The sequence below is a fragment of the Danio rerio genome, chromosome 5, assembly GCF_049306965.1.
Source record: "Danio rerio strain Tuebingen ecotype United States chromosome 5, GRCz12tu, whole genome shotgun sequence".
In the NCBI taxonomy this organism is placed as follows: domain Eukaryota; kingdom Metazoa; phylum Chordata; class Actinopteri; order Cypriniformes; family Danionidae; genus Danio; species Danio rerio.
The window spans coordinates 63,334,496-63,478,674 of NC_133180.1; the positions used below are offsets into that span (position 1 = coordinate 63,334,496).

Below are 144,179 nucleotides of genomic sequence, written 5' to 3' on the forward strand. Positions count from 1 at the left end.
GTGAGTTCAGATATGCTCTTCTGCATACCTCGGTTGTAACGAGTAGTTATTTGAGTTACTGTTGCTGTTTTAACAGCTTAGTCTATTCTCCTCTTACCTCTTGCATCAACAGGGCTCTTGCGCCCACAGAACTGCCGCTCACTGGATTTTTTCTCTTTTTCGAAACATTCTCTGTAAACCCTGAAGATGGTTGTGTGTGAAAATCCCAGTAGATCAGCAGTTTCTGAAATACTCAGACCGGCCCATCTGGTACCAACAACCATGCCACGTTCAAAGTCACTTAAGTCACTTTTTTTTCCCCCATTCTAATGCTCGATTTAAACTGCAGCAGATCCTTTTGAACATGTCTACATGCATAAATGCATTAAGTTGCTGTCATGTGATTGGCTAATTAGAAATTTGCGTTAATGAACAGCTGAATCTAATGAAGTGGCCGGTGAGTGCATATACAGTACTATTGTAGAGCATATACTCATTTAAAAAAGGGATATGTAGGAGGTGTTCTCATTTATGTTGAGCACTGTAATATACAGTGCTTCTGATGAGTTTTGGTAATTTTTATATTGGAATTTTTTTTTATTATTATTATTAATATTTTTTTTTATAAAGTGGCACTTTATGACAAAAGTGTTGCCAATCCTTGAAGTAAATAAATAATTGAAGAGCTTTTGCACTCAGAGCATTCGCCCACAAACAAAGGCAAATTACATCTATTTCAGCTTGCTAGTCTGATATTTGTTACATAAAACAACTGAATTTAAGCCCTCATTGAAAAGACTGAGTCATCAGGATCGGCATTGTGTGATGATCTCATAGCAATTCAGGAGCTGAAAAGTGTAGAGTAGTAACAACCATCTGTAATTGGTCATAAAGTTACACTCTATTGGTTGAGCCAGTTTAATGCGATGCTTTGGTAGCAAAAACAGAGCTTACCTATAGTTGTATCTGCAAAATAGGCTGTAATATACTGTAGGATTAAACCATTTGACATAAATCAATACACACTTTAGCTGATATCATTTTATTTCTGCTGACTATTACTAAAATGATCACTGGGGAAAAAAAACATTATGCTGGGTATAATCTATAAAATGACACTGGTAACAGAATATCTTTATCAACAGAAAAAAATGAAGCTTAATTACAATTGAAATAATTATTTATTGTACCTGCAGAATAGTCAAAGGTCATTATCCTGTATAATATAAAATTCTGTATTGAAACTTGTGTACTGCATGTACAGACTGTACAATGTACAATGTATAACGTGCCAATCCAGCGATCGATGTCTATGGCCAGGTTTAAAACAGCTTGCATCATTAAATATTTTCTTCACAAATGATTTGTGCTTTATTTTTATCCAATCACAAAAAAATGAACTGTCACATGACAAATCAAACATCTATTTCAGTGAACATAGCAGTATTAGACAGATAGAAAAGAAAACATAGACACAACGTTATATACTGTCAGATAAATTTGTGTAGTGATGTACACACAATCTACAACAGACATACATTGGCTGCAGTTTAATTCAGAATACCAATGTAACATGCATGATCATTTTTGTCATGGGCTTCAATAAAACTATTTAATTCTTATTTACATTGTCTTTCATAGTCGGTAAGTCAAAGGCATTAATTTCTGTTTGCTTAAAGGTGCACCCAGTAATTTCTTTATAAAAAATAACTAAATATAGAATACATATTATATTTATTTAAAATAAATTATTAATAATAATAATGATGATGATGATGATGATGATGATAATGATGATGATGATGATGATGATAATAATAATAATAAGAAGAAGAATATAGGAGACTACTTGAAAATTAAAAGTTTCTCTGGAGTTGCAAAGAAATCTTTAAATAAAACACAACAAAACTACTGACAATAAAAAAGGTGCTATGTTTTCAGGCACAGTCTATATTATAGTCTATATTATTTTTTATACAACTATTATGTCTGGTTTTCAAATCTGGTTGGCTGATAGCAGTGTTTTATTCTGCAATATCAGAACCCGTACAGCCTCCACACCCTTCTGTATTACTCCACCCACACTTACTGCAGTTTGACAAATAATGCAGCTGTTGGACAACCTAATGTACTTTTAAGGCTTTTTAGATGCAATTATGCAGTTTATTTATAAAGAAAATATTTTTCATTTTGGAGATACAGCACCATCCACAAGATAGCAACAGAGACTGCATAATAAGCCATTAGAGGAGAAAAACCAGCGTCATTTTAAGCTACAGCTGGTCAAATCACAATAAAACTAAAACTAAGTGACTTTCTAAGTTGATATCTCTCTTTTGTATAATTATTGTAGTGTATTAAGTGTGAGATGGGACTCACATATCAGGAATGTATTTTGTGTTGGCCACTCTTTGTATAACCCTAAGTTACTTTTAGGTTAAGCATCTGATTGTTTCTAATGAATATCCTGTTTTCATTACTGCATACTAGTTCAGTAAAAAGAAAAAAAAGAAGAAAATGCCCCCATGTGTTTAATGTTTTTCCCTATTACGAATCTGGTAGTGTTTGCGTTGCTTCAGCTTTTTCGGGGTTAGTTATTGTGATATCCCAATTGCAGCAGAGCAATACTGACAAATCTTTGTAGACTGATGGCATTTCATGCCATTCAGCCTTATAATCTTAAAATGTCAGCAAAAAGAACCTGTTTTATCACACTTTAGATATCACGCTAGAGAATCACTCAAACACTAGCTCTAAAGTGACTTTGGTGATTTAGTACAGGCTTCTGCTGCTCTGACGTCAGCTGCCTGTTTTTAGATTCTCCATGTTTGATTTTCTTTTTATTTACATTATTTTGTCATCAAACTGTTGTATAAATGCAATATCACACGAGTAGCAGTGTGATATGGCTGTATATTGTCACTGGTGGGGAACTAAGGCACGCCTTATATACAGCCATATCGCACTTCTACTCATGTGATATTGCTCATTTTCAATGCTAATGCTTTAGCTTCAGAATATTACGAAAGCATTAATTGGATGAATAATTCGCATTTTGACCAACTGTCATTGTTGTTTTTTATATTTTAATCTGAAATTTGGAAGAATCCACATCTTCCAGTTAATTCATTTATTTATTCACATATAAAGTAATTATTGGAAATTGGTGTACACTCTGACTAATCATGTCTGGTTGCAAACAGTTAATTTATAATTGAACACACATTGCGAACTGATTTATTTTTTTGTTTAAATTGCAGTCCTGGCCCCTACGTGTCAGTAACTGTCCAAGACGAACAATCAAACGTAAATAAAAGATTACTGAGTGCACCTTTACAATATCTGTGTTATGTTTTTTTCACCATATTTATTTATTTTTTTACCTCATTTATTATTTTTTTTACAATATCTATCCCTTTATTAACAAGCTTTCAATTAAATAAATAGTTTGATGGCTAAATAAATACTTGAATAAACAAAGCATTGCGTAATCAGTTTCTCACCACTAAATTGATACAATGATGTAATTACAACATTCAGATCCCTGCTTGCATAAAAGTCTCATTCGCTAGCTCATGTCAAGAAGATACACTTCTTTACACATTCGAACTAAAAAAAAAAAAAAAACAGATGCATCCGCACACATGCATTCCACTGTCAGAAATAATGGAGACACATAAATAAAACTCCACTTTTACATTCATTTGAACCTCCATTTTCTGTAATGTATTCATCCGCTCTCTCCTAAAAGCACCGCTTTATAAATCCCCCATTTCACATGGTGGTGAAAGATGGCACTAACCTCTGGTGAAATCTCCCATCTCTTCTCTTCTATGTGTGTGGTGAATAATATCCTCAGCAGTGCAATATCTTTATGAAAGCCTTTCTGAACTCCACATTGAAAGTGGTATATATGATGGGGTTGACGGCGCTGTTCACATATCCCAGCCAAGTGAAGGCATTGTACATTTCCAGCGGCACCACGCAGCTCGTGCAGTGAGTTTTTAAAATGTGAGTAATAAAAAAGGGCAGCCAGCAAATAATGAAAACACCTGCAACAGAGAGAATGAAGCTGAGGTATTCTAAGGACAAGACCTCAATATATGCTGAGCAATTGTTGTGTAAAATGACCTCACCTAAAACGATAGCCAGCATCTGAGTGGCCTTCTTTTCTTTATGCTGGGACATTTTCCTCTTGCTCATGGTTTTGGTCACTGTAGTTCGGGTTTTGCCATTAGGCAGTGCCTGAGTTTCAACAGGTTTGGTTTCTTTTGGGGACTGGACGTCCTTGGCATGGCCATTTTTCTCATCTCCGTTGGACTGATATTCGGCGTGGGATGGTGAGCCATGATTGGGACTTGGAGGGGTGGCCAACAAGTCGACGACTAGCGAGGATGCCAGTTTTTTCTTTTCGGGCGGACTGGTGCCTGCCACCATTTCCATCCCCACATCACCACCCTGGTGCAGGACCTCTTTTATTAGTTGCTGTTGAAGACATGTTTATCATTAGCTGTATGATGACACTTTGAATCTGTATACACTTCACTCTTGTTGTTCAGAAATAATGGCTACATTAGAGGAACACTGCTAGGAGCACTTTCAGCTTATTATAGAATATATAATTAAATCAGATTAGACCATTAGCATCTTGTTTAAAAAAAAGTTTTTTAATTAAAATATTTTGCTTAACAATTCTGTGGTTATGTTGACTGCGAAGTTGTTATTTTGGTATTCAGGGCCAAGGGGCTCCGCCATGAACTGCCACCTTATCGTGCTTGAGAGCTTTTAGTGCCTGAGTGATCCTAAGAGCAATGTTGTCAGGGGCTAATGCCCCTGGTAGGGTTGGTTGGGCTAAAAGCTCTCAGGTGACAAATCAGTCTAAGTGCGGTTCAAAACCCCTTTACAATCACAAAAGTATCGCGGACCATGACGTTGCCCAGCATGGCACAGCTGGGGCCCTACCCTTGAGTCAGGTCTGGGGCTTGTATGCGAGAACCTTGTGGCCAGGTTTTATCCTACAGAACCCAGCCGTACTCAGTCAGGGGTAGCTGTAAGGGGCCGGTGCACTGTGGAATGGGTGGTGGTCGAAGGTTAGGCCAACAACTGGATCATCAGGCACAAAAACTGGCTTTTGGGACATGGAATGTCACCTTACTGAACTCGTGGTTGTGAAGGAGGTTGAACGGTACCGGTGAGATAGTTAGGCTACCCTCCAGGCCCATTTTGGGCTCTGGAACACAACTTCTTGAGAATGGCTGGATTTTGGAGTTGCCCATGGTGAGAGGTGGTAGGCTGGTGTGGGATTGCTTATAGTTCCCCAACATAGCTGCCATGTGTTGGAGTTTTCCCCAGTAAACAAGCAGCAAAAATTAGTTCGTTCACAGCATGGCAGGGCACACCATTATTGATTGGACATTAGGATCCCCCTAAAGGAGCTAGAAGAAGTGTTTTTGGAGATGGACGTCTGTGGTTCTCTCCTGTGACTGCTGCCCTAACGACCGGGCCCCAAATAAATGGAACAAATTAAATTATTTAAATAATGAAGGGCCAAGGGACGCTGGATGGTTGCACCTTTGCTGCTGGTTGTACTCACGCTACTCAACTAGCATACGTACCCCAAACGCACAACAAATTCAGCTACTGTGACAGTCTTCATACATAACTCAGTTATCAATTGAAAGGGAATGTTTTGGTTACCTCCATAACCCTCATTCTTTAAAAGAGAAAACAGAGACGTTATGTCCCCTTTGCCATTAAAGCTGAATTGCCTTGCTTGATCTGCTAGCCTGCAGGCATGCTTTATATACAGTACTCCTAATTGTGAAGTGGGTGCACCTGGAGGAGCTGCACTCACCAATCCCATACAAATTTCATTGTTTTTTTTTATACAAATCAGAGTAATTGGTCTTCTATGCGAACCCCCTAGTCAATCATTCGACATAACATTTCTGTCAGCATGGAACGAGGATTATGCAAGTGACCAAGACTATAGATGACTCAGCAATCCAAATGTAACAAACAAACAAAACAAATTACCCTAACCTGCCTAGTTACCTAATTAAACTAGTTAAGCCAATAAATGTCACTTTAAGCTTCATAGAAAAATCTTGAAAAATATTTAGTCAAATATATTTTACTGTTATCATGGCAAAGATTAAATTAATCAGTTATTAGAAATGAGTTATTAAAACTATTTTGTTTAGAAATGTGTTAGGAAAATATTCTCTCTGATAAACAGGAATTGGGGAAAAAATTAACAGGGGAGCTAATAATTCAGGAATAATATATATTCATTAACTCATTCATTCATTTTCTTTTTGGCTTAGTCCCTTTATTACTCTGGGGTCGCCACAGCGGAATGAACCGCCAACTTATCTAGCACATGTTTCACACAGCGGATGCCCTTCCGGCCGCACCCCATCTCTGGGAAACATCCATACACACCCATTCACTACGGACAATTTTGCCTACCCAATTCACCAGTATCACATTGGACTGTGGGGGAAACCAAAGCACCAGGAGGAAACCCACACGAACACAGGGAGAACATGCAAACTCCACAAAGAATTGTCAAGACGAGCTTCATTCTCAGATGACTCCCTGCGTTAATGCTTGTGTCTCTCTGTCTCTCCCACAGCGGACTCCAGCTCGTGACGATCCAGCACTCGAACTCTCACTATCCTTCACCTTCTCCCCGGAGCACCTTTACCAAGAAGAGCACCGTATTTCACCCCTTTCACTTTGTAAATAAAGCACCCTCCGGGGACTTATTTGTAACTAAACGCAACTGTGTATGTGTTTTCCCTCTGCCTCGCTACAATATATATATATATATATATATATATATATATATATATATATATATATATATATATATATATATATATATATATATATATATAGACAGTTGAGGTCAGAATTATTAGCGCCCCTGAATTATTAGCCCCCCTGTTGACATTGTCCCTCAATTTCTGTTTGACGGAGAGATTTTTTCCAACATATTTCTAAACATAATAGTTTTATTAATTCATGTCTAATTACTGATATTTTGGCTAATATTTTGATCTTAAAATGGTTTTTAAATAATTTAAAACTGCTTTTATTCTACTCAAAATAAAACAAAATAAAATAAAATAAAATAAGACTTTCTCCAGAAGAAAAAAAATATCAGACATACTGTACAGTGAAAATTTCCTTGCTCTGTTAAAAATTATTTAGGAATTTAAAAAATAAAATAAGGGGAGCTAATAATACACATAGAATATCAAAATGTATGCAGCTGCATGCATATGTCAATCAGAGAAATACATGCTATTTACATAATTTTTTTTTGCTGGTTTTAAAAGTACTTACTGCTTTCTTATTTTTGGCAGGTACACCCCCGTTGGTCTTAATGATAACGGTGCACAGTTTCACATCTTCAGGATGAGTGCACTTTTCCTGTGGCAGAGGTAATAAGAATTTAATTCAGTGTGTGGTCGACATTACATTTCAAAAACAGCATGAAAATCATTCAGATGTATATTTGGCACTTTTTGATGACAGACAATGCAAACAAATCCAGGGAACTCGAAAGAGCCCTTCTTGCACTAAAATGGAATGAAAAAAGTGATTGCTTCAGTAATTTTTAAGCACCAAAAAAAGTCCTTGGGACCTTTTAAAACTAGACGGCTGAACCTATTGATCCAAAGGGGCCATTAAAAACAGCTGGTGTGAGAAATCAATGATGAAAGAGCGCAAAGGTCAGAAGAAAGAAATCATTTGTAGCTCTCCAGTACTGCGATGAAAATAGAATATGAATACTTAGAAACTGCACTATATCACAAGCACAGTCTGCCGTGACACATAGATTGCATGGGGAATTATGTTTATAAACCTTACAGCGGCAGAAAAAAAATGGCTTACAATTGTTGGCATTGTGTTGGTTTTGTTCAATTTGTTGTAATGGCTTTACTTTCACAGTGTCCGGAGGGTAATGCATATTCAAAAAAGGTTAAATCAATGCCCCATAACAAAATACAAAATCCACAGTGGAGACGCAGTCTAAAGACAAACTACTCATTTTTTGTTTGGATGCCTATTAAGATGCTGTATCTATCTGCCAACAGTGAGAATTCAATTAAATAACTGAACTAAACAAAAACATTGATTTCAGGGCTGAAAAATAGCTTTGGGTTTACTGCATACAACTAGGAAAAAGTTCAAAATAATTAAAGAGTTTCAAATGTTTTTGAAAGATGTTTGTTCGCCCAAGGCTGAGCATAATTAAATAACAATGCATTAAACAGTAATATTGTAATATGTTTATGAAACTGTCATGACAGACCAGGTAAGGAAAAGGAACGGTGGATCTAGATGCAGCTTTTGGACTGATTTGCTGTAAAGTTATTCCCTTGTTTACAAACAAACTAAATAATTCAACAACAAAGGAGGAGCTCAAGATACAAAACAGGGCAAAATAAAACTAAAAAGAAAGTAAACTAGACACCGGTGACCACAATCTACCTGCATAATAACAATAAACAAGCAAACAAGATTGAATGGACCAAAGAAAAAGACAACTAAACAATAATTACAAAAGCAAACTGATTGTGACGAAAATACATATTTTCTACTTGTACATTAGTTTTAAAATTAAATTGTATATGAAGAGCCAAAGCAGTCCTTAATCCAATCTTAAGAGTTACACGATCTTTCCGATAACATTGATAGAGTTTTTCATAATAATTCTCACAACTATAAACACAATCTGCAAACAGCAAATTGTTATATACACCCACGGGCCACTTTATTAGGTACACCTGTACAACTGCTCATTAACGCAAACTTCTAATCAGCCAATCACATGGCAGCAACTTAATGCATTTAGACATGTAGACATGGTCAGGACAATCTGCTGCAGTTCAAACTGAGCATCAGAATGGGAAAGAAAGGTGATTTACTGTAAGTGACTTTAAACGTGGCATGGTTGGTGCCAGATGGGCATTAGTATTTCAGAAACTACTGATCTTCTAAGATTTTCACGCACAACCATCTCTCGGGTTTACAGAGCATGGTCTGAAAAAGAGAAAACATCCAGTGAGTGGCAGTTTTGTTGGTGCAAATGCCTTGTTGATGCCAGAGGTCAGAGGAGAATGGCCAGACTGTTTCGAGCTGATTAAAAAGGCAATTTTTAACCTTTTGAGGCTTATACGCGTTATGATCTGTATTGTTGTCAAACTGCTGAAATGAACTTAAATTGTGCTTTCAGTTCATACAAATAAGATCAATACATCAATCACATCTGTTATGTGTCTACTTTTTGTTGTGTACTCTCACAACAACAAACGTATTGTAATGATGTAAATTATGTGTTTTTCCAACCTACTGTACCAAGCATGATGTAATACCACCCCCCCCCCCCCCAAACAAAATCAAAACCTTGTAAAAGAGCATAATTGAACCACTTTACACAGAAAGCTAAATTCTAAATTTCTAAGCATTTTCTAAAAACAATGTTGCTGTATTACTATACATTTTTGACCAGTAGTGCATCTCTGTTATGGAGCTCCAAGTATTACCACAGAAACTCTATAATAAACTCTGACAGCTACTTCCTATATTTTCTAGTAAGAGGTCAACTCCTTTTATTAAACGCCACTGACACCATGTCTTGTCCAGTGGGGAATGCTCTGTATTTTCCCTCAGGCTATTGTCTCACATGGTGCATATCACCTTGAGAGGGGGTTGAGCATCAGCGTCTGTCTTCTGGCAGCTCCGTTTAGTGTTGACCCGTTTCCGCCGCTTGCGAAGAACCACGTAAATCTGCACGTAGACGAGGAGGGTGATAATGAAGGGCACGTAGAACGACATGATGGAGGAGTAGACAACAAAAGCGGGGTTGGCAATTTCACACACAGAGCCATCCCGTGTAGCTAAGAGAGATAGAGATAGGGAAAATATGGTTACTCAATTAATTATGATTGCAAAATGTAATTAGCTCAGTGACACACTAGCAGATGCCTGTATTTGGCGAATTTCCCATAGCAATCAAAAATTACCATGGGATTATAATTAGGTTTGAAACATTCTGGTAAATGTTTACAAATATTACAACAGTATTGGCTCAAATCAAAACTTAATGCAAAAGAACATAAATTTAATATGTTAGAGCAGTTCAAATTTAAAAATATCTAAGTGCCGTAATAATTTTTTTTAGGTTATTTCACTTTAAAGGTGATAAAATAAATATCTGGTGATGATGTGTCGACTTTGTATTTTTTATATAATCAACCTCAAATGGATCCTATTTGTTTTTACTCACCTCAATTTGTTTTAATTTTGATTGTTATTGTATTGTTTAACTTAAAAAATACATCTTTGACAAGATCTTATAGTGATGATGTCATGCAAACCATTATATAATTATTTATTAGTTTGCTTCTGACATTTTCAGAGGTCAAAAGTGAGACAGAAATTTTGTTCAAATTGTTATTTCAGTGGCACTATATGCACGTTTTGCCACTTGAGGTCACATACTCTAAACCAGGGATTCTGAGGGCCACATTCTGCAGTGATCCTGCAGGTGGCCCACGGGTTTAAAATTAACTTTAAATATAATACTATGATTTTTGAATTTCATTATTAATATACTATGTCAAAATGATCAAAGTAATGCACTTTCTTTTGTTCTCTGATTGAGAACTTCAAACTCGGCACAAAAACTCATGATCTCATGATCGCATCAGGTACACGTAAATTTTTTCATACACAACCTATGCTTGAGGTGAAAGTAAAAGTCTGTCTTAATGTATTTTTGTGTGAACTATTTAATATATTTGCATAGTTGTCCAAAATAATGTCCTGTACTATAAATGTTTTATATTGGATGTGCGCCCATACAGGAGGATAGCGAGGCTCAATGGTCTTTCTGCCATAGAATGTAAAACAAACTTGCAAATGAGCTTCAGACGTGCGCTGGCGTAGCTGTTCACTGTTCCTGTCAGCGATCTCCCAATAACATCCTGCTGCAAACTCAACTGCCATCAGATCGATGCATTTAAACAGGGTATTTTACATTTGTTTGTATCATTTGAAATGGTAGATATTTAATAGTGGATATTCAGTCAGTCCAGTTTAAAGCAGAAGCTAGTCTTTTGCAATCTCCCTGTTGACCTGTGGTATATATATGTTTAGTAATAAATAAAGGTTTAAATAAGAATTTCATTCAAACATTTTAGAGAAAATGTCAGACAGGTGGGCCTTCAAAAATTGGTCTGAGAAAGAAGTGGGCCCCGAAATGGAAAAAGTTTGAGAACCCCAGCTCTAAACAACTTAGCATTTTTGCAAGTTTTTTGTTTTTTAAAGATGTCTAATAAACATTTAAACATAGTCATCTTAGCTAAAATAAGGCAAAATTTGGGCTGTTAGTAAAAAAATTTAATAGATATCTAAGAATAGGCCAAAACTAGACTAGTCATCAAATAAACAGAAATGAATGACTACACATATAAAGTCTGTTTAATCTGTCTTTTTAAAGACTAGTCTAGTTTTGAGCAATTTTTAGATGTCTCTTAGATTTTCACTAACAACTCAAGTTTTGCCTTGTTTTAGCTAAGCTGTCTAAGTTTAGATGTCTATTAGAGGTCTATTTAGCACAAAATTGTTTGCTGGCCTTGTCTAAAATAACCTATACCAGGGGTCACCAAACTTGTTCCTGGAGGGCCGGTGTCCTGCAGATTTTAGCTCCAACCCTAATCAAACACACCCGAACAAGCTAATCAAGGACTTTTTAGGTATACTTGAAACATCCAGGCAGGTGCATTGAGGCAAGTTTGAGCTAAACCCTGTAGGGACACCGGCCCTCCAGGACCGAGATTGGTGACCCCTGACCTATACCATCCACTGTACAGTGCACTCTATTGGGTGTCTTTTATATTTTTGTACAACATTCATTCACTAAATTTGTAAAATCCATTGCTATGCAGCTAAAGAGCAAAATATTGTTGAATGGCTAGTGTGAACACAGGAAGCTGCCAATTCAATTGAAGTATTTATGGGGTTTATTGCTTTTATATAATACAGCAAAGCAATAAACCCCATAAAGACATGGTTTACATTGAATTTACACCTAACAGCTAAGGGCGTTTTAGGCATGGCACCGTTTCACAGGGCTTATTGCTTTTTAAAAGGGTAATTCCATATGCATTTTACAACATAAAGGAAATTTAATGGATTCTTAAGTTCAGTATTGATAGGAGTGTGATGATTGCAAAGCAGCAATCACAAATGCATGTTGTAGAATATATCAAAACAGCATAGAATGTGGCTCAACCAATCACAGTCATGGACTAGAACTATATATTTTATAATTAATAATAATAATAAATCCTTACGAACTAACAAATGTGAATTTGGTATTTTTATTTTAATCAAATAAATATAATTAAAAAGTAAATAGGTGGCTCAGTGGTTGTCAGAAGGTCACCACTTCGAGACCTGGCTGGGTCAGTTGGAATTTCGATGTGGAGTTTGCATGTTCTCCCCGTGTTGGCATGGTGGCTCCGTTTTCCCCCATAGTCCAAAGACACACGGTATAGGTGAATTATATAAACTAAATTGGCTGTAGTGTATGAGTGTGTGTGACTGAGTGTATATGGTGTTTCCCAGTGTTGGGTTGCAGATGGTAGGGCATCCGCTGTGTAAGTCATATGCTGGATTAGTTGGTGGTTCATTCCTCAGTGGCGACCCCTGATGAATAAAGGGACTAAGCTGAAGGAAAATTAATGAATTAAAAAGTAAATAACAAGCAAGATAAGCTGTTGTTTTGTTCTCTTTGTTGTCAAATAATGTAATAATGGTAAAAAATATAAACTGACATTTAATACACAAAGCCTAATGGGATTTATTTCAGGATGGTTGTTGTAATGAGACTTATTGTTTAAGTCACTGTCTGAACTCACTAACTCATTTTAGTGCCCTCATTCATCATATAGTCAATGCAACTGACATTCTTTATATAGTGATTAGTGAGTAGTGAATGAGTGAGCAGTTTTCAACATAGCTATATCCTGATGAACCTGTAAGTTTGCAGGGAATCATAAGATTTTGGGAATTCACACACCCATGGAAAAAAGCAGACAGGACACGAGACTAAAGGAGGATTAGAAATAGGACTAAAGTAGGGTTGAAATTTGACAATATAACTTTTTTATTTAACCATTAAACTTTGTATCAGAGTAACACCAGCAAAGATAATGAATAAGTGCCTTGCAAGATGCTACAGCTAGTATATTAGTATATTTGGATAATGTGAGAACACAAATACATACCATTGTTCTACACTACCTGTCAAAAGTCTTGTTACCCATCCAAGTTTTAGGTACAACAAATAGTAACTTAACTCCTAGTTGATCAGTTGGTGTCAGAATTGGCGGTCCCACTTTAAATTAAGTGTCTACTATGTACTTGCATCAAAAAGAAATACAATGTACTTACTGTGTTCATAATGTATTTGAGAACACCTGTGGTGCTCTTGAGTTGGGATAGGGGTTGGGTTATGGACAGGTTTGGTGGTGGGGGTAGGTTAAAGGGTAGGTTAAGTTGTAGGGAATGGTCAGCAGTGTATTTACAAATGTAATTACAGAAGTTAATACAGATATAACTACATACATGTATTTAATCAAACATAAGTACACAATAAATACATGTATTTACACAGCAAGTACATTGTAACAAACTATTAACTCCTGTTTAAGTACATATTAGTTAAGGCCACTTAATGTAAAGTGGAACCGAATTGGCTTATACGAAAGGAAAAGGTCTCTAGATTGTGCTTGTTTTACCAAAATAAAAGATGATCATGCCTTGATTTTTAATGATTTAATTAGGACAGTAAGGTCTGACTTTGCTTAGAAGAAAGTCTTGTCACTTAACATAAATAATGTACAGTATAGAATATAAAGTCATGGAGCAGTGGAAAAAGAATTAATAATTGAAAAATTTATATTGAAAAATTAGACATCATTCAACTTGACATGCTTCGTGGGAAGTAAAAAGACCAATTGTATGAATTATGGAAAAAGGGTTGAGAAATTATAAGCAAAAAAGTTATTTTGAATCTCCGGACCACTAGGGGGCAGTGTGTTGAAACGGTGTAGCTATCTTCAGACCATGTTTGTGATAACACGCACCAAGTTTGGTGCAAATACGTCAATGCATTTGGGAGATTTTCACAAGCTCTACGTTAAATTGTTTGCAAGTTATTCGAAAACCCTTCGTCTAATCAACTTGAATTTAACAACTTTTGGTCAGCATGGTCTGTAGATTGTTTGATTTTTTTTTTAATTGGACAAACAGCCAAGTACGAGTTTGTTCAAATTGGTTATGTGAAAAATTCAAAATAACGATAATTTTTTTTAATCGGCTTGAGCAAAGGAATCAAAGGGGAAAAATAATTTTGATTGTAGCTCATTTGGTTGAAAAGTTATAAAGATTAACATAAGTGAAATTTTGGACAAGTGGTGGCGCTAGAGAGTTCAAGTTCTAGTCCAAATTTTTTGTAGATCAGACTGTCCTCTATCAGTGTGCCAAAGTTTGCGCAAATGCCACAAACGGTTCATAGAGCTGCCATACACTTCCCGAGCTAAAAAAAAAAGAAGATGTAAGAATAATAATAAGAACTGGAACGGATACAATAGGTGCCTACTGCCTACACACTTAATTTGTGTTACAAACGATAATAAAGGCAATTAGAACAACATTAGGGTGAGTAATTAATAACATAGTTTTCATTTTTTGGGTGAATTAACCCTTTAATGCACAACTCACAACTTACATATTCGATTAAAGAATTTTAAGGAAGGAACAAAGCATTTACCTGTGTTATTTAATCCAAACAGCAGGGGGCAGGAAATGGCGAATGAAAGCACCCAAACAACCGAGATCATTACAGTGACCCGTCTCTTGGAGCTGTAGCGTGTGTTGTACAGCATCGGCATGGCAACAGCCGTGTACCTGCACGAGAAGCCCAGAGGGAAAGAGATGAAGAGGTGCTGGATGGGTTGGGCAGCTTTTTGCATTCAAGCCGACAAACAGAAGAAAACAATGACGGTCACATCTGACCAGCTGCTCCTGCTAACAGCTGCCATTATTGTGTCATCTTCTCTCTGGCTTTTGTAACTGTTTTAAATCTAAACATCATCACCACCATCGTTTTCATTTTTAAAGCCTCAGGAGGTCTTTCTACTCTAACAAAAAGCTTGTAAACTTGGTTTATCTCACTGAAATGAATAATGCTGCAAAAATTGTCCTGCTGAAGGAGTGTGAATTTGCATTGCAGAATTTCTTCATGTTTTTCAAAAGACTACTGTTACCTGCCATCCATTCTTATCATTATAGTTTTGATGCTGGTTTAATGGTTTAAGGGTGCTTTCACATCTGTGGTTTGGCTCATTTGGTCTGGACCAAGGGCAACAAATGATACATCGTAGCATTTTTTTCTGCCGTTTTGGGTCCTTTTTTTACACCACACTGATTGCTTTGGTCCAAACCAATGATTGTAAAAAATATAGACAACGCAACAGCACTTTTTCCCATTGAACGCTTTGAAGGAAAAAAGCCTCGTGATAGAAAAAAACTGTTGCAAAAAATTGCTGAAACTGAAGCCTTGGCATGCGCAGAAGGGACTACCAGATGGAGCCAGAGGCGAAGCCACGAAATGAAGCTTCCAATCTAACGCTAGTACAGTTGAAGTCAGAATTATTAGCCCCCTTTTGATTTTTTTTTCTTTCTTTAATATTTCCCAAATGATGTTTGACAGAGCAAGGAAATTTTCACAGTATGTCTGATAATATTTTTTCTTCTGGAGAAAGACTTATTTGTTTTATTTCGGCTAGAATAAAAGCAGTTTTAATTTTTTTAAAAAACATTATTGGGACAAAATTATTAGCCCCTCTAAGCTATTTTTTTGATAGTCTACAGAACAAACCATCATTATATAATAACTTGCCTAATTACCCTAAACTGCTTAGTTCACTTTATTAACCCATTAAGCCTTTAAATGTCACTTTAAGCTGTATAGAAGTGTCTTGAAAAATATCAAGTAAAATATTATTTACTGTCATCATGACAAAGATAAAATAAATCAGTTATTAGAAATGAGTTATTAAAACTATTATGCTCAGAAATGTGCTGAAACAATCTTCCCTCCATTAAACAGAAATTAGGGAAAAAAAATAAACAGGGGTGCTAATAATTCAGGGGGGCTAATAGTTCTGACTTTAACTGTATGTCAAATCCACCCCCCCCCCCCCCCCCCCGGACTCCCCATTTGACCACCTGTATCTGCACTATAACAAAGGCTTGCTAAATAAATATAAGCTTTGACATTCAACACATAATACAAAAGAACATGCAATAATATGTAAGGTGTTTTTATTATTTAATAAAAACAATATATGTTAGAGTGCAAAATAAACAAACTTTCATTTACTCTAGCCTGAGTTAGACTCAGCTATGAGCACAAAAAAGGGGATAGAAATATCCATTGTAAAATATGAACAATAACATTATAAACAACACAAACATTTTTAGAGGGGTTTTTATTTTTAATTAGCAATCAACTGGACCCAAAATATACAAATCATGGACAGCTAGTTGCCGTGCGGGAAAAATTATGTGTTTACAATATAAACACAGTAAGATTTCTAAATATCAACATGATATTTACACAACCCATCCATGCACGATATAAAATAATCCATGTCAATTTGTGCAATGAATTTAGCAGTATTAATATATCAACTGATGTCTATATGATATAGGCCAGCTGCTGCAACCTCGCTTGTATATGGTTTATAATTTTTTTCCCCTGTTTTCATTTGGTTTATTCCATACCTTTAATTTCTGGCAGTTTACCATCAAGAATTTACCATCATTTTAATGTTTAGTAGGTGTTTTCAAATGAAAAGCCACCGGTAAATGGTGTATATAAATAATATAACATTTACAGCTCTATTTGTTTTATAAGATTATGCTTCTAGAAAATGTATATTTTTAACAACAAATTTAGAAGATCGACTCGACAACAAGCCGTAACTCAAAATGTCACAGATGTCTTTTAAATCAAGTACAAATAACGTTACCGGGGGTCAATGTGGAGATAGGCTAACCTCAGTTTTGTCTTCCTAATTATTATTTCAGATCTATATCTGCTTGATAACGATCCCCTGTATTTTCCCCATCATGTGTCTATCAGCAAACTAATAATAAAGCCCTCACTTTACCAAATAACCAGTGATCCATCAAATTCTGTAGGTCAGAAAATATGGTTTACAGCTGAACCCCTTTTATAATGGTAAAATAGGACAGAAAGTTCCGCCAATCTGCTTTGTGAAACTGTCAATCACGATGACACGCCCCGTTTTTATAGCAATAAATGGTTAAAAACATACTGTATACAAAAATGAACATCTGAACTAATATTAGCTTGATAGCCAATGCATCAATTGCAAGTGCAAAACAATTGCTCTAAAACAATGTTTTAATGCATTGTAAATGATGTGCACATCGCACCTCACTTCAAGAGGAGACATGAATTAATTTAGCTAAACTGCGACATGGTCATCTTTTGGAAATATAAGCAACAATCCATCATGTAATTTTTCTTCCCTCTCTCTCTGTTTTAAATCAACAAATGTTTTTTACTCCACATCTCATAACGCACAGTGCATCGGACTACGGCAGCTAGATTAGTCCAAAAAGGCACAGTACTTTTTGTGATTGGGTCTGTTCTAGTTCAAATCATGTTCTCACCACAAACGAATCACTTCAGGGTTCATTAGAAAGAGACCACCTCTTCAAGGAGATCTCAGTACTATTTTTTTGGTCCCTTTTTAGTGCACACTCGACTGCGATTTCTACATTCAAACCTACACAAACAAACCACACCAAGAGGGAAAATGAACTTCAAGAGATTTCACCAACTAAATAAGGCAGGTGAGAAAATACTCTTAGATTCTTTTTTGTGTTTGATGGGATTTTCTATATATACTGTTTTTTCAGCTTTGAATTGATGTTAATCTGGCAATTCCCCAAATTATCTCTAACCTTATTTAAATAACAGTCTAACATTTCAGTTTTCACTGAATATGCAAGATGCTGAAACCACATATTATCAAGAGGAAGGTCAAAGGGAGACTCTTTAATCCATAGTATTGGCCACTGACCACTCCAAATCTGTAATGTTTGATTCTAGAATATTTCATCTTTACCATGTCAAACTAATTAATGTTGCTCTCAAAATAAAGATAATGCTAGAACTGATACAGCTGTGGGCGGAAGTTAATAACTGTTATATTGTTAATTAAATGATCTATTAATTGTATTTTATTAACGTCTACCCCTGCCCCAATTCTAAACCCAACCATCACAGTAATGTATAAACAGTAATTATACCAAGTATTATTCATATTATTTATTAAATAACCCACTGAATTGTTTTTTATTGTTTTCTTACCCATAAGAAATCCATATCAAAAATGCTGTTCTAATCTATGCTGACATGGTAATTAAAACGATTGATTTACAGATTTTAAGTGCAACTAAAATTATTTCAAATTTTGAAAGTTATAGTCCAAAAGTGTAAACAAATTGTCCTCTAATTTTGATCTCCACAGTGCACTACACAGTGTTCAGCTACTGTATAATTGGTTATTGCAAAAATCTCACCAGTTGTGTGTGCTTGTTTCACATTTACAATTCAGCCTGGCATGAAAACTATATCTATAGAAGTTATGGTGATTAATTAGCTTGGGGAAATATAAAGTAAATCTTAGTGTCTGTGACCAATATTTACAGGCTGTTATTTTTTTTATTATAATATTGTCTTCCTAGATGAAAACAAAAAACATTTAGAAGGACAGCATTTTTCTGAAATAGAAATATTTGTTTCAATACAAATCAATTTAAAGCGTCTTTTTCTAAATAAAATAAATAAAGCATAAAGTATATTCATATGTGTGTGTATTCATGTGTGTGTGTGTGTGTGTGTGTGTGTGTGTGTGTGTGTGTGTGTGTGTGTGTGTGTGTGTGTGTGTGTGTGTATTAATGGCATAAATTTATTTATAGTGATATTTAGATATTTCAATTAATCAATCAATCCCGATTTTAAAGAGTACAGACTTGAAAGATCCAGAATTTAAAACATAATTCTTGATCAGCAAATCAGGTACATGTGGCAATAAAAACTGGAGTACTGATCTTTGAACATAGGAATAAATTACAACATACTGTATTTAGGCTAGAACAACTGTTTGAGTCACAACATAGAAGATGTCTTTTTGATATGGCACACAAATCAACCCCCATTCCACTCCACCCTGAAGATCAATATTGATATATGGTAAGATATTATTGATATATGGTATTCGTATCATTTAAGAGAATCATTAAACATTTCCTGGCCTGATAGTGGAACCTACCTGTCAATACTAATGGCACACAGATTAAGAATGCTGGCCGTGCACATCATGACGTCCAGGGTAACAAATATATCACAATGGATTTTACTAAAGCGCCACTCCCCGACCACCTGAAACAAACAAACATGAAAAAAAAAACACTTAAGACAAGTTCAGTTATTCCTTTGATGAACAGAAAGCTTGCAGAGGAGTTTTTACTTAAATAAGATATACTTTGTAATATTATTGTCTTAGTGTTTTGTGTCCACACCAAATTAAAGTGATTGCATTTACATAGAATGAATACACTGTATGCAAGTAAAAGGTTTACATTAATATTTTCAAATATTTTAATTTTAATGTCAAAATAAGGATAATATTGTTTGTCACCATCATTCATTGTAACAATTATTATATCTGCACTCAATCACTTCACCTTCAGCTTAGTCTCTTCTTTATTAGGGCTTACCACAGCAGAATTAACCGCTAATTATTCTGACACGTTTTACTAGCGGATGTCCTTCTTTCTGTAACCCAACCATGAAAATAAACCCTCAGTGCTGGGAAGCACCCATACACTCTCTCATTCACAAACACACACAAGCACACACACAAGGCTCTGTTTTAGCGGTCTAGGCGCAAAGTATAAAGAACATGGCGCAAAAGCATCAAGAGCATGTCTGAATCCACTTTTAAGTACAGAAAAATATGCTCTGCGTCTGGCGCATGGTCTAACAGAGTTGTACTTATTCTCTTAACGAGTTATGGGTGTGTTTTGAGTATAATGTGTATTAAACCAATCAGAGTCTCATCTCCAATTCCTTTTCAGAGTCAGTTGCGTAGCGCCATGGTGCATTTATGCTTCACTAGCGAGAAAACAGTTAAACAGACCATCTGCAGCGAGGATAAAGAATGAGCCGCCTCCATTCAGCCTCTTTACTTTGTCCTTACTTTAATTTTTACTTTACTACTTTACTTTCATGAATAAGGAAACTAAAGACATCCATTAGCCTACATATTGAATTTTGTTTGTTAAGCACAACGATTTGTTCAAAACTATTTCTAAATTCAGTTCTAATTTCCAGCAGATGAATAAATGAATTCTATTTATAAATGAAACTATTTATAAATCTGGAGCTCTTATGGGCTTTTGAATTGACGCTCATCGTAGCTGTTGTCACACTGCAGGAAAGTGTCTGAAACCTTCTGACACTGCCAGAACTTCATCAGAGGGAAAAATCTGATCACAACTTTCAACAAGCAGCTGTCTGTGAATATGTCAAACCAACAATCAAAGATCACTGATTTTAGCCTAGGATTTCAGGAATCTTTTTTTTTTTTTTTGGATTTTCCAAATTGGTCTCAGATGACAAAATCCGTGCTGAAATCTCACACTGTGAGCAGGTCTTCAGGCACAGGTGTCAAAATCTGGAGGGTCGCAGCTCTGCACAGTTTAGTTCCAACCCTAATTAAAGACATATGGCTTAAACTAATTGTGTCCATCAGGCTTGTTTGAAACCTACAGGTTATTGTGCTGGAGAAGTGGTTAGGACTGTTGCTGGTTCTCCCCATGTTCGCATGGGTTTTCTCCGGGTGCTCTAGTTTCCCCCAAAGTCCAAAGACATGCACTGTTGGGGAATTGGGTAAACAAAATTGGCCCTAGTGTATGAGTGTGTGTGTGAATGCAAGAGTGTATGGGTGTAATAAGTGTTTATAATAGGTTTGTTTTCTCTGTTATCTGTTGTCAGACACGGTCTGCATTGTGGGAATGTCTTCTCTTGAATCAAAGTAAGTATGCAGTGTGCTGCTTTTTTAAATGCTTAAAGTGAAAGTGAAAAAAAAGTTGAACAAAGCTGATTTTGTTTGTTTGTTTGTTTGATTCATTCGTTTTTTCATTCTGCAAAAAACTCTCATATTTCATTATGCATTCATTATAAATTCAATGTGTTCCAAGAATTATGATGTGAGTAATTAATGATATAAATTGTGGGTGAGCTATCACTTTAATTATTATTTGGGGACTGCTCTATAATCCTTAAAAAGTGTCTTTTAAGTTGTCCTCATTTTGATTCATAAAAAGTGCCTGTGGCTTAATTGAGCACAAATACACAGTTTTGGATTAATTAGGGTGCATAGAGTGGAACCATTTTGACTGTATTATATTTGAAGATTTTTCAAATAAAATTACTTACAACTGAATCCATCATTCTCTTTCTATATTACTTTTTGTAAGGAATATCACATAATTTTGCCTCCCTGTCCTTTCATTTGAAGCCTTAATGCATTTTTGTACACAGAGGGTTTTAACATGCCATAGAGCTTTAGAAATACTGCTGAGAACCCATTAATACACACAAATCAGTGTGACGGAAAACAGAAGCATTTCTATGAAATATTCAAGCAGGCAGTTTTACAACGCAAGGGATGGTATGATAACTCACAGAAATGTGGCAAACGGCAATTGAGAGGTTGGAGACATGTTCATGCCTTGTTAATATTTTATGTTTGGCTATTTTCAGTTGTAGGTCTGCTGATTTGAATGAATGAGATTATATTAGATGTGATTTGAAGGCATTAGCATATGCTTCATTTACTTTCTATAATTATACAACATTTTTATATAATGTATTAGGGAGTGAATTGCATTAAATTCCTTATGCAGTGTAATCAGATTTGTTTTTGAATTATTCATGAAACAACAAATTAATTCTATGGTTGTTTAGCTTTGGTTTTACTATTCATTTCTTGATATTAGGTTTAAAGTCCATGCACAACCCTTCCATTCAAATATATTAAGCTCTTAGCTATTAAGCTCTTAGCATGAATAAGTAAAGAGGCACTTGAAGTATGCACACTTACAAAGCTAATTATCTGACAGTAACATTGCTTTTTTTTATAAGACCGTATAAAGCATTTGTGTTCACACTAGAATATGTTATACAAACCTGTGTTGGGTTTTCTGAAAATCCAATTTTTCTAATATTAAATTAAGACTTTGCTTAGAAAGTGTTTTCTTAATAATGGTATATGCCCTTAACAACTGGGAACATATTAGCACTCATAAGGCAACATATTAGCCAGCAGTAGCTAGAACCAGGGGAACAGAGGAGGGCAGAAGACTGAGAGAGCTAATAAAAGAGCAGGAATTTTCAAAAAACAACCTGATACAGTATCACCTCGAACTCTTTCAGCCAGCCTGCTTTCTTCTCATTCTCAGGAGACATGATGAATAAATCTCCATTTCCTGTGACTGCTAACCTGTCATATCTGATCTGTCCATCATTTTCACCAAGAGTAAATTGCAGAAATTAATGAAGTTTTTGTAAGTGACAAAAGAGCAAAAAGTTAAACTGTAAACTTTTTAATATTACTACATCTAGAGACAAGCAAATCAAAAGAGTGTCATCAGATCGATAAGCATACACATACTGTAAAAAGATGGATGGATGGATGGATGGATACGTATATAAAAATGTATGTATGGATGAATTGATGGATGTATGGATGTATAAGCATACACATATAAGGATGGGTTAATTAATGGATGGATGGATAGATGGAAAAGAATTCATATATGAAAATGGATGAATGAATGGAAGGATGGTGGATGCATGAATGGAAGAATGGATGGATAAGCGTACATATTCAGTGCATCCAGAAAGCATTCATAGTGCTTCAATTTTTGATTTTTCAGGTTTTTTATTTTTAATAGCTCAGATGGATAGATAATGTAATGTAATGTAATGTAATGTGTATTTATATAGTGCATTTATTGTGTACGGCCATGAGGGTGGGGTCTCTCCACACCACCACCAGTGTGCAGCATCCACTTGGATGATGTGACTGCAACCACAGGACAATGGCGCCAGTGCGTTCACCACACACCAACTATACTGTAGGTGTAGTAGAGAGACAGTAGCCCCTTTCACACAGTAAAACTGGTAAATATCTGGAAAATATCCGGAGAGACTTTACTGGTAAATTCAAAAAAGCGCTGTTCACACAGGCAAGGAAGTTACGGAATTATTACGGAAGAGACCGCTTACACATCCATTACAAAATACCAGTAAATTCTCATATCATTAACCAGAAAGGAGCTCCAAACTGCTGCGCTTGTATTTGTAAACATTTGACTAACATTACAAACTCTATGGATGGATCAGTAACATGAACAACTTTGATGAAAACATATAGAAACACTTTCGCATGTCGAGATGTACATGATATGTGTGTGTGCTGGCGCTCTCTCCTTCATGAGCACAAGCGACACGTCAAGCAACTGCAAGCAGAGCTTGAAGGTAAACAAACAACGGCTTATTATAAACATCTTACCAATAATTAATTACACAGTTGCCAATACTAAGGAGCAAAAAAACGTTATTAGACTAACATCTAGCAGCTAAATGTGTCTGGAAAAATATTATGGCTTAGGCTATTATGGTAAAAGGCTATTATGTACATAAACCGCACAGACGTGAATGCGTCTGACTGTTCTGATTGGCTAAAGTAGACATCTTACGTCAGCATGTTCTAGACGTGCACACGCTCTTTCCGGCGATCTTCCTTCTGCATTCTCACAGCACAGCATTCCGGCAAATTACAGGTAATGTTACAACTTCTCTTTGCGGAAAATAGCCGGAACGAATTTACCGGTATTTTCAAAAATGGCCTGTTCACACATACACACCTTGAAAAATTGCCGGTAATTTTCCGGAAAGGTCTGTATGTGTGAAAGGGGCTAGTGATTTCAGTTGATGAAATCAACTTTCAGTTGACCTAGCCAATTCAGTTGATGTGGATAATTGGGAGTTCATGATGGTTAAGGGCCGAGAGGGAATTTGGCTAGGACTTTACGAGAAGTGCCATGGGATTTTTAACAACCACAGAGAGTCAGAACCCTGGTTTAACGTCTCATCAGAAATACGGTGCCCACTGACAGTATGGTGTCCCTTCCACCTTTACTGGGGTATCAGAACTCACACAGACTGCAGGTTGACCCCCTGCTGGCCTCACTAACACCACTTCCAGCAGCAATCCAGTTTTTCCATGTGGCCTCCCATCCAGGTACTGACCAGGCTGAGCCCTACTGAGCTTCAGTGAGCTGTGGCATGGATGAATGGGTGGGTGGACAAAAAGGCATTCAGAATGATTGTGAATGGATGGACAGTAAAGTATTTGACAAAGTAATAGCACTTTTGAAGGGGACATATTGTGCCACTTTTTGCAAGATGTAAAATGAGTCTTTGATGAAAGACAAGAGAAATTTCATCTCAACACATGACATACATATTTTTAATGCTCCTTTTAGACTAGACCAAATTGTGCTGTTCTGTCGCTTTAAATTAGAAATAAGTCAAAATAAGTGGCTCAGAAGTAGTCTGTGGAGACCACATTGTTCATTTGTGCATTCTACAACTTGATATTCATAATGCCTCTTAGTTGCTGGCCTTCTCATTGTCACGGAAACTATAATGACAGACAGCTGCGTCTCACTCAGGGCTTTTATAATGCTAATGAGGGAGGGATCTCCACTAATGGACTGGACTCAATCAAATGTCAATCAAAGTGTTTCTGCAGACTGTATTTATGTGTGTGAACATAAAAAAAAGGCATGAATTAAATTTAACCATTAGAAGCTGGCTATATTCACACACTGTGGCCACACAACTGTTTGCATAATATATATGCCCCCTATAGATGAGAATTTTATGGCTAATTTAGTTCGTTCCACTGATAAAAAGTGTTCAGAAAAATATTCATGACACAAATGAACAACCCGTTCAATTGTTACTGCACGTTATTTTATTGTCATGCATTATGTACATGATATTTACATATTTAGCTGTTTTGACACTGGGTTACAATGTAACCTGTTCACCTAATGTTTACATTTGTAATATTTATATTATTTGCTCATTAGTAACCTCATGCGCAAAGAGCAAATCGCAGTGTGCAAACGCATTAAGGGCGTGTCAAAATCAACTTTTGCTAATAAAAGGACAGAAAAATCCACTTTGCGCCGTGGCGCATGGTCTAAAAGGGTTGAGCTTATTTTCTTAATGAGCTATATGTGTGATTTGAGAATAAACCAATCAGAGTCTCATCTCCCATTACCTTTAAGATTCAGCTGCATCATGCCATAGCCCATTTGCTATCTACATTACAACTTTGAAAGTGGAAAAACTGAGCGTTTCATTAGATAAAAAACTGTTAAACAGAGCATCTGCAGTGTGAGAACGAGAGATAAGGCCTCTCATTATCTACTTTCACTTTCGCTCTTGTGAATAGGAAAACCTTGTACGCAAAGACATCAATTAGCCTCAATCAATAAATAATTAATTTAGTTTGTCAAGCACAAAGATTTGTTTCAAAACTATTTCTAAATTCAGTTCTAATTTCCTGCAAGTGAATAAATGAACAACAATAACGTGTGGTCAAAAAACAGAGTTATATCTAAATACACATGCTGTGCCCCATATAATCTAAAACCTGACAGGTGAGTAAATCTAAGCTTGATTTTAATAAAACAAATATAAATATGGATATAATAAATAATACTGCTAATAATAATAACATTATACAAAATCAAATTGTTATGAATAAACCCTAACCCTAAGTTGAACACTAAACTGAAAAAGCCCCCATCCCACCCCTCGTCAAAACGACTCTTGTTGACTAGCAAACTACAATTGCATAGTGCCTTGCGCCACATTGCACCGGGTGTATGATAGGACCCTAAATCTGTGTCTCATTTCGGTGTCTGCTACTGTCCACCAGGAATTGCATTTCGGTCATGGACGCATGCTTTGAGAGCCATTCTAAATCAATAAATGAAACATGCGGTTTTCCACAAAGGCAATTTCCACAAGTGCTGACATATAAGTGGCTAAACTGCCATTGGGCGGGTTAAAAGAACCAGACGTTCTGGCATAAAACAGACATTTTCAAAGCAGAATAACTGACTTTAGCATTGTTTTTCAGATAAACAAGAATGTTTACTTGGCATGTTTCTTAAATTAACATATTATAGTATATTTATGGTTTAGAAGAGTCAAAAACTTACATACAGCACCTTTAACTCTCTAGATCAGGGATGTCTAAACTCAGGCCTGGAGGGCTGGTGTCCTGTTGAGTTTAGCTCCAACCCTAATCAAACACACCTGAACCAGCTAATCAAAAAAATAAATTATATATATATATATATATATATATATATATATATATATATATATATATATATATATATATATATATATGCTTCAGCAAAGAATTGCTCTTTGGAGTAGTCATTAATTTGTCTTTATCTTACTGTTTCAGCCAAGCCACTTTCAAATGCCTTGTATGAAAACACACATCCAACGATGAACACTCTGTGCAATATCATCAGTCTATTTTCAAATCCCAGTAAATCATGCCCTGTCAGCTAGAATTGTCAACATAACTCAGCATTAATTCTCTCTTGTCTCTGAATCTTCAGTCCTTCACCACAGCGATTCCATTAACTTGGCTTAGTTTTATAAATCATTGCAGACATAATTCATCAGCCTTCTGTGTCTCTGTCCTCTTCATCATTAGATGCAGAAATCACAGTGAGAGCATGTCTGCCCGAGCACATCTTTATAAAGCCATTCATTATTTACAGGTAAACGGTGTCAAGACAACATTTCTTTTACATGGCCAGACTCTCTATCTCTGTCGACAGCTCAATACAGTGTGTCTACAGTACTGCCATGAAGCTCTAGAGTGATTGAGGATCTGTATCTGATCTATCTACCTCTAAATCTTAAAGTAGATGTTGCAGTAAACGCAAACGCTGTGCGCTGGGCCTAATCCAGGCTCTTCAACAGGGGATCTGTGATACTACTGCGGGGGGTCCACTAATTATTGTTTGATCTCAAACTATTTTTTGGAAGAAAGAAAATATGTCATGCAAAAAAATAAATAAATAAATAAATAAAATAATTAAGAGATTAAGTTAACTTCAACTAAAATAATATTCAAATACACACTTAAATAGTGAGAGTTTTTCTGTGTAATACAGAAAAAAAAAGATTTTAGTATTAAGTGAGCAAGATTTTAGACACACTATGCACACACTACTGATCGTTTGATATCTACGATAATTCAATAATCTATTCATGAAGTCAATCGCTTGCTTCTTGTTGAATCCAACATCATGAATGAATTATTTGAATGAACAAATCAGCAAATCGCTAATTAAGATGATTAAAAAGATTCATTTTGACAATACAGATGTAATAGAGGCAAGCTAGCAAAGTGCTATGCAGGTAAATCTTACTCCCCTGAACTCTAAAGGAGTTCTAATGACAGACACTACATGCCATGGTCTTTACCCTCTTAATTAGAGCAACTGACTCCTATGCAAAGAATCGCCGGTTTGATCCCAGCTAAGATTGACTTGGGTGAAGAAAGTCTGGTGGGTTACATGTGGACGGTCGTCCGGGATGGGAGTGAAGCTAAAGGGTGTGAGTGTAACGGAGGCTAGCTAGTAAAGCACTATGCAGGTAAACCTCACTCTGCTGACCTCTGAAGGTGCACTAATGACAGACGCAAGAGGCCATGGTCTTTGGCCTCTTTGTTACAGCAACCGACTCTCATGCAAAGAATCGCTGGTTTGATCCCAGCTCAGACCGACTTGGGTGAAGAAAGGCTGGTGGGTTACATGTGGGGGCTCGTCCGAGATGGGAGTGAAGCTAAAGGGGGTGAGTGTAACGGAGGCCAGCTAGCAAAGCGCTATGCCTTTAAACCTCACTCCGCTGACCTCTAAAGGTGCTCTAGCAACAGATGCTAGAGACCATGGTCTTTAGCTTCCTTGTAAGAGCAGCCAGCTCCCATGCAAAGAATCGCCGGTTTGATCCCAGCTCAGACGACTTGGGTGAAGAAGGCATGGTGGGTTACATGTGGGGACTCGTCCGGGATGGGAGTGAGGTTTTGTGGGGTTAGTGTAACGGAGGCCAGCAAGTGAAGTGCTATGCAGTAAACTTAACTCTGCTGACCTCTAAAGGTGCTCTAGCAACAGACACTAGGTCTTTAGCTTCCTTGTTAGATCAACTGACTCCTATGCAAAGAATTGCCAGTTTGATATGGGTTGGGTGCAATAGGAACGGTGGGTTACACAGATTTCACCCAGACAGGACTAGCACAAAAACACACATTACCTTTAATTTAATGATTAAACAAAGCTATATATTTTTGGCACACTAATAAGGAGGGAAAATAATTTGGGGTAAAATTTAAGCAGCAAAACGTGGTTGCCTTAAATAACAGTTTTTGCTATGCTGGTTGAAATTCTCTTCACATCCTGACAGCAATCAATAAATGATGCGAAAAGTGTAGGACCAAGAAAAGGTTATTCAAACAAAACATTCAGTCCGACCATTGTGATAGGCTGTCTTCTCTGCGCACTCCTTTCATATAGAAAGGATTATGTCATCAGCGCATTTACAGACACATTTCAGACAGTGAATGATCGATGTCAGTCAACTATCTTCATAAAGGGTTTTTATTCTGATCATTTTACAAGATGTATTTTTGTCTCCAGAATTTTTGTCTTCAGTCAAAATACCCATCAGATCATTAATTATACCCTGTTGAATGTCAATTTTGGTTTATTTAGCTGTTTTGAGCCTGTGCTTTACATGAAAATGAGCTGGTTCTCCAAGATCTCTTATTGGACCTGTAATGGAATTGCCAGCAATTTAATGAAAGGTTTGACAATCGTTGTGGAAATTTTCTTTAAACATTTGAAGTACATCAGCATTATTTACAGTATTGTTATTTTTATATTGTATGATATTTCATTTAATAACCACAATTATACTATTTAAATTTATTATTTTTATGAATAATAAAAATACAATGAAAATATCTAAAGTTACATAAAATGTAGTTTTCCCTAAAGATAGCAAAATATTTATTGATTTATTTTACTAGAGTTGCTATAGAATCAGAATCAGATAGAGCTTTATTGCCAGGTATGTTCACACATACGAGGAGTTTGTTTTCATGTCAGAGCTTCTACTACGCAACAAAATACAGAGACAGGAAAAAAAAGATAATAAATATATTAGAATAAAAATAAAAGTAGTGACTGCAAATATGCAAAGTGTGTGTATGTACAGGTAGTTTACTATATGCAACATTATATGTGCAGCTGAAACAAAGTATCTTTGTTTGAATAAAATCTAGTCAAGTATAAAGTATAGCACATTTTTGGTATTCCAATAATAACAATAACAAATTTAGATTTAGACACAGAATGGAGTTGACAGGCTTGATTAAGTTTAATTGAATTATTTCTGCCATTTCGTCTTCTTTTATTGTATCAGAAATACACCAACCCAACAAAGTATTGGAAATTATATCTATTTTAAATACACAATAAATTGATATACGAAACAGCATTCATTTGTTAAAGACTTGTAATTATTTATTAGAGTTAATGCAGTTTCATATCATATTTATAATAAATAAATCAAATGTAAATGCCCTCTATTAATATTGAAGTTACATTTGATTTGTGCTAGTGTTGCCATACAATAATGTCTTGAAATTTAGATACCATGATAACAAAGGATTACACACACTGATGTTACGAGATAGCCCTCTTTGTGTTTTACTAAACCTTTTTTTATTTCTTTTTTTATGCTAGCAAGATTTACTTTCTCTTCGCAAACTAAGCATTACAATTGATATTTCGGATTTAAGTTGTGACTTTAGGCCTACCTTGTAATAACCATTAGTACATTACATAAACCCTTATAATCACTTATCATATAAGCAATACTGTAAGGTTTTTTTTTCAGGGAGGGTGAAAGAGCATCTTTGTGACCCTGAGAAGCGCAGACAAAGGGCAGTTTCACAGACTGATGCGGAGTAAGACGGACATTGGTAAGCGACACGGCAATGATGCCAAGTGGGTCTCTCCTTTCTCTCTTGACCTGCCGTACGGTACATGAAAAGCCAGTTGTGCAGATCCAAAGAATTTCAAAGTTACCAGCAAATGAAAATGTCAGCAAGCTCTCATTTTAACCATGACAAGGCTTCTCGCATATCTTTCATAATGCTGTGCTTCCAATGAAGTTCCTGCACATACGAGATTAAGCTGATACTTGATATCATTGGCATTTCAGGGACAAATTAACATTTATGCACTGAGTTCCAATTTTTATGGCACATGGTTTATTATTTTTCGCTGTGGGAATTTTAGTGAACTTAACATTTAGCTCTAATGCTAACTGTTTTTTTTATAGTCTTTTTGCAGAGCAAAATGTCTGACGAACCTGTTTTATTGATATTATACTGAATGGACTGAAAGACCCGCCATTAAATTCTCCATTTGTGCTACAAAAGGCAGACATTTTCTACATTCCTAGCACTATTATCATTATTTCTGCTTAATAGTGCAACCAGAGAGCAGCTCAACAGAAAGTGCTCGTTGAGCTTTTGCAGTGGGATTGCTTTCAGGATAATATTGCCATGAGCACAGGCTGAATTTTATAAATCAAACGGTTGGATTCAGCTTCAAAACACCAAGAGGTTCCTCAGTCATTCAGTCTAATAACCAGAGTAAAGTTTTTTTTTCATCATTTTTTTGCTTTCACCATCAGTAGTAACAGGTTAGCACAAAAATACCATTGAAAATACTGGGGTAAAATAAACCATTTTAAAAATACTTTAAATACATGGCAAGGGGAAATGGAATTTAATGCAGTGCTTCTTGTCCAATCTGAGAACCACTTCTTATCGGATATCTAACAGGCACTGAAGATCACAGATTTTTAGAAAAATCAGATCTTAAACATGACAATTTTGTAATAGAAAGACAATTTATTGGAAGCCCTTGAGCTGATTGGGCTTAAAATGAAACGTCTGTGTATAGCCCATTCATATAATGTGTTAAATTGTTTTTTAACAGCTTAATTCAAGGTATTTGATTGGTGCAAAAACTTCTCAGAAATGTGAGAATTTTGGTTAAATGATACATGTTTGGTTTTGACTGTTGCTAAAAGCAACAGTCGATTCAGTTTAAAACCCTGCTGTTAATGTTGACTGACTGACTGACCAACTGACCGATATACTAACCCACTCTCTTCCCTAAACCCAGCCGATAGTGTATTCAAAATCAATCCAAAAAAAGAAAAGCTCTCACAGCAGCCTGATTTTCACCATGTTTAGACTTTATTATTTATTTGATTTATTTACTTGTTTGTTTTATTTTTGTCTTTTGATAATGTCTGACCTGCTTTCTAGAAACCGTTCTTCGCCAGACTCGAACCCCATCATCACGGTCAACTCTGCTCCGCTTCTCAGATCCTCTGACGTACGACAAAGTAGTAAGAGCAGAAAAGTCTTCCACACAGATGTAAGAGGTCAGCTGGTAAGCACGAATAGGAACGTGTCATACTGCCCTGCAGCATTCATTTTAAAGATTAAATGCAGCCATATGTTTCTCTGGGTATATAATTTGCGATCTCCAGAAATGTAAACATCTTACATATGTTACTAAGCTAAAAAAGAGACAGAGCTAAACATTGAGCCACCGTGTCGCCCTTTTGTCAGTGTACACTCTCAAATATAATCCTATTTTTATTGTTTACTAAATAATATTCGTATAAACACTTTTTCATATGTACGTTCTAAAAGATTGCATTTCATTTTGTCATAAATGTATCTGTTATGCTGAATAATAAGGAATTTTTATTTCAGCCATGATTTGAAATTGGCTTTTTACAAACTTCAAACGAAACATTAATGAAGACGCTGTGCATTAAATATGCTTTTCATGAATATAGAATCACTTTTGTAATTTAATCCAGACACTAAAATGTCTTTGACCTTTTTTTCTCACAAGGAGAATCATTTCAGCTGTGTCAAAAATATTTTGCATCACATTTCGAAACTAAGGACGCAAGGAGAAAAAGTGAAATTACTCTATGGATGCATTGCTACAGCTCATTTAGTCCTCTGGTTCCTTTGGAACCTTTGTGGGGCTACAAATTACAGTTTGATGTACAATTTGTTTCAAGGACAAGGGGCAGATCAATCGGCTATCTGGGAGCTGGAAATCACACAGCCGACACAAAAGCTGCGTGCTGTCAAAAATCTGAAAGGCAACAGCTTACTGAAACCCTTGAGACATGTCCTGAAGGTGTTTTTAAAACATTATCATTATTAAAACATAATTCATTCAATAGCACATATTTAAACAATTTCCAGACTCCTCAAATCATGCCTCATTTCCTGTGTGTTTAAAAGTCAATGTTGGGGCTCATTTTTCCAACATGCTGCATCACAATTCCTAAATTTATCCTAAACCCTATTTGAATATAATTAATGTGTCGCAAATCATAGTATGTTAAATTGAGTATTCCAAAGTTACCTGGCTGTTCTTCTATTTTACTATTATGTAATAATTTGAAGTGCACAACTGTACTCACTCTAATCACCACTATTGTCCATAATACATTTGTCTATTTGATTAAAACTACAAAAGCGGGAAAAAAGTGTTAACAAATGACAAACATGATGGATGAATGAGACTGACTATATAATGGAGAGGTTTTGGTAAAGATATTTGAATGACTGTTAAATAACATCTAACCTACTGGAAAATATTTCAAGTTTTCCATGTTCAATTTTATCTGCGACAACAATATGAACTTTTATTAAGACATGTTTGGTTATTAACTTCTGAATGTGCTATTATGCAAACACCTTTTTTTCAGCATGAAAGACCAATGGTGGATTACCTGCTTCAAGGTTTCTGCAGGTTACATCAAGTCAAATGTGAGACTTTTAAAGACCCTTTTAAGAGCATTATGAATTAAATTTTAGACTTATACAGGGCTAAACACTAATGAATATTTCTTAAGGCCTGGTTTGCCACGGCTGTAATTGTAATTGGGACTTGTGGAGCTGCGCATCAATTGATTTCTTCTTCAGTGTTTGGACTTTCAACAGTGAAATTTAAACTACACTGAAATGAACCAAACTGAAATTCAACTCTGAAAACTTGACTAACACAGTTTTAATTTACTTCTATACTTCTTTAAAAAAATGCATAGGGAATTTTTAATAAAGTAGTGTGCCCCAAAGCCTGCATACTATTCTGTTACACGCTTAAAGGTATGTTCTTTTTATTTACAAAAAAAGTAAATACTAGCAGTGCACAACAGAAATTCCTAACATATTGTTTCCTAACAGTCAAAAGGCTGTTATTATTGTTCTAGAAAAAGGTTAATCCTCCAACTGCTAAACTATGGCTTTAGGAATTGATGTTTACCCTGAATTTGAACAAAACCAGATATTCTTTAAAAGGCACTTGCACAATTTTACAAGTTTTTAGACCCCTTCTTCTTGTCACTTAATGGGGAGAATTCTATTTCCTAAAGCAATGTATTTTAATTAAAACATTGTTTTGATTATTAGTGTATTTGCATACTCACAGGCTGGGGTTGGGGTGTTGCTCAATGCTGTGTTCTTTTCTTTTGTTTGCATGTTTTTGTAAGCTTATGTGCATATCACAATATTTATTCTGGTATTTGGGATCATTTTAAGTCTGCTTGATGACCAAATAAAACTTATTTGACAAAAAAGTAACATACTATAAATAGGCATATTGGGATGCAGCAACAGTCTGTGGTTACTTCTAGCAACCCCGAAATCTGGATCCATGTGACACAATTAATGTTTCTTACCTCAAGATACACCACCCAGGGCATAACTAATGTGGCCACGAGAAGATCTGCCACCGCCAAGCTGACAATGAGGTAATTAGTGGTGGTCTGCAGCGCTTTCTCTCGGGAGACTGCCATACACACCAACACATTGCCGAAGACAATGACAAAGATGAGGAGAGTCAGGAGCATGGCATAGTAGTTATACTGATGCTTGGCCTCACAGCCTGTGCAGTTGAGGGCCCCGGTCCCATTGTCATAATAAGTGTCATTGTAGGGATACTCCGTGAGGAAATCCATGAGCTGTGGCCAGGGAAGAAGCCTGAAACTGAGAGACATAATTCACTGTCAGTCAATGCAACAAACAAAGGATGAAGGAAGCAGTAACACTCCAAGGCAAAAGGGAATGTTATTGATCAGAAGCTTCCCCATCATATCTTGAGTTGTCATTTAAAGCTAAATCTGGTCATTTCTACGCTTAAAAAATACTTTTAATTTAGGGTAAAAAACAGCTGTGTTTAGCAGAATTTTACCATGAAAAATATAGAAACATAAACTCCAAAATTTCTAAAACAAGCATATTGAACCTCAAACTACTGTGGGACATGTTTTACTACAGTATTTCATTAATTGCCAATGCTATGCATCAATGTTTTAAAGTACTGACATCGACACAAGGTAAATTTGTTGAACGTCACATGATGAACCAGTGCTAATCACAAAGAACATTTTCCACAAGCAAAAAAACAAACATAATATACAGAAGGAGCTCAGTTTCATTCAAACAACTAATAACTATCATTGTTACACACATGAAAATAAAATAATGTGATAAATATATATATATAAAACCCTTCAGAAATCACCAATTTATGCTGAACTTTCTTCTGTCAGCAGGTGGCGCTAACATGACTGTGACTCAATATTGGCATGCAGATGTCTTTAGGACTAGAATTTTTTTGAACGTGAATTTTCAGGCAGGTCAGACATTGTGTGGCTGACTTATAAGCCAGACTTCCTTCTGTCAGCAGGTGGCGCTATGACTGTGTCTCAATATTAACATGTAGATTTGTTCAAGTCAGGACTGTTATGAAACGTGTGAATTTTGAGGCATATGGGACAATGCAAGCTTGAGTTATAACAACTTCCTGTTTCGTGGCGAATCGTCAAAGTTTGTGAGCAAAGTTTGCGAACAAAAACTTTAGATCTTTTTAATTTAACATCTCCAAGGCTGTTTAGTGTTGATCAGATAAAATCCCTAGGAGGAGTTCGTTAAAATAAAACACCTGGAAATGGCACTTTTTCGGCACAGGAAGTTAAAAATATCTGACTTCCTGTTGGGTTTGAGATTTTTTGTAGGTATTGACAGGTTTTACATGTGTGCCAATTTTTGTACGTGTGTGTGAATTGTAGCTCAGGGGCCAGTCCATCAAAAGTGCATAGGTGGCGCTGTTGAGTAATTTTGCCATGCCCACTTCTAATACTATAAAAAATAATAATTTTCGCCACTTTGCACTTTCCAGGGCTCGGTGCCTAATTACTTCAAAAGACCAGTGTGATCAAATGATCATTATCCAGAAAATGATCATGTGTAGAATGGCTATAAATAAGGTTGATGTCGTGATCTCGTTCTTTTTGAGTATGCATGCGCATTAGCTCGGGCAACCTGAAAATATGCAGATTTTGTTTAATTCAGACATTTAGAAGTGAAACTTATGGGACAGTTGTTGTTTAATTTTAATTGGTGGTTTCAAATATGTAATGTAACCGTAAGCTTGGCAAACAGTTTTGGAGAATTTGATGTTTCCACATTCAGACAGAATGCCTGAGCATACAATTTTTCAAAGATGGTGGCTGAGTAAAATGACTTGCCTTAAAGTATAGGTCTCAAACTGAATTCCTGGTGGGTATTGACTACCAGACTACTAGACACTACTAGATCAGTTATGTTTGATTAGGGTTGGAGCAAAACTGTGGAGAGCTGCGGCCCTCCAGGAATTTAGACTTTGACCATATATATTAAGGAAACCTACTGTTAACCAGGTTACATATTTCTACTGTAGCATTTTTATCACCATTAAAATCACAGCAATTTTTTTTTACAGTGAAGGCTATGTTTGCTAATAAAAATCATTAATTAAAATGATGATGGTTTTCTACCAGACATCATTAACAATCTTTTTTTTTTTTTAAATAGTAAAATATATATATATTTTTTTGTAGCATTTTTGTTGTTGTTGGGAAAATCATCAGTTTTCCAATATATGTTATGCACACTGCAAAGCATAAGCATTAGTCAGTATTTTACTTCACAACTGTACTTAAAAGCAACGATTTACCCAAACATAAAAAATGTACTATTTATTCACCCTCAAGGCCTCTTTCTTACTCTTGAACACAAAAGATTCTCCACTGAAATCAACAATTGACATTCACAGTGTCCATGGTGGTCAGCCATTTACATCCACTGTATCCATTAAAGAACCATGAAAGATCATGAAAGATTCCACAATTCTTCAAACTATCTTCTGCTGTGTTTAACAAAAGAAAGAAATTTGAACATGTTTGTGGCAAGTGAATGGTGAGTAAATGATGACAGACGTTTGATTTTTGAGTGAACTATCCCTTTAAGTGCCTTATCTTAGAATTTTTATTTCAAGAGTTCACTCTAAGCTGAAGATTGATAATAAAGCATACATTGAATGTTGTCTTGGGAGAGAGCCCTGAGCTCAGAATATCCTTGAGCCCGGGGCTCCCTCCCGTTTGAAGGGCGAGAGGAGAGTTTGAGCTCAGGTAGGTCTTGAGAAGTTCACCTTCTTGTAAACGTGCTAAGATATATCTGCCTTAGAGTTGATTAAGATGCTATTTTAAAGTAGTCAATTTACTTATGGTGTATGTCTTTATATGGTGGGAAGAAACTGGGAAATCTGTGAAAACCCACTCGAACACAGGGAGAACATGCAAAACTAAAACATATTAGTGTAAAGGGGTCTTAGTCTTTAACCTCCCTTTTGGGAAATAGAAGGTCAAAGTCTGGGAAGAACTTAGTGGTCAACAGGATCAATACATTTGTAAGAAGTTGGAGTTGTACTGTAACCTGCATTGGTATCAAAGCATGAAGCCCTTTTAAAATCATCAGCAGCACCTTAAATTGTACAAGTTGCTAAATGGGACTACAGGTGACGTCGGAGACATTATACGCCATTGAGCTGAACTGGTCTGGAGCACAGCTCGCTTGCGCTGGGCATTTTGATTTGTCTGTTATAAAATATTTTCATGAATAGTATTTTATAGTTTGTAGTAATTTTATAATTGGTAGCTCATATTGTGTGTAGATAATGCCTTCACATGTAAAGACTATCAAGACAGATTAATTTGTTGATCATTTATTTTAATTAAACAATATTATGAATAAACTGCTTATCAGTGGAGTCTGTCTCTTTCCTGCTTTCAGTAATGCAAACATGTGAATAAAAGTGTAAAAGTACATGTTAACTGTCATTTTAATGCGATCAATAGATTTTTCGTCTTTTTTTCTTCATCTGAACACATTTAACTCTGTCATAACTGCAATATTTACACTCCTCCATAAAATGAAGAGCAGATGTGACTGTATGGGCTGCTTTTTGCTGTATTTTGTGACATAAAAAGAATATTAAATGTTGTTCTCGATCTATAATGGGATTTGTAGGCTTTTGATAGACTTGTCTCTCACGACTCATTTCTGTCGTCTGTTAAGGTAAGCAGGCTGTATGCATGCGAGCAATACACTTATTTAAATATGTCTAATGCTATGTAGGCACATTTATACACACAGTTTTAAAACTTTTACAACAACCGTAAAGCAAAACAGATGTATTTCCCACGTAAAAATGATCCAAAAGGCACATTGGTCTATGTGTTTTTGAGTATTTAATTGTTTATAATATATAGTGTAGATAATATATTAATAAACAATGAGATTAACTCTGTCATGCAGCATATTTCTAAAAATAAGCTAGAAAAGTAGTCTGTAGCAGGGCGGTGCTGATGTCACAGGCGAGTGCCCTCTGTAGTCTGTTTATAGCCTAATGTTAGCTTTTCAGCTCTTGCATTTGCATTTAAGATCCAACAGTGCTAAAAACTTGTATTTTTGCATGAGGATTATCCGGCTGGACAAAACGTGTAATGAACAGTGTTTGAACACAGAGCTTATTAATTGCAATCTTCAAAAAGCCTATGGGAAAATTCTATAGGGATTTTATTGAGGAAACCAGTTTTATACTAGCAGCCGATTAGCCTACAAAGTGACGTCATAGTTCCTCCACTCTTTGGGTACAGGTTTCTAACAATCTTCAAAACATATTTTTTTATTGGTTAACACAAGACTCATAAACTCATAACTTTTTTAAACAAGTAAAAAGGAGTACTGAAAATAATGAAAGAATACAATTTTTGGTGAACTATAGCTTTAATTTCTTAACACATGTTCCCAGAAGTTACATCCTTTAACGGTCCATGTTACTTTTTGTGTTTATTTTTGGTTTGTACTAGTCTACATGGTATATTTTAGTATTTTCATATATTTGCACAATAAGTGTACACTCAAAATTAATTTTTTTACTTGTTCAAACTACTGTACTTAATTAAAATGAGCTGAAACAACACAATTCTTGAGATTTCATTGGGACAACTTTTTTTTTTTGTTTAATCCACATTAATTGTTAAAAGTGTTAAGTTAACTTAATGATTTATGTTAGGACAATATGAATGAATTGTTGCATGAATGAATTAGGCAATTTTAATAATATTTTTATCTTTAATAATGTTGTTCATTAAAGGTCTAGTATACTTGTAATAAAATTGAAGAGAAGAAAAAAAAAGATTTCTGGAAAAAAAATATATACTAAAGGGCTCTGCTTTCAATTTCCTCTGCTATCCAAGAATAATAGATTCAATTCATTTTCTCTTTTATGCTTAACTCATGGAACAGAACTAAGCTTGACAGAATTGAAGAGTCCCTAGTGAGGGGTCATTTATTTAACATGACATGTTTTGTGACTGTTTAATAAAAGATTCAATATCATACAGTTACAAAAGCAGCAAGACACCAAGGAAAAGAAAATTAATGAGAACAGGGAATCACATGCACATGAGCACAATGTGTTTGACATTGAGCATTGTGAAAGAACAATCAACGCGCAACATTCATCGAACACGCTCAAAATCACACCCGTCTTCATTTGCCCTGCATAATATTTGAGGCATTACTGAATATATCTGCCATCCTTCCACCATTCTCTCCTCTAAGCTCCATAACATTGGACAGCTGCTGAAACAGAATTGATTTTTCTGTGTGAATAGTGGCATAATAGCTGTCTTGTATTGATTTGGAATTTACACAGCAAGATCTATTCTTCCTCCAAAATCAACATCTCAAACTGACAGGAAAGAGCTACGAGACTGAAGATACGAGCATAGGGAGGCAATTCTCATGTGTAATTAAAACTGTGCAGGATTTAATGAAAGACTATTTGAATGCCACATTAAATATATTGTATATGAAGTTTTCTGTGTATTTTGTCCTGTAATTTAAGGGATTTTGAACAAGAGAGTGCTAGGAGTTGTGTGGAAATAAAATAATTAACAAAATTGTACGGTGTATATATATATATATATATATATATATATATATATATATATATATATATATATATATATATATATATATATATATATATGTGTGTATATATATATATATATATATATATATATATATATATATATATATATATATATATATATATATATGGAGGGTGTGCAGGAGCCAATCAGCAATCAATATATACTGATGGATCTCTGAGGAAGGGGCTTGAACCAGGCATACATTTCTACAGATGTTGTGTGATTCAAACATTTAGAAATGAACTAAAGACACAATAGCTGTTTAATTTTATTGTTGACTCTTGCTATAAAATTTAATTGTAAGCTTGGCAGGCAATTTTAGAGAATTTGATGTTTTCCCATTCAGACAGAATGCCCAAGCATATTGCCTTAAAGCAAAGAGCATAGAATCACCAAGAGGCAACACTCTGTGACTATTTGGCAAACAGCCACTAGTTACCACTAGTGTCACAGGCCACCATTTTGAAATGAAAATTCCAATAGGACAACAGCACGGATAACGCTAGACAGAATGATTTAAAATATTGGGTTAGATTTGAGTAAAAATATGACATGTCAGTATTCATTTGTATTATACCAATGAGTAAACTATTAAATTAAAGTGGTTTAAAGTAATTTTATCACTAACGTAATATTAAAAGTACTGATGATCACCACGTTGTGATTGTAAGTGTTTTGTTGTCATCTTTCAGGTTGTATTTCAGCTATAACATGCTTTTAAAAAACAAACAAACAAACAAAACAGCTGCTTGTCATCGTGACTGCAATAAGATCCAATTAATGTCACGCCAAAATGTCATTGCTTTCACGCCAAAATGGCGGAATGACAAGGCTGTTGCTCGGTGCAGCTGTTGCAATGGATCATTCTATTGAGTAGCGCCTCTTGGTAATTCTAAGCTCTTAGCTTAAAGGTTTTGATCGTTTTTAACAGTTTTGATCACAGTTCGAAATGAATGCGCTTCTCTTAAATTTTGTAGTTAGTAACTCACATGTGCTGCACAGGATGAGGACTGTTAATGGCGGACAAGAATCTGTAAAATTAGAAAAAATATTCATCAATCGTGCCACAAAATCAAGTTTTAAAAAATATAGTAAATTTAAAGTAAAATCGACAGTTTATGTTTAAAAATTTTCAGAGCTCCATGTGGTCAGCAGCTTTCCCCCGGCCAGACCATCTCAGGACCTGCCGCTGGATCGCATCTCTTGCATCTCTTGTCGTTAAAAACATGATATATAATTAATCTTTAATGTATCTAATGGTCAGTCTTTTGTAGTTTTGGACCTATCATTTGTTCCTAGGTGTATTTTTTGACAGATCGCAAGATAAGTATCATAATAATTTATGACCATAAATAACGTAAATTTTAATTGTTCCTGTATGTTTGGCTGATTTTTTTTGTTTAAAAGAAGGAAAATAAACCAGAATGTTCCCTTATGTGACTTGATGTTTTATATATATATATATATATATATATATATATATATATATATATATATATATATATATATATATATATATATATATATATTGTTTGTATTGTTTGGGTTTTTACCAAAATCTGGTTTAATTACATGTCAACAGCTCCTTTAGATATTTTTTCCCCTAAAATAAATAAATAAATAAAAATTGTGTGTTGAATAATTTCTTCCCTCACTGTATAAAACAATCAAACATTCATACCTGTCAACATAAATAATAGATACCCTCATTCATTCAGAACAAAGATGAAACTTTTTTTTTTTTTTTTAAAGATACAAGATTATGCAGATGAAATGATATTACACTGCGCTGTATTGTTTCAGCATTGATATTGCAATGTGCAATAGTCACATCGCAGCATCTACAATGTTGAATCAGCATTATTAATGACCAGAATTAGGAAAACACTCATGATTTGTGGTGTTTTTGAAACGTTTCACCATAAAGTTACCAAAACATTTATTATTTATATTTGTTTTTTATCATTTAATTCAGCTTAAAAATATTCAGGCATAGAAAATTGCATTTCTAACTAAAGATTAATTGCATTTATAAAGGTGTTATTTTACATTTGATTATTAAATATTGCTGGACTTTAAAAAAAATCATAAAGCAATGTACACTGTAAAAAGCAATAGCTGTTCTCACTAATAAAATTAAGTGCAGTTTACTAATTAAAAATAAGTTTGTTCACCTTACAATATTGAAACATGTAATCCTAACTTTTTAGCACATTTAATTACAAATACAATGACTTACAATAATATCTATTTACAACTTTTGAGTGGTCATTTGTCAAAAGAATGTTAATGATAGAGAATGTTGATGAGGCAACAGAGGAAACATGACGTTCAGTGGGTAGCGCTGTCACTTCAAAGAAAGAAGGACGCTGGTTTGAGCCCCGGCTGGGTCATTTGGCATTTCTGTGTGGAGTTAGGTAAATTAGATAAGCTAAATTGTCTGTAGTGTATGTGTGTGTATGTCCTGGTCTTCCAGGTTGGAGGTTGACAGCTAAAAACCCACCTTGTAAAAACTAGTTGTTACGATACACTAACATGGTGCAGCTAAATATCAACTTTGATATAAATTAAGAGTAATAAAGAGTAAGTAAAGTGTAATTTGTTTTGGTCTTTACTTAAATGTTTTAGTTCAGCTTACTTGATCATTGTAAAACAATCGGTTTCTTAATATTTTCCTAGTAATGTGAACAATAAGAAGTTAACACAATTAATTATTTTAAGTTAATGATACTGAAGTTTAATTTATTGAGAAGTTATGAATATGCTGTTAAGTGAGTTAAGCTCACAATTGAGCTCGACATTAATACTACTTTACTTGTAGATGCACACACCGAATCACTTTCAAAATCAAACCAGTGAATTCTTTCCAATAAACATGCTAAAATTACATGTTCAAAATCGCAATCTAGAAAACTAAAATATCACAATGTCAGTTTCTTTTCAATATCATTTAGGCCTACTACGCAGTTACCTAGTTGTTTAGCTGGGACTACTTTCAGGTGCTACATAATATCATTGTGCCTGCATTCATGATGGTTCCTTGATTAGAAAAAAATATAAAAATGATTGGAACTCTTTTTTATTTAATTATTTTATTTATTTATTTTTTTTAAGAGAGAGAGGAAGAAAGAGAGAGAGAAGAGAGAGAGAGAGAGATGCTAATGATCTAATCCGATTAAATGATTTATGTTAGTTAAAAGTGCTCCCATCCGACCTGGAGATCTTCTGAATGAATTGAAAAAAAAAAAGGTAAAACTCAACTGTTGTAAAATAAGCTATTCAAAAAAATGTGAGTTTTTCTTTACCAACAAGACAAATTACCAACAAGAATGGAAAAAAACAAACAGCCTTTTACTGAAACAATCTCAGTGTCAAAGTGTCATTTTTTTTTTTAGCAAGAATCTATATTGGCTGGCCTCCACCTGTGCAGCATTACATTTGTAAATGTGTGTGTCGATGGTGTCACCGACTCAATGGAGCAAGTCAAAGCCAATGATTGATGTATAATGGCAAAATGATGTCTGTGTCAAACACAAAAGAGCAGACCCTCCATTTGGCTTTGACCAACAACAATCAATGAACCACACAGCGTCTAGCTTTATCTCAGAGCCACTCATCTAAATTGCTTGTTTTGCACATATCCATTCTTAGATGATAAGGAAGAAATCATTACAAGAGAGAGGGAATGGTAACATTTTCTGTTATTAGAAGATTTTGTAAGCATTATTTGTATATTGTTCATGTTGAGCCAATTTATAGTATACTTTCAAATATAATATAATATAATATAATATAATATAATATAATATAATATAATATAATATAATATAATATAATATAATATAATAATCAGGACAAATTTTTGCAGGAACATGCTGTTGTAAAAAAATAAATGAATGAAAAGAAGAGAGAACCCAGTCCAGAAGACTCGGAACAAGCAGAATTCCTTTATTGAGACGTGTTGGTTAATCTGCAGTCATACAGCGTCTTCAAGGTGTTCAATGTGTCTGCAAGAGCCTACTAGAGGTCCGCAGTCTGCAAGTTCTTTCACAAGTCTCTCACAAGTCTCACACAAGTCTGAATTAGTCAAAGATTTCATGTCTATATTGTGTTCTTAGGAGGAGGGGATTTGGCTAAACAAAGCATGCAAATTAAGGGTTGGAGTCAGCATGGTAAACTGCTCTTTCAGCCTTGATCTTATCATGTTCTGGAGACAGAAACCTCCTGACCATTTGATTGAAAAGAGAAAACAATAGACACCCCATGCTGTGAAACTGATAATTGCATCACTTTGGCTTAGCCTGTAGTCAGCAAGGCAAAAGTTAAATGACCCTCCTAGCTGGCATGTCAATGAAATAAAATAATTAAAAACCAGAGAATATAACTTTTTAGTTATACGTAGATTATTGTTAATTTGAAATTAGATTATAAAAATTTATATTTCCACATGCCAAACCCGGCACATCTGAAATCTGATTTAGCACCTCATTTTACCGATCCCCCTCCTCAACCGATCTCTCCGCTGTCCACTGTTCACTTTCGCTTTCTTTCGTGAAACCCCTACCCGGCTCACTTTCATCTGTGGAATCACTCTACCATCCACTGCATCAACAACAACAATGTATATAATAATGTAATTTTTGTTAGATTTTGAAATTTTCAAATAATAAAAAATTTAGGGCTAAGATATTCATTTATTAATTAATTTTCTTTTTGGCTTAGTCCCCCCATCAATCCGGGGTCGCCACAGCAGATTGAACCGCCAACTTATCCAGCACATTTCTATTCCAGTCGCAACCTATCTCTGGGAAACATCCACACACACTCATACACTACGGACAATTAAGCCTACCAAATTCATCTGTACCACATGTCTTTGGACTGTGCGGAAACCGGAGCACCCGGAGGAAACCCACGCGAACACAGAGAGAACATGCAAACTCCACACAGAAACGCTAACTGACCCAGCCAAGGCTCGAACCAGCAACCTTCTTGCTGTGAGGGAACAGAACTACCTACTACAATTTTTTTTTTTTTTTCTGGTGTGGCCATAGGAAAATTTGATACAGTATATACTTTATGTTGAGCCCTAAAAAGACATGTGAAATAATAACTGATTGCAATGCAATACAATGTAACCACTACCGATTTAATTATGCTTACTGAGCAAAATATAAATCAAGTAATTTTAGCATGCAAAATCAATTTATATGAAAAATATATTTTCCCAAAAAACAAAGTTGTGGCTATTGAAAATGGTGAGAGGCTAGTAATGTTGAAAATCTACTAGCCACAGTGGGTGGGGATTAAAAAAAAGTTAATGTCAAACCCTGATTATGATTTGCAGCAAAAAAAAAAAAAAAGGTGTAAGCGTCAAAATTTAGATTGTTTTTTGCTTTCATGCCAAAAATCTTAAGCATGTTCCATGGAGATATTCAGTAAATGTTCTACACCAAAACTTGACAATGAGCTAAAAAAAAATTTGGCTTTCATTTATTTATTTTTATCTTTGACTCTGGGGTGACATGGTGGCTCAGTGGTTAGCATTGTTGTCTCACAGCAAGAAGGTTGCTGGTTCGAGTCAATTCAATTCATCTTAATTTGTATAACTCTTTTACAATGTAGATTGTGTCAAAGCAGCTTCACATAAAAGATCATTGTAAATTGAAACACTTTAGTTCAGTTTTTTTAGTGTTTAAGTTCAGTTCAGTTCAGTTCAGTGTGGTTTAATAATCACAACTGAAGGTCTAAATACTGGATAGCAAATCCATCGATGCGTAGCTCTACCGATCCCAAACCATGCAAGCTAGTGGCAACAGCGGAAAGGAAAAAAAAAAAAAACTTCATCAATTGGCGAAAGGGAAGAAAAAAACATTGAGAGAAACCCGACTTAGATTTCCCCACTGGAGTCCCACTGGATCAGTTGTCATTTTTGTGTGGAGTTTGCATATGTTTCTTGTGTTGGCACGGGTTTCCTACAGGTGCTCTGGTTTATCGCACAGTTCAAAGACATGCACTATAGGTGAATTGGATGAACTAAATTGGGCGTAGTGTAGGAGTGTTTGTTTGAATGTAAGAGTGTATGTGTGTTTTTGTCACACAACCAGCGATCGCTTTCCAGAGATCGCTGGTTCTCACACAAACTTCAGGACTACACTTCTGCATTTCCTGGACTACATTTTCATACATGCACTGCTCCCAGACACCCATGCTCACACATCTATCCTGATTACAATCACCAGCTGAACCTTGTCACAGACTGATAGCCTACCATACATAAACCACTCATGAACTCATCCTGTTTGCAGAGTCTTGTTAGCTGTACCAGTAGCATTACGAAGCGTTTTCCCTGTCTCGTTTCTCCGTGTTAGAGCCTAGCCTTGTTTACCTTTGTTCTCCTGTTTAGCCACCTGCCCTTTGACCTGTTGCCTATTTATACCGACTACAATTCTGGACTACCTTAATATACCCGTTTGCACCTGTATGACCACTGCTTGCCTGACGCTAAATAAACCTGCATATTGGATCTTACCTCCTGTTGTCCTCTGTCACTCCACCCAGTCGTTACAGTTTTCCAGCACTGGGTTGCAGATAGAATGGCATTCTCGGTGTAAAACATATGCTGGATAAGTTGGTGGTTCATTCCCTTAATGCAGGGATGTCATAATCAAGTCAAATATTAAAGAGGGCCAAAAAAACTAATTTGCTACAAGCCGAGGGCCAGACTGGTTCAATGTTTATTAAAAAAAATATTGAAATGATTGCATATAACCTATTGAACCGAGACCAATGACAGTGCATATTATTTAATGATCAAATTAATAAAGCAATATTTTCTTATGGCTTCGTCAGTAATTTCAAGATTTATTTATTTTTTTTCAAAAGGCACAAAGAAAAATCATTCCAGATCTGACCCGCGGGCCTTGACTTTGACATATGTATCCTAATGAATACTGGGACTAAGCCAAAGGAAAATGTATGAATATTTTTGGTATGAATATTTTACTCTCAAATTCCAAATTTAAATAGTAGTATCTCAGCCAAATATTGTCCTATATCTTAATAAATTATGCATGAATTGAAAGCTTATTTATTTATTTACTTATTTTATTTATACATTTTTAGATGATGCATGAATTAAAATTTTCCAAAAATGGGCGCTTTTGACTGGTTTTATGGTACAGGGATTGTTTATATATATATATATATATATATATATATATATATATATATATATATATATATATATATATATATATATATATATATATATATATATATAGCTGATTGTTTATATATATATATATATATATATATATAATTTTTTTTTTTTTTTTACAGAAAACATTTGTATTAATTATATCAGTTTAAAACATCGCTGTTGTTGTGCTACTTCATATTTTTGCAAAATTGTAGATTTTTAATGAATAGAATGTTCAAAAGAACCAACATAATATATTCTATTTAAATGAACAATAGCTATGGGCAGGTTTGACAACTGTTTACATCAATACTACACACGTATTATGCTAATCCATGTGTGTCCTTGATCTTTATGTTGTGATTGGCAGGTCAGTGTGTTTCAGTGCTCCAGGCATAAAGTATGTTCTGTTATCAGGGTGCGACTGTTGCCTCTCTGCCCTTTGCCTCATGGGAAATCTAGGTGAGGACAGAGATACAATAAGCTTTCGAATTAAAATAATGTTGGAAAGGGACAAGGTGATTTCAGCCTTTGCTAGGAAACAATTAGTCTCAAAGATCTTTCCCCAATCAATAGCATGTGACACTTTAAACTGAATGAAACTGAATGGTTTCCAGCGGCACAGAGGAGCTGATTAGCTGTCCAATACATCTCAGTTTAGCAGGATACAGTATGTGACATGTTTTTTATAGGGCCATGTTTGCGGGCAGCGCATGATCGCGAACACATAAATGAGAACAGACTTCCAGACAAACCAGCCGCTGGTAAAGTATCACAAGACACAGCAGGACTAAATCCAGAAATAGGAAACTACTGAAAAAGAAAAGGCAATTTCAGTGTCATTTTCTTCATATCCGCCCCCGCCCACTATGAAAGTGGTCTTTTCGTGATACGCACTTGAACAGATGATGGGGAAGAAAAATTGTATTGCAATTTCTGCAGGCACAGCATCATTCAACTCCATCTCACAGCAGCTAATACGTGCAGGCCGTGGCATTGGCCTGAGATGGAGGATATCTTATTGCAGAAGTCATGTATCCAATGGAGATATATTGGGTTGTGAAATTAATCGAGAAGGTCTCTTTTCAACGCTCCATGGTAACGGTCATTTTTAACGTTGATTCAGTTTTAGTAGTAACCCTTAAAACCCCCCAAATTCCGTAAAAATGCTAAACATTTCAGAGTCAATTAAAGCAGTGACACTGTGTTCTCCCCCGTCTTCTTTAAATTAGTAAAAGAAAGAGGAATAGGCTACATATTGTATTCATCCAATACTGCATAGAGAGGAAGGATGCTGGATTATCTAATTTTTTTATTATATTATTATATTTTACTATTACATTCATTTACTATTATAATAAATGCAAAGTTTATTTAAGGAAATCAGTGGATTTTTGAAACTGCTTGTAATACTTCACACATTTCCGTAAACAAATCCTGAACAGAGTCTGGCAGAATGTCCAATATGGACACACACACCAAACAGCAGCAGGGGAGAGGTGCATCATTTACAGAATCCAGCATAGGGGTTCTCAAGTGTCCGCCACGCTCTGTTTTTATATTATGCACTGGGTTTGTCATTAAGTGATCTGTGCTCAAGGCTCAATGGCATTCTGTATTTTGCCTTTCACTTGTATAGTGGTCTCAATTGTCAAGACATATCTCAAAACCATATTCAGATGGAAAAAACTGAAAAAAAAATTATCCCGATTGAAATTTTATATTACAGATGAACGTTTCAGATGCATTGTGTTATCATGATTGACAGGTTGAATTTATTTTTTAGCAAAACACTCAATGGCCACTTTATTAGGTACACCTTACAAGTACTGTGTTAAACACCCCTTTTCCTTCAGAACGTTCGAGGTTACTAAAGTAACCCTTCGTTCCCCGAGGAGGGGAACGGAAGCACTATAAGTGGATTTGATTGTAAAATCCACGCATTGGGAGGTTCGGTTCAGAAGCTACTCGTCTGAAAGAGTATTGAACGGGCCAATTAAGAATGAATTGGCAGCGCAAGCCTGCGCAGGTGAGCGGCATAAGCAATCAACTGAGTATATAAGCTCACCTGGCGCCAGCAGACGCTATCCTTTTTAAGCTGAAGAGACTTTCAACAGCTAAGGGACAGTCATTATGGCGACGGAGTATAGTGCTTCCGTTCCCCTCCTCGGGGAACGAAGGGTTACTTTAGTAACCTCGAACGTTCCCCTTCGGGGGGAACTTCAGCACTATAAGTGGATTTGATTGTAAAATCCACGCATTGGGAGCCCATTGAAAGCGCCATAATGACTGCACCTTACCAACACCCCCGATGAGGAGATAGTCAAGCAAGCGTGACGCACCCACATCATGGGGGGCGCGGTCCTCCAACGTGTCCCTGGCCCTAATTTATCCTACTTCAACAGAAGTTTTACGGATTTATATATATTTTTTGGGAAGTCGTGAGCATCTAGATAATTCTAGGAAAATACGACAGTACGTTGGGAAGCGTGCAATCCCGATAGGGAGGACGCTGCGGAGGCCATCCGTTACCCAAGGGGGGATAGATGGCAGAATTTACATATGGACTAGCCCTAAAAGGGGGAGTACGCATAGCAAAAGAGTGGTTAGCGGGGAGGGAAGACACGGGTCCGCCCAGGGGGGGGACTTAACCGTGGCGGAATAAGCATATGGGATCGCCTAGTGGGGATCACTCATAGCAGGCACCTTTACCCAAAACGCGGGCTGACCAGCGGGCAGACCTACAACGTAGTGGGCCAGCAAGTGACTCCTCCGCTGAGTCAGTGCTGGGGGCCACGGAGGAATCTGCAGGGCTCACCTGACGGGGAACTTTACTGACAGATAAAAAGGCGCACGTATCTCCGTGTTAGGGAAAATGGCGCAGCAAGCGTGTTTCAACACCCTACCGAATTGTTTCCTCAATCACCAAGGGTTACCTAATACCCTTGAGGAAAACCGGCTCCACTCGCAGATTGTAAAACCTTGCAAATGTGTTGGGTGTCACCCAGCCCGCAGCTCTACAGATGTCTGTTAGAGGGGCGCCGCGTGCGCGCGCTCGAGAGGATGCGAAGCTCCGAGTGGAGTGCGCACGCGCTCTCGGGGGACGCGGCTCATCTCGGCTCTGATAGTGAAAGAAAGGCATCCACAATCTAGTGGGAACTTATTTCGGTACGGCACTTCCCTGCTGCCGACCGCTATAACAGACGAAGAGCTGCTCAGATGATCTAAACTCTGAGTGCGGTCCGGATAATACGCAAAACGCGAACTGGACAATAAGAAGGGCTGGGTCTGCCTCCTCCGAGGGCAGCGCTTGCAGGCTCACTACCTCGTATTAAAACGGAGTGGTAGGAACCTTGGGCACATATCGCGGGCGGGGTCTCAGGACGTGAGAGAAGCCAGCCCAATTACAGGCACGAGTCACTGACCGAAAAATGCCTCCGGGTCCCCGACCCTCTAATCGATATCAACGCGACCAGCAGAGCTGTCTTCAGGGACAGAAAGATACTGAGTCGAGGATCGAAGGGATCTGACGCGGCTTGTGTAGCGAGGGCGAGATCCTAAGAGGGCATGAGAGGGGGCGGGGTGGATTAATTCGCTTAACGCCCCTGAGGAACCGGATGATGAGGTTATGCGTTCCCACGGTGCTGCCAGCCACCGCGTTATGAGAGCGGAGATGGCAGCCACGTAACCTTGAGTGTGGAGGGCGACAGCCTGCTCTCCAACTTCTCTCGGCGTAAAGAAAGCACAACGCTGATCTGGCAAATTACGGGGGTCTTCTCAGCGAGAGACACACCATTCAGTGAATAGACTCCACGTCAGGGCATAGGCGCGCTCGGGGAGGGGGCTCTAGCCCGAGTGACGGTATTAGCCACCGCAATCGGAGGTTACCTAAGTCTTCCTCGCGTCTAAAATCTCTTCAAAGATCGGCGAGGGTGCCAGGTGGTGCCCTGTCCCTGAGAGAGTAGGTGCTCTCTCGAAGGGACTGCCAGGGGAGGGCTATCGCAAGGGAGAGCTCTGACATCCAGGTCCGGTTGAGCCAGAGGGGCGCAACCAGCAACCTGTTCCTCGTCCTCCCTGACCTTGCACAGTAACTGCGCGAGCAGGCTCACTGGGGGAAACGCGTATTTGCGCGTGCCCCGAGGCCAGCTGTAAGCCAGTGCATCCGTGCCGAGAGCACTCGGTCAGGGAAAGAACAACTGGCAATGAGCGATCTCGGGGGAAGCAACAGATCGATCTGGGCTTCCCCGAATCGCGCCCATATCAGCTGAACAGACTCGGGGTGGAGTCTCCATTCTCCAGGACGCAAGGCTGCCGTGAGAGCGCATCGGCTGCACGGTTGAGCTTGCCTGAATATGAATGGCGTGCAGCGATTTCAGCCGCGGATGACTCCAGAGGAGCAGACGGCGGGCGAGCTGAGACATGCGGCGAGAGCGCATACCCCCATACGGCTGATATACGCCACCGCCGCCGTCCTGTCCGTCCTGACCAGCACGTGTTGCCGCTCCAGCACCGGAAAAAACGGTGGAGAGCGAGGAACACTGCCAACAGCTCCAGGCGATATGCCAATGCAACTGGGTACCTTTCCACAGGTCCGCAGCCACATGCCCGCAACGCACAGCCCCCCAGCCCGTGTTGGAAGTGTCTGCTGAAACGACAACAAGACTGGACGCCTGTTCTAGAGACACCCAGGCCTGTAGGAACGAGGGGTCGCTCCAAGGGCTGAGGGCGCGGCGACACAGCGCAGTAACAGAGACTCGGTGTGCGCGCGCGTGCCATGCGCGTCTGGGGACTCGATCGTGAAGCCAGTGCTGAAGTGGTCTCATATAGAATAATCCGAGCGGCATGAAGCGGCTGCGGATGCCATATGCCCCAGGAGCCTCTGAAATAGTTTCAGTGGGACCACTATTTTACTGTCGAGCTCTCTCAGACAGTACAGCATCAGCTGAGCGCGCTCTCCGGAGAGGCGCGCTGCCATGGTGACCGAGTCCAGCTCCAGCCCGAGAGAAGAGATCCTCTGCACGGGGGCGAGTTTGCTCTTTTCTCGGTTGACCTGAAACCCCCACAGGTGGAAGTGCCAGAGCACTTTGTCTCTGTGCATAATCAACTCTGTGCATAATCAAAAGAGAGGGCAAAATTCAGCCAGTCGTAAAGAAATTGAGTATGCAGATGCCCGCGAGCCGAAGGGGCGCTGAGGCACCCTCCGCGGGCTTGGTGAGGACCCGCGGAGACAGAGAGAGCCCGAAGGGGAGGGCTTTGTATTGCCAAGCTCGACCTTCAAACGCAACCCGCAGAAACTGTCGGTGGCGAGGAAGAGTGGAGACATGGAAATACGCGTCCATCAGGTCTAATGCTGCAGACCAACCCAGAGGACGAACGCACCGGAGGATGCGCTTCTGCGTGAGCATTCTGAACGGCAGCTTGTGCAGGCAGCGGTTCAAAACGCGCAGATCTAGGATTGGCCGTGACCCACCGCTCTTTTTGGGCACGATGAAGCGTGGGCTGTAAAACCCGCTCTCCATCTCGGCTGGAGGGAGCGGCTCGATTGCATCCTTCGCCAGGAGGACAGCAATCTCCTCTCGCAAGACAGGGGCGGACAGGGGACTGACCCTGGTGAATACACACCCGTGACTTGGGGGGCCGTTTCGCGAACTGAATCGCATAGCCGAGTCTGATTGTGCGTATGAGCCACCGCGAAGAGCTGGCCCGCGCTAACCAGGCAGGCAGAGCTCTCGCTAATGGACTCATCGCTACAATCGCTGACGTACCAGCAGTGGGGCAGCGCGGAGTGGGTGTGCTGATCCGGGAAGCTCGCGGGTCCCACGGAAAAGCTGGAGGTGAGATATTTGCTCTCACTCCAAACCCGAGCTCCGGAGGGGAGGCTCGAGGGGTGGGAGAAAGGAGACGTCCTCCCAGCGCTCGTGAGCCACTGGCGAAACGCACCGAATCTGCAAGCTAGAAAGCATAGCGTCCCAGACTGGCAGATTTCGGGCTGTCACATCTGGGGAAGTTAAAAGTGCCCTTTCATAATGTTTTCATGGCAGTAAAAAGTGCCGTTGGAAATGGGGCCCCGCCCTCCAGCGGGGAAAGAGCAAGTTCCCTCTTCTCAAGATGGCCTGTCCCAGGGGCGCTTCGCGGTCCGTTGCCAGACTTAGCGGCGTTCTGGGCAGGGGGGCTGCCTGCTTCCGAGGTGCCCGACGCGCTCGCTTCGCCGGAGGCGTGTGCGGGGGCGGAGCAGCTCTCGTATGCGGGCGCCTTCGGCGAGGAGCAGGTATGAATGGCACGGCGGGCGGAGCGGGCTACGGACCGCCGATAAGACATCACCCACCAACTGCTCTCTCACCGCCTTGAATTCCTGGGTGAATTCACAGACAGTGTCGCCGAACCTGGCTGGGGATATGGGGAAGTCAAGAAAGCGGACTTTGTCGACTTTGCGCATATCAGCCAGGGGTGGCGCTCCTGGACCACTAATGTGGACATCGTCCTCCCCAACGCACACGCAGCGGACTCAGTAGTCCGAAGAGCTAAGTCGGCGGCGGTGCGAAGCTCGTAAGCCTGGGTTGGACCCACCCTCGTGCAGCTCGGCCAGCGCCTGCGCTTGGTAGCGCTGGTAGGTGGCTATCGCATGCAAGGCGGAAGCAGCCTGGCCCGCAGCTATGTAAGCTCTAGCTCCGAGGGAGGTAGATAACTTACAGGCTTTGGATGGGAGACGAGGCGGACCCCGCCAAGAAGAGGCGCCGCGCGGATTTACCGCCATCGCGCACTCAACCTGAGGAATCGCCACATACCCCCTGGCTGTTTCACCGTCAAGAGTGGTCAGGGTGGAGGAACACGCAGCACGAGCAGAAAAAAGTGCTTTACAAGACCGCGTGAGCCTACTGTGCACCTCCGGGAAGAAGGGAACGCCCCTCTAGTCGGTCCGGCCGCGGAGCTGGGGGATAAACCATCTCCAACCCACGGCCGAAGCAGCCCGGGAAAGCACGGCTAACATGTCCGTTTCAGGGGGCGAGCGGGTCTGGATCATCATCGGACAATGAAAGCCCACCCTTCGATGCCGCGGTGGACATCTGGTCTCCGGTGTCATCGGGCGTAAGGGCTACCATCTGTTAGACGGATCGCTTCCCCCGCCCGAAGCTTGGATGGAGCGCTTAGAGGAGCGGGAGGTCCGCGGGCCCGTGGGCGACGGATTATCTCTCGCTGAAACCCTCAGATCTGCCCGAGTGCCCGCTGCAGAGCAGGGGACAACTGGGGTGGTTCGCCCTTTTGCAAAGGCTAACCGCGATCTTGCGCAACAGTCATGGCATCGCAATGACGAAATGAACTGCCCGCGAGCAGCGCATTAACATGCTGGACCCCCAGACATGTAACGCAGTGCCCGCGCCCATCATCCGAGGACAGGAAACCACCGCATCCAGAAACGTACAGTCGGAGCGCCGTCCTGATAAGGACGTGCTGCACGACTGTGTTGCTCTTTCTGTGAAGTTTGCAACTTTATACGCACCGCTCTGAAGGACCGGACCCAAAGAACGCCAGGCAAGGGAGAAACCCAGCTCGACCGTCTGCCACTGCGTGTACACACTCTGGACCGGGAGAATGCTCTCGTTCGCTCAGAATCGCTGGTCACAGCAGGAGGAACCCTCATCGACTCGATCAGAAAGTCTCTGAAGCGAAAAGGATAGCGTCTGCTGGCGCCAGGTGAGCTTATATACTCAGTTGATTGCTTATGCCGCTCACCTGCGCAGGCTTGCGCTGCCAATTCATTCTTAATTGGCCCGTTCAATACTCTTTCAGACGAGTAGCTTCTGAACCGAACCTCCCAATGCGTGGATTTTACAATCAAATCCACTTATAGTGCTGAAGTTCCCCCCGAAGGGGAACTAATCTTTCATGGCATAGATTTAACAAGGTACTAGAAAATTCCTCTGAGATTTTGGTCGGTCCATATCATCGTTATTGCATCACACAGTTGCCTCAGATTGGTCAGCTGCACATCCATGATACGAACCTCCACATCCCAAAGATGCTCAATTGGATTGGGTTCTGGTGACTGTGGAGGCCATTTGAGTACAGTAAACTTATTGTCAAGAAATCTGTCTGAAATGATTCGCACTTTATGACATGGCACTTTATTCAGCTGGAAGTAACCATCAGAAGATGGGTACACCTTGCTAGGCTGTGGTGTTGACATGATGCTCAATTGGTACTAATGGGCCCAAAATGTGACAAGAAAATATCCCCCACACCATCACAGCACCATCACCAGCAGCCTGAACCATTGATAAAAGTCATGATGGATCCTTGCTTTCATGTTTTTGGGGCCAAATTCTGACCCTACCATCCGAAGGTCGCAGCAGAAATCAAGACTCATCAGACCAGGCAGACGTAGATTATACTTATTAAAAACCAGAGATGGCATGAAGAATAAAAGTGTGGGTATAATTAGTTCCAAAGTAACTAGTTAAAATGGTTAGATTACTTATCCACTGGTAAATAAAGGGATTTATTTACTTACAGAGATGTAATAAAGGGCATAGGTGAATAAATAGGAGAATATGTTTAACATAATGCACAATACATGTTACAATAATGTACTTAAACCATAAATTACATATATTACTATGAATAATATAATTAAATTCCTCACATAATTGCATTACTTAATTTTTTTATTAGAATTAGTAATGAATCACATTTTTGAAATAACTTACACAGCACTCCCTTTTGCAATCATGTTTTGATCCTGTTTGCATTTAATATATAATTTACTTGTTTATTTCAGAGATTTCCCATGATTCACATTTGTTTAACTTTTTAGCTGTGACATTTTTAAATAATATTCTTGTACATCTTAATTCAATTACGCAAAAGACAATCTAACATATTTGAGTGACCTGTTTAGACATGAGAATATAAAGAGAGACCTTAGTTGCACCCTAGAAATTACATCTTAAAGAAAACTTAGACATTCTACAACCATAATTAATTATTTATTATTATTTTTTTAAATGAAAAACCAAGCTCAAAGCACAATTTGTTAAGTGCTGTACTTGCAGTTTAAAGGGCACATTTGCATAATGGTGCAGTGAACTTTGCTTATCTTGGGTCCTTAAGCATGCCAGAAGTATGTGAATATGTGAATTTTGCAGTGGAAAGCGGTTTTCTTATTTCTCTCAGAAATGTTAAGGTCAACACATGGAAGGATGTTCTTAAATAAATCAAAAAAGGGACCTGCACCTGGAGAATGTTGCCCTGCATTTGTATCTTATCTCATCAGGAAAATCACAGCTTAAATCAAGGGAAACAGCTGGAAGTTTCCCAGGATCTATTTGCAGTATGTCACTCTGCGTATCACAGAAACGTGCTTTTGATGTTTGGCCTTGGCCATTAAGGCCAAGTTTTTAGAGGTGCTAATCGGGAAGCTGTGCATTTTGCATCATGTTCAGTGTAAGCCATTTTGATATTTTTAAATTTATTATAAACTGTAAAAAGATTCTTGCTACCTGTGATTTTTTTTGTTGAATCAAAGAACTTTTATAGTCGTCTCAAAGTGATTAAATAAAAATAGTTAAACTTTACTAATTTATTCATTCTATTTGACTTAGTCCCTTTATTGATCTACTGTAGGGTCACTACAGCAGAATGAACTGCCAACGTATCCAGCATAAGTTTTACACAGTGGATGCCCTTCCAGATGCAACCCATCACTGAGAAACATCCATACACTCTCATTCACACTAGCACTAGGCACTATTTTGCCTATCCAATTTACCTGTACTTGTCTTTGGACTGTGGGAGAAACCGGAGCACCAGGAGGAATCCCACACAAACATGGGAAGAACATGCAAACTCCACACAGAAATGCCAAAGAGCCTAATCGAGGCTTGAACCAGCGACCTTCTTGCTGTGAGACGATTATGCTATCCACTGTGCCACCGTGATGCCTAGTTAAACTTTATATAACTTAAAATAGGTATTTGAAACCTGATTAACTTATTAAAATAAGTAACAGTAACAGAAACATTTGTTGCCATAACATTTTTGTTATATTGTTTTTTTGCCGTGCAGGGATGCAGACGTTTACTTTTTATGATCTGGCAAAGCTTGTTTCACTATCTGTGTGACTGTGTAGTTCCCTGTTGGTCAATCATTGCTCCACTTACATCAGCTTTGTCAGTCATCCCCTAGTGGATTTTCTAAATATTCATCATAGCTCCTCCATTCCCAACCCAGGCTCATTCTAAAAACGTACCGGTATATACATTTTTGGAGAGCACCAAATATGTCACAAGAGGTATTTTTTTTATTATTATTATATATTTTTAATATTATTATATATTTTTTTTATATATTTTTTTTTGCAGTTTTTGTTTTTGCAAATGCACTAGAGGCCATTGTGTGTGCTTTTTGAGGTCTCAAATTTTTCTGTGTAACTTTATTTATTAATGATTTGGTTATGGGTAAAACAAAGACCATGTGGGTCAGGTAGCTGAAACAGTAGGCTACAAATAATGAATCCGTTGTGAGTTAATTAATTATTTATAAATAATTAATTCACCGATACCATTGTCCATTGCAGTGTTTCACATCGTATGATGCCAAATTGGTTGACATCGCCTAACTATAGTTTCAACATTTCTTTCACAGAACAACTTGCTGGATGCTAACCCCTCAGGCTTCAAAAGGGGTAATTCCACTGAGACTGCTTTGCTATAAGTCACTGAAGCCCTGTGGATTGCTAAAGGGGGTTCTAAATCATCAATTCTGCTTATACTAGACCTGTCTGGTGTCATTGACATGGTGAATCTTCAGATTTAATGGGGTTTACTGGAATCCCTCTCCACTGGTTTCAGTCTTATCTCAATGATAGATCTTTCAGGTTTGCCTTGAGGGGAGAGGTATCCAAAGCGCATCAGCTGATCATGGGAGTTTCTATGGGATCAGTCCTTGGACCCCTGCACTTTTGATTTACACATTTTTTTGAGTAGTGTTGATCTGCGATGGCTCATTCATTCATTTTCTTGTCGGCTTAGTCCCTTTATTAAAACAGGGTGAGATTGAACAGAATGAGCAGAATGAACCGCCAACTTATTAAGCAAGATTTTACGCAGCGGATGCCCTTCCTGACGCAACATCCACACACACACACACACTTATACACTATGGAGAATTTAGCCTACCCAATTCACCTGTACCGCATCTCTTTGGACTGTGTGGGAAACCGGAGCACCTGGAGTGAAGGCAGGGAGATCATGCAAACTCCACACAGAAACGCCAACTGAGCTGAGGTTCGAACCAGCAACCCATCAACCTTCTTGCTGTGAGGCGACAGCACTACCTACTGCGCCACTGCCTCGCCCGGCTCATAACATCAAACCAAAATTTTGGCATGTTCAATTTTTTACCTTATTGTTTACAATGGGTTCTGTCATGGGTGACATTTACCAAAATGAGCACATCAATTCTTTTTACGTAACAAAATGAAAGAGAGAGGACAGTGCTGCTTCCATGACATGGAAACAAGCTTTGTGGAGTTATGGCAACGGTATAGTTGCCTGTATTATATGTCATCACTGGACTACCAAGAAAGATTAAAAAGATAAATGTTGGCAATCAATAGCTGAGGGACTTCTGCAACCTGGTAAATGAGTACTGTAATTACTATGTAAGGTAACCAATATCTTACTACAGTATGTATGCAATCAAAACGAGATGGTAGGTCAATTTTATTTGAGTGTATCATTGAATAAGGTGACACGGTCGTGTAGTGGGTAGCACTGTCGCCTCACAGCAAGAAGGTTACTGGTTTGAGCCCTGGTTGCATCAGATGGCATTTCTATGTGGAGTTTGCATGCTCTCCCGTGTTCACATAGGTTTCCTCAGGGTGCTCCGGTTTTCCCCACAGTCCAAAAACATGTGCTGTACAGTAGGTAAATTGGGTAAGCTAAATTGTCCATAGTGTATGTGTGTATGTCCTGGTCCTCCAAATTGGGGGTTTATGAGGTTTACAGCTCATCTCATAAAAATTAGATGTTACAAAACACCAACATGGTGAGGCTGAATATCAACTTCGATATAAATGGCCCAGAGATTAAGTAAGTATCTTTGAATAGACTGTTTACCACTTTGTTTACAGACGCTGCTGGGGAAAAAAAAAATTGAAGAAAAAAAACTTGAGCTCCAAAAGCACCTCTTGCTGGCACAGAATGAATCTAGACTTTTCATTCAAAAAAAAAAAAAAAAAAAACACGCACACACAAGACTAGAGGAAACTGGCATCTTTGGGAAACACTTAATGGACAATAACAGAAACATTTGTAACAAAAAGCATATGGATTTTTGATGACAGAATGAATGTTACTGCTTCAGTGATTGACACATCTGGACTGATTGTATTTGTTGTTGGAATGCATAAACTGAACCGTGACCCCAGTACCATGTCGGTTTGGAACAAATGTTGCTTTACACTCCTACTATACATATATTAATTTATCAACAAAAAAACAAATTAAAATGCTTTAAAAAATTGGCACTTTCTCTTAAGAAAACAAAATGATAAGTGCTTAAGCACCTATTTACCTTATGTCTAAGGCCTCTGTTTTGACGATCTAGGCACAAATTCCTAAGTGCAGGGCGCAAAAGCATTAAGAGCGTACCAGAAACTACTTTTGCTATTTTAGAGACAGAAAAAATCCGCTTTGCGCCCGCCACATGATCTAATAGGTTTGTACTTATTCTTTTAATGAGTTATGGGTGTATTTTGAGATTAAACACATCATAGTCTCATCTCCCATTGCCTTTAAGAGTGAGTTGCATCGCGCCACAGCGCATTTGTTATTTACATGGCATATTTGTAATTGGAAAAACTGTGCACTTCCCTAGCGGGAGAACAGTTAAACAGACCATCGCAGCGTGAGAATGAGAGAATGAGCCTCCTCATTCTTTACTTTCACTTTCACTCTTTCTTGGACAAGGAAACATGTTGTACGCACAGACATCCAATAGCCTTCATAATTAATTTTGTTTGTTAAGCACAAAGATTTGTTTCAAAACTGAAAGCGGTGTTTTTTTATATTTACGTAAAAAATAATTATTTTTGTAATATTTCATTACTTTAATTCTTTTTTATTTGTAAAGATATTTGCGTATTGCTGTACATCCCTTGTGTATTAAGCAATGTTTAAGTGAGGCGCACAACTAACGTGCTCTGCGCTGGACTTTAGACCTGCACTTAGCTGGTTTACTGTGCTGTCTATTTTAGATCCTCAAAATAGCAACGTGCCAACAATACTCATTAACACACCTCATTTCTAGATCAAAACACCCATGAGTGCACAAGGTGGCGCAAATGGATTTGCTATTTAAACAACTTGGCAGAGAATGGGAAAATTATGGTCTGAAAATAGCAACACGTCATACAAACACATCTTGCGCCTTATTGCGGCGGGTGTATGATAGGGCCCCAAGTGTGCATATGCCTGCTGAACTGGTTGAATCTCACATTAAATTATTCAATTACTTTGGCTTTTGGTCGGTAAGGAAGAAACAGTGAGTCTCTAAATCCTTTTCCAGAACCATGATGAGCTATAGCAGCAGAATACCAGACCAATGCCACTCCTGTCTATAACTAGTTAAATGGCCTCCACAGCCAACAAATAAAGAGTTCAGATGCAAAGTGCCATTTGAAATTTTCTTTTAAAATCACTATTTTTCTCAGGCTTCTGTCTATAGGTTCAGTAATTTCACATTTATGACAAATAATAATTTATTTTATTGTCTTTAAAGTGAAAAAACTGAACATAAACATTGGAACCTGAAAAAACAAAAAAAAAAAAACTATTTTTAGACAAAAATTTCAGATGGCACATAGAGGTAGTTGGATCTCTTCAAATCTGAATTCAACAGAGGACAGGAGATTGCAGACAACAAATTTTCAGCAACTATGTTATGCTATCGTGTAAAACTGAACCAAAAATCTTTAAGGAATGTTTCCAGCACCTGTACCACTAAGAATGTTTTTTTTCTGTAAGCAAGAGAATCCAACCTGATTCTAGCAGTTTGTGTCTAATAGAGTGGCTGGTGTAGAATATATCTGAGTGCTCATGTCTTGCTGCGCCATCTGAGAAACAACCCATCTGAGACCTCATGACAGACATTCTCCATCCAAGCAAGATAATGCACCTTCTCTAAGTTCTGTGCGCGTGTTCTGTGTCTGGGGTCACATCAGAGAGTCTGCCTGTGGAATCGCTCACTGTCTCTATGAGAGTTGTGTTGGAATATGCTAGTGCCCCAGGCCACTGTAGCTCTGACTTTGCCCCACTGACGCCCATGCTCTGTCTGAACTCATTAGTTGGTAGGGGTGCAGGTAAAGACAACAAAAGAGGGAGGGAAGGACAGTAGAAAATGAGATGGGAGGAGTGATGGAGAATACAGAGAAAATGAAATGAAAGATGGAGGAGTAGTGAAGAATAAAGAAAAGAAGGCATTCATTTAGACAATATCTTAACCCAGGCTCACTCTGAAAACACACCGCTATATACATTTCTGGAGAGCACCAAATATGTCAAAGGAGGTGCTTTTTTTGCAGTTTTTGTTTTTGCAAATTCACCAAAGGCCGCTGTGTAAGTTTTTTGAGATCTCAAATTTCTCTTGCGAGTGCCCTTCGCACCTGATATTTTCATATTAATTCACCAGAGGGAGCTGTTGACTGAATGACTGACTGACTCACCCATCTCGTTCCTTAAACCCAACCAATAGTTTTTTCAAAAGCACAGATTGACCCAAACCACCCACTTCCCTAAACCCAAACAAGTTTTATAAAACAATCCAGTAAGAAAAGCCCTCGTCTGATTTTTACCTCATTTTCAGATTTCATCACATTCTCTCCCTGTTATTCATTTGTTTATTTTATTTTTTGGCTTCTGTTTTTGTCTTACCTGCTTTCGCCACTTTTGACGCTCATTAACAATCATAAAGTCCTTGTGCTGCAGGAATTAGGAGGTTTGCTAAAGGTGCAGCTGTCGTGAGGTGAGGGGAGTCTTTAATAAGCTCTGGCAAACCTCTTTCAACCGGGCCAAGGCCGGCCAAGTGAAAAGCGTCTGAGGCAATTCAAAGCACTCACACTTCTAAAACGTTCCGGGAAACGGGCTTGGGCACGGTTTGGATATGTAGAAAATAATATTTTTTGTAATATTTTATTCCTTTAATTATCTAATTAATTTAACTTTTTTTCATATGTGAAGATATTTGCGTATTTCTGTACACCCTGTGTGTATTAAGCAATGTGTAACCAATTAAGGAGCACAACTAACGTACTCTGCGCTGATCTTTAGACCTGGGGCTTATGTATCAACGCTGCATACGCACAAAAACTTTGCGTACGCCAGGCTTCATGCTCAGAATCGCTTGGATTTACTAACGATGAACTGAACGTGGGAATGTGCGCAGCTCCACGCCAGCTTTGTGGCTGGCGTACGCACATTTTTTGTGCGTGTCTGTTTTATTTCCATTGGCGACTCCTAGAGGCAGTTGTGTTAAATTGCTCTCTACAAAGTGTTTGAGCCTTGCAATGGCAGCTGTATGAGACGGGCTCATCTAGCAGGTATATAAGGATTCCATACCATACAGTTGACCAGCTAAACATTAAAGCACAATTTGTAGCGATCGCCTGTTTTCCCAATGTAATCTGAGCTATCTTCTGCACGCACATTTCTATAAAGACACTATCTAAGGATGAATTTGCATGCGTGAATCAGAAACATTTCCATTCAATAAATGTGCAAAAAAAATATGATGCAAAAACTTATTAATAATTCCTACTAGTCTTTCTCGTGATAAATAGTTGGCAAAATCTGATATGTAGCGGGGGAAAAAAGATGAAAGAGTTCATCAGACACTGGATTCGAACCGAGTTCATGCTCGAACGTGTCAAAACATGTTGACATGCGTCTTACGAACTGCGCCACTGAGACTATTAAGGGTACTGCAGCATTTTAACCACACTATTTCTTTTTTAAGTCACTCAGTCTAAACTCTCCCACTCTATTTTTTTTTCTTTTGTTGTTAATTCCGGAGAACAAACTTGCAAATAACACCGCTTTTCTCTGGTCTCCTCCGAAAGCAACACCTCCAATTCACATTCTGTTCAAAGTTTCTCTTTTTTTTCTTGCTTTTGCCATTGCTTTTTCTTTGGGTTTTGTCAAAGTAGAGTCATTAGCATATTCATACGGGGGAGGAGACAGGCAGGGGTTTTGTGCACGTGCATGTTGCACTCAGTTTCACGTTCATTCGGATGTACAAAAGAATATGCGTGAGATTCGGCGTACACAGTGTTTCATACATCTAAATTTTTTTCTGCGTACGCACAAAGCTGTTTTAGTATGATTTCCACGCAAGTCTTCGCACATGAGGCCCCTGGTCTCAGTTGGTCTTTTGCACAGTCTATTTAAGTTCCTCAAAATAGCAACACTAAAACAATGTGCCTTAACACACCCCTTTTGTAGACTGACACACCCATGAGTCCACAATGTGGCGCAAATGGATTTGCTATTTAAACAAGTGGTGGAAAACTGAAAAATTACTGTTGCGCTAGTCTGAAAATAGCAACACGTCCCATCAAACACGTCTTGCCCTTTATTGCACCGGGTGTATGATAGGGCCCTATGTTTTACGCAGCAGCTTACCCAATTCCCCTATAGCACATGTCTTTGGACTGTGGGGGAAACCTAGCACCCGCCCATGCAAACACAGGAAGAACATGCAAAGTTCTCACAGAAATGCCAACTGATGCAGCTGAGGGTCAAACCAGCAACCCACTGCCCCACAGCACAGCCCTATTATTATTATTGTTATTAATTGTAATATATTATTATTTTTTATTATTTGTAATGTAATTTGCTATGTCAAATTAAACACTTTGACTAAAACAAAACAGACATACTGTATATCACACATTTATTTACTCATTTAAGTCATATTTGACTGCTTTATACTATAAAAATGACATGGTTACACAATTTTGTAAGCAAGCTCTCTGGGATTTTGAAGAGAAGAGAAGAGAACTATTATAAAGCCATGAGAGAAACGAAAGCTGGCCTTTCATCAAACGCAACACCACGAAGAAGGACACTTCATATATTTAACAACAAGGCAATTTTATCTTTAAAGCTAGTCAGCTAATTTGGCACAAATACATTAAGGCAGGCAATTCAAAGACAGTGTGTGCTTCACAGGAGGTGCATTGCAGTTTTCCCAGCCTTAAATTGCCAGGCCAAGATGAGAAAAAAAAAAAAAAAAAAACACTCAAGGAAGGCATAAACAACTAATCTTCAATTGTAAATTGGGTGCAGATTGACATGTTAGAAATCATAACCATCCAATAACATAACCACTCTTTTCAGCTGTTCTCTGCAGACTGTTTAATTTTCTCTCTGTTTCTCAGAACAAAGAAGATCTGTCAGCAAAAGCTATATCTGTAAAGCAACTGCAGGTGATGTTCTTGGTATGAAATCTGTCAAATAAATGTATATTACTGCACTTTTTCCTAACCACAAAAAAACAAAAAACAAAAAAAAAAAAAACAAATTATGCATCTTTTTGAGAAAACTGAAATGTATTGCTCTATGTAAATATTTCTGTTGTTTCTAGGTATTTCAACTCTGTCAATGATTGTTTTAAATCACACTCTATTTAACTGTCATATAAACAGTATTTTACTTCTGAATGTCGCAGCAGAAATCGAGACTCATCAGATCGGGCATTGTTTTTCCAATCTTCTATTGTCTAATTTTGGTAAGTCTGTGTGAATTTTAGTTTTGATAAAAATGTATCTCTGAAGGCAAATGGTCCGTTTTAGGATGTATTTTAACCAAAGGGAAGGGTCTCTTAACCAAAGGAAGGTCCCAGGTGGCTTGGGATGTCATGAAGGTGAGATTATTAATAACATACATTATTTTTGTGAACTAACCCTTTAAATAGGCGGACAGGGGTGCATTTTCATCTAAACCTACACTGTAAACGATTTCTGTTGTTTTCACGGTATTATACTGCATTCCTCAACAGTTGTTTACCGTATAAGCTGTGCACAGTGTGTTACTGTATATATTGCTGTTTTCACAGCATGATAATGTATTCTCAACATTTCCATACTGTGAACATGATTAACAGTATGCTACTGCAGATTTTACAATGAATTTTGGGAAAAAATCAGTTACTGTGCATCTAAATACAGTACTGCAAATGACCATGAAAAACTCTACACACACTTTATATTATTATTATTATGTTTATTTTTTTGACAAAGTATTTTGTGAAGAAAAATAAACTAACCAGTTTCTTCAGACTGTTCAGTGCATAAAACTGTCCCCTGGTTTTCCATTTTTGGGTGTACTGCACCTTAATTTTATAAGGTTAACATGAAAATATTAAATCATTTTTAATCAACATAACTTTGTGCTTAACCAAAACGTAAACTGGAACAAAAGTAATTCATTCATGAAACCAAAGTCAGCTTAAATGTCAAAATGACCAGCCTGCTTTAGACGGATTCATGAGGTTAGGGCACCCGTCATCACCATGGAGGTCACAGATCTCCGCATTTTCAAAACAATATTTTAAAATACGCACCATCTCTATAAATAAACCACAGACTTGAGTTTAAAACAACTACATTCCCGCATGAAAAACGGTTAAAACTAAATTTCATAACACATTCATTATAGAGCCATCTAAGACCGGGGCAAGTCTCACATGTCTAGCCGATTATAACCTCGTTTCGCCGGACACATGAGTGATGATGGACACCCTGGAGGTCAGAATCTCCGCTATCGGCAAAGCACGCTTAAAATTTACAAATGATATCTATAAATAAACCACAGATTTGAGTTTGTAAGAACTACATTCTCGCATGAAACACTGTTAAAATTTCATTTCGTGACATATTAAACGCAATATTTATAATATTAGCTGGGCTTTCTCATCCGCCATTACCATTTGCTTGTTGATGTGAAATGAATTCTGGGAGAAAAAAATATTAATTCTCAAAACACTTCAAACGAACTTTATTTCTTATTGTCAAGGTCAGATATATGTAATAATCTCGCTGGTAAAGTGAATAAAAAACAATGTTACTATATTGTAATCAATATCACGTTTGCACTGGTTCGGTTCAGCACTCGAGCGACTCGTATTGAACCGAATTGAACCGTTTGCTCGGGAATTATTTGATCACACGTGTTCACAAGCACATTCAGCAATATGCAATTAGTGTATAATTAGTGTATAAATGCGTGTGGCCAAGCAGTATAACGAAATAGTAATGAATCATATACAAAAAGGAATCAATTTTTATGCAGATTCGATTCTTTACTGTTCACTAAGGAGCCGATTCATAGAACCGAACGGACACGACTCGACATGCAGGCAACTCTCCTAATTTGAAATTCACCTGTCGTCTTTCATCCAGCGAATTCATCCTCGGTAAGTGTTTTAAAGTCAAATTCTGTCCGTTAAAGGATTGTTTTGTATGTATTTCTGTGTATTGTGTGTGTAATTTAAAAGAATTAACCAAGTGACATTAGTTGTAGGTTCTTATGTTATGTCACGCTGTCCGTTAACAAATGGTATTTTAAACAAGAAATAACAGACGCCAGGCGGTCATTGTAGTGTTTGCGAGGTATTAGATACAGTGAGTTTATCTTGAGTAAGTTTTTGACCATACGTTAAGTTACCTGAAAAAAACATAACTTTAACTTATTGTAACTTAACTGCATTAATGAATTCTCTATTTCAGCACAACACTGAAATGAAGGCGAAGTCACCATGAAAAGTTAAACGTTTACCGTTAAGGTAAGCTCTGGTCTTCACATAGTCATTTTGACTAAGCTATCATTATGGTAAAATTTTTCAACTGTAAGTTAGTTATTTAAGTTAAACTAAACTCATAATGAAATGAGTCTTAACTGTTTTATAAATGGAGCTGAAAATTAAATGCAGTTGAATTATTTTAAGCTAAGGTTAATATTAACAAAATACATATTAATTGTCTATTTCTCAATAATGTTAATGAGCTTGATGTATAGTGTGTCATTAATTGTACATTTAATTTTTGCTGTTCAGGTGTACCTGAGGTGAGTGTACGTTTTGAGTACACAGATATAAGCCAAAGTCATTATCATTATATATATATATATATATATATATATATATATATATATATATATATATATATATATATATATATATATATATATATAACGTTATATATATATATATCCTATTCTAAGAGAAATTGATAGGGTCAGTGAATGATTTGTGTACAAATGTATTTTAACCCCATACAGATTGGTATCGTTGTACCATAGATTTAGATTAATTAATGTTAAGTCTTATTTTACTCTAATTATATTTATCTGTTTTTCAGCTACAGTAATTGATGTTGAAAAACTGATGCTACCAATCACTCCTCACTTGATTATTCAAGGTAATGTTGATGTCTTCCTCATTTTGATTAGATTTTGAAATGTCAAGTTGTTCACAGATTTGTTGTGAGGAGTTTCATGTAAAACCTCTTTTTCTTCTTCCAGCAGTTCCTAAGATAAAAAAAAAAATCTGGTCTTAAAACACCAGTCTTTGTTTATTAGCAATTTTACTGGGCGTATGTGTTTGTTTTTTTTTCAAACAGCCTGGAAATTGTAAGTTTAGTTCAATATGTTATTTTATGCTATTCATTTTTGTCTTAACATGGATTGCATGTTGAAGCTATCGTTTTATAGTGGGAAAATGTAAAAGAGAATCACTGAATACAATGGCATAATGATTCTGCTTGTTCACAGAAGGTACTTGATTTAGTTTTCCTCAAGCGACACATCAGTTTTTATGACAATTGCTTGACACTTGAATTGAAGGGACAGTTCACCCAAAAATGAAAATAATAGCATCTTTGGCATCCTCCACTTGTTTCAAAATAGTTATATATTTATTTTGTTCCGTTGAACACAAACTCATATTTTTTAAAGAAATTTGGTTCAAATATGGATGTCAATAGCTACTGGTTACTAACATTCTTCAAAATATCTGCTTTAGTGTTTAACAGAAATTCAAACTAGTTTAAAACACGTGGAGTAAATAGTGGCAAAATAGTAAACTATTCCTTTAAATTTTTTATTCTGAGACTTTTATTTATATCTGTCTTGTCTTTTGTCATATTGTCCTTCTAGCCCAGATTGTGATGGACCTGGAATGCGACACCAGTTACTCTTAAGACAAGAACCGAATAAAGCACAGATGTGGAGGGATTTGCAGCCAAACTAACTGGAGGGAAGGAACCTTTAGGTAAAATCACCTACTTTATTTAGATCTGAAGTATTTTATTTGACATAGAGATTTATTGTTTTAATTCTAATTTAAAGAGTCTAATTTAAACAAGGTTGAGCACCCCTGGTCTGAAAGCTCAAAAATGCTGTTTCCGTGATAAGGTTAAATGTAGTTCAGAAATAGATTCATTAGGATCAATGCTTAAAGTAAACATTTTCTTCTCTCTGTAGACCAAACATGTTTACTATCCCTCACATTTTAATAAATTGTTTCTGTTTTTGTTTCTTACAGTGTGGGTGAACATCCTACCTGGATGTCCAACAAAGGCTGCACAAGAGCTCATTTGATAGCACATATTCTGTCCTGTCTACATCTCTGATGACCTGGAAGTGCTTCGACATCAGTGAGTAATACATCTTTATATTGTCATGCATACAGGATTTCTGTAAGCTTAGATTTAATGTTAGTTTGTAATCAGCAGTGACTGTTTTAAAAAATTAAGTATTTAAATTATTCTCAACATTTTACTGATTCTGTGCACAGTAACGTTATGATGATTTAGTTTGAGGAAATTTCACTGGAGATGTGTTCGTATAAAAAATAAATCAATAAATAGATTGTATGAAATGACTCGATAAAATGTTTATTTGTCTCGCTGACATGCCATCACTGCTGCATATTGAAATACAGTAATACGAATTGACAGCAGAATATTACCACAAATATTTCATGAAGTAGGCTAGACTGCTCTTTAGTTCTCTACTCAACTTTAACACATTTCCTCGTGTCGCTGAGCCTCTCTGCAGATTTTGCCAAAAATGAATGCTTAGTGATTACTTTGTTTTATGCAAACCAAATATCAGTAACTTATCATTAGCATTATTTTAAAAAAAAATCACGCACAGCTTTCATGTTCTCTAACGCAATCTTGTCTGTAAGTTAGAAGTGGATTTATACGTGTTAAAAGCCTAAAAGTATTAACATTAGTCACGTTAAATTACATTATTTTATTTATTTTATTTTAAATATGTAGCCTCTTAAAGTGAGAATGAACTGTGTTCACCCCTCTTAAATCCGTGGAAGCGCTAGTTGCGTGATCATAGAATCAGATATTCGAGCTATACAGAGTCGGACATTAAGTTAAGATGAGACTTTATTTTTTACACACCTGTGTGGACACCTGAATAGCGATCTTCAAGAACAATGCCCGCTGATCTTTTCCCCATTAACGTTAGTGTAATTGTGAATTGACAACAAACTGTATTTCACCAACAAAAACAATAAAAAAACTGTTTTATATATATATATATATATATATATATATATATATATATATATATATATATATATATATATATATATATAAAGTGCAGTGTTTCGTTTCTGAATGAATTAAATGGTTTGAGGGATGATTAGTTTTTACTTCAGTGATTGATTTTGCTTGTCATTTTTGCAGGATCATCATCATGCTGCTGCCCTTTTTCACTGTCCCTTTCCACATCATTTGGCCTTCATTATTTCCTGTCTTGTAGCAGTATTTTCACCTGTTTTTAAAATTGTAATAATTTTTGATGCATTAATTGTTGACTGGTTTTAATGATCAATTGTTCATTAGTGTTCTGTTGCTCTGTTATATTGAATTACTGCTACTGTTTTAGCATGCTTTACACAATAAACCTTTATTGTGAAGTTAAAGTTTCAGTTTCTTTATTTTTCTTGTACGTCTTGAACAGTTAAAATAACACTTGTGCAATTTTTGAAAATTTTTTACCCATTATAAAGTAGCACTATTAAATATAATAAAATAACATTTAATAACTGTAAAATACTATACAGTAATAATGAAAGTAACGTTAAAATACCGTAGTTCTTTATGGTAAAAATGTACAATAAAATACTGTTTTCAGTTTTGCAGTATGTGCACCACTACTGTAATAAGTGTTACAGTAAAAATCAACAACAGTAAAATGATGTATTACATTTTACAGTAAATGTAATACTAATGTAATTAGTATTACAGTAATGTTACTGTTTTATGAAATACAGCAGCTACTGGATAATTGTTGCCAGTAACTTACTGCTAATTTAACAAGAAATCGTTTACAGTGTAGCCATATTAACCCTAAACCCATTTCAACCTGGATTCAAATCTAATTTTAGATCAAAAATCCAACCTCAAAGGAGAGGACAACATTCTCTGATGCATTTAAGCCACTTACAGAGCATTCAAGGTTCATTCTATGTGATCTGGGAGTCGAAGTCATGACCTTGTTGTTGGTAGTGTTACGCTCCATTAGTACAGCTACAGGAAACCCTTAAAAAAGGTTCACAACAGCATATGTATCCAGCTCACCCTCAGGCTGCTCTTTTACATGTGACATGTGAATTATTTTCAGGTCTTCTGGATCCATATGACAGTTCTGTCTGAAGAACAAATCATGTTTACCCATATAGAAGTCTGGTACATGGAAATATATGCAAATTACTTATATGACATGCAAGTTTATATTTATTTTTTACACATACAAAATATAAGTCATTTATTTAATACAACCCCAAATCAGCAAAAGTTAGGACAGCATGGAAACCGCTAATAAAAAAAGCAAGTAGTAATCCTAAATTTATTTTGACTGTAATTTCTTTGCTGACACAATGAACACAAAATATTTCATGTTTTGTCTGGTCAACTTCATTTCATTTGTAAATGAACATCCTTTCCTGTCATTCAGACCTGCAACACATTTAAAAAAAAAAATTGTGACAGGAGCAATTCTGGGCTAGTGCTCAGGTAAATTGATTAAATAATGATGTGATTTGAAACAGGTGATTTGATTATGATTTGGTATAAAAGCAGCATCCAAGAAAGGTCTAGTGTTTTAGGAGCAAAGATGGGATGATCACAAGTTTGCCAATAAATATTGAGAAAATTATTGACTGACTACTAATTTGTGTGACTTAGCCACTAAACTGACAAAACGTAAAATACTTTAGTTTTCTCATGAGATCAGGCTGATATTTCACCTTTAAAAGTCCATAACATAATTAAAAGATTCACAGTATCTGTAGGTATTTCAGTTTGTAGTGCACAAGCCTAAGCCAAACAAATGCGATATCTGCCACTGCATCAAGAATCATTCATCTATAAGCGATATCACCACATGGGCTCAGAATTATTTTGGCAAACCTTTGTCAAGTACCTCATTATGTAGTTAATCCACAAATGCCAGCTAAAACTGAACGGTGCCAAAAAGGAAGCCCTATGTTAATAGTGTCCAGAGTCGCTTTTGTCTTCTCTGGACTGAAAAGTATTTGGGATGGACCAGGACACATTGGAAATGTGTACTGTGATCAGATGAATCTGTATTTCAGGTTTTTTTTTATTTTTATTTTATTTATTTTTTTGTCAGAAATAGACGGCGTTGTGCTCCAGACCAAAGAAGATAATCATCACTTGTTACCAGTAACAAGTCCAAAAGACAGAGTTTGTCATAGTATGGGGTTGTGTCAGTACCGTTGCCAAAGGTAACTTGCACTTTTGTGATAGCACTATTAACATTGAAAATTACATATACAGATGTGACCACTACAAAATGTGCCCTCTGGTGCTATTGTTAACGCCGCCGCAGAGGTACATAGATGCGCCAGCAGCTTTTGACTGCTGATTGACACTTTAACCATAGACTTTCAGCTTTGCCTTATCACAATACTAGAAAGGATAGTAGGCTACTGTTTGTGTATCTTATGGGATGTGGTGTGTTAAATTGAAATATAATTTTATTTGTTTTGGGTTTTTTTTTTTAATAAACATGTCTTTACACTTCACTGGAAGTTTTAGAAAAGATAATACATGGTGAGAAGTATAGCCCTTGGCTGCAAATATAAGAATTAAGTTTTAATTAAGAATTAAGTCTTTTAGCCTTTATGGTGTGCTATGAAATTGGGTTGGGGTGAAAAAAATGTGTTTATTTCTTAGACCATAATGGCGATGTTATTTCCTTAAATCTGCGCACACTGCAAGATAGGAAAACCATGCACAGCACACACTACAAACTACAACATATTAGGTTATTGAGCGGATGGAGCACATCACCTGATTGCAGTATAACTTGCTTTATCAATAATAATAATTATTATTAGCACACTATGCTGCCTTCTTTTCCAGGGACGCCCATGCATATTTTAACAAGACAATGCAAAACCACATTCTGCACACATTACAAAGTCCTGGCTGTAGAGAAAGACAATACAGCTAATAGACTGGCCTGTCTTCACTCCCGACCTGCCTCTAATAGAGTTTGTGTGGCGCACTTTGAAACACAAAATGCAACAACAAAAACCCTGTACTGTTGCCCACCTTACAAGCAAGGAAATTTTCACATCACAGTATGTCCGATTATATTTTTTCTTCTGGAAAAAAGTTTTAATAAACATTTTATGTCAAAATTATTAGCCCCTTTAATATATATATATATATATATATATATATATATATATATATATATATATATATATATATATATATATATATATATATATGGATTATTTGCAGAACAAACCATCATAATACAATGATTTGCCTAATTACCCTAACATACCTAGTTTACCTAGATAAGCCTTTAAATGTCACTTTAAGTTGTATAGAAGTGTCTTGAACATGATTTTGTCAAATATTATTTACTGTCTTCATGGCAAAGATAAAATAAATCAGTTATTAAAAATGAGTAACTAAAACTGTTATGTTTAGAAATGTGCTAAAAAAGCTTCTCGCTGTTAATCAGAAAATAGGGGAAAATAAACAAGGGGGCTAATAAATCAGATTTTAACAGTATATATATATATATATATATATATATATATATATATATATATATATATATATATATATATATATATATATATATATATATATATATATACACACATATATATATATATATGACATTTTATGACATGTCAAATACAAGTATAAACTTGTATGTCATGTAAGTAATTTTTATACATTGCCAAATATCAGGTTTTATATAGATATTTTACATTATGAGACAAAGATGTTATTAATAAAAATAAATGAACTAAATTTTAGTTTTAGCACAACATGTGGTTTTGTAGTTAAGAAAATGTGCAAATTTGAGCAAAAATGTATTGGACGTTTTTAATTAAACTAATTAATAATTTACGTAATTTAATTAATTTAAGTAAATTAATGTGCATCGATGGATTGCTCTTCGGTGTTTGGACTCCACACTTAAGTGAGCTAAACTTAAATGAAAAACTCTGAAAACTGAACTGTTTCAATTTACTATAATCTTCTATGTAAAGCTGCTTTGACTAAATCTACATTGTAAAAGTGCCATACAAATTAAGGTGAATTGAATTGAATTGAATTGGATAATAGCAAATATGCAGTATTTGGCTGTATAAGAGCAGCTTGTAATATAAAACTGTTCACCTACTGTGACACAACCTTTTATCTCAACAAAAAGGCATCCTCATATGGAAGGTCACATGTTAAACAGATTAACCTTGACTTTGGACTTTTCATAGTGCCTCAAGTTATATCACTGTTGATATCTCCAGGTTCATTATTACTAAATCTAGTAATTTGCACTGGATTTACCTCCAAATTTATTATAGTCCCAAAGTATAGAATATATTCACAAAGCTCTGGTTAGAGTGTTTAAATTATCAGCATCTGTCGTTTGGCAGCCTAAGCACAATAACCCAATGTCTGCAATAACCCAAATATCTACATCTTTTAAAATCTGGAAATTATGATTTTGAATAGCTATTGCCAAAAATAGATCCATGCATCATAGGATTTAGTGACCCAGGGTAACAAATAATTAAAGACATTTAAAATATTTTAAAATATATTAATAATAAACCCCTTCAGACCCTACATCCATTACAATGGACATCACATGACATTCATTTTTCTGAAATTTGGAACATAATTCAGGTCTGAAGTGGTTAAATCAATTAGGGGCTCGAACCAGCGACCTTCTTGCTGTGAGGCGACAGAACCTACTGCACCACTGCATTGTCAGTTAAGTTTATTTATAACATACACACAATAAATAACCAATGTATAATGAGATCTTGCAAGATTAAATTGCGACGAGAAGTTGCGTTGAGGTGAAAAGTCTCATGAGTTGTGATGTCCAGCCTGATCTCACCAGGAAACAATAAGTATTTTACATTTTGTTCATTTAGTGGCTAATTTGTACGAGTTCGTACGAGTTCAGTCGTACAAAAATGTACGAGTTTAAAAAGGAGACATGACACCCAACACCCCCCCTAACCCCAACCGTCATTGGGTGATGAGCATTAAAATTATAATGTAATAAAATTGTCGAATTAGATTGTACGAATTCATACGAATTAGCCACTAAATCAAAAAGTTACGAATTGTAGTAAGATTGCGTTGGCAAATCAGGTGCTTTGCAAATCAGGAGTTGTGCGTGTGAGGTAATCACTTTTTTTCACATACACATTAACCACGCTTTATAATCATGCGATGGAATAGCACTTTAGATATGCTGGAAGTCATAATCGTCGTAAACACAAATTAAATGAAGACATGTCGAGCATTTGTATTTCACTTGCATTATGGAAGTACAGTACAGACATATAAAGACCTGAATCATTCATTCATTCATTTTTTTTTCGGCTTAGTCCTTTTATTAATTCGGTTCCCCTTCGGTTGGGGAACTTCAGTGCCATGAATGGGAGGATTCGGATCAGAAGCCGCTTATCTGGAGAGTATTGAACGGGCCAATGAATGAAATTAATTGGCAGCGTAAGCTTGCGCAGGTGTGCGACATCTGCAATTATCTCAGCATATAAGCACACCTGAAGCCAGCAGACGCCATCCTTTTCGCTTCAGATCCTTTCTGAGTGAGTCGATGAGGGTTCCTCTTGCTGATCAGCACTTCAGAGCGAACGAGTGTGTCTCCCGGTCCAGAGTGGGTCTTCGCGGTGGCAGACGGTCGAGCTGGGTTACTCCCTTGCCTGCGGTTCTTTGGGTCCGGTCCTCCAGAGCGGTGCGTATAGTTGCAACTTTCCTAAAAGAGCAACACAGTCGTGCAGCACGTCCTTTTCAGGATGGCGCTCCGACTGTGCGTTTCTGGATGCGGGGGTTTCCTGTCTCCGGATGATGGACACGATCACTGCATTGCATGTTTGGGGGTCCAGCATGTTAATGCGGTGCTCGCGGGCGGTTCATGTCGTCATTGCGATGCCATGACCGTTGCACAGCTAAGATCGCGGCTAACTTTCGCAAGAGAGCGAGCCACCCCAGTTGCCTCCTGTTCTAAAATAGCAGCGGGCGCTCGGGCAGATCTGAGGGTTTCAGCGGGAGCTAATCCGCCGCCCACGGGCTCGCGGACCTCTCGCTCCTCACGGCGCTCCATCCAAGCTTCGGGTGGTGAGAGTGATCCGTCTAACCAGATGGTAGCTCTCACACTCGCTGACACCGGAGATCAGATGTCCTCCGCGGCATCGGAGGGTGGGCTTTCACTATCCGACGAAGATCCGGACCCGCTCGCCCCCTCCGGGCAGGTGAGCGCTGTCAAATCGGATCCTGAAGCGGACATGTTAGCCGTGCTTTCCCGGGCTGCTTCGGCCGTGGGGTTGGAGATGGTTTATCCCCCAGCTCCGCGGCCGGACCGACTAGATGGGTGCTACGTAGAGGACCAGAAGGCGAAGCCTTCGAAGCCTCTCGTCCCCTTCTTCCCGGAAGTGCACAGTAGGCTCACGCAGTCCTGGAGGGCACCTTTCTCTGCCCGTGCTGCGAGTGCCTCCGCCCTCACCGCCCTTGACGGCGGAGCTGCCAGGGGGTATGAGGCGATCCCGTCAGTGGAGCGCGCTATCGCGGTCAATCTTTGTCCGCGCGGCGCCTCTACGTGGCGGGGTTTGCCCCGCCTCCCGTCCAAAGCCTGTAGGTTGTCTGCCTCCCTCGGAGCCAGAGCTTATAAGGCTGCGGGCCAGGCTGCTTCTGCTTTGCACGCGATGGCCACCTACCAGCGCTACCAAGCGCAGGCGCTGGCCGAGCTGCACGAGGGCGGGTCCAACCCAAGCTTATTACATGAGCTGCGCACCGCGACCGACTATGCTCTTCGGACTACTAAGTCCGCCGCGTGTGCGCTGGGGAGGACGATGTCCACACTTGTGGTTCAGGAACGCCACCTCTGGCTAAACCTGGCCGATATGCGCGACGTTGACAAAGTTCGCTTTCTTGACTCGCCCATATCCCAGGCTGGCCTGTTCGGCGACACCGTCGGTGAATTCACCCAGGAATTCAAGGCGGTGAAAGAGCAGTCGGATGCGATGGGCAATGTCATCTATCGGCGTGGCCGTAAGCCCGCTCCGCCCGCCGAGCCATCCACCTCCGCTGTTCCTCGCCGAGGGCGCCCGCCAACGAGTGCTGCCCCGCCCCCGCCTGCGCCTCCGGCCAAGCGGGCGCGGCGTTCACCTCGAAAGCAGGCAGCCCCTCCTGCCCAGGGCGCCGTTAAGTCCGGTAAACGGACCGCGAAGCGTCCCTGAGACAGGCCATCCGGAGAAGAGGAAACTTGCTCTTTCCCCGCTGGAGGGCGGGGCCCCGATAACAACGGTACTTTTCAGTGCCACCAAAACATCAGTAAAAGAGCACTTTTTCCCTTCCCCGGATGTGACTGCACGAGTTCTGCCAGTCCGGGACGCGCTGCCTTCCGGCTCGCAGACTCTACGTGCTTCGCCAGTGGCTCACGAGCGCTGGGGGGACGGTCTCCCTTCCCTCAGCCCTCCAGCCCCCTCTCCGGAGTCAGGGTGCGGAGCCAGAGCGAATCGCTCTCCTCCAGCTTTTCCGCGGGACCCTCGTGCTTCCCGGATCAGCACACCCACTCCGCGCTGCCCCACCGCTGGTACGTCAGCGATTGTAGCGATGACTCCATTAGCGAGGGCTCTGCCTGCCTGGTTAGCGCGGGCCAGCCCCTCGCGGTGGCTCATACGCACAATCAGACTCGGTTACGCGATTCAGTTCGCGAAACAACCCCCCAAGTTTACGGGCGTGTATTTCTCCAGGGTCAACCCCCTGTCCGCCCCTGTCTTGCGAGAGGAGATTGCTGCCCTCCTGGCGAAGGGTGCAATCGAGCCGGTTCCTCCAGCCGAGATGGAGAGTGGGTTTTACAGCCCATACTTCATCGTACCCAAAAAGAGCGGTGGGTCACGGCCAATCCTAGATCTGCGCGTTTTGAACCGCTGTCTGCACAAGCTGCCGTTCAGAATGCTCACGCAGAGGCGCATTCTCCAATGCGTTCGTCCTCGGGATTGGTTTGCAGCCATAGACCTGAAGGACGCGTATTTCCATGTCTCCATTCTTCCACGCCACCGCCAATTTCTGCGGTTTGCGTTCGAGGGTCGAGCGTGGCAGTACAAGGTCCTCCCCTTCGGGCTCTCTCTGTCTCCGCGGGTCTTCACCAAACTCGCGGAGGGTGCCCTAGCGCCCCTTCGGCTCGCGGGCATTCGCATACTCAGTTATCTCGACGACTGGCTGATTTTAGCCCACTCGCGGGAGCAATTGATTATGCACAGGGACGAGGTGCTTCGGCATCTCCGCCTACTGGGGCTTCAGGTCAACCGAGAAAAGAGCAAACTCGCCCCCGTGCAGAGGATTTCTTTTCTCGGGATGGAGCTGGACTCGATCACCATGGTAGCGCACCTCTCCGAGGAACGCGCTCGCCTGTTGCTGAACTGTCTGAGGGAGCTCGACAGCAAACTAGTGGTCCCACTGAAGTTCTTTCAGAGGCTCCTGGGGCATATGGCATCCGCAGCCGCCGTTCGGGTTGCTCCATATGAGACCACTTCAGCACTGGCTTCACGATCGGGTCCCCAGACGCGCATGGCACGCGGGCACACACCGGGTCTCGGTTACTGCGCTGTGTCGCCGCGCCCTCAGCCCTTGGAACGACCCCTCGTTCCTACAGGCCGGTGTGCCTCTAGGACAGGCGTCCAGCCATGTTGTTGTTTCAACAGACGCTTCCAACACGGGTTGGGGGGCCGTGTGTCGCGGGCATGTGGCTGCGGGCCTCTGGAAGGGTGCCCAGCTGCATTGGCATATCAATCGCCTAGAGCTGTTGGCAGTGTTCCTCGCTCTCCACCGCTTTTTACCGGTGCTGGAGCGGCAACACGTGCTGGTCAGGACGGACAGTACGGCGGCGGCGGCGTATATCAACCGCATGGGGGGTATGCGCTCTCGCCGCATGTCTCAGCTCGCCCGCCGTCTGCTCCTCTGGAGTCACCCGCGGCTGAAATCGCTGCGCGCCATTCACGTCCCAGGCACGCTCAATCGTGCAGCCGATGCGCTCTCACGACAGCTGTTACGCCCTGGAGAATGGAGACTCAACCCCGAGTCTGTTCAGCTGATATGGGCGCGATTCGGGGAGGCCCAGATCGATCTGTTTGCTTCCCCCGAGAACGCTCACTGCCAGTTGTTTTTTTCCCTGACCGAGGGCTCTCTCGGCACGGATGCACTGGCCCACAGCTGGCCTCGGGGCATGCGCAAGTATGCGTTTCCCCCAGTGAGCCTGCTCGCGCAGTTTCTGTGCAAGGTCAGGGAGGACGAGGAACAGGTTCTGCTAGTTGCGCCCCTTTGGCCCAACCGGACCTGGATATCAGAGCTCTCACTCCTCGCGACGGCCCTCCCCTGGCGGATCCCTTTGAGAGAGGACCTACTCTCTCAGGGACAGGGCACCATCTGGCACCCTCGCCCCGATCTTTGGAACCTCCACGTGTGGTCCCTAGACGCGAGGAAGACTTAGGTAACCTACCGACTGCGGTGGTTAATACCATCACTCAGGCTAGAGCCCCCTCCACGAGGCGCGCCTACGCCCTGAAGTGGAGTCTATTCACTGAATGGTGCGTCTCTCGCAGAGAAGACCCCCGAAATTGCCAGATTAGTGTTGTGCTCTCTTTCCTTCAAGAGAAGTTGGACAGCAGGCTGTCGCCCTCCACTCTCAAGGTTTACGTGGCCGCCATCTCCGCTTATCATAGCGCGGTAGCTGGCGGCACCGTGGGAAAGCATAACCTGGTCATCCAGTTCCTTAGGGGTGCTAGGCGAATTAATCCATCTCGCCCCCCTCTCATGCCCTCTTGGGATCTCGCCCTCGTTCTCACGAGTCTGCGATCCGATCCCTTTGAGCCACTCGAATCAGTATCTCTAAGATTTCTGTCCCTGAAGACAGCTCTGCTGGTTGCGTTGGCCTCCATCAAGAGGGTCGGGGACCTGGAGGCATTTTCGGTCAGTGACTCGTGCCTGGAATTCGGGCCGGATTACTCTCACGTTATCCTGAGACCCCGCCCCGGTTATGTGCCCAAGGTTCCTACCACCCCCTTTAGAGATCAGGTAGTGAACCTGCAAGCGCTGCCCCCGGAGGAGGCAGACCCAGCCCTTTCTTTACTTTGTCCAGTTCGCGCTCTGCGCATTTATGTGGACCGTACTCAGAATTTTAGATCATCTGAGCAGCTCTTTGTCTGTTATGGCGGTCGGCAGCAGGGAAGTGCCGTATCGAAACAAAGATTATCCCACTGGATTGTGGATGCCATTTCACTCGCTTATTCGAGTCGAGGTCAGCCGTGTCCCCCGGGAGTACGTGCACACTCCACTCGGAGCGTTGCATCCTCTTGGGCGCGTGTACGCGGCGCCTCTCTAACAGACATCTGTAGAGCTGCGGGCTGGGCGACACCCAACACATTTGCAAGGTTTTACAATCTGCGAGTGGAGCCGGTTTCCTCAAGGGTATTAGGTAACCCTTTGGTGATTGAGGAGACAACTCGGTAGGGTGTTGAAACACGCTTGCTGCGCCATTCTCCCTAACACGGAGGTACGTGCGCCTTTTTTATCTGTCAGTAAAGTTCCCCGTCAGGTGAGCCCTGCAGATTCCTCCGTGGCCCCCAGCACTGACTCAGCGGAGGAGTCACTTGCTGGCCCACTACGTTGTAGGTCTGCCCACTGGTCAGTCCGCGTTTTGGGTATAGGTGCCTGCTATGCGTGATCCCCACTAGGCGATCCCATATGCTTATTCCGCCACGGTTAAGTCCCCCCCCTGGGCGGACCCGTGTCTTCCCTCTCCGCTAACCACTCTTTGCTATGCGTACTCCCCCTTTTTAGGGCTAGTCCATAGGTAAATTCTGCCATCTATCCCCCCCTTGGGTAACGGATGGCCTCCGCAGCGTCCTCCCTATCGGGATTGCACGCTTCCCAACGTACTGTCGTATTTCCTAGAATTATCTAGATGCTCACGACTTCCCAAAAAATATATCTAAATCCGTAAAACTTCTGTTGAAGTAGGATAAATTAGGGCCAGGGACACGTTGGAGGACCGCGCCCCCCATGATGTGGGTGCGTCACGCTTGCTTGACTATCTCCTCATCGGGGGTGTTGGTAAGGTGCAGTCATTACGGCGCTTTCCATATTCTCCCATTCATGGCACTGAAGTTCCCCAACCGAAGGGGAACGTTCGAGGTTACAGAAGTAACCCTTTGTTCCCCGAGGAGGGGAACGGAAGTGCCATATTCCGTCGCCATAATGACTGTCCCTTAGCTGTTTGAAAGTCTCTTCAGCTTAAAAGGATGGCGTCTGCTGGCTTCAGGTGTGCTTATATGCTGAGATAATTGCAGATGTCGCACACCTGCGCAAGCTTACGCTGCCAATTAATTTCATTCATTGGCCCGTTCAATACTCTCCAGATAAGCGGCTTCTGATCCGAATCCTCCCATTCATGGCACTTCCGTTCCCCTCCTCGGGGAACGAAGGGTTACTTCTGTAACCTCGAACGTTCACCAGAGAAGAACGAACCACCAACTTATCCAGCACATGTTTTATGCAGTGGATGCCCTTCCAGCTGCAACCCATCTCTGAGAAACATCCATACACACTCATTCACACTCATACACTATGGACAATTTAGCCTTTGGACTGTGGGGTAAATTAAAGCACCCAGAGGAAACCCACACGAACGCAGGGAGAACATGGAAACTCCACACAGAAACGCCAACTGACCTAGCCGAGGCTTAAACCAGCGACCTTTTTGCTATGAGGCGACAGCACTACTTACTGCACCACCGCGTCGCCAGATCTGAATCAAACTATTAATATCGTGAAGGTCTTTTAGCTGCATTTTGTAACAGGACATATACAGCTGTTCGGCTGTTTGACACTATTCTTTGCACCTACTATACTGAGTCAGTAAAGTACCACAGATACACACATTTCTAAGTACGTACACACACACACACACACACACACACATAAACTCCTCGAGACTTGTCACATCATTAATTCAAGTACCAAAAATTACATAATTTTTTTAAGCTCAATTTGTGGAAAAGAACTTGATTTCTTATGTATAGCTAAATATTTTGCAGTGTTTACCTGTCCTTCATGGAATATAATTCATTAAAAAGAAGTAAAAGATAAGATTAAATATAAGATTAAACTAGAAATAACATACTATCCATTGCATTTATTTTTAAAAGCACCTAAATTGTTTCATTCATTCATTTTCTTTTCAGTTTAGTCACTTTATTAATCCGTGGTCGCCACAGCGGAATGAACCTCCAACTTATCCAGTACGTTTTTACACAGCGGATGCCCTTCCAACCGCAACCCATCTGTGGGAAACTTTGCATTTTGTGTTTTTTTTTTCTTTAGTTGATTAAAGATCTATTTTCCATTCACATATTAGTAAATAATTTGCTAATATTTAAAAGTATATGTAAAAAGACTATTTCCCATTCATAAACTGTATAAGCAAAATATTTTGCAGTGTTTGCATGCCCTTTACAGCATATAATTCATTAAAATAAAATAAAAAATAACATTCATTAAAAGTTGGTTCAAAACATCATTTAAATAGTTCGCATTTTGTGATTTCTTGTTTTTCAGTTGAATAAAAGACTATTTTCCATTCATATATTTCAAAAACGAAGATTCCAAAAAATAATATAAAATTCTTGTATCGTCTGGTTCTCGTGAACCCAATCTTGTGTCTCGTCTTGTGGAGTATGCATCTCATCACACCCCTAATAAATAACCATTTTAGTTCTGCATTTGAGTTCTCATCCTTTCCCCACCCATCATTTTTTACCATCACTTATTAATAATCAGATATTGGAAATTAAAAGCTGCAAACGTGTAACATAATATAATTATGAAATGATAATAGAGTGTAAGCAATTATAGTTTTCAGTCACATATATAGCACAGAGGACCTGTCAAGATCACCCGCTTCGAATGTTATCACTCAATTGAATAGGCGTTAGTGGTTAACAGCTGATAGATATGGGCCAGTAGGGGCCTTCTGCGCCGCTGTTATCATTCATCAACATAGTTAATCAGCCATAATAGAGAAGACTCCAGATCTCTTTTTACATTACTGTGATGGTTTGGTTAAGGGTTATGGTAGGGGTAGACGTTAATAAAATACAATTAATGTGAAATTTAATAAATAATATAAATAATTCTCGTTAACTTCCGGCCGCAGCCTTATGTGATCTATAACTGGTTAACCATGTGAATATATGATAACAGCCAATTAGTAGGTGCAGAAGGTATATCTATCAACTGATAACCATTGATAACGCCCATGTTAATTTTTGCTCCAGATAGCATTACCCCAATGATCAGGGGTTTTGGGGGGTTTGTCATCTTCAAATTGCAGTGATATTAGAAATCTTGGTGTCATGTTTAATCGAGCTCTGTGTTTTAATAGCCATTTTAAATCTGTTGTTCGTACATGCTTTTTTCAACTGAGGAACATTGCAAAAATAGGAGATATTGTGTCAAAGGAAGAGATGGAGATGCTTGTTCATGCCTTCATCTCTTCTAGATTGGATTATTGTAATGTTCTTTTCACTTGTCTAAACAAATCCTCCATGGAGCGATTGCAAGTTGTGCAGAATGCAGCTGCGAGATTTTAAACCAACACCAGTAGGAGGTCACACATTACACCTGTGCTTCACTGGCTCCCTATCAGTTTTAGAGTAAATTTTAAGATTCTGGTCATTACATATAGAGCTCTGCATGGTCAAGCACCCCTATATATTTGAGATCTTTTAAGTAGTCACTCATGCAACCGGTCACTGAGGTCTTCTGACAAAGACCTTTTAGCCATTCCCAGAACTCGTCTTAAAACTAAAGGTGACTGTGCCTTCTGTGTGGTGGCCCCACGGCTCTGAAACTCTCTCCCGATAGCACTGAGAACTCTGGGATCAGTTGAACTTTTTATAAAAAAAGCATTTAAATACACACCTTTTTGGTCAAGCTTTTAATTAACAGTATTAGCGTTGTTGTATTTGGATTTTTTATAAGTTTTAATATGTTTTAACATGCCTTTTTTATTGTCATGTGTTCTTTTACTTGTTTTCTCTTATTGTAAAGCACTTTGTGACTCAATGTCTGGGAAAGGTTCTATATAAATAAACCTTTACTTACTTCAATCGAGTGATAACATTTGAATCAGCTCCCAAGATTCTGTTTGTGTCAAACTATTGGCTACAGATACTTTTCACCCTTATTTTGGTGATTACATGAACACTGTATTGAATATAAAAATGCTTATCGTCATTTTTGAAGATTCCTTATGGAAATGAGCACTGTGGACATTTCCATAAACAAACTATTTTGTGGTCTTTTGGAGAAAGAAGGTCATATAGTTTTGAATATGTCAAGAAGATGAGTAACTTCATGTTTTTCTACTGTAGTAGTGGTTCTGATTTGATAGCCCTTGTAATTTACACCCTTTCAAAACTGATTAAATCCGAATGTTAGAGAATTTGTTTAGGTCTAGGTTTGCAGCTACATGTGAATGGGAACCACAGTATGAGCAAAATCTAAATCAGCAACCTTTCTAATCTTTAAATATAATATGAAAACATCCTTATAAATTGTGTATGGCAAGCAGAATGTATTGTGAAAAGCAACTGACAGCATCATTCTCCCCAGCATGTCCTAGGTGGATTAAGTTACCAGACCATTCAATATTTAAGGCTCTTGACTGACAGTCTCTCCTATTGAAATGACAAGGGCTTTGCTAAATTCACCATATCGAGATGCATGGAAAGGATAAATCTGCAGGTGCTAAAGCGTGATGTGGGATCAGAAGCGAGGAGTTTTCATGCATTTAGCTGATACACTCTGTCTCTCATACACACAATTATACGAAAGGCTTTGTAAATGGATGCATGAATACAAATAACTCCAAATGCTACAAAAAATAAGGATGTAGTACCAAAAAAAATGCTACCTTCCTTACAATGTCAAGATAAAATACAATGTATTGCATTCATTCTTCTCGAAACATATGATGAGACAAGCTACAAGAGAAATGTATATTGAAAATGGCTCCTTTCAACCTATTGATATTGAAATTAAAATTGAAAATCCACCTGCTCCTCTTGACATCAAATCATACCTAAAAGCATTTGTGCCAGACACGGAAGCATGGCTGCATTCACACTGCCGAATGGGTAAATTATACAATTCATCTAATAGACATTTTCTGAATGCCTCCCTTTTGCTGCTACGGTTAGACGGGGAGCCGTACCTGAACCTACAATGAGCACAGTGACCTACATGAAAAGGTGGAAATCTCTTAACATTTAACCACAAGCAGTCAGTTTGATTCAATATAAGAAGCGTCACCCATGCTGACCCTGCACGTTACACCAAGACATAATGACTCTTCAGTTCTCTGCGTTCATGTGATCCCGAGGTGAATTGTTTTCCAAAATGGTAAAGAAATTGCCTGATACAGCCCAGCAACCGCTAGACGGAAGGTTAATGTAAATGGCTTTTTCATTGAACAAGCTGTTGGAAGTATGAGATTATGATAACGCTCATTGTGCCATGACATTTACATGCATTGTTAAAAATGCATTAGCGGAGAAATATAAATTGTGAGATTTGTGCTAAAGTTTGATAATACGGTCATTCATAAAAAAAAAAAAAAGTGTTTCTGTTTATAAATCCCTAGTAAGTCCCATAAAAAAACTATATTTTTATCATGGCACAACTGACCTTCTCAATTTAACACTGCGTGTGAATCTAGCTCGATAAATGTGGATTATTGCTGCTGAAAAGTCAAAATCAATAAGCAATTTTCTTAATCTCTAAACTTTAAACGCTCCCATGAAATAAATACTCGGTGCAGTGTTTCTAATTCACACAGCAAAATAAAACACTGACCACACATTTTCCCCTGTATGCCCTACAGCTGGATTAAGTTACCAACACAGAAAATACTGAGCTTTGCCGGATTCTCCCCTTCCACCTTGAAATAGAGGTTAATATAAATAGCTTTTTCATTGAACAAGCTGTTAGATAAATGAGATTATGATGATGCTCATTTTACTGTAAATCATCATGAATTTTAAAACGACATCATGGGAGTGCTGTTAAATCTTTTTTTTCCCGTAAGGTGAAGCAATTAAACAAGCACAGATTTTAATCTAATATTTTGACATTAAAACATCTTAAAATGATATTTCAACATCTATATCAATTAACACACTGTAAGTGTCAGGAAATAAAATTAATGATTCAATCTATTGTTATTTCAAGATACAGTACATTCCCAAATGTTTTGGTACATCCATTTTTATACGCATGTGAAGTTTAATGACGACCAATCTTAATTTGTAGGATTTATTATAGATCTGATATAGATTATAGATCCTTTTGCAGCTATAACAGCTTTAACTCAAATGTTGGGAGTATGTGGAACTTCTTGACCATTCTTCTAGAAGTGCTTTTGTGAGATCAATCACTGATGCTGAATTAGAAGGTTTTGTCGGTCTCCACTCTTCTTCAGTTTTATTTGGTTGAGGTCAGGACTCTGTGCAGGCTAGTCGATTTAAATTGCTAAACAGTTGAGGGTGGAATATTTAGGAAATTTCACAAATGGGCTCATTGCACAGGTGGCACATTATCATAATAGCACACTTGAGTTCATTGAGCTCCTGAGAGTGACCTATTCTTTCACAAATTTCTGAAGAAACAGTCTGAATGCCTAGGTACTTGATTTTATACACAGATGGCTATGGAATTCATTGGAAAACCTGACCTAAATTATCTGAAGGTGTACCAAACTTTTGTCAATGCATTGTATCTCCTTGTTACGGTTGCAGACGCGTGTGCTTCCTATTTCTTTGGTGTTTGTTGTCACGTGGTTGTGTTTTGCTTTACTTCCTGTGTCTGTGATGCATGTGTTGTGATCATGTGGTTAATTTACGTAATGCTGATCAGCTGTTCCGATCAGCAGCTCAGATGTGCCATATTCAGTTGCATCATTATTTGAGCGGCAGTGCTTTACTTGGTTGTCAGTGCGTTATTATTTCATTAAGTTCTTTCTGTGTTTTGTCAGGACTCTCGTTGAACGCTTCTCTGCCGTGTATCTTGAACATTATTCACACCCTGCTACTTAACTGATCAATGTTATTTAGTTTTTGGACTCTTTTTGCACCCTTTTGATTTTGACCATTGTTCATTAAAGACTTGCAATTGGATTCAACTTGTTGTTTTCTTTTTTCGTGATTGAGTCTTTTTATTTACTTGTGTAGATGTGCGTAAATTAAGACTTATTCAGTCTTTTAAATTAATTTCAGTGGTATTATTGACAAATTTGAAAATGTTTGTATGATTTATTTACAGTACAGTTTGGAAAGTAATATTTTCTGTCTTTTAGTAGATATATTTATATGATAGTTTGTTAACATAATGTATATACTTGATTTTGGAGGTAAGCACAGTGCAAATTACTAGATTTAGTAACACTGAACCTGACACTGTAAACAGTGATATATCTTGACACTCCCAATATCATTCCACATATATCTGCAAATTTATATATATATATATATATATATATATATATATATATATATATATATATATATATATATATATATATATATATATATATATATACCAAAACACAGCATCAATAAAATGCAGTAGTACTAGTGTGGTGTTTTAAAGATATGTTATCATGGCTAGTTTTTGGGAGATGTGCGTTTTCATATTTCATACATTTTTCATACAGCCCAAGCCTTTACTGTATTTTCAAGAGCAACAGGTGCAACTTGCATGTTGTTTTGTATTTGTTTTTTGTTTTTTTTACTCTCATAGTACTGGCAGCTGTTGACTTTGGCATTTTACCAATCTCCAGGGACCACAGTTTCAGTTAATGATTTTTTAAATTTTCTGTTGAACAGAAAAAAAAGACTCATCTTGAATGACCTGAGAGTTGTATATTAACACCAAAATTTCCTAATTTTTTCAAATTTTTTGGTTTTGGCTGAACTATTCTTTTAACTTTATCCTCAGTATGACCTAAATAAGGTTGTTTTGAAACATTTACGATTTGACAAAAAATAGCTAATAATAATAATAATAATGATGATATTAATAATAATAATAATAATAATAATAATATATAAATTAAAACAATAAAATGCAATGCAGAGCAATTATGTCTGGACATAACTGTACATTGACTTGTAGGGTTTTGTGATTTAATTTTTATGCCATGGTCTGAAATTACTACCCTGGCATTTCATGATGGAAGAAAAAAAATCAATTTACCCAAAAGGCCACAGTCTGAGTTTCTGTTCCACCCACAGGTGATCAAAGCTTTAATGGAACAAAGATTCTCCACATAATCTGAATTAAATAAGCACACGGAACAATGCTGTAATTGTTAGAAAACACTGATTTAAGTATTGTGGTGTGTCAAACCCACATTATTCCAGTGTTCTAGTTCTGTCGGTTCCTGAACTCACTCATTCTGAAGCAACCATTAGGGAAACTGGAGAAACGTCTGCTTCTTGGAGAGCAGCAGCAGAGAAACACTATAACAAGCCTCAGATGAGCTCATTAGGACTGTGTGCCCATGCTGTATCCTAACAACCGCGTCTCAAGCCTGTTTCCTGTATAGGAAGGTGTCACCATGTCTCAAGGGTCAAGCAAGACCTCTCCTGCCACAGCAGATTGGAAAATGTCATCAAGCGGATGATGATGTGGGTCTGGAACACCCTCTTTTTATATAGCATTTGGCTGGTGTCAAAGCAAAACAATTATGTGTAGCGTGTTAGGGACTGCCAATAAATCTAATTTAAAACATATCAAAATTTAGGGGATAAAAGCTGCAATTGTAATGATGAAACCCAGAAAATCACAAAAGCAGTTGTTGATTAAGCATTAATTAACTTAATGATTAAGATTAAGATTAAACTGCGTTGTGTCACAAACTCCAACAATTTAGTCCTCGTGGATCGCTGGAGAACTACACACACACCACATTAAAAAACTACAAATCCCAGCATGCACCTTGCACACACCAATTCCTGTTTTCCACTGATAGCAAAGACACACAGCTAAGGCTATTCATGCACTGATCCAAGGATTAAACTGTTTGGTGAACTTTGGTTTTTCTTGCCTATATTTGACCCCTGCTTTTTCTATTTGCTTACTGTTGATACCAAAGGCCGTAGCACACTGAGAAGTTATGCAAACGGCTGTCATTAATGCAGAATGATTATTTTCGGTTTCATTCTTGTGTGATTACCATTAGAACTACCGAAATTCTATAACTTCTAGAATGAAGATGGAAATCATTTTGACCATTCATATAAAACTGCACTGAATTAACTTTTTGTCACATCATTTTTACATTTAAAGCCTCCATTGAGTTAACAAAGACTATAGAATACATAAGACAAGTCACTCGTATAGTTTTGAATGGTGAAAAGTGTAACGATCAATATGGCGAATGAAACCCCACCTACAAGTACAGAAGCCAATCATTGATTGCTATAGACTGATGTTTCTCTGGGGAGAAGCTCGGATGAGATTTGTGCATTTACAGCAGTTTGGTGGTCAATGAACACACTAGAATCTCAACAAATATTTCCTTCAGGGACATAAGAAATATATCCACATGAAGCTTGAAATATGTACTTTAAGTTCACTTAATAACAAAAGTTTTTAGGATTTGTAATCAGTCTGTCCAGTCAAATGCACCTCACATGACAGCATTTCTGGGGCAGATTTGCCATCAAAACCAAGTTGTGGATTACTTCAGAAGAGCAGCAAGATAAGGCGAAAAATTATCCTAATTAATCATTTAATTATCCTAATTAAAAATTAGGATGATAATGTATAGAACAGCCATAAAAGAGGTTGGTTTTGTGATCTTGTGATCTTCCTTTTGAGTGCGCTTGGGCAACCTAAAAATATTCAAATTTTGTTTGATTTTGACGTTTAGAAATGAAACTAATGAGACAGTTGTTGTTTAATTGTATTGTTGCTACCTAATATGTCATGTAATAATAAGCTTGGCAAACAGTTTTGGAGAATTTGATGTTTCCACATTCAGCCAGAATAACTTGTCTTAAAGGGATTTTGTTGCAGTTTTTTGCACGTTCTTAAGCTGATTATGCTTAATAAACTGTTATGTGCTGATATGTATGTAGTGTAAAGCTTTATCCAGATTTCTATTATAAGTTAAAGGTTTAAGACAGCTTAGGCCAGTATCCAGACTTTGTATTATCAACGTTCTAGTAGTTTATTTATTTGCACATGTCTGATTGTATGGTGAGGTACAGCACATGTCACAAACAGAAGTAAAAAAGACAACATCCTGACTACCAATAGTTATAGGTGCAGTATGTACCATTGACACCAGTAGTTGAACTAGGTATTACATTCCTATTACATCCAAACAAAGGTTGCCAGATCAAGGACTAAAAAGAGCGAGTCTGATGATCGAGCCTAAAACCTGATTTAAATCATGTTCTATATAAAAGCAACGGCATGTGATAGAAGAAATATTTTCCATATTAAAATAAGTTTTTGTTCTAAACAACACCTTGAATAAAAATATTAGAGAGGGCTTCTATTTCTTGCAGCTAAACAACAGAAAACTAACAATGATTACCTCAGGTACACCTCATGTGCTTTATTCGGTGTTAAATGCTAATAATGTGAGTTTGAATGTCATTTCACATGATATGTATTGCCATCTTACTGAAAGCAGCAGCAGATAGTTCTCCTTAGATCTTGAAAATAAAATGAACCGTTTGAATATGAACTTTAAAACTGACTCACAACCAACACATAGTAATTCATTATGTACATTCAATAATGTTAAAGGGGTTTAATATGTATTAATTCTATTACAAACCTTACCATTTTGTGAGTGAGTCTATGGTATGCAAGGAAGTGTTAAAGCATAAAAACTTTAAATGACCAGTGATTAGTATTTTGGGGCAGCACCGTGATCCTAAAATAGTCTTTTTATGATATCGTTTGGTAGACAAACTTATTACATTGAATGTCATTTGAGCGAGCATCTTCTCTAAATCATGGTAAAAATGTGCCATTTGTCACGATAACCAGCGATCGTAATCCATAAGATCGCTGGATTTCACTCTCTATAACCTTGGACTACAATTCCGCCATTGTTGGACTACATATTCATACATGCACTTCGCCCAGACACACATGCTTCCTCATCTAATCTGATTACATTCACACCACCTGAGGATTGTCAGAGACTGATTGCACACACTATTTAAGTCACACACTCACCTATTCAGATTGCCGAGTCTTGTTATCTGCCATAGTGACATTACTACGTGGTTTCCTAGCCTTGTTTTCCTGTGTTTAGCCTTGTTTACTTAGTTATCTCTGTCTGCCGCCTGCCTTTCGACCTCTCGCTTGTTATATCAACAACGTTTCTAGATTTGCCTTTATACATCTATTTGCACCTGTGTTGACCATTGCTTGCCTGACCACTGAATAGACCTGCATGTGGATCCAACCTTAGTTGTTTGTGTCACTCCCTGCGGTTACACCATTATTACCTAGGAAAAAGACATTAACACTCTTCTGTGTTTTGCACTTTAAATAAAATAACCATGTTACAATGAAATATACACACATCTAGAAAAGGTTAGTGCTACAGTTATTTAACAAAGCTATTAAATTACAAAATTGAATGTACATCCATCTGTAAGCGCATGCTAGAGATTTACTACTAAAAATAGACATGTCTTCACTGAAAAATGCACAATACAATCACCTTTAATCTTCCTATTTTTATTTTAAATGATCAAAGACAAAGGCAGCATTGCTTAACAGGGAAAGGCAGTGTGCAAAGTTCATCCGTATTAAAAACAGGACATGATGATGAATGCATCCTTAGGTAATTAGCTTCATGCCATTAACATGTAAAAGATGCAACACATTAATCAAGCCTTTAGTAGACACATGATGCTTTTTTTGTATGTTTGCAAGTAATAGGTCAAGGATCCTTTTCCCAACGACTTATGTTTACAAACCAAAATGTACATTGTGAAGAGTGTAAAAATAAATGCGGTTTTCACATGAAGGTGAGCATACAATAAAATAAACCAATTCTGCCAGCAATGTGCTTATATTTGCAAATTAACATGCTCATATTTTATTTTGATGATCTGTTAGAATAGATGCATAATATTTATTATATGGACTTTTGTGTTTTATTCTTATTGCTGTTTGTGCATTATAGTTATTATTTGTTCTTGTTGGGTTTTGTAGGTGTTTTTTAACTGACATGGCTGTTGTTATCCTGTTAACATAGACAAAAAGAGGTTTCATGTATTAAATGTAATAAAGTGTCTTGATGAGAATTGGTGTCTTTGTATATTGTGTCTTGAGTAATAATGACACATTTTTAACATGGTTTAAAGAAGATGCCCAATGAATTGATCTTCAGTGTAACAAGAGTTTAACTTGCCATAAAAAGACTATATCAGAGTCTCAGTGAGCCACAAAAAAAAACTAATTAATGGTCATTTTGTATAGATTGCTTGTACTTCATATACCAGTCTTAAAATTGCTATGCACATTTTGATTGTCTCTTATTTGATAGTGTACATAAAGTTTGAGCCAGAGATTATTGTACTATAGAAAGAGCCTCTCCCCTGGAACAAACACAAAATTTACCTGTTCACATGAAGCATCTCACAGACAATCGCATAATGGCCTTGTCTACTTCCCAGTGTACCACCAAAGAGACAGCATTAGCATTATTATCCATTATGTTTTTTGTTTTTTTTTTGGTTAATGGTTTCAGGCTTCCATACGCTTTAAAGGAGATTATTATTTATATATATATATATATATATATATATATATATATATATATATATATATATATATATATATATATATATATATATATATATATAATTTACAATATTGAATCACATAGTTTGATGTTTACAAGCCCGATTAGTTACAAGTTAGAATGATGTTTTTCATATACAGTTGGAGTCAGAATTATTAGCCCCCCTGATTTATTACCCCCGTTTATTTTTCCCCAATTTCTGTTTAACAGAGAGCAGATTTTTTTCAACATATTTCTAATCATAATAGATTTAATAACTAAGGTTAACTAGGCGGGTTAGTGTAATTAGGCAAGTCATTTTATAACCATGGTTTGTTTTGTAGACTATCAAAAATATATATATAGCTTAAAGAGGCTAATATTTTTTGTTTTTAAAATGATGTTTAAAAAATTCAAAACTGCTTTTATTCTAGCCGAAATAAAGCAATTAAGACTTTGTGTAGAAGAAAAAAATAAATAACAGACATTTTGTGAACATTTCCTTGCTGTGTTAAACATAATTTGGGAAATATTTAAAAAAGGAGAAAAAATTCAAAGGGGGGCTAATAATTCTGACTTCTGTATATCTGTTGCATTGAATGACTATTTCACCATATTTTGACATTTTATTTCTTTACAAGGGATTTGAAGCACCAAAGTAGACAGTTTACTTGTATGTGTTATGCTTTCTAAGTAAATAAACAATCACTTTTGGACAGCAAAAGGAGGACATCTTGCCTTTTGAACTCTATGTAGCCTTGTGTTACATTTTTATAAATTTGACTTCAAATCATTTACCTCTTTCTTTCTTTGATCTTTCAATTACTATTACAAAGTCGGTTCTTTTTATCTGCTTTAAAAATTATTAATTAAAATAAAAAATGAAAATAAAAAGCACAATAAAGGGCGATAAACTTGACAAAATAAAACTTGCTTACTCATATCGTCATGATGTCCCAAAAAGCAGTGATTCTTGTCTGTAATGCATGATGCATCAAGTGCTCTATGTATGTGCATTGCTTAGTACTTGTAAGCAAAGAAAAGAAAACACTTGGATTATATCACTCCATTAACACGCATAATATATAAGTACTTTCTGAATGTTAAAAAATGTTTTCAAAGAACGATATTAAACAAAATGTAATGTTTTTAGTTAGCTAACCCAAAATTATTTTAATTTTGAATCATCAATCATTAATTAAAGGAATTGATTGAGTCAATTCAAGTCAAGTTGAGCTTTATTGTCATTCTGCTACATGTGTGGATATACAGTAAAATGAAATGTCATGTCTTGCAGTACTGTGTTGGTACATGAATAAACATAATCATAAATATAAACAAAAGAGTAGAGGTGAGAGCTATTTTAAACCTATATATAAATACAGTAGCATACCTGTAACTACCCGCACTTCCTAAATACTGATGTCCATGCATTTTATTTATTGAACATCATGAAAACTAAAACAATAACAAACAAACAAACCAAATGTTTCACACGCAAACAATATTTCTTTTACCGCGTTGGCCTATTAACCAGCAGTAGAATAATGAGCATTTAACATGTGTTGGCATTGAGATCTCACTTTGCTGTCTAAACCAACTCTTGCAGGTTAAATGAATCAAGGAGGATCACATGACCTTAGACTCCATCCAACAAGGAAATTTGTAAAATAAACTTAAACCAATACACATTCAAAAAATGAAATATGTAACATTACAAACATAAAAGAAACACAAGCTGTAGTGTCAGCTACAATACTCAATATCTATACATATACAGTTGAAGCCAGAATTATTAGCCCGCCATTGATTTTTTTTTTTTCTTTTTTTAAATATTTCCCTAATGTTTAACAGATTTAGGAATATTTTTACAGTATCTCTGATAATATTTTTTGTTCTGGAGAAAATCTTTTTCGGCTAGATAAAAAGCAATTTTTTACTTTTTAAAAACTATTTTAAGGACAAAATTATAAGCCCCTTTAGGCAATGTTTTTTTTTTTTTTTTTTTCGATAAGCTGTGCAGAAGTGTCTTGACAAATATCTAGTCAAATATTATGTACTGTCATCATGGCAAAGATAAAATAAATCAGTTATTAGAAAAGAGTTATAAAAACTATTATGTTTAGAAATGAGTCGAAGAATAATACTATCCGTTAAACAGAAATTGGGGAAAAAAATAAATAGGGGGCTAATAATTCAGGGGGGCTAATAATTCTGACTTCAACTGTCCAATAAATACTTAAATACACATAACTTAAGACAGACTATACAAGTGTTTTTACATGAGACAAAACCATAAAGCAAGATATTGTGCAAAATAGGTATTTTAATGTTGAAGAAAACAAGTAGTGCAACATGATTTGTGGTATATCCACAAGTAAAAATTGTTTCCCTTATTGAGTACTAAGATGGAGTTTAAGTGTACGGTGCATATAAAAAGAAAAGTGTTTCTACAGGTGGCTTGTCAAGCCCACTCACCTGTGTGAAGCACATTCAGTGCTTTTTCTTCTATAAAAATGGAATTATTGTAAGAAAGTCTCTGGCGCAAATGTGCAAACTGGTGCAAGTGTTGGTTAAAATGTCAGAGAAATAAAAGAGTGTTTTCTACAAGTGGTTTGTCAAGCCCACTCACCTGCGTGAGACACACTCAGAATTGCATAGTGTTTTGAGGTTTTTATGTGATGTGAAGGGGAGTAGATGGGGACCTGGTTTTGGGAGATGGCACTGTGGATAATATTTCAGAGATTGGAGTTGAGAGCTCTAACAGATTGTGGGAAGAATTTGTTCAGTAATTTAGCCTTAGAAGGGTGCCATTATATCAATGCGACTTGCACATAACATTTCAAGTCATCTGACGTCATACAAAGGCTTTGTGTGACATTTATTATTCACTGAGCAAAAAATCTGAAATCAATATTTCACTTTTGCAAAATCTGCATGATAATACATCTGTATTTGTATGTTATTTGTTCCAAAAATGCTGGGTTATTTCAACCCAAGTTTGGGTAAAATATGGAGAAGCTTAATCATTATTTAATTTTAGTTTAAAATGTAGTTGAAATTCATTGATGCAACAGCATTTTTAGAATGTACATTTATTTTTATTATTATTATTATTATTATTATTAAGCTACTTGTTTGTTATAACTACATTTAATTTAACTAATATTAATTAAATTGAATTTGTAATTATATTGTATTTTTAAGTGCATCTTGAGTGCTGTGCACCCTAGGCTTGAACACAAGTTTCCTCCAGAAATGTGCATGCTTAAAATGGTTGTAAAATGTCCGAACAACTCTCCAGCTGGGCCCGCACTTGCTGAAGCATGCACATTTTAGAGACAGTAGTTATTTAAGTTTGCCCATGGTTATGATCCATAACATTAGTCATGGTCTAAAGCCCCTTATGTCTCTGCCTTGTCATCTAAATTAAACAGAATCGCATTGTAGGCAGCAAGGTAAAAAGAAAGCTAGAAATGTCATGAAAGATTTTGTCTGAGTCAAAAATGCATACATTAAATGTGATCTTCCTATGAGTTATATGCCATATGCTGGATTACATAGAGATATAAAGACATCGTCTTGCATAACAGTGACCTTTGTTAGACTCTTAAATAGAAACCCATTGTGTACTGTACAGTTGTAACCACAGTTAAAATCACAGTGCTGACATTTCCGAGACACAATTTCCCAGACGGAATATCTTTTCCACCATCTGTTACCAAATATATTTAGACCATAATGTGTTGAATGAAAATCTTTCTACAATAGGTTCTCTGAGTTCAGTAGTTCCACAAAATGAAGCATTTATTTGCTTGCCTCTCAATATAATAAAATAAATCCATGAGTGTACTTTCAAACTATGCAAATACTAGGGATGCCACGATTCTCAATATAATATTGAACCGTACGGAACGACCTCCACGGTTCAATACACACTTGTGAATTGTGGTTTTCTCGGTCTTGCGTTTAAATAATTTCAAAAGTTCACACTTAGCTGGTGATTGATTATAAGCAAGTTTGGCATGCTGTCCCGAGAGAGAGCCCTGAGCTCAAAGGTTCTTTTGGAGGGCGACGAGAGGGGAGCCTTGAGCTCAGGTAGATCTCGACAACTCCCCCTTGATAAAACTGATGATTAAAAATTTAATTCTATGAAAAGATATGCTGCATGGTGAGAGATTAACTGTAGTGCAAAATGTAGATTTATCAATTTACTTGTTGTGCATGTTTTTTGGAATGTGGGAGGAAACCGGAGGACCCGGGGAAAACCCACGCAAGCACAGAAGAACATGCAAACTACACACAGAAACGACCGCCGGCCTGTTAAAGGACTAGAACCGGTGACGTTCTTGCTGTGAGGCGACAGTGCTAATCACTGGGCCACTGTGCTGCCCTATGGAGGGAAAGGTGAAGAGGTAGGGGTGGAAGGGGGGATTTTTCAAATCGAAGATGACTGTAGTGAAAAAACCCTGGCTCTTTGTAGTGGGTTAGGAATGGCCTGATTGGTGGATCATGCATGCTAATGCAGAACCAGCCGTGTTCAATCATAATCACGTGCTCCCCTCGAAATTAGTTTATGAATAAACTTCACTTATGTGCGTTTTATATCCATGAGCTGAGATGAGGAAACTCCTCCCTGCAAGTAAATATCTAATCACTATGCTCTAAAGTTAGGGGGCGATTGACTATCATTCCACACTTTAACATTGCGACCGGCGGTGAAGTGAGGCAACAGTACAAGGAAGTGCCGGCGAAGTGAGGCAACAGTATGAGAAAGCACTGGCGTCTTTCATATCTGCGGTGTGAGGACATTTAGGTTTTGCCAGTAAGTATAATGCCAATAAAAGAAAAAACGATGAACAAAAAGTAACTGTGTGCAAGCATTGTTTTACACGTAAAAAAATGACTGCACATCTGCTGCACCATCACCCAGCAATATCAATGTCTGAAGGCAGGATAGCAGAGAAGGTAATAAAATGCTCCAAATAGCAACAATCCTTGAATCTTTCAAGCAAACATACCCAACTGGTTCTGAGAGACACATATAAATAACAAAGGCAGTGCGGATGTTTATTGTTAAAGATTTGCAGCTGTTTTCGGTGATGGGAGATGTGGGCTTTTGTCATTTTATAAAAGCACTCGATTTGCGTTACAGACTACAGTCTCACATTTTTTTAGCATCGAGATAATTAAGATGGTTTATTTATGTCTACTTAAGTACACATATGTTTTTTTTTATGGCCAATTTATCTTTATTAACTTAACATGTATGTTTATTTTCAAAGTGTAGGATTTTATGTGTTCCAGTTTGTACATGGGCTACCAGCAGCCAGCTGGGAGATTTCAGTGTTTATTTTTTTTTATACAATACACTAGGAACTAGTTTACTTTTCTTGGCTTTTAAGTAAAACAAAATATATATATATATAAAACACGTGTCAACCAAACCGAACCAAACCGAAAACTGTGTTAAGAAACCAAGGTATGTATTGAACCGTGGTGGGCTAACTGTATTGTTGCATCCCTAGCAAATACTAATGTGCCAAGTCTTAAACGGTCCTGTCAGAGCCCAGCTTCTGGAATAGAGTATACAATGTATTGACCACCTTTGCTATTTGTGATATTTTTTATTCTAAGCCCCAGGTACATTTTTGATCAATACAAGTAACTGCCATGCATTATTATGGTTCATTATCTGTTTTTCCTGTTCTCAGTGGTTTAAATATGTTCTTGAAAGCTGTTGTGAAACACTGCCCCCTGTTAAAAGCAAGCTCTGTTAAATAACAAAAGGGCAGTCTGTGGTGTCTGCCTCTTCCTCCATGAAAATGTCAAGAAAATGCTCTCTGGTCCACGCCTCTTCACGCAAGAAGCCCCAAGGGGAGAGAGTCTTTCATTTTTCCACATGAAAGTATTTCTCGTGCGCTTCATGCTTAATGTCATTCAGTGCGGTCATTCTAACCAAGAGATCAATTTTTGCAGGAAACAGACTATTTCATTCATCATACTTCCTTCCTCATGTCAAATGATTTCATACACTTGACTCTTGCAGAGATGAATATAAAAAAAAAATCATCCTGTAGGTATGCACAAATCAGCGTCTATAAATTTGAACAGCATCTCCCCTATTTAATCAATGTACTGTAAGTGAGTTAGCACATTTTTACATGCACTTTATGGACCTTATTTTAACAACTGTAGATTAGGCAACTTGGTTTTTGTAAAGGAAGACAAAAACACCATGTCACACAAACACTGATTGTTATTATTACAATTATTATTATTATTATTATCATCATCATCATTATTAATTAAATGTACTCTAGTAAAAGGGTCTAAAGTGTTAAATATTATAAACTAAAATGTCTCAAGATGTAGTAAGTTAAAACGTGATTATGTAATTGTTAATCAATCTTCAGAATCTGTTTTTCCCCCTTCAAAAATCTCTCGGGAAAACTTTGAGTTCACATGAGCTTCATCTCTGTGTTTATAAACAATGTTTACGATCATCTCACATTTATTTACTCTGTATAAAAGTCTGCCTGTCCTGTGTAACATGGATTGCATCAAGAATGTTAAGAATTTTAATGGAGAACTATTTTAAAATGCTGCCCTTAAAACCTCACAGGTTATTGTTTTAAGTAACTTTAACATATATTACAGAAGAGACAATGACTTTTTTTTTCTAAAATACAGTGAAGAAATGAGGATATATGCCCAATATAATCAATTGTATGTTTATTATAAGTCATTGTTTAAAGAAAAAATAGGTACCATGTAATCTGCAATGAAATGCCAAATTATATTTGTTTTAAATATAAGTTTCATTTAAATAATAGAATTAAAAATTGATGATTGAATTAAAATTGAAATTGAAGTAATCAAATTGATGATGTCATGCACATTATGGTGTTTATGTTATCTAATGTATGATGTTTATTTAATCTAATGGATAACTTAATATAAAACATTCTGTTATTTAGCAGTATTTGAATTCAAGGTTAATATTTGTTAATATTAATAGTTTTTTAAGTAAATGTTTTATTAGTTCAATTGGTAACTTTGGCCTTGATTTTTCAAACATTAAAACAATGTAAAAAACCTACTCAAAAAGGCAATTGAGTGGCTGCAATTAAGCAGTTGCTTTTTAAAGGAAAAAACACAAAAACATTAAATAGTTTTGTGTAAAACATGCACCTCACCTTCAAGCCATAGGATATTATGAATGAGCTTCTTTTCGTTTATATCCACAACTTCTTGATGCTGAGCATCTTTTCCTCGAGCAGTGTGAAACTGTCCATACTCGTTTAAGCCAGAGCGTTTAGTGTTATCGAACTGTTCACGACGCTATTTATGAAACGCAATTATCTCTCTTGTTGTGGCCAAGTGTATAAGCAGTCAAGAGTTACGTTAAAGTTCAAACGGCAGTTTTATATAGTTAGATGAAGTGCGTGCTGTGAGCAGAGGAGCGCGTACTGTATGCCAGGCGCAGCGCAGCTCGGATCCAGCAATAACTGAGCGCGTGGCAGGTGGAGGCGGAGTTGACTGATCTCAACACAAGAGCGGTGCTGAATCGCCCAGAGGATCCAGTGACGGATGAACACCAAATAAGCTACAATGCAGAACAAAACACTGCCAGATGCACAGCGACCTTTCTAAACTGTTTGGAAAGCCAGAATTTACTTAGACATGCAGTGTGTCATTAGACAATAAAACCAATTGACTAGCACAAACACACTTTTCTATATATGAATGTTTACTGGATTGTAAATGATATAATAATCCCGTTACTTAAAAGGAAAGCAAAAAGTGACACTTAGTGAAACGGTAGTGCAGTAGACATTAAAGGGATAATTCACCCAAAAGATGAATTAATTCATTAATTTTCCTTTGGTTTAGTACCTTATTTATCAGGGATTGCCACAGCAGAATGAACCACCATTCCAGCATATGTTTTACGCAGATGCCCTTCCAGCCACAACCCAGTACTAGGAAACACCCATACACTCTCACGCACTTATACTCTAAGGCCAATTTAGTTCATCCAATTCACTTACAGCGCATGTCTTTGGGCTGTGGGGGAAACCAGAGCACCCGGAGGAAACCCACGTCAACGCAGGGAAAATATGCACTCCACACAGAAATGCCAACTGAGCCAGCCGGCACTCAAACTAGTTACCTTCTACCCATGAGGCAATAGTGCTAAGCACTGAGCCATCATCCATGATTTCAAAATTTTTTTTTTAAGTTGAACATTAGCATTTTGAGTGTCAAAAATTTATACAAGGTGAAACAAAATTAATAGTTACTCGAGGCTTCTGACTAAACACTGAGGTCTTATGAAGTGAAATGATCGTTCTGTGTAAAAAGAAAAATTTAAACCAATGTCATTCTGATTTCATACCCCTATTCATCTATATACGTTTCAGGAGATGGCAAAATATGTCTCTGGAGCTTATTTATTTATTTATTTATTCATTTATTTATTTTTTATTTTTTTGCAGTTTTTGTTTTCGCAAATCCATCGGAGGCCACTCTGTATGCTTTATGAGATCTCAAATTTCTCTCACGAGTGCCAATTCGTGCCTGCTGTTCTAACACCAGAGGCTGCTGTCGACTGACTGACTGACTGACCAACCGATCGTTTTCACCCACCCACTCTTATCCCTAAAACCAACCAATATTGTTTTAAAAAACTCCAATTGACCTGATCAACCCCTTTCCCAAAGCCAACAGACAGTGTTTTCAAAAGCATCCTGTAAAAAGAAATGCCCTCACTGCTGATTTTTACCACATTTTCAGATATTACCATGTTCTCATCCTGTGTATTTGTTTAATTTATTTTTGCTTTCGTTTAATCTGCATTCTGGAACTGTTCATTGCCGTACCTGAACCCCCTGGTCATAGTCGACTCCTCTATGCGTTTCAAGTCCACCGACATACATGGCGAGCAACTGGGCAAAATGGTAAAAGTGAAAAAAAGGCTACCACATGGAGGTAAATGGTCAGCTGGTAGCACAAAAAGAAACAGAAGCCATCGGAAGCCTCATTCTACCCCAAAACGTTTATTTTAAAGACATAAAGAAATGCAGCCATACGTGGCTCTGGCTACATAATTCACGCTCTCCAGAAATGTATATGAGGGTAAGTTTCACATTGAGCCTATGTTGCAAATACATTAATACCTCTATCCTTTAATACAGCCTGAGCATATGTTCCTACGTGCATTTAGGTTTGGAATGCTTGCTTAATTTTGCAAATTGGCATATGCATTCCATTGGTGTAAAAGATTTTTTTTTTAAGGATGGATAAGCACTATTTGTACAATTTTAATACTAAATACAATGATGAATATGCCCTTTTTCTCTGTAAACAAACCGTCATTTTACTTATATTGTTATAACCACTAAACACATCAAAACATTTGTATATATTATGTAGGTCTACGGTATATTAAAACCATTCATTTGAATCATAGTCAACAAAAATTTTGTTAATCTTCTACTGAAGATCACATTCACCTACAGTATATCTTGGCTGACACAAGGATGTGTTAATTAGAAGCAAATTTAAGTATCTTGGTGTACATTTTGGAAGGAACTACGGTGGTTACATCCATTGAGGTAACCATGACATTGGTTCACATTTTGTTGACTGATTCAAATCCACTGCAGGAAAAACAAAAGAAGAAATAACTACAAACTACATAAAAAACTACTACTATATAAAATAAGCTCTTTAGTTTGTTTGCAGATTGTCCATGAATGCATGCTACATTTTGTGTCCAACACAATGACATTTTTTAAAGTGTTCAGCTTGGATCACTTACGTGTAACTGCACTGCACAATGCAGTAACCTGCAATTCTTCAAAGAGGTATATTTTACCCCATCACTGTACCTTTTGGAGTTCTAAATGAATGTATTTAGGTTGTTTCAATTGCATAACATACTTTTGACAGCATAAAATCAGTCAAATAAGTTGTTACCATTTTAGGCTTCCATTTCCAGTGTAAAAGTAGGCTATAGTTGTCAGGGCATGATTTAATCACTCCAAGGAGAGGATCAAAGTCACGCAATCAAACTTTAATAAACACAATCAGAAGTACTCAAGAGAACAATACCCAAGGCAGGGGAACAGAAATGTGCTCTAAAAGTGTTTGCGTCCTTGCAGACCTCGTAATTATAACTTGAATATTCTGAGAGCTACAGCTTGTACCATACAACTGCTGTACCACTTGACCTCTACAAATTAATTAAACTGCAAATAAATCAAAATCTTTATTTTCCCAATATCACTTATAAATTTCAATTTTGAAATGCTCTTTTTTTAGATATAGTGAAAAATTCCCACCCTGCATGCCGACTTCTTTTCAGACTACCAATATGATACCATTATGGTGGGTGACATATCATGCTATTCATGTAAACTTTTCCTTCAACTAAAGCTTTTTAAAAGAGATAAAAAAAAAAAAAAAAAAATATATATATATATATATATATATATATATATATATATATATATATATATATATATATATGTATATATATATATATTCATTCATTTATTTTCTTGTTGGCTTAGTCCCTTTATTAATCCGGGGTCACCACTGCGGAATAAACCGCCAACTTATCCAGCAAGTTTTTACGCAGCGGAAGCCCTTCCAGGCGCGTCCCATCTCTGGGAAACATTCACACACACACTCATACACTATGGACAATTTAGCCTACCCAATTCACCTGTACCGCATGTCTTTGGACTGTGGGGGAAACCGGAGAACCCGGAGGAAACCCACGTGAATGCAGGGAGAACATGCAAACTCCACACAAAAACGCCAACTGAGCCAAGGATCGAACCAGCGACCCATCGACCTTCTTGCTGTGAGGCGAACATGCTTCCCACTGCGACACTGCGTCGCCCATATATATATGAGCGCTGTGAGCTTGTTAAGACAGGGCCTGTTCAAATACAATACAACCAGGGAAGAGTAACGGCCACATACAGCAATTATTCTGTTCATATGAAAAATGGTGACAAGATTGATTGATTGTGAATTCAATTTGTTAATGTCCCAATAAGCCGGAAGCTGCGATCATTATTTGTTTTTGTATTGTGATGCAGTTCCTAAGAAAACTTAATTTTAAATGAGCAAACAGTGGGCGTGGCTTGTTTTTTTGTTTGTTTTTTTTTACTGTGGACTGAATGAATGTATTAAAGTTGGGATTTCATTTAGAAAGATCGAGAAATGGCTTTCAGGCGAGTTATTACAATCTAACAGACACCTCCAGCTCACCATTTCTGTTTGTTGTCAAAACTGATAGTTGAACCAGCATGGTTACAGTAAGTATGTTAATGATGCCCACTTCCTCAAAATCAGGTAATCTGAGAATTAAACTAAAAAAAAAAAAAATGTGAGCTTATAAAATAATATGATTAGTTTTGATTTCTTGGGGACTTTAAATGTTTATTTTAACTGTACATGGTTAGTTTGTGGACTTTTTTATTTGCGAATTTGTTGCATTTCATTTTACATTTATAAAATAAAGGTTGCTTTAAACATAAAAGTATATAAATATACTTAAAAAACCTTTTTATAATTTTTATATATTTTTTAAGAGTTCACATTTAGCTGATGAATAATAATAAAGCGTGTTTGCCATGATGTCCCGGGAGAGAGACTTGAGCTTATAAGATCCTCGAGCCAGGGACTCTCATTTGCAGGGCGAGAGGGGAGTTTGAGCTCAGGTGGATCTTGGGAACTCCCCTGCCGTTTATAGCTAATGACAAATTAGGAATTGCTTTGGAGAGATATGCTGCTAGCTAGGAGCACATCTATGGAGCCAATTAAAATTAGTTAATTCACTTATGTCGCATGTTTTTTGATGGTGGGAGGAAACTGGGAAACCCACACGGGCACAAGGAGAACATGTAAACTCCACACAGAAATGTTGATTGGCCAGGTAAGGACTTGAACCAGTGGCATTCTTACTGTGAGGCAACAGTGCTAACCACTGGGCCACCATGCCACCCAATCTAGGAAAAGAGAAGGAATAGGGGCTGAAGGGGAAATTCTTCAAAATGAAAATAACTGTGGTATAAAATTCTGATTATATAAAGTGAGTTATTATAAGCACACAATCCTCTGAAAATTAACTACTAAATAAAATTCACATAGATCCTTTTTTAACATGCTATTTGTTTACAAAAAATAGATAAATAAATAATCTACAAAGAAAAAATATGTTGAGAAAGGAAATGTTTTGAGTTTCATTGCTAGTGCTGCATACTTGGAATTGCTTAGGGCCCTAAAATCACTAAGTCTACCCTTTCTGTGTATAATTACAATGTACCTACCTATGTAAAGTGACTAAGGTTACACAACAAAAATGTTATAATGTTGCGCGTTATGATTTAGATTTCAATGCTCGCGTACCTTCTGGAACATTATGTAGCAGACTAGCTTAGCGGGAGGAAGATTCATTTGAACGAGGCTTCAAATGAATCGAATCTTTTGATCCGAACAAACGAATCGTTCAGCGATGCTATCAACATAAAATTTGAGCAGGGTAGCAAGATCAAAGTTCAAGACATTAGATTCATTAATATACACAGGCACCTTTCTTTATACAAAATTAAACTTTATTGACTAATCTTACACAAAACTAACACCTAACACAAACACACATTCATACAAGCATAGGGAAGAGTAACGTGAGGTAAGAGGTTGAGAAGGTGTAATGATGGGAAAACCTCGGAGTTTGTAAGAACAAACCAAGCAAACCAAACGTAATTAAATTCAATATAACCCTTCTAGGATGTTTAGCTTAGGTACAGTTAAACATTATATGCATGAGTATTAAAACCAAAAATATTAATACAGGAGAAAGGCAAACTTTGCAAAACATATGATTAAACTTAAAGCGAGTAAAGTTTATATGAAAACATCAGTGTTAAACAAGCAGTATAAAGAGTCCTTTGTAGGTCGTTCTTGTGTTTAATGCCGCATGGCACATTCCTTTGGGTCGTAAATACCTTGAAATCAGGTTTCGAGTCTTCTCTGGGCAAAGTTGGCTCGGTTGTGGAATAAAATGCAAAATATTTATGTGTCTGGTTGGCCATATTCGTTACACAAGGCTGTGGTGATGAAGTAAAACCGGTTAAATCGATGCATTTCATTACAAACATGTACTGTTTTTAACACTGTTTTAAACTTGTAAAACTCATTCTTGATCACATTTGATGATGATTGAAGATCACAATGAGCTGAACAGGTATGTTAATCCCGGTTGCTTTGCGCACGTCCTGTCTTGTTGACATGATTATATGCGTTACTACAGAGATATGTTAATACGCGGCTAACAATCAATTCAGTGGAAGGGGAAACCGCACTCCTACACCACAAATTAAGTTGTGGTGGACCTCAAAATTGAAAGGATTTGGATCCTATTTTGTCATGAAATGTAAAAAAAAAAGAGACATGTTGTCTTTATATCAATCCAATCTAGATGTGGAACACTATCCGTACACACAGTTCTGTCCAAACAGCTAACAAAAGATGATTTTATTCATAGGTGCCCTTAAAGAAAGAGTAAATCAATTGTGACCTAGAACTGTTAAACTGACTGTTTTATAATTACGCTTAAAGTTCATTAACTTAATCATTTTAAGTCAACGGGCTTACTCAATTTTTTTAAGTAAAATTAACTAATTGATTTTAATACAATGGATTTACTCCTTTTTAAGTAAAGTCAACTATTTCTTTTTACCTATTTAGCTATTACTTTTGTGGATGCCTTCTTATTTATAAAATCTATACATAGTATGTACATGTAAAGAGGTATTATAAAAGAAAGTGCAACCAAAAACTAACATATCATATTAAAACTCCTCACAGAAAGGTTCTTTGTGGAACCCAAAATGGTTTTTCCATAGCATCACAGTAAAAAGAAAAAAAGGAAAAATGAATAAATCCAAATGAATGAATCCTATCTCTTTTTTCCGTAAAGACATGTATTCATTTAAAACACTAGGCAGTTTATTTCTTCATTACTGTACAGTACATGGCCATTATCACTTTGTTGTTGTTACAAAACTCAGATACCTTTAAAACAATTTTATCTCCTTCACCCATATAATTGCTTTGCCTTAAGGGACCGAATGAGTGTCACAGTCAGCAGTACACCCCCATAGAATCTGTCAATACATTCCATACCCTGCACTAAAAAATAAATAAATAAAAACTGTGATTCATCATATTGTGTTCTAGCTATCAATGGACAGGGGGAGGTACAGTACCTTGAGGGGAGTGCTGAAGACAATAAGGTGAACACACCCCTGCAGCTTCTCTGACAAAAGTGCTCTGGTGTTTATGACAACTAGAGAGCACGCTTTGCATTCACAGAATGTGTTATTGTGTAGAATGATGGCTGAATACATTTTGATTTTATTCATCCACAGCATGTCCGGAATGTAATCAGGGCTCATGCAGCGCTCCCATCCATCATGCAAAATTCATACTATGCGGGTATTGTGCATCCAAGCCATGTCGTTTCTTCTGGCACACTCTCTGAGTCACTGAAAGTGTTCTTATTTTTTTCTTAATACATACTTTAATCAAGGAAAATTACCATTTAGTATCAGGTAATGTAACACTGTCAGGTGGAAAATACTTCTCTTTTTTTACTTTTTTATGACTTGCTTACTGAGGGCTTGTAAAATATTTTTTTTTACCTCCTCTTATAATAAAGTTAAAGGGAAAATGATTAGCTCTCCTGTGAAATTTTGATTATTATAAAACATTTCCCCCAAGTGCTGTTTAATGGAGAGATTTTTTTAACCAATAGTTCAATAACTAATTTATTTACAGTCTCAGTCATGATGAAACTACATAATATTTTAATTATAATAATAATATTATAATTTTAATAGTTAATAGTTAATAGTTTTTAATAATTATAATAGTTAAAATAATAATATTTTAACTAAATAATAATATTTAGCTTAAAGTGTGATTTAATAGCTGAATTCAAATGTTGTCATGCATAGGCATTATCAGTTGTTATCAGCTGATAGACATGAGCCAGTAGGGGCCTACTGCACCTACTGGTAGGCTCAGAAGACTTTTATCATCCATCCACATAGTTAATCAGTTATAGATCACATACGATTGTGGCCAGAAGTTAACTAGAATTATTTATATTCTTTATTTAATTTTCCAATAAAAGTATTTTATTAACGTCTACCCTTGCCCCAACTCTAAACCCAACCATCACAGTAATGTAAAAACAGATCTGGATCTGGAGTCTTCTTTATTAGTATAGCTGATTAACCATGTGGATGGATGGTAACAGCCTTCTAAGCCTACCAGTAGGTGCAAAAGGCCCCTAATGGCCCATATCTATCAACTGATTACCTCTGATAATGCCTATTCAATCGAGTGATAACAAAGCAGGTGGATTTAAAGCAACCCAAGCTCATTTTGTAAACGTACCTCTACATACATTTCTGGAGACCGCCAAATATGTCCCAGGAGGTACTGGAGGTAATCCACCAGAGGCTACTGTTTATGCTTTTTCAGATCTCAAATTTCTAGTGCCATTCGCTCCTGCTGTTCTTGCGTAAATCCATCAGAGGGCGCTGTTGACTCACTGACTGACCCAACTAATAGTATTTTAAAAAGCACAGATTGACCTGCCCACTCACTTATCTAAACCCAACCTACAAATTAAAAAATAAGTCCAGAAAAAGAAAAGCCCTCACCTGATTTTTGCCACATTCTCACCCAGTTAATTACTTGTTTATTTTATTTTTTGTTTTCTGTTTTTGTCTTACCTGCGTTCTGAAACCGTTCTTCACTGGACTCGAACCCTGTCATGGTAGTCATCTGCGTATCAAGTCCACTGACGTACATTATTAGCTAACTGGACAAACTGGTAACAACGGGAGAGCTGTCTATATGGAGGTAAGCGTGGTCAACTGGTAAGCTTGAAAACGATTGGCGTTATACTGTTCCATAGCATTAGTTTAAAAATGAAATGCAGCCATACATACTTCTGGCTACATAATTTGTGAAAGCAGAAAAGTATATAGAGCTACGTCTTCAGAATGAACCTATGTTGATTTAAAGGCTTAACTAGGTTATGTAACCAAGGGGGAGTCAAGTTGACCACTCAGTTCCAACAAGCAGTTTCATGTAAGAATTATTAGACAGGCCATGGTCAAACAGGAACAAACAGAATCATAAGAGTAATCTAAAAGCAAAATCGAGGTCACAGGCAAAGAGGTCAAAACAGGCAGCAAAACAAACATGAACAAGGAAACAAGGCAATAATCAAACATGGAAAGACTAGACAAGCATACGTTTTTTAATGTCAACAACAAAACTCAGCAATGTGTGTGAGAATAAGAGCTGTATATTGTGGTGGTGTTTAGTAATTTAATGAAAGCTACTTTACGTTAAGTCAAAAGTTGTGCATTGACCAATCCCGTGCTGTTTTGTCATCACATGGGAAGTTAGATAACTGTTGTGTGTGATTTTAAATTCAGTTGTATGCTCGCAGGTTCCGGTGTGGATGATTAAGAAACCCCTCTGCACTGGGCGAGAGCATTACCCCGCTGCTGTTAAAGTGTTACTTAAGTAAATGCTTTTCATGGATTTTAGTTATTGTGTGCCTTTTTTACGCCTCCACGGACATTTAATACATGGATAGTGTCATAGGATAAATGCACAACAATATATATTCCTGGTCATTAGCCCTGTCAAGCTTCTGTTGTGTGTGTGTGTAATCATGGGTAATCCGAAGCTGGTGTGTGTGTGAGGTGCATGATTGGAAATGTAGTTCAGTTTAGTGCCAGAATTGTAGATCGGGTGATAATAAATTTCCTCCAGCGATCTATGAATCCTCATTGCACTACGAGTGACTCGCAGTGGCAAAGCGACAAGTGACTGTTCATTTCAACGGAGAGCGAGCAACTTCCGGTGACCTCCGTCTATGCAAGTGACAGCAACTGTTGCCAACCAGGTGGGTGTGTTGAGCTATGCAACAAAGTTAAAAATACTTCAAATTTATGAAGAGCAATTTTCTTGAGCAACAGCCAATAGGAGCACCTGTAGAGCTCATGTGATCTTCACCCAGCTCGTTCTGAGGCCAGTTGTATTTGTGCAGTATATACCTACACAGACCTGCATTTGAAGCAGGTCGCCACCCAGAGTGATAGGCAGCTTCTTGTGTGAATGAGGCATAAGGGCTAGATCGCTGGTGATCATGACAGGTTAATTAGGTTCATTAGGCAAGTCATTTTAATATTGACCTTAAGTGAAGTTTATTCATAAACTAATTTCGAGAGGATCACGTGCTTATGATTTATCACGGCCGGTCTTGCATTTGCTAATCACTATCTTCCAATCATATGAGCCCTAAGCTACTATAAATAAACACAGTTTTCAGTTCACTTTACCTTCGTTTGGAAGAAACCCCCCTCCTCCCATATTCTCCTCCTTTACCTCTGATTGGGCGGCACGGTGGCCCAGTGGTTAGCACTGTGAGCCCCACAGCAAGAACATTGCCGGCCCTGGTTTAACGGGACAGGTGGGTGTTTCTGTGAGGAGTTTGTATGTTCTCCCCATGTCCACGTGGGTTTCCCCTGGGTTATCCGGTTTCCTCCCACCATCAAAAAACATTCAACATACATAACAATCAAGCATTTGTCTAACCCCTTGTGTTCCCTTAGCTACCGCAGCAGGGGAGCTCTGAGATCCACCGAGCTCAGGTTCCACTCTCACTCTGCCAATAGGAGGAAGCCCCGGGCTCGAGGAGCCCTTGAGCTCGGGGCCCTCTCCCGGGACAGCATGCCAAACAAGCTTTTATAAATCATCAGCTAAGTGTGAACGCTTGAAAAGGATTTAAACACAAATAAAAAACTCATTTAGTCTAGGCAAACTAAAAGAAATACAACTTTCTCCGGAAGAAAAAATATAGGAAATGTATTAATTCATTCATTTTCCTTTGGCTTAGACCCTTATTTATCAGGGGTCGCCACAGCGTAATAAACCGCCAACAAGTGCCTTACAAGTGACAAGTTGACTTTACTTAAGAAAGAGAGTAGATCTGTTGTGACTTAGAACTATAAAGTTTACTTTTTATAATTAAGAACTGTTATACGTTTGTTTGCTTAATAATTTTAAGGCAACAGATTTACTCATTTTTTAAGTAAAATCAACTAATTGATTTAAAAACAAAGCATTTACTCCCTCTTTAAGTAAAGTCTACTAATTTTTATTTCAGAGACTTTTAAAATCTATGATATGTTCACAGTGTGTGCATTCATTCATTTACTTCGGCTTAGTCTCTTCATTCACCAGGGGTCACCACAGTGGAATCAACCACCAACTTATCAAGCATATGTTTTATGCAACTGATGCCCTTCCAGCTGCAACCCAGTGCTGGGATACACCCATACACTCTCGCATTCACACACTCAAAAACTACGGCCAATTTAGTTCATCCAGTTCACCTATACTGCATGTCTTTGGACTGTAGGGGAAACTGGAGCAGCCAAAGGAAAGCCACGCCAACACGGGAGAAATATGTAAAGTTCACACAGAAATGCCAACTGATCCTGCCGGGACTCGAACCAGCGACCCTCGTGCTAAACACAGAGCCATCATGCCACATTTAATATAGGAAATATTGTTGAAAATGTCTTTGCTCTGTTAAACATCACTTGTTAAATGTTTAAAAAAAGAATTCAAATTGAACGGAAGATCTTCAACTTTACTGTATTTCTTGTTAAAATCTTTTTGTAAATATTGGATCAAATCAGAAGATAAAACTGAAGTCTGACATATTATAAGCAGTCTATTTAATTTTAAAATAGATTAAATTGAGGCTTTTTCTCATTAAAGTACTTGAAGTCTGGAAATATAACACTGTTGTGAGAAACCCATCACATTTGTGTTACTAAACATATGCTTAAGGGTCAAACTTTCAGACTTTGTAAACAGTAGCTGTTTGTCACAGCAGGAATACTGGACATCCTTTCACCCTTTCCTCTTTCTCTGTGCTCAAAAATCCCCAGAGTGCAATTTTGTGTGGAGAAAAAATAACTTCTAAAATTAACCTTGTATCGTATCAAATTACAAGATGAATGAGACCCCTGTCAGATACTAAAACTGTTCAAGGTTGCTCTGCATCAAGGCAAACAAATGTGTGGTAATTTTGGATGAGTCAATGTCATTTAAAGTGTCACTCTAATTTAGAGACTGTTAATGCTTCTCGTGGGACACCATGCTCTGCATCTCCACATATGGATTGTCCTTGCTTATGACTGTCCTAAAGAGGTTAGAATAAATGATAATGGCAGATGATGTTTTTAAATGGAATTTAAAAGTTTAATAATAATTGTACATTGTTAATCTCCTATATTCTACCGTAGATTTTTTCCTAAAAGTTGGTTGATCACCTTTACACACTTTAGTTTCAGAACATTTGAAATGCAATTTTTTTGGTTGGATTGGACATAAAAAACAATAAAGTTGTCCCTGAAAAAAAAATTGAAGAATTGTGATGATTCAACTAATTTTAAATAACTGGTTTGAACAAGCAGCAGAAATCTTTTTTTTTCCGAGTGTGAGATAGAAAACATGGAAACTACCACCTCCATAGTCTCTATGGAAATTTGGGACAACTATCTCATTGATCTCTTGGAACTCAGGGACAGCCTTGGTGGCCATGGCAGAGAGGTCAGAAGCATAGAGCCCTATTTCAGAGTAATGATCAAAGCCAGAGGAGTCCAGTGGTGTAGTGTGTGTAAACAACAGCCATCATAGGGAACAGTAACATGGTAGCAACTAAATGCATTTATGCTTGTAGACATGGTCAAGACCAGGGGTGGCCAACCCTGTTCCTGGAGAGCCACCTTCCTGCAGATTTCAGTTGCTACCCATATCAAACACACCTGAACCAATTATTGCAACTGAAATGTGCAGGAAGGTGGCTCTCCAGGAACAGGGTTGGCCACCTCTGGTCAAGACTATCTGCTGCAGTTCAAACCGAGCATCAGAATGGGGAAGAAAGGTGATTTAAGTGACTTTAAACAAGGCATGGTTATTGGTGCCAGTCAGGCTGGTCGGAGTATTTCAGAAACTGCTGATTTACTGGGATTTTTTACACACAACCATCTCTAAGGTTTACAAAGAATGGCCCGAAAAGAGGAAATAGCACAGCTGCAGAAAGACTTTTAATGTGTTTTTTTATTTCACATTTACCTAGTGCGCTCTACAAAACGAAATGCTTAGCGCATATGGACAATTAACTTGCATTTAACTATTATGTATATAATATGGACGTTTTTTTTTTCCTAACTAAATTAAAATGAAAATTTATCAAAAGATGAAATAATAAATGAAACTTTTTTCCTATTCTCTGTTAGGGGTTGGTGGAGTCCCCTGGATTGGGCAAAATTCTGAACATGTAGTCCTCTCCTGAAAACACATCAAATATGAATGTAAGTATGCACTTGCAAAAAGAAAACTAAAGTTCATGAGGAAAAGGTGATGAAAAGAGGTCAAGTGGCGACCAAGGTGTAGCCATAGAATTTCTTATTACCAGTTCATATTTTAAAGCCAGAACTTGTTCTTTGCCAAGCAAACTCAACAATGTTTCCACAGACATGTGGAATGAATGATAATATACCACTGCTACATGTTGTTTACTTGAGTTGGTCTTAAAACAGCACTGCGTGTCCTAGTCTTTCTGCAGGAAATCCAGCTTGTATTTGTTTCACAGTGCATGGAATGATTGTATCAGCAGAAGCTTGCATAAACTTCTTGTACTCTCTTGAGTTCTTTCTTAGCTGTGCTGTTAAAAAAATCCTAGGTTCCACACCATTCCTTTATGTTGTCCCAACACAAATTCATTAAGTTAACTTAATTGTTTTTACAAATTTAAATGGATTGAACATAAAACAATAAAGTTGTCCCTATAACAATAAGTAGTTTGAACTAGCAGCAGAATTTTTTTCTGAGTGTGAGATAGTAAACATGGAGAATACCACCTCCATAGTCTCTATGGAAATCTGGGACAACTATCTCATTGATCTTTTTGAACTCAGGGACAGCCTTGGTGGCCATGGCAGATAGGTCAGAAGCATAGAGCCCTATTTCAGAGTAATGATCAAAGCCAGAGGAGTCCAGTGGTGTAGTGTGTGTAAACACACATGATGGCAACAGCCATCATAGGGAATAGCAGAGACAGGGTAAAGATCTTCACTGACTCTGAGGAACAACAAAACAAGTAGCACAAACCTTGAGACTGCAATACTATATTATAGGTACAAAGGTAAGCAGGGTGCAGTATTTCAAAAGGTACAGAACTTACCTGTTTTCCCTGAAGGATCTAATATGTATTTTCAGGGTATTATTTTACCCAAGGTCTATTTTTTTATTTTTTTATTTAATAAACATGACATTTTTTAAAATGACATGGATTAAAATTGAATTTGCAGATTGGATTAATAACATGCTCGCTGAATGCATAAAAGTAAATCTAAATAGGGTACAACGATGTAATTTGTGAGGAATTTGTCTTAATCATAGCTTTTGGATTTTTTTTTCTGAGACTACTGTAATATATCAGGATAGACGCTGTTTACCCTACAATAACAGATGATGAGATGATAATAAAATATGCTTTTTTATAAAAAATGTGAGCGGGCACATTATTTGACAAATAAAATCACTCGATAATCCCTAATGGTTGGCCATGAATATAGAAGAAACAAGAAACTGAAACTGTTTTAGGTCAAACCTTAACCTTTTTTTTTTTTTTTTTTTTTTTTTACATGCTTTGATGACAAAATCTAATTCCTGGGAGAAATATCCAGGTTGCATTTCCTAACTAAAATCATAAGTGGATAAGATTGACTAAGCCAAGTAAGCAAGCAAATTACCAAAAACCCTTTATTTAACTAACTAACTAACTAACTAACTAACTAACTAACTAACTAATAAATAACTAACTAACTAATAAATAATCATTGTTTCAGATTTTAATTTTTTAAATAAGCATTTATTATTGGCGGATTCTATGTAAATAAGCTGTTACTTAGGTTGCATGGAGTAACGTCATTATGGAAGTAACTATAGAGTGGTTTAAACGATAGGTACTGTATCTGACAGGCTTTGGGAAACATTTGTTGCTGTTCACTATGTTGTTTATTCCCGAATGATAAATCAAACTATAGTTCAGGTCTGAGATAGGTCGTTGTTTGGATAATACATACACAATTGTCAGGATAAACAAGAACAGTATTCAGCACCATGGACAACGCTCATTTAATACTCAAGCACAAACAAATAAAAAATACTACTTTTTATTATTATTTTTTTTATTGCACAAACCATCAGGAACATACATATATACAACAAAACAATTTAAAAGGTGAACATAAACTAATATAGCAATAGTATAACATTTAAATAATAAAAAATAAAAAATGATTTTTTTTTTAAATCTAATATATATATATATATATATATATATATATATATATATATATATATATATATATATTTATATATATATATATATATATATATATATATATATATATATATATATATATATATATATATTTGTAGATTATTTATTTATTTTTTATTATTTAAATGTTTTACTATTGCTATATTAGTTTATGTTCACCTTTTAAATTGTTTTGTTGTATATATGTATGTTCCTGATGGTTTGTGCAATTAAAAAAAATAATAAAAAGTAGTATTTTTTATTTGTTTATATATATGATATTATTTGAATTGCATCCTTATTAAACTAAAAGAAAAATAAACTTTTATTTATATTAAATGTAACTATTATGATTTAATGTGCTTTTTCAGCATGTTTACAATATAAAAAATTATTTTGTATTTGAAATATGGTTAAAGTGCATTGCCAAATTTACTGATGCTCTATAAGACTAGCTCACCTTATTTTCTTCATTAAAGGACACATATATTTTGTCAAAAAGTGACAATTGGTTGTTTTTGCGTTATTTCGAGCAAATTTATTTTACTAGTTTGAAAAGAAATTTTCAAGCTTCGTCACAGCTATGAGATCCTTGTGTAAATTCCAGCATGGAGACTGGATCTCTGTACTAGCCAGTACAAAGTGTTGTCTTTGAGTTTACAGAATTAATTCATGGAAATACTTGATTCGAACCAATCAGCACTCTCAATTGTGAATGAGTTGTAACTTGGTTAATATGCATGATAGCTTTGTTTATACCTGCTACAGTGTTCAGATGGCAGAGAGACCCCATGTTGTGTTGCCAACTGTAATTAAAACAAGTGGAAAAGAAGAAGAATTGTTCAGAGACATACTATGTTAGTTTTGCGCTTATAAATGTGCTGTAACAAAGGTTTTGTTTCCATTTTCCCGCAATGAGAGCACCGCTGCTTGTGGACCCACATTGCAGAATACAGTAGTATGCTAACTTGTGCAAAAACTCTGTTGTAGAAACATTTTTTACCAGAGAGCTTTTTGCAACTGAAAATGGTTTTGCATCCGAAATCTATGAATCAGACTGAGATGTTTGGTCTAGAATGGTTGCTAGACAAATACTAATAGGATAACAAGTCAAATATGCATTTATGAGTAATACAACCATTTAAATGAAATATATAGGATTCTAAGTTACAGTACATGTCTGACATTTGTTCATTCAGAAACATTGTTCAGTCACTGAAACATTAAAGAACAAATCAAACTTTTATGACTAGTTTTAAACTCTCTATGTTGAGCAAACTAATGTGGAATACTAAACATGTCACAGAAGACAGGAAACAACTAATATCCAATTAAAAATTCATGGTGGAATGTTAAATTAATAATGGACAGTTTGCACATTTATATTTTAATTAGGCTTGTGCTTTTGGACAACAGATGGAGAGCAAAAATTCTAACAATTTAGTTAGATCATTCAAAATAGAAAGGTGTCCCTGCAAACCTTTAGAAATTAGTTTGTTGAATAGATTTTTAAAGAAATAGTTCACACAAAAATTCAAAAGTACTCACCATTTACTCACCGTCAAGTAATTTCAAAACTTTGTTTCTTTTTTTTTTTTGAAAGATGTTAGAAACCTGTAACAATTGGCTTATATAATAAGAAAACAAATATGATTACAGGTTTTCAACATTTTTCGAAATAACTAAAAAAGATACATATAACGTTTTGGAGGGCACCACAGTGGCATAGGGGGTAACACAATCGCCTCACAGCAAGAAGGTCGCTGCTTCGAGCCCCGACTGGGTCAGTTGGCATTTATGTGTGGAGTTTGCATGTTCTCCCCGTGTTCGCGTGGGTTTCTTCCAGGTGCTCTGGTTTTCCCTATATTCCAAAGATGTGCTATAGGTAAATTGAATAAACTAAGTTGGCTGTAGTGTGAGAATGAGTGTTTATTGATGTTTCCCAGTAATGGGTTGCAGCTGGAAGGGCATCTGCTGTGTAAACCATATGCTGGATAAGTTGGTGGTTCATTCCGCTGTGGTGTCCTCTGATGAATTAAGGGACTGAACCAAAAAGAAAATGAATGGCAATATTTTGGAACTACTTGATAGTAAGTAAATGCCGAGTACTTTTTAATTTTGTGTGAACTGTCCCTTTAAAATATATTCAACAAACCTCAAACAAGTTGAAGTGGAGGGTGAGTAAAAAATGACAGAATGTTCAGGTTTGGCTGAGCTATAACTTGAACACAGTGTTCCTGCATTTAAAACCTCCTGCATTCTATTTGGCTTCTAAAAAAGCATTCAGTACAGACTTGGATCGTATTGTTCAATTCTTAATCTTTGAGAGTTTATTCTTGAGGTGCCATGCTGAAGTCATTCCTATGATAACACTTCTGTCTACATGATGTATTACATTCTATTTATATGGATTCTTTCTTTTTTCCAATTTCAAAGCAGTCAAAACAGTAACTTGTAGTTAATCTCCGGCTGTGCAGCTGAAAATTACTTTTATTGAATTCTGGAAGTGCTCAGAAAAAAGATAACCATGAATTGTGTCATTGGAAATGAAAACCTTCTCAAGTAATAAAGCATGTTTGTTTGCAGCATGACGTGGAGTCATTTTCAGTTTTAATAGCAATTCACTTTGCCATTATTTGTGTGACTTTTTCTAAAGCAAGTAAAGAGATGCTGTACGTAAATGGCCTAGAAAAGTGTATGACTACACAGATTAAGGGTTATGTTAGAAATCTATAGCAAAGAGTTTGAGGTTAAAAGGCCAGTTTTGTTTACTGAACTGTGAATAACAGCATAAAAAGCTCAAGGACGGAGTAAAAACTTCTATATGCGAAAAAAAAAAAAAGTTTAAAAGAGTTCACCAACAAACAGAAAAGTTATCGTGAATCTCTAAACTATGAGGCTCTTTTCTCGTCTGTCGGCACAAGACACATATTCTATTATGGCTAATGGAACAGATGGGTATAATAAAGTGTCAAAAAACTCCATTTGAAATGATAGCTTACACAAGGACTGACTGTAGTAATCAAGACATCATAGCTTTTTGACCACAAGGGACAAAACAACAGATGTCCCAGTGTAGCACTCGAACTACAGCTTTGTCAGTTTAATTAGACTGGGCGATTCAAATGATTTAGTTTTAAATGCTGAAACACATGCATTATCATTTGAGCTCAATAGGGATTTGGTTTTCTTCATGTTTTTGAAATGAAGAAGCACCTCAACAGCTAAAAGTGATTAAGCAATATTTGAAAAATACACTTTCAGCCAATCAGCAGTAAAACAGTCTAGTAATGATTTGGGGAAAAGAGTGACCAGTGACTATAGACTGATTATACTTTACAAAAGCCAGATTTAAAGTTAGCAAAAAATATAAAAATAAAAATAACAAAAATAAAAAAATAAAATAAAAATAAAACGAATTAAGTATGTTTCTCTCAAATTGTTAGAGTGGCTGACTGTAGTATTGGTAACCCAATAACCAAAACTAAACAAAGCAAGAGAAAATGAGACAGCAGATTATTCATGTGGGTGTAATTTTTGCTATATCAGTATTTATTTAGCAAATACATTTTCATCTACCGTTATTAACCTTTTTTCGTACAAGTCCAAAACCACCTAAGTAAAAGTTTCCTTTGTGTGAATTAAAAGACTTTTATTAGCAATTTGGTGTTTTCATCACTCGTTTCTCATCTACTTCAAAATGTGCATGAACAAAGACTAATAGAAATGAAGCTATGGAAAGAGATGGCAGATTGAAAAAAACAAGAGGAAAATCAAAACAACAAAATATTATGAAGAAGAGTGTTAAGGTCACCAAAAGATAGACTTTTCAGGATCAGCTTTTCAGGCTTGGAAAGAACTCAAAGAGCAGGAAATTGGTGGGCTGTGGTGGGATGAAACCCAGAAGTATATTATCAGCACTGCAAACATTGCAATAACATACTGTGGACTACAAACCTCCAGCGGTTGCAGAGATTTAAAACTGCAGAAATGGTGTAAACATCAATTTAATATCATTCAGTAAGTTTAATTTAAACAACTAAAAGCATATTAAGCATCAAACAAAATCACAATCTCTAAGAGTAATACGCTTAAGTTTCCTCTTAAGCTTCAGTTCATGGCACCAGGTAAACTCCTCTGCTTCAGCCTATGTAATCCGGTGAGCAATAAAACAATGCAGTCCTCCTTTGCACACCCTCATGTTGTCTGTAATAGTGTTGTCTCGGTACTGAAGTTTTAAAAATGTCCATTTCCCGCTAACATTTAAGCGCTGATGAGCGTGCTCTTAAACAGCTGACTTGCCATGATATTGAACTCGGGAGACCACGAAAACGGAGTGTCATAGCCCTTCATTGTCTGTCTTTTCTGTGTTGTCTACGTTCTATATGTCTATGTTTGTGTTGCGTTTAAACACATGGCTCAGCCTTTGTTGGTGTTCCTCGTTTCCAGCTGCTACGCCCCCTTGTTTAGCCCTTGTCTAGTTCTCGTTAGTCTCAGTGATTACACCTGGTCTTCATGTTCTTTCTTCCCTTTATAATGTGCTCTCTTCCCTCATGTCTTTGTCTGTTCATTGCTTCTTGCTGTATGTTGTTGACTGACCGTGCTCGTTTATCTGTGCTGTTGTTGTCTTTTGTCTAATGTTTGTTTGTGTTTTTCAGTTGGCCTTTAGTATCATCCTTGTCTGGTTAATCCCCGTTTAAGTTATTCTATAACTCTAATTTAGTAGCTTTTAAATTGTTTAGTTCCTTTTAATTGGTTTTATTTCTTCCTGTTTATTATTAGTAAGTTAAAACACATTTTTATTTATCTTTGCATTTGTCTGTAGTTTGTCAATAGTTTCTGTATTAAGTTTTTATTTGAGTTTTTTTTTTTTCTTTCTTAAATTAGTGTCCCCAGTTTGTCTTTGTGTATGCGTGTGTGTTGTCTTTGTCTAGCTCTGCCTGCTGTGAGTCCCGGAGTGCTGGTGTACTGTTGGGCTACTAGTACACCACTATTCAGGATCGCTGTCAGTAGTGCCTCCAAGGCCTTTATCACCTCTTGCCTGACCTGAGCATCCCTGCTCAGTCTCCTGTTCTCCTGACATTATGTGGCTGCTGTTTACTCCATCCAGGACTCTCAAGCACGGTCTCCTCTGTCTGTCGGCTCCATCCAAGATTCCCCTGCAGTACCCTATCCATCACCGTTGGACTTTCACCTTACCCCTACGTCATTTCACATTATTGTCAATAAACATCCACTGTACTCATTCTGCATTTGGGTCTTCCTTCCTCTAACCATGACACAGAGAATGCAATCTGTGAGAAATGAGACGCTGTGTTCTTCATGATGGTCACATCACCTTCATGCGTTTTTAACTGAAAATTATTTAAACATTACAGCATTCATACAACGATTTATTTTCTTTTCCTATTTCAATATATGCATAACATGCACTAAACCCTTACAAATATACTTTGCACAATATAAATAAATTTAAAAAGGAAAAAAGTAACAGTAAATAATTATATATATATATATATATATATATATATATATATATATATATATATATATATATATATATATATATATAGGGTCACACTTTACAGTAAGGTTCATTAGTTAATGTTAAATAATGCATTTACTACTGTATTTGTTCATATTAGTTAACATACAGTAAATACAGTAGTTCATTGTTAGTTCATGTTAACTCATGGTGCATTAAATAATGTTAACAAGCATGGACTTGAATGTTAATAATGCATTAGTAAATGTTCAATTATGATAAATAAATGCTGTACATGTGTTGTTCATGATTAGTTCATGTTAGTAAATGCATTAACTAATGAATCTTATTGTAAAGTGTTACCATATATGGCAGCAAATCAACACAAAATAATGCCACAAATATTAAGAAGAGCCACAGCAAAATCAGTCATTTTAGGTTACAAATTTTATAAAGTCCAGCGAAATCCTGGAGGGTCTGTATATATTCTGCCATCATTATCAGCACGGTTGTGTGGAGTAGGTGTATAAAAATAGGGGTGAAGTTTTTGAGTGTTTGTTTTTAATGGCTTAAATTTCAACATTGTTTGTCAAAATTCACACCTCAGAACTAAACGGTTGCATTTATTTGATCAGAAATACTGTAAATATTGTAAAATATTATAGATATAAAAAGTTTCAAATGAGATTGATGGATCATGCTTTTAACATTTGTTGAAAGGCTCTATTGGACAGAAAGACTCTTTTAAGTTCTTAAAAGAGTAAAAAGTTTTTTTTGATTATTTAAATATTCTTTAACTACGGTTCCTTTAAGAACAATTTACTGAGAAGTGATTTTGGAACCTTAAATAAACCAATGCTGCAAAAACCCAATTTTGGAATTTATTTATTTATTTATTTTTTGTATTTTATTGCCATAATGGCAAACTTACCCTCGTAGCGAAGGCAGTTTTCAGCAGACTGTTTCTCTTTTCTCACAAGTTTTACCACCAAAATAACAAGGTTCAACCTTCATATTTAGGGAATGAAGATGGCAGGAACTGGCAAACATTTAAACAACTTTAATAAAGAAATAAACACCAAACAATTGAGCGATGGCAGGATGACTACCATCTAAACCAGTGGTTCTCAAACTTTTTTCACCAAGTACCACCTTAGAAAAAAATCGTCTCTCCAAGTACCACCTTACGACGCTATTTTTTAACCAGTATTAAAAAATAGCGTCGTAAGCCTAATTAAGCAGCTACAGGTGTGCACAGTTTTAAAACGATGCAGATTACTTCCTATTAGTAAGAATATGTATTATTGTCAGTCACTTTAAACATTTGAAAGAGTCTGAACATTAACTGTGCTTGCAGATAAAAAAAAAAGTTTTAGTTAAAATGTGCTTTTAAAAGTTCATAAAAAAATGGCGCTGTTCTTAAAAAGTAAAAAGAAAACTGCTGTACTTAAATCTAAAAGTATTCATAATAGCCTATTCATCAAAAGCTGGAAATGCTGCTTGGACCTTATAAATATAGGCTAAATGTCATATTCATACACTTTCAGACAAATCTTGAAATATATGTTAAATGTACATATGACAGGGTTCATACAGGCACAGCCTAATGAAAATCAATTCCAGCACCTATTTTTTTTTTTCAAGACTGACATGTATTGAAGACCTGAAATGTATTCTCAGCACCCCTAAAACATTGCATAGGAATAGATACAAATAAAAAAACATTAATAATAATATTTATTACTCATATATTAATAATATAATAAACCTGCACTAAGTGCTTGTGAAATCTTTTTTTGTACTCAAGTAAAAATACTATTACACTGCTAAAATAACAAAAATTTTAGTAAATAATACTAATATTAGGTACAAATTACTCTTTTAAAAAGTACTAGTTGGTTACTTTTGAAAAAAAAATCTGATTTTCATTATGAAATCACTTTTTTTTAAGTGTAAACCTGATTTAATGGTTTGATTGCTTACATCCCAAAGCTACATGTATAATTTGCACTAACAAAGGAAGTATAGTCAATTTTTCCTTTCATGACAATTAATCTTTTTCAATAGCACTGGTAAAACTACCAAATAATCTTTAAGGCCATAGGGACACTTTTTGCCCATTTTTAAAAATATATATTTTCAAGCTTTGAAAGGTTAAATTAAAGTATATGGTAAAAAGATTTAAATTTAACCTTTTATTTACATATTTTACACTATTTTCTTTACAATATGGCAAATTTGTTTCTTAAATAGCTGTACATCACATGTAGATTTTATTTTACACTTGATCTTAATCTAAAATAGAAACGTAAAAAAATACAAGTACACTGTCAGTAAAAAAACAAAAAAACAAATGACTTTATTTTACTTGAGGTATTTGAAATATGACGACACTACATTTATCAAAGCAGTGCTTTAAGAGCCTTATTGTAAATTGTGATAAATAAACAATAAGTAACAATGGATTGCTTTGACCTGTAATGCTTATGACAGATCAGAATACAGCTAAATGTATAAATCACACAAATACCTCATCCAGAAACATTTCCAGCATAATTATTTTGTCGTAAAGAAATAAAAAATGTTCCACCTTTGCTAAAAGTTTCACTTCACAACACAGCCAAATAAGAACACCATTAGCATTGTCATCGATCATGTATCAATCTATTTCTAAATATTTGATAACTTTGAATACTTTTGACTAAATTTAGTGTATGAGCAAAGATAAATAATGTTTACTTTAATAGTGGAAAGATCGCGATTGTATTCTATCTGAGCACACAGGCGATCATGAGAGCACTTGCAGTTCATTTGAAAAAAGCCTATTTAAGAGCTCACATATCTGTTTTAGCGATTTGCGTACATGAATGCGCTCTCGTGTTAAAATAAAGCACTCGCCACATTTCCAGAATTGAGTAATTGCGCAATACCTTCATTCCCGCGCCGCCATTCAGACTGTGTTTAGAGGAGTGACAGGTCAGAGGCGAGAGACTGGCTGTCGGAGAGCGAAACGTGTTTGTAGATCATCAAATAGGCAGGAAATGTCCGCGGTTTAATTACTCTGCTAGACATCTCTGTAGTGAAAACATCCGAGAAGCATTATTCCAACAAAACATTTGTTTTTAAGTTGTTTTTTCTGTCTCTGCAACACAGAAAGCCTTTGTCCCGCCCTTACGTTTCACGCAACTAGACAAGGTCGACTGTGATTGGCCACTTTTCATGTCAGTCAAATCACGCTTCAGAATCAATTCTTAAACTTCGGAAACTGATTTTCAGCAGCTTATGACACAATGCACTAAAATAAACACTCTAAGCACAGCGTTGTGATCGTACGCTTCACAAAACAGCAAATGCTGATCACATCAATGTTATATTACGCATTAAAGGATTAAAAGTGTTAATTGTTTCTTTCATTATTCAGCGATTCCTCCGCGTACCACTGAGAGGAAGCCCGTGTACCACTAGTGGTACGCGTACCACAGTTTGAGAACCACTGATCTAAACAGAAACAAAAAAGGTTCTATAATACATCCAGTGCAATATGGCGCCATGTGGTGCAAACGCTTTTTTTTTGCTTTTTTCAGACCGGCGTGGCCATCACTTACACATTTTGTGCTATGTTGTTGAAATAGCAAATGTATTTGCACTATTTTGTGGCTTCATGATGCTCTATTTTAACAATTTTTAACTGTTTTCTCGCTAGTGTAACATTTCTTGCTAGTGATTTTTGTCACTTACAAAGTCCGCCATGTAAATAGCAAATATGCCATAGCATGATGCAACTGAATTTTAAAGCGAAAGGGAGACCAGACTCTGGATAGTTTATTCTACATTATGCTCAAAACACACTCAGCACTCAATAAGAAAACTAGGACAACTCTTTAAGACCATGCGCTGGTGCACTGACCATCTTTTTCTGTCCTTAAAATAGCAAAACTTGATTTGGATATGCTCTTAATGCTTTTGTCAATGTCAATGTCAATTTTATTTATATAGCACTATTAAACACAAAAAAAGGTTGACCAATGTGCTGAGCAATAAATCCCAAAGAACAAGTATAAAATTATAGGTAAAACAAACAATTCTCAATAATAGTTAATATAGCTAAAAACAAACAAATCTCACTGAAAGTTATTATAGCTAAAAACAAACAATTTTCACTGATAAAATGCCAAATCAAAAAGGTAAGTTTTCAACCTAGATTTAAAAACAGACAGAGATGTAACAGACCTAATACAAAGGGGCAGAGCATTCCACAAAGTAGGACCAGCTACTGCATTTCAGCCTTTCAGACTTTGGAATGTATAATAGTCTCTGGTTTGATGACCGAAGAGACCGACCAGGCTGATGTTTAGTCAAAAGGTCTAACAGGTATGAAGGAGCTAAGCCATTTAGAGATTTAAAAACCAGAAGAAGAATTTTAAAAGTGACACGATAGTGCACAGGCAACCAGTGCAGAAAGCGCAGAACTGGTGTAATGTGGTCATAATTTTTGGTACTGGTTAAAAGCCTTGGAGCAGCATTTTGAACTAGCTGTAGGCGGGATAGAGTTGTCTCACTGATCCCAAAATATAGCGCATTACTGCAGTCCAATCTTGAAGTAATAAAAGGATGAATTATTTTTATTATTATTTTTTCTAGATAAAAGACTGTTTTTAAAAGTCGAATCTGAAAAAAAAGCAGGATTTGACCACTGGGTTAATCTGTTTATTAAATCTTAAGCCATCATCAAAGATAACACCCAGATTTTTTACACAAGGCTTCACAGACAAACCCAATTCACCAAGATCAGCTGGTGATGTCCTAGAATAATTTGACGAGCTGAACACAATTGTTTCAGTTTGCTCTCATTAAAATCCAGAAAGTTCAAAGACAATCAGGCCTTCACATCCGACAGGCAAGACACAAGAGTCTCCAGTCCACTTGAATTCTTTTTCAAAGGCAGGTAAATTTGAGTGTAATCTGCATAAAAGTGGAAAGACAGACCATTTTTTTCTAAAAATAGCACCCAGCAGAAGCATATATGAGGAAAAAAGAATAGGGCCTAAAATAGATCCCTGGGGAACACCACATGACAAAAAGGCTGCCTCAGAAGAATGTCCACCAATGGTGACTTTAAGGCCCCGTTTACATTAGTGCGTTTTAGTTTTAAAACGGCGTTTTAGAATGAAAACGATCCGCGTCCACACTCGCGTTTTACCCAGCGTTTCTGAACTGCTCTCCGTCCACACCAAAACGCTGAAAACGCACATCACGTGACCACACACACACACTTTGGCAATCGCTGGAGCCCATCTACCCAGATGAGAGCTCTGCTAGTCGGACTTCTCATCAAGCATCTCCCGCTGGATCTAATCTCACTATATTTATTAAACGTGATATTTCATTCATCTTGTTGTCTTTATCTAACGACATATTCCCTGACTTTGGTCATTGGAATCTATTACTTGTTCTCAGGTAACGTGTTTTGGCTGAGCGCAAAGATAAGTTAATGATTTATGTAAGCACGTAGCCTATATTCTGTATATTGACTGATCGCTTGCCTTTATTTCCTATAATGTATAAACTTATTGTATGTTATACTTTTATAATGGCCATTATCGATTATTAAAACTGATATTCAGCAAAAGAGAGGGTATGTTTCGTATTTTCACTGAAATTGAAAGGAGGCAGTTGTTATCGGCTCCGTTTTGTTATAAATATGCACACAGTGAAGATGACGCTCATGCAGCACGACGCCTCAACATTTTTGCTGTCTGTTTAGTTGTTAATATTAAAATAAAAATAGGCAGTTCCTTATATCAAGTTTACATTTTATTGTTGAGAAAGTGAAACAACGTAGCCAAGGTGATGTGAATGAAGTTATAAAGTACACTGTTCCCTGTGAAGATTGACACGTGTCCTCGGTATGTTTTCCATATCAAACTGAGAAGAAGAGATGCAGCCTTGATCAAACTTGCGAAGTCTGAACTTACACGGAGAAGATTCAGGACTGAACTGTGTGTTAGGCTACTTAATATTGAGGAAAAGCCCCAATCAGAGAGGCGAATGTCTGCAGCCCCGCCTCCGTTTTCAGATGTCTCCGTCTTTCCCCATCCACACTGAGACGGAGCAGCAGCGGTTTAGAATGAAAACGGCCTCTCCAGCGTTTTCGAAACGCTCCGTTTTCGGCGCTTGAGAACTCCGGCGTAGTGTGGACGGATGGCGTAACCGTAGCAAAACTTATGCGTTTTCAAACTAAAACGCATTAGTGTAAACGGGGCCTAAAACTGCGATTGGAAAGATAAGACTTAAAAAAATCCAGGGCACTTCCTTTTATCCCTACACAATGCTTCAAGTGGGCCAGCAAAATAGCATGGTCTGCTGTGTCAAACGCAGCACTCAGATCTAGGAGCACAAGCACAGCACAATCTCAAGCATCACCAGTTCATTTAAAACGTTCACCAGTGTGGTCTCAGTTGAGTGATATTCTCTAAAACCTGACTGAAAGACCTCAAAGATTTTATGATCATCTAAAAATCTTTGCAGTTGCTGCAGAACTACTTTTTCTAAAATCTTTGTAATAAACGACAAATTTGAAATTTGTCTATAATTGGCTAAAACAGATGGATCCAAGTTTGGTTGCTTCAGCAAAGTATTTACAGTGTCATGCTTTAAAATATCTGGTACATTACCAGTTTTTAAAACATTGATTTACCATAGCTGTAATATATTGTCACTGTGTCAAAGACTTGCTTTAAAAAGTATGGTGGAAGAGCATCACTGGAAGAACCAGACAGCTTTAGTTGACACACCATTTTCTTTAAGCTGTATAAAAGTAGTTGGTTCAAACTGGCTAAAAACAGCAGAGCAAACAGAGGCAACAGAAGGATCAAAGGAAGATGGAGAAATCCCCCATCGGATATTACTGATCTTATTAATAAAAAATCTGAGAAAATCATCACACCTTGTCTTTGACCCATCTGGGAGCACACCAACAGATGGATTAAAAACAGCATTAAAGATGGTAAATAGAGTTTTTGTCAATGATTGCCGCAAAGTACCTTGATTTTGCTAGTCTCATTTCCTTTTTAAATTTGACCAATGACTCTTTTAATATTTCAAAAGAAATTTGAAGCTTATCCTTCTTCCACCGACGCTCTGCTCTCCTACACGTTTGCCTTAATGAGCATATATTGCCGTCAATCCAGAGCTCAGATTTTGATTTCAGTTTTGAGGATCTAATAGGAGCAACTGAGTCTAAAACTTCCACACATGTGGAGTTTAACTTAGATAGGAGCTCAGCTGTCACATTGGCTGACATCCACTGATTGAAAAACATCACTAAAAGCTAATGAAAAAGCTTTGGTAGTGTTAGAAGTGATTAATCGAGATTTTCGCATGAGTTGGTTGACTTTAGGTGCATTAAAAACAGAAAGAACAGAGAACATAACAGTTTGGGCCATCCACTTCAGACATCATGCTTAGACCATTAAAATAGAGACCAATGAGTGCCAAGCCTGGTGCTCTAACATCTTTCTCTGCCATCACTCTTCTGTTTATCCTTCTGACGCTCCTCTACATGGGACTCAAGTCACATGTGACGCTGAGGTGATGCTCATAAGTGGTTGCACTATCGACGTGGGCCACAAATTTAATGTTCACCTATTGAATACCAATAGGAATAGTGTCATGTAGGAGTAGTAAGATTGAAGGAGTTCATACATATGCATAAAAAAGCACTACTAAATGTATGCAAATGTTGCAATTAAATGCACAGAAAAAGGTTAGATGAAAAACGACAAATGTTTGTTTGTTGACTCATCGATAGGACAGGGACTAGGGACTTGTACACTTATTTTCATAACATTAATATGTTCAGGAAAAACAGAAAGATAATTACAGTTATTATAATAAAAATAGACAGAAGAACAGGAACAAAAAAGTCTACTCTGATATGCTGTGACAGCAGGTCATCACATATTAAAAGGAGTGAGTCATTTACTAAATCTGTAATTTTAATACGTATAACAATACTAATTACAAAGTTCACAGTTATTCATCCAATGATGAGTTATATTCAGCTTAAATGTAAAGATCTTGACAATTTTATATTATGACATGTGGCAAGAGTTTGCTTAAAGCTAGTATCTTTTAGCATGGCTTTTATATGAAATTGCATAGACTGAATCTAACAGACCTAATATATGAAAAGAAGTTATACCATAACATTTGAATGTGAAATCAGACATAGTTCACAATAGTGTAGGCTATATGTTGCTTATTTCTTGTTAAATTTCCAACCTGGAACCAGCCTTACTCTGTCGGTCTATATTCTCTCTGGTCTATTTGTCAAAGTGAAGCATCCATGACATGAATAAAAATGTGTCTCGGTATGAAATGCCTGGTGTTTAGAATCCATCCACAGGGAATTGTAAAAAATAGAGCAGAACAGCAATGACACAAGATCCCACAGTGCATTATAAGTACAACAGTGCGCAACAGACAGAAACACATTTCGTGCCATTTAGAAGACAATATAAAAGTGAACGCCTCAATATGTCTGTACATTGCAAGCAGTACTAGTCAATTCCTTGGAAACAAACTTTTTATATGAATATGATTATGCTGAATATGCATAATGAAGTAAACATTTCACGGGTTGATTCCCAGAAAACACTGTGGCTCTGCAGTCTGAATTAATCTGTCATGAGTTTATGTTTGCCTGACCAATGAATGATTAACTGAGGGATTGTTTTTTTTTGAAAATGAACTTTTGCAGATGTCGTATTAAAGTAGACTGATATTACAAAAAAAAAAAAAAAAAAGTTTAGCAGCACTGACAAATTGTTGGATTGCTAATTGGGATTTACCTAAGGTTACACAGGTTTAAATAACAGTGGTATTTACTAATTGTTCTTTATTCAAGTTATGATTAGCATCGGGTTTTTTTGACCTTGAGTTGAAAAAGCTGAAAACAGAGCCCCAGCGAGAGCAAATAATTGCAAGATAAAAATAACATTTCCTGCTTCCCCTTGGCAGATATTAAACTGATTCTGTTTCCTGCCCATATTCATTCCTATCTCAATCAATAGACCTCTGAGCTTTTTTTAATACAATTTTTTTTTTTTTTATGCGAGGAACACATTGAAATGTTGTGAAATGAGTTTTGATCAACTTCATTACATTTTATCTATACTATATGAAGAACATTCATTTGAGAAAGGATGGGAGAACAACTTTAAAGAGCTCCTGTTATGGGTTTTTGAGAATGAACTTCCATGTTGTGTGCAAAACAGCTCTAAGTAAAGCAAAAGCCTCACCCCTTTGTTGCATGCGCTGACTTGGGAAATTGAAAGCCCTGCCCACAAACAAAGTAGCAAAAAAAAAAAAAAAAAACACTGTAGAAGATTCTGGATGAATCATGTCGCAAAGACTGTGCTTTGAAGTGTGAGGAAAAGTTAGTGTTTCCTACCCAAAGATGAGGCTGTGAAGAGTCAGTGGTTGATTTTTTTTTTTTTTGTAAAAATACCTCAGCATTTTAGCCCCAGCCTTGTGCTGTGTTCCTGTCATTTTTGTGACATGTGCTATAAAATTCTATACACTTACAACGAGGGATTTGTCAGCTATTTGTTAAAGGAAGGATCATAAAAGACTATTGATGTATGGGACTTTATTAGTAGACAGTTTATAGATCAGTTTCTTCCTCCATTTCACGATTGTATGTAAGTGCGACTAAAATGGCTGCCTTATTGTTTTCTTCAGCTTGCAAATTATGTATTTAATTGTGTCTTGTTAGTTGTAATGGCTCCACGCCAATGTACTGTATCTGGTTAACTCTATATTCACATATCGCGTCTAAAGCCATGTTGAAAATGTGTCACAGGGCACTTTCTTTATGGATTTAAACAGGTTTGTGAGCTCATGATCTTCTCCTTGTCATTGCTATGGCCATCGTCAGCTGTTTCTGCACATGTGTGGTGGTCAAGTTTAAAAATGGTTCATCTTTTGCCACTGTGTGGATTAATACTTAATGAGTGTCATGGTTAAAAATAGAGCAATAGGCTGGTGTTTAACTGCATTGCTTTTATGCACTCCTGCATTGGGCTCACACATAGGCTGCTTTTTCAATTCCAAGAATGCAAAGAATGGACTTGCATTCTTGTGAAGACCAGTCTTGCTAGGTCACCTTAGAAGAACGAACTCGGGAGACCGCAAGGACAGAGAATGCATCCTGAGAGAAATGAGACGCTACGTTCTTCCTGATGACCTCATGACCTTCAAGCATTTTTAACCAAAAATATTTAAACATTACAGCATTTATACAATGATTTATTGTTTTTTCCCTTTTCACAATTTATACCATGCATATAGACCTAACAAATATACAAATAAATCAAATAAAACAGATTTTAATAGGAATTCCAGCAAAAAAAAAAAAAAAAAAAAAAACAACAAAAAAAAAACACCCTTAATGTGTTCATTCCTTTATTAAGAATTTCATGGTGATGTTTATATTCACTGTTTCATTTAGGGAAACTCCTGAGACAAATGAGTTATATTTCTGAACTTTAATAAAAAAAAATATATATAAAATGCTGTGCTTCCCACCTCCAGTCACAATGATATCTGTGACTTCCAGAGTAAGTTTGGTGCTCAAGTCTGCATCCATGCATCCTCGATATCAAGAACACATCCGGGAAGTTTCATCCATCCTCTGTTCTTGCGTATTGGAACTGAACTTTGGCAGTTGATAATGACGTTACACGAGGACGCAAGATCGCTGAAGAACACATATTGAGAAACAGCCATACACTCTGCACTCTGACTACTTCAAAATTGTTGATGAGCCATGGTGGGCAATTCTCTCTGTCTTGTGCTGAACAAAGTCGACCAATCACAACTGACTGGGTCATCGGACCAATCGGTGCAGAGTAACATAGTGCTAAGTTGAGGTTTGAGAACAAATGAATAACTAAAGGAATCACATGGGAGTTGTTGGAATAATTAGGTAAAATCGAATGCATAAGACAATAAAAGTGTTTTTGACCTTGCACATACAGCAGCCTGTTGTTAGAGACCCCCAAAACCAAAATATGATATTTTTAATGCATAATATTTAATTTAATTGTTTGTTTGCGTGTATGCCCATAAACCTAAATCACTTCACAATCATACAAGGGGAGGGGGGTGGTTGGGGGGTCTCTCCACACCACCTCCAGTGTGTAGCATCCACTGTAATGATGCGATGGCAGCCATAGGACAACGGCGCCAGTGCACTCACCACACATCAGCTATTGGTGGAGTGGAGAGACAGTGATAGAGTCAATTCAGTGGATGGCAATGATTGATGAGGGCTGATGGAGGGATTTTGACCAGGACACCAGGGTAACACCCCTTTACTTTATTAAAGTGTCATGGGGTTTTTAAAGAACATAGAGAGTCATGACCTTGGTTTAACATCTCATCCAAAAGACGGCAAGTATTAGCAAATACTGACTATGATATTAGATAAAAACAGTCTCAGCCATGACAACCAGTTCTCTTCTGGCCAAATTTTTTTGTGGTGTATATGTTGTTAGTTGGGTTTGTGTTAGCTTGGTTTAAATTTTGTGCTGTTTTGTTTGATGTTCCTTTTTTCTTTTGTTTGGATATGTATTCTTAGTTTTGTTTTTTCTTTAATTTTATTTGGTTCGGATTTATCATTTTGGGTTGTTCGGGGTTCTTGTGTTTTGGTTTTTGTGTTCTTGGGATTTATTTAGCATTATTAGTTAGTTGTGTGGTTGGCTTGAATTTTCATTTGGTTTGGTGGTCTTTCCTTTTGTATTGTGTTTTTGTTTAGCGTTTGCTTGTTTGGTTTGGGTTTGTGTTGTGTTTTCAGAACCTGATTTGACTAAATGCAAAGTGAAATGCAATGTTATGGAACAACATTTCATTTAACCAATCAGATTTGAGGGACAAGATTACGGTTTGTGACAAGTTTAAGCTTACAATTGGGGTTAGGTGTTACGTCATTACTATTTACTCATGATTTCTCTTGATTGTCTTAATAATTTATACACTGTACAAAATGCTGGGTTCAACACAATTTCTTCATGTTTTCCAACACAAATCTATTAAGTTATTCATTTTTTTTTTTTTTTACAAATTTAAGAACATAAAACAAGAACGTTAAATAATTAAGTTGTCCCCAAAAACCTTAAGAATAGTGTTGTTGCAACTTATTTCCATTAAATAGTTTGAACAAGCAGCAAAAGTTGTTTTTTGAGTGTAGGTAGACCTATAAACCTTTGTGTGTTCCAGGGTCAACAAAATGTATTGACCCAGGAACGTGTTTAACTAAATAAATAAATAAAAGGACATGCATACTCTTTTGTGCTCTTGGGTTTTGTTTGGCCACAGCCATATCACCCTGCATCCCAAGACTCACTAAAGGTTACTCACTGAGGCTAAGCAGTGCTGAGCCTGGTCAGTACCTGGATAGGAGACTACATAGGAAAACTAGGTTGCTGTTGGAAGTGGTGTCAATGAGGCCAGCAGGGGGTGCTCAACTTGTGGTCTGTGTGAGTCCTTATGCCCCAGTATAGTAATAGGAACACTATACTCTCAGTGAGTTGCTGTCACATCATTCAAGTGGATGCTTTACACTGGGGGTGGTGAGAGTCCTACCCTTATGATTGTGAAGTGCTTTGGGTGTATGGCCATACACAATAAATGTGTTATATAAGTACACATTAATTTTTTTTCTATATTTTGTTTAATTTATTTATTTATTTATTTTCATTTTATTTAGTCTTTTCATTGGTTTGGATTTATATCCAAAACAAACCAAGAAATTATGAATAAACTTGTATAACAAATTAAGGCATTTCGATGATGACAAATGTGATATTGTGACACTTCTCTAATCTTTTCTACAAGCTCCATGTATTATCTCGCAAGATTAGGAATATGACTGGATGATAAACTACATATTGAACACATCTGTGTAATATGTTTACTTTCCCTCCTGAAGTCTTCTAAGCTGCGTTGCCCTTCAAACCAGCAAAGACTACTTTGCTCACAGAGTAGATCAATCATGTCAGACAGCTGCTGCTCAGGGAATATCTTAAAACAAAAACGCAGCCATGTTTAAGATGGTTAATACGCTGTAAAGACTCTGTGGACTTGGTTCAGCCTGATGTAATGACAGGCAAAGAGGAAAATGAGTTATTGTTGTTGATGGAAATGGATGATGGCTGATGTGAATCTACGGGGTTTGTTAATGGAAAACAGAAAATGATGAAGTGATGAAGAGCACAGATAACCTCAACCTGTCAGATCGCTTATTGTTGAGCCAGAAAGAGACCTGATTAGAGATTAGTTCAAAGACATGAATTCAGTCTGAACTCAGTAAAATGTGCAGTCAGAGTTCATTTGTGCACCCATACAGTATGTGCTTCCATTACAATTTTGTGTTCCACTAGCAGTTTTCTGTATTGTGGGAACAATGTTTTTTTTTTTTTTCCCTCATGTATTTATTCTTTTGATTTGCATTATGGGAGCTTGATCTTTCTTCCAACAATTGTTAACCTTGAGAAGTTCGAAAAAGTGACTTTTATTAACATTTCTAATAGTTTAAAGTGATATCATGTGTGGGTTGGTGTGGTTTATAGTACAAAAATATTTAATACATTCCCGGTACATTTTTTGTTATTTTACAGACCTATTTCTCTATATATAATTTCTTGTACACTATATTATTTCAAACTACTAAAATGTTAATATAAGTCACTTTGGTAAACTGTAGAGTTTTTTTTTATTATCAAAAGTCAACAGAGCAGAGATCAAGAGTCCCATAATTCAAGTAACAATCATAAACAAACGAAAACAATGATGAAATGTGGAAACTGCTTTTTCTTACAGTGCAGGTTTACAAGGTTTCTCTTATGCTGCGTTCACACCAGACGCGGCACGCGCGTCAAGCGCGAGTGATTTACATGTTAAGTCAATGCAAAAGCGCGAGTAGACATCCTGCGGCGCGATACGCGCGAATGGTGTGGCAAATTGAGCGTTTTGCGCGTTTGACGTGCTTAACGAGCATTTCGCGCGAATCTCTCGATTTCGAAAATCTGAACTTCAGAGTATATTCGCGCCGCGTTAACCAATCAGAAGCTTGCTCTTGTGGGGGCGTGATTGTGACGTAGAACCTGTTGTAGGTGTTCCGGGGGAAATCCTCCAGCCTTTACCGACAATAGTTCATCAAACTCAGCTTGGCTCAGTCAGAAGCACCGCTGAAAGCCTCCGTCATCCTGGTTAAGTTTCTGGAGGAGTTTATAAGCTCACAGAGCTGGATGCACCTCTGAAAGAATGTAGTGGACTCAGAAACGACCCTAAACGTATCAACGCTGTTTTTCAGTCTTCATAAAGCACATAAACACTGTTATTTTCTTCATAAAATCCATGTTAACCAGAGTCTTCGGGCAGACAGAAGCCCTGCCCATCACGCCAATCTGTTCTGTGATGTTCTGATGTGAATGTGACACACGAATGAAGCGGGGTTTGACGCGCGAATGAGGCGAGTAAACTCAAATGTTCACACGGCTATTTACGCGCGAATAGCACAATTTATCCACGCATTCCACGTCTGGTGTGAACACAGCATTACAGGATTAAAAAGAAAAGGTCATCTTAGGCTGTGGTCACACTGGGCTTTTCTCCCCATAGACTTCCATTCATACACACATGAATGTGTCAAACCGGAAACGCAAGGTCATGCTTCAAGTTTCGCAGGTTGCTGCGGTGCAAAGTTCAAGCTTGGACAGCATGCTCAAACTCTAATGTTACTGCAGCTTTAGTCATCTTCGTCTGAAGAATGCCCCCCCCCAACTTGAAATGGAATTAATAGTTATGGCTAGATGTGATATAGTTGGATGGACATGGAGCATTAGGAACAAAGGTAACCAGACACAGGGGAAATTGACAACAGACAGGAAACTAGAGTAGAACAGACTAGAAAGGAGACACACAGAACTGGAGATCTGTCAATGGGTTCTTAACAGGAATCAGTCTCATGCTCTCCACTCCTCCATGACCACCACAGCAGCTTCTCAGGATATGGCCTGGTCCAGGAATATGGAAACCTCGGGAATAATAAAAACAGACTAACATAAGCACAGATGCCGTTCAAATTATAATGTCTTTTGGGAAGTGTTGCCAGACTCTCGTTGCCCTAAATAATGCAGACCAACAATCCTTTAGAGGGTTTGGATTTCAAAAGCATTTGTTTTTTATGTGTATGCTAATGCAAAGAGATGTGTCTTTAAACTGACAGAGTGTGTCTGTTTCCTGACCTGAGCTAGGAAGGCTGTTCCAGAGTTTAGGTTAGTTGAGCATAGTGGACATGAGGGGCTGTAATACACCAGGAGCTCCCTCAAATACTGGGGAGCTAAGTCATTCAGGGCTTTGTAGGTAGTGAATTTTTTTTTTATTTTATGCAATTTTTAATTGGGAGCCACTGTGATGAAAGAACTGGAGTAATATGATCATACTTCTTTGTTCTAGAAAGAACTCTAGCAGCTGCATTTTGATTTAGCTAAAGTTTGTTAATTAGGTCAACACGGCAACCGCCTAGCAACGCATTACAATAATCTAATCGAGGGGTCATGAAAGCATGAATAAGCTTTTCCACATCAGACTTTGACAGCAAATGTTTGGCACAGCAAATGTTTGGGAACATTATTAGAATATTTTATGATTTACCTTATATCGCCGACAGGTGAATATATTCCTCCGAATGGCTTCCGGCACGCCTTCATCGAATATCTCAGCCAGTTGAGGACCGAGTGGCAATGGGTTTTGAGAATCGAACCCAGTTTTTTTCCCTCTCTCTGTCTCTCTTCAGTTTCTTTACAGTTATATAACTCCTTTTCCCTCAGCCCGATTAATTTTCAGGCTTTTCTGGTCCTGAAACGCGAACCCTCCCAACCCAACCCCTGGCCATGACTGCGTACGAGGTGGGTGGTGTGAGTGAGATACCTGGATGCATCACCTGCCTTTAGTCTTATGGAGGAGCCCTGGAAATCTAAAAAGGAGGAGAGATGCCAGTGCTAGATGATAGAGGACAGCTGTCTTGACATTTTATCCCATATTTACTTGTTTAATTCAAGTAGAAAATAATAAATAACATCACTAACCCAACCTAAATATATGAATTATACCAAACAAAACTTATATTTATCAAATAAATAAGAAAGACACAGCCCTTAAGATAAAAACCTTTTGCAGTGTTCTGATCATTTTCATAAACAAAAACGCAACCAACCCATATCTGTCTCCAGTGATTCAAAAATGATACATTGCATGTGGTTATTACTGTATGTGAGAACCATGTTGGTGTCAATCAATATTAATAGGCACAAGCACAAGTGTGACAAGAACTTCAACAGCTAATAATAGTACCAAGCAGCCTGCAAGAAAAAGGAAGAAAAAGTCTTATTTCTGCCAAGCCATTCGTAAACTCTCCAGTGATCCAATCAGTTCACATAGGATAAAATCATGCACCGCCCTACTTTTTTTTTCTTATTTCAGGAACATTTGAATTGGATTTACTGCACCTCACATTATGAGAAAAATGCTAATGCTGTTTAATGCTAATATAAGCACATGCTTACTTTAAAATGTTAATAAAGTGGATAAAATATTATTCTAAAGCCAGAAATCATTTGTTTTATATTGACTCAGAAATACATTGGCTAAATCTCATAAAACAGCTCTCCACTTACTGCTTGCATAAATTAGATTGATGCCGTTGTGATATGTTGTGTAAAAGCTTTTTTGGATCCTCCGCACAGGTCGCGGCTGCAACATCTGGCCTAAGGAACATTATCAGATACTCAGCGAGCCCTCCATAATGAAAGGCATTATCTGTTGATCACAACATGTTCTGGATGGAGGGACAGCGCCTACACATAGCCCATCTCTCAGGGTGTCTTAGCAACTAGAACTATAACCAAGTCACATGACACAGTTTTTAAAAAAGACAGTGGGGTAATGTCAATCGTCCAGACCAACTCAGCCGCACAGCTTAAAAACGAGGATCTTCCAGAATCGTTTAAGCCACTTTTAGAATTATAGTTGTTCTTAATTTTCTTAAGCTACTTATTGTCAGCATTGGCTATAAAACAGCAACGTTTACTTGGTTTTATTCACACACTGTGCTTATGGTGGATTTGTCAGTGTTTAGCACTATGATGCTTTTGGATTTTAATCAGGTTCTTTTCTACATTTTCTTCCCACTGTGACTTCAACTGTTTATTAAATGAAGAGAACAAATGCAATTAGCAAACATATGCCAGTTTCTACTAAGTGTTTCTACTGTGCTACACTTGTGAAATAATAAAATAACATTCAGGCCTTATTTTAAGACTACTTTTAAGATTTTAAGAATGTTTTTAAAAATCAAAGAAAGGAAAGAAAATAAAAAGAAAGATATTATTAGATACACCTCACTAGTACCGGGTTCGACCCAGTTTTGCCTTTAGAACTGCTTTAATCCTTCGTGGCATAGATTCAACAAGATACTGGAAATATTCTTGAGAGATTTTGGTTCCATATTGGATTTATCGGCTACATATTCATGATGCAAATCTCCCGTTTCACCACATGCTAAAGGTGCTCTAGTCGATTGAGCTCTGGTGATTTTGGAGGCCAGTGACCTCAATGTAATGTTCAAGAAACCAGTCTGATATTTATGACATGATGTGTTATCCTGCTGGAAGTAGCCATCAGAAGATGGGTACACTGTAGTCATAAAGGGATGTACATGGTCAGCAACAATAGTCAGGTAGGCTGTGACGTTGACACGATACTCAATTTTTACTAATGGGCCCAAAGTGTGCCAAGAAAATATCCCCAGACCATTAGACCACCACCAGCAGCCTGAACCATTGATACAAGGCAGGATGGATAGATGCTTTCATGTTGTTGGCCAAGTTCTGACCCTTTTTCCAGTCTTCTGTTGTCCAATTTTGGTGAGCCTGTGCGAATTGTAGCCTCAGTTTCCTGTTCATAGCTAACAGGACTGGCACCCAGTGTGGTCTTCTGCTGCTGTAGGCCATCCGTCTCAAGTTTTGACTCTTCTGCATACCTCGGTCCAGCCATTCTCTTCTGACCTCTGGCATCAACAAGGCATTTGCATCCCCAGACTTGCCGCTCACTGGACATTTTCTCTTTTTTGGACCTTTCTCTGTGAGCCCTAGAGATGGTTGTGTGTGAAAATCCCAGTAGATAAGCAGTTTCCAAAATACTCAGACCAGCTCGCCTGGCACCAACAACCATGTCACATTCAAAGTCATTTATATCACCTTTTATCTTCATTTTAATGCTCGATTTGAACTGCAGCTGATGGTCTTGTCCTGACATGTTGTTGCTGACATGTGATTGACTGATTGGACATTTGCGTCAATGAGCAGTTGGACAGGTGTACCTAGTAAAGTGGCCATTGAGTGTAAATGTATTCAAATGTATTCAGAACATACATTCAATCTAAACATTTTTTTTATGTGAAAAGAATTTTGTAAAGCATCTATTAAAACAGAAATTTGCCTTAAGTGATAGTATATGTATTTATTTATTCAATCATTTTTAGGAAATTTTACACCTAATATCCTAGTATACTTTCTTCTAAATATTTATTCACATTTATTCACACTTTTCAGTTTGGGGTAATATATGAACGTGTTCGGGTCTAATCTGACCGATTTACAACTTAAATCACTCATAAATATTGTGTTTTACATCTGATTGCCTCAAGGCCTTATGATATCCTCCGCACTATGCAATTGAACATATAAAAGTGATGATCACCTGTTTCATTGAATTTTGAGTGTTGGTGTTCCCGGTCAAAGGTGACCATTATAGAAAATGAATGGGTATCCAGGCTATATTCGTTCATCAGACAGAAAACATTCCCCCACATATTACCCCCCACTCACTCACTCACTCACTCACTCACTCACTCACTCACTTCAGACTGAACAATGTCTTTTGCAGGCACACATCTTTTTTACGCGTTTATGTGCAAATCCTCCAGCCTGATCTCACAAGGAAACGTAACTATTTTATGTTTTGTCAGTTTAGTGGCTAATTTATACAAGTTCAGTCGTACAAAATTGGATCACACTTTACAATAAGGTTCATTAGTTAATGTTAATTAATGCATTTACTAACATAACCAAACAATGAACAATGCATTTACCACTGTATTTGTTTATATTAAATAACGTTAGTTCATGAAAATACAGTTCCCCTTCGGGGGGAACTCCAGCACTATAAGTGGATTTGATGTTCTAAATCCACGTATGGGAGGATTCGGTTCAGAAGCCGCTCGTCTGAAAGAGTATTAAACGGGCCAATGAAAGCAATGAATTGGCAGCGCAAGCTTGCGCAGGTGTGCTGCATCGCCAATTAACTGAGCATATAAGCACACCTGGCGCCAGCAAACGCTATCCTTTTCGCTTCAGAGACTTTTCTGATCGAGTTCATGAGGGTTCCTCCTGCTGATCTACAGCCACTTCGAGCGAACGAGTGTATCCTGGTCCAGAGCGAGTCCACGCAGGGGCAGATGGTTGAGCTGGGTTTCTCCCTTGCCTGGCGTCCCTTTAGGTCCGGTCCTCCAGAGCGGTGCGTATTGTTGCAGCTAAAAGAGCAACACAGTCGAGCAGCACGTCCTTTTCAGGACGGCGCTCCGACTGTGCGTTTCTGGTTGCGGGGGTTTCCTGGCTCCGGATGATGGGCACGTTCACTGCATTACATGTTTGGGGGTCCAGCATGTTAATGTGGTGCTCAGGGGCGGTTCATGTCGTCACTGCGATGTCATGACCGTTGCGCGGTTGAGATCGCGGCTAGCTTTCGTAAGAGAGCGAGCCACCCTAGTCGCCTCCTGCTCTGCAGCGGGCGCTCGGGCAGATCTGAGGGTTCCAGCGAGAGATAATCCGCCGCCTAAGGGCTTGCGGACCTCTCGCTTCTCCAAGCGCTCCATCCAAGCTTCGGGTACTAGGAGTGATCCGTCTAATCAGATGGTAGCTCTAACGCTCGCTGACACCGGAGATCAGATGTCCCGCGCGGCATCGGAGGGTGGGCTTTCATTGTCCGACGAAGATCCGGACCCGCTCGCCCCCTTCGGGCAGGTGAGCGCTGTCAAAACGGATACTGAAACAGACGTGTTAGCCGTGCTTTCCCGGGCTGCTTCGGCCGTGGGTTGGAGATGGTTTATCCCCCACCTCCGCGGCCGGACTGACTAGAGGGGCGTTCCCTTCTTCCCGGTGACGCACAGTAGGCTCACGCGGTCTTAAAGAGCACTTTTTTCTGCTCGTGCTGCGTGTCCCTCCACCCTCACCACTCTTGGTGGTGGAGCGGCCAGGGGGTATGTGGCAATTCCTCAGGTTGAGTGCGCTATGGCGGTTAGTCCGCGCGGCACCTCTTCTTGGTGGGGTCCGCCTCGTCTCCCATCCAAAGCCTGTAAGTTTCTGCTCCCAGACAGAGCTTGCAAAGCTACGGACCAGGCTGCTTCCGCCTTGCAAGCGATAGCCACCTACCAGCGCTACCAAGCGCAGGCGCTGGCCGAGCTGCTCGAGGGTGGGTCCAACCCAGGCTTATGAGCTTCGCACCACAGCCGACTAAGCTCTTCGGACTACTGAGTCCGCTGCGTGTGCTTTGGGGAGGATGATGTCCACACTTGTGATCCAGGAGCGCCACCCCTGACTAGAACTTGGCTGGTATGCGCGAAGTCGACAAAGTCCGCTTTCTTGACTCGCCCATATCCCAAGCTGGTCAGCGACACTGTCTGCGAATTCACCCAGGAATTCGAGGCAGTGAGAGAGCAGTCTGATGGGTGATGTCTTATCGGCGGATCCGTAGCCCGCTCCGCCAGCTGTGCCATTCATACCTGCTCCTCGCCGAAGGCGCCCGCCTACGAGAGCTGACCGCCCCCGCACACGCCTCTGGCGAAGCGAGCACGTAGAGCACCTCGGAAGCAGGCAGCTCCCCCTGCCCAGAACGCCGCTAAGTCCAGCAACGGACCGTGAAGCGTCCCTGGAACAGGTTATCTGGAGAAGAGGGAACTTGCTCTTCCCCGCTGGAGGGCGGGGCGCCATTTCCAACGGCACCTTTTACTGCCATGAAATGAAAGGGCACTTTTTCACTTCCCCGGATGTGACAGCCCGAAAATCTGCCAGTCTGAGACACTGTGCTCTCTAGCTCGCAGGTTCGGTGCGCTCCGCCAGTGGCTCACGAGCATTGCAAGCCCTGCCAGTCTGGGACGCGCCGCCTCTCAGCTCGCAGGGTCTACATGCTCCGCCAGTGGCTCACGGGTGCTGGGGGGACGGTCTCCCTTCTCCCAGCCCCCAAGCCCCTTTTCCGGAGTCAGGGTGCGGAGCCAGAGCGAATCGCTCTCCTCCAGCTCTTCTGTGGGACCCTCGCGCTCCCCGGATCAGCACACCCGCTCCGCGCTGCCCCTCCACGGGTACGTCAGCGATTGCTGCTATGACGTCATTAGCGAGGGCTCTGCCTGCCTGGTTAGCGCGGGCCAGCCCCTCGCGGTGGCTCATACGATCAGACTCGGCTACGAACTTAAGTTCTCGAAACGGCTTCCCAAGTTCACGGGCGGGTATTTCACCAGGGTCAAAAGCCCCTGTCCGCCCCTGTCTTGCGAGAGGAGATTGCTGCCCTCTTGGCGAAGGGTGCAATCGAGCCGGTACCTCCAGCCGAGATGAAGAGCGGGTTTTACAGCCCGTACTTCATCGTACCCAAAAAGAGCGGTGGGTCACGGCCAATCCTAGATCTGCGCGTTTTGAATCGCTGCCTTCACAAGCTGTCGTTCAGAATGCTTATACAGAGGCGCATCCTCCAATGTGTTCGTCCTCAGGATTGGTTTGCAGCCATAGACCTGAAGGACGCGTATTTTCATGTCTCCATTCTTCCACGCCACCGTCAGTTTCTGCGGTTTGCGTTCGAAGGTCGAGCATGGCAGTACAAGGTCCTCCCCTTCGGGCTTTCTCTGTCTTCACGGGTCTTCACCAAACTCGCGGAGGGTGCCCTAGCGCCCCTGCGGCTCGCGGGCATCTGCATACTCAATTATCTCGACGACTGGCTGATTTTAGCCCACTCTCGGGAGCAATTGACTGCGCACAGAGACGAGGTGCTCCGGCATCTCCGCCTGTTGGGGTTGCAGGTCAACTGGGAAAAGAGCAATCTCGCCCCGGTGCAGAGGATCTCTTTTCTGGAAATCTCGGTCACCATGGTAGCGCGCCTCTCTGGAAAGCGCGCTCGCCTGCTGCTGAACCGTCTGAGGGAGCTTGACAGCAAATTAGTGGTCCCACTAAAATATTTTCAGAGGCTCCTGGGGCATATGGCTTCCGCTGCGGCTGTCACGCCGCTCGGATTGCTCCATATGAGACCACTTCAGCACTGGCTTCAAGATCGAGTTCCAAGACGCGCATGGCATGCGGGCACACACCGAGTCTCTGTTACTGCGCTGTGTCGCCGCACCCTCAGCCCCTGGAACGACCCCTCGTTCCTGCAGGCCGGTGTGCCTCTGGGACAGGCGTCCAGTCATATTGTTGTCTCAACAGATGCTTCCAGCACAGGCTGGGGAGCCGTGTGTCGCGGGCATGCAGCTGCGGGCCTGTGGGTAGGTGCCCAGCTGCGTTGGCATATCAATCGCCTAGAGCTGTTGGCAGTGTTCCTTGCTCTCCGCCGTTTTTCTCCGGTGCTGGAGCAGCAACACGTGCTGGTCAGGACGGACAGTACGCCGGCAGCAGCGTATATCAACCGCTTGGGGGGTATGCGCTCTCGCCGCATGTCTCAGCTCGCCCGCCGTCTGCTCCTCTGGAGTCACCCGCGGCTGTAGTCGCTGTGCGCCATTCACATCCCAGGTATGCTCAACCGTGCAGCCGATGTGCTCTCACGGCAGCAGATTCACTCTGGAGAATGGAGACTCCACCCCGAGTCTGTCCAGCTGATATGGGCGCGGTTCGGGGAGGCCCAGATCGATCTGTTGCTTCCCCGAGTACGCTCATTGCCAGTTGTTTTATTCCCTGACCGAGGGCTCTCTCGGCACGGATGCACTGGCCCACAGCTGACCTCAGGGCATAAGCAAGTATGCGTTTCCCCCAGTGAGCCTGATCGTGCAGTTACTGTGCAAGGTCAGGGAGGACGAGGAGCAGGTTCTGCTAGTTGCGCCCCTCTGGTCCAACCGGACCTGGATATCAGAGCTCTCCCTCCTCGCGACGGCCCTCCCATGGCAGATCCCATTGAGAGAGGGCCTACTTTCTCAGGGACAAGGCACCATCTGGCACCCTCGCCCGATCTCTGGAACCTCCACGTGTGTTCCATCCAGAGGATTAGCTACCAAAACAATAAGTTATGAATTGCCATGAGAGTGTTGGATCCTCCAATGTGAATCAACTTGATTACCTGATAAACCTGATAAAACAGTGTATCATATCTTCACACAGACTAGATAGGTGTCTGTTATGTGAACCCATCTGTGTTTCTTTCTTTCTTTCTTCATTCAGCCAATCTCTAAGTCTAGCAGGAGCACTGTTAGCTTAACTTAACAACAATTATTTTATTAAATTAGACTGTCTAAACATTTTTTTTAATGTGAAAAGAATTTTGTAAAGCATCTATTAAAACAGAAATTTGTTTTATATACAACTCAAAATAAAAAAAAAGTCGTTTTAATG

The 144,179-nt window shown here is 38.0% G+C and overlaps 1 protein-coding gene and 1 long non-coding RNA gene across 4 annotated transcripts; one reads left to right on the forward strand and one right to left on the reverse strand.

The window, feature by feature from the left end:
- Window positions 1-2,171: 2,171 nt before the first annotated feature.
- On the reverse strand, window positions 2,172-99,986 carry drd2b (dopamine receptor D2b). 3 transcript variants are annotated; one of them, XM_073949947.1, is made up of 9 exons: window positions 99,673-99,986; window positions 40,771-40,812; window positions 34,139-34,445; window positions 19,440-19,549; window positions 14,837-14,973; window positions 9,694-9,893; window positions 7,333-7,419; window positions 4,116-4,464; window positions 2,172-4,031 (listed from the first exon to the last, which is right to left on the reverse strand). In XM_073949947.1, exons 3-9 carry the CDS (start codon window positions 34,415-34,417, stop codon window positions 3,835-3,837), a joined length of 1,359 nt encoding a protein of 452 aa, XP_073806048.1. In that variant the 5' UTR covers window positions 34,418-34,445; window positions 40,771-40,812; window positions 99,673-99,986; the 3' UTR covers window positions 2,172-3,834.
- Window positions 66,376-68,306, forward strand: LOC141385625 (uncharacterized). Its single transcript, XR_012406387.1, has 4 exons — window positions 66,376-66,452; window positions 66,766-66,821; window positions 67,396-67,455; window positions 68,192-68,306. It is a non-coding gene; the product is annotated as an uncharacterized lncRNA (long non-coding RNA).
- Window positions 99,987-144,179: the final 44,193 nt, after the last annotated feature.

Excerpts from the sequence above, each read along its gene's own strand:
- drd2b (XM_021476029.3), bottom strand. The coding sequence starts at position 34,417 with ATGGATTTCCTCACGGAGTATCCCTACAATGACACTTATTATGACAAT. Across the intron at positions 9,894-14,836 it reads GTTTGGATTAAATAACACAG|CTACACGGGATGGCTCTGTG; the intron begins GTAAATGCTTTG and ends TATCTCTCTTAG. Across the intron at positions 4,032-4,115 it reads GATGCTGGCTATCGTTTTAG|GTGTTTTCATTATTTGCTGG; the intron begins GTGAGGTCATTT and ends TCTCTGTTGCAG.